The sequence below is a fragment of the Lissotriton vulgaris genome, chromosome 2_1, assembly GCF_964263255.1.
Source record: "Lissotriton vulgaris chromosome 2_1, aLisVul1.2, whole genome shotgun sequence".
NCBI lineage: Eukaryota > Metazoa > Chordata > Amphibia > Caudata > Salamandridae > Lissotriton > Lissotriton vulgaris.
In genome coordinates this window covers 480,229,649-480,373,827 of record NC_141687.1, presented here as the reverse complement: position 1 = coordinate 480,373,827, position 144,179 = coordinate 480,229,649, and the positions used below count along the sequence as shown (strand labels likewise).

Sequence of the window (144,179 nt, the reverse complement as noted above, 5' to 3'; positions counted from 1 at the left end):
TGATGAAGTTCAACAAATTAGTCGATGTTCAACTCGTTTTTTGCTTGTGAAAGACTTATATGTCCGTCGTAAACAATTTCCAATTTGTTTGGCATATGCAGTGACTATACATAAATCTCAAGGTTTAAGTGTAGATTGTGCTTTGGTAAATATTGGAAGTACTGTATTCAAAGAGGGTATGGCTTATGTTGCTCTGTCGCGTGTTAGAACTTTATGTGGACTTTATCTAATTGATTATGATGAGACAAAGATTAGTGCAGATTTAAATTGTGTGAAGGAGTACAATAGGTTAAGAAGAGAATATGCTCCAAGTTTACCTCAATATCCTTTAATTGAAAGGCGTATAGTTGGTCAGAAAAGGAAAAATGAGGACAAATGTGCTGAAGTAGTCCAGAAACGACGAAAAAAAGATGTAGCTGTTGTTGGTAGCTCTAAGAAAACTGTTAGTATTGAAGAGATTGTTGGATTTAAGTTGGAAAATAGGTGTGGTGTCAACTGCTATGCAAATGTAGTAGTTAATGTTGTTTTCTTTTTGAAAAATGTTAAGGAACAGATTATAGAAAATCAGGAGCATACCTTTTGTCATTCTTTAAATTCTATATTTGAAACGTGTAGTAGTGGTGATAATGAAATAGGAAGTGTTTCGGAATTAAGGAATGTTTTAGATATATGTGCAGAAGTAAATCAGTTTTCTCAGAATATACAGCAAGATTGTCAGGAATTTATTATGTATATGTTTACAGCTTTGGAAGATGAAGGTGTAGATATTGATAGTCTTTTTGGGCTTTCTTATAAATGGGAACATAAGTGTGATAATTGTTCATTTTTAAGTAGTACTGAGATACCCAGCGAAAGATTTTTATATTTGACATTACCAGACTGCAAAGAAGTGCCTTTTAATGAACTAGTTAAAGATGCGCATCAAAATATGGTCTGTTCTCAATGCAAGTCTGAAATGTTATCAACTTTATTTATCCATAGATACGGACAATATGTAATTTTAATGTTTCAACGATGCAGAGCTGATAGGAGTAAAGTATCCACTTTAATTAAAAATTTTGTGGCTTCTCAAGTTTCTATTTCTAGAAGAACATTTGTAACTGTAGCCATTATTTATCATGAAGGGCATTCTACATCATCAGGACATTATACGGCTTATTTGAAGTGTGCTATTGGCTGGACACTTTTCAATGATAGCCAATTGACTTTTAAAAAACGTTTGCCTTTTGCCTTAAGTAACTCTTATTTGTTATTTTTGGAACCCAAATTTCAGTAGAGTGGTTCGGTGTAGGAATATGTATACTATAAAGATCTGAAACTTAGTAGTTTACAAATATCATGTAAATAAGGGTGTACAAATCTATACATGAAATTTGTGTTTTCCATATTGATAACATCAGGTACAAATTTACTTAATGTTTGATGGTATAACATATGGTACAAATTTTGATTGCAAAAGTACTGAAAATAATGGATGAGACTAAGATTACAAAATTTCAGAAAAAAACTACTTAACTCATAGTATTTGGCCACGTGGAAAAATATAGAAATAATATAGAAAAATAGAAACTTATGTGGACGTAAGTGTTTCGGAGAGGTATTTAAAAGATAATGAGTTAGCTTATACAATTTGGCCTTGCGGAAATGTATGAGAGAAGAAACTGTGTCTTTCAAATAAATTTTTTATAGGAGATTGCTGCACGGGATTTTGTTGAGATATCTTGAAAAATAAGTGGTATACTTTAATTAGGTTGTAACTGTGGAAGATGTAGTGTGCTTACTCAAGAAATTGCGAATTTGAGGAAAACATTTAAGACATGTTTTTTTCAAGTATTTATAATATGTATGCAGATTTTGTATGGGTTTTTTAAACACAATCATTTTGATTGTGTTTTTTTTTCCCGCTGTTATATGATGATTAATGTTGAAATCACTCTTGATAGTGAAAATCAATGTTTTCTGAGGACAGCAAAAATAAATCATTTAATATATTGTTTACTTATTTTGCTACATCGTATTCAGAAATATGTATTATAACAGATTTTTTTATTACTCTCCTCCACAGATATTATATTTATAAGGTACGTATATTTAATAATATCTGACAGTTTTGTTTGGACCTGTCTTATTGTTTCGTATTGTTTTTTCTATAAATAATATACTTTATAATTTTATTTTTAATTTCTTTCCACAGGTGCTACGTTTTCATTAGACATTTAATTTTTTTTTCTTTTTATTAGGTAAGTATATATAATAAAGAAATGTTTACAACATTGTGTTATTTATTTCTCTATCCTTCTTAAAACAATGTCATCTTTTATATTGAACACTTCCACATAGGATTGGGTGCATTGTTAGAAGGTATGGTTTAAAAGTGATTAAATAAAATGAGCGATATTTCACTGAGTGAGTTTAGGAAAAGTGATATATGAAAACGATGGTGTATATGGTATTAAATGTTACATGGTGTTCTTTGCAGGACTTTAAATCCTGTGTTGTAGTTCCAATTTTGACTCAAGATTAGGGGGCTGGGGGGCTTAGTGGGACTTGCATCGTCATGATTGAGGTACTCCTTTTATGAGCCATGGTTCAGATGTGTTTATGATAGAGTGGTTCCGTCATGGTTCTGCTTAGTGAATAGAACGTGTTAAGGAAGCACAATGTTAGTGTTGTGCATGCATAGCGGCAAGTTCATCAGAAATATTGTTCGTCCTGAGGACAGATCAGACAATGTTCATGATGGAGGACGTTTGTGATGAGTATTGAACCATTTAACAGTTGTTAAAAAAAACCTGAAGGGTTTTTATAAAGACGAGATATGTTTGTCATTCTAGAGCCCTGTATCATAAAGAACTGTTCTTCTAAACTAATACGTATTGAAATTAGTTGACTGTCATTTATGAGATTTTACTCAGTCACTTTCTGGGCCATATTCTTTCAAATCTGTACATGTGATTGCTGCGTGAAGACCTACGCCTAGGCGTAGGTCTTCACGCAGCAATCACATGTACAGCTATCTCATAAATGACAGTCAACTAATTTGTTCAATTTGAATATAGAGGTATATTATGAAAGGTGTTTATCTGTGTTTTTTTTACTTTAAACGTCAAGAAAGCAGAGATAAAATTATCTCTCTATTATTTAGCAGCTGCTAACACCAGTTAGGAACACTTAGTAGAAGATAGTGAACATTTTGGGTGCACTTTGCATGTCAGTTGCATTTATATGTAATGAGATGCAAAGTGGGCGTGCCAAGATGTTACCGACTGAAAATAGTCTTTAACATCGTTATCTCTTATTACTAGCTTTTGGAGATATTTGCGCTAAGCGGGAATATTTCTAAAAGCTAAGACTTGCCTTGAGTAGTTCTTAGCTATGTTATCCAATGGGGGGTGGATAACATGGCTAATAGCATTAGGTCGCTATCTATGAATAATCCTGATTTTTTTGTGATACTTATGCTTTGCAACGTTTTTTACCGCATTTGCGTTAAACCTTATTAATACCAAGGTTTATTTGCGGAAGAAATCGCTGCAGCGCTGCGGTAAATGTTTAGGGCCATATTACCAAGAACTAGCGATAATTTTTGTCTCTAACTTGTTTAGAGACAAAAATTATCGCCGCACATTGGCGATTTTTATCGCAGATAAACCTTGCTATTAGCAAGGTTTATTGTAAATGCGATAAAAAACGGCCGCAATGCATGAATATCGATGAAAAGTCAGCGATATTCATGAATTATCGAGCAAATGCTCTTAGCCATGTTATCCACCTCCCATTAGATAACATGGCTAAGAACTGCTCAGGGCAGGTCTTAGCTTTCGGAGATATTTGCGCTTCGCGCGAATATCTCCAAAAGTTGATAATAGGAGATAGTGATGTTAGGGACTGTTTGCAGTGGCTAACATTTTGGCATACACACTTTGGATGTCATTAGTGATAAATATCACCGACATGTAAAGCGGGGCCCAAAATGTTTGCTATCTCCTATTAGTTGTCACTAATTGGTGTTAGCGACAGCTTGATAATAGGGAGATAATTTTATCTCCGCTTTCTTGGCTTTTAAAGCCAAAAAAGCGGTGATCAACCCCCTTGATAATATGCTCCCTAGTCTGTAACCAAGTAGAAGGAATACTACATACTTGAATATTGTTTAGTGCTTATTTTCATTGAGATCGTCACAGAAGTTCAATGGACCCGAGACGCTGTTTTTGTGTATCTTGGCGACTGCCAAGCCTTTGTAGCAGTGGGAGTGAGGCCTCTCTAAGGGGGGCAGCGTAGCTCCTTTTGATGTTTATAATTGCAGATAGCAGGGTAGAAATGTCCGCGGAATTTATGGATGCTTAGTCGAAGTATAGTGTACGTGCTGCTCTTAGCACCTCATTACGACACACAGGGGAGTCACGTTCCACAGTTGGAGATCAGAGACTTAGGAAATAAAACTTTATAATAGCAAGGGCTGTAAGCGATAGAAATCGACCGTTGTCGGTGTACAAAATATCACCGGTATTGCTGGTTTTTTCTATGGTGTTAGTGGTCGAAGGAGAATAGTAACATATGTGAAAAGAAATTCGGTAACAGGCTCAGAATTTCACATTATCACGTGAAAACAAAAGTTTTTCTCACATACTGATAAGTCTTTTATAATTAAGGGATGGAGTGTATGTAGTGCTATTTACTACACTGCTATGTGAACGTCAAATGTTTCATAAGGGGAGGCTTTAAAAGTTTTTTGATAAACTGGTTTTCTAGGGAAGTGGGTGGAGTGTTCCGTGTAAATTGCAGAATAGAAACTAGTAAAAACCAATTGGAAGTGTTCTTTTAAAGTCACATGACTGCACATGCGTGTCTCGACGCCTGTACGTGATAGGCGGGTGCGTGCACCCGGTCGCGCACAAGATGAAAGCGGCGAGAAAATATCAGCTAGAAGTGTTGTTTTGAAGTCACATGACTTCACATGCACGTCTCAAGTCCTGGACGCGCTACGAGGGTGCGCGCACCCGGTCGCGCACTACAATGAAGCGCCGAAAAAACATGTCATAAGATGCTCTTGGAGCATGTTTTCGTAGAAATAGTTAGTTCTGAAAAGAACTTTTTTTTTTTTGGGAAACAAGTGTTATGATGCTTTAGATTTCTTAAAGTTGCTACTACATTTTTCAGTATGTAATACTATGAAAATGAAGTGAAGAAATTTATCTTTTCTTGGGGCATTTATGACTTTCAATTTTGAGTTTAATAAGAACAAGGCTCTGCTCTCCATATAAAAGAATTTCTCCACACTCGTTGCATTTCATGTGCACCTTCGCAAGATATGGTCTCAAGTCCATCTCAGCACTCGATGGAGATACAGATCGTCCTCCAGAAGATGTGCTGGCCACCTCTGATTTGCAAAAACAACAGGTGATAGTGGTAATAGCGTGGCCAGGGCTCTTGTCGATGCTTTTGCATAATGCTCAGGGTGCCTTTGTTTATCATGTCGCAGCATGGTGTGTATAGAAAAGGAATATTTTCTATTTGGATTTCCCCTTGAGAGCTCCGAATTGCATATCGTGCAGGTTACTTTTGGCGCATTCACTTTCTTTTGATCTTCAGGATAAGTAAAAAAATTGCCAAATGAAAGATTCCTTTTTTCTTCTTAACGGTGGTCGTTCATTTCCTTCAGATTCGGAAGATGAATGTGGAAGGGCAGCCATTTCAGCAAAGTCTTCCGGAAGATGCTCGACGTTGTTGTCTCTTGAGAGTAGAAAAGATTGTGAGGAAAGTGGGTGGAGTGCTTCGTGTAAATTACAGAACAGAAACTACTAAGAACCAATTGGAAGTCTTGTTTTCAAGTCACATGACTTTACATGCGCTTCTCAGGACGTGTAGGCGGTGACACTATCTAGTTACGAACGTGATTTGGAAGTAGCGATGTCCTTTACTGAAGTTTAAAAACGTGAAAAGAAGTGAATTGAAACACATACGGATTTGATATATTTTTACAGCTCGATTTAAGTATACAATTAATAAATTATAAAATCTGTTATATTTTTCAAAATAAATATTAAGGTGTGTACAATCAGTCACGCACGAATGATTAAAAAAAATTCGGCTCCATTTAATTAAAAAGTTTATAGGAGAAAAAAAGCCTAGGTTCAGTGTCTTTAACGTACTATAAGTTTTTTCATTGGTCTATGAAGAAATTCATTAGGTTTAAATTGGAAAGCTTCATGAAATAAATAGGTGGGTGTGTGCACTCGGTTCTGCACGTAAGATTGGTATGTCGATATTTATTTCAGGTATATCTTTCATACTTAGGAACTAGCATTCAAAAAACCTATGAAATTCACTGAAAAAACCATAGGTTTTACACACGTTATAGTTAGGAAATAGCATTTGAAAAACCTATGAAATTCACTGAAAAAACCATAGGTTTTACACACGTTATAGTTAGGAAATAGCATTTGAAAAACCTATGAAATTCACTGAAAAAACCATAGGTTTGACACCAGTTATAGTTAGCTGGAAATTTTACTGATATAAAACCAATGAAATTCCACGTTATAGTTAGTTGGACTCACTATAACTTGCGCGTGTAATGCACTGCTGATGACATCACTGATGACACTATTCAGTGAATGTGTGTCTTTTTAAAAAATAAATATGTTTTATATATGTATATGTAGAGGTTGATGGAAAAATAAATGTTTAAATAAGTGACTTAATGGATGTGCAGGACTGTATGGATGGCTGAGTGTGTATATGTGTGTGTTAGTCAGTGAATACCGGCTTCACTAGTGTGTTTATTAGTAACCACATATGTTTTAATGTAGTTTATGTAAGTATTGATATATATAACTGAGTATATGTGACAGTGAGAGATTGAAAGAGTTCCTGTTTAAATAAATATGTGTTTCTATAAGTGATTGTTTAAAAGAGTAAGTAACTGCAAGTTTACTTAGAAGTAAGGTATTACTGTGTGTACATCTGTATATGTGAATAAATGGATGTTTATTAGTTTATTTCCAAGTGTGAATATATGTCTGATTTACTTTTGGATGTCTGTCGGTATATAATAGGATGTATAGCTCTATCACTATATATAATCAGTAAGCATATATACGAGTGACTATATAGAACTGTTAGTGAATTAGTGGATGTGTATATAAATGTTGGAATTACTGAATTGGTTGTTGTAACTGGTATAGGTATCTCCATTTTTTTGAAAATGTTAGTTTCTATTTTTGAATATGTGTTTCAAGGGTTACATTACACTGACATGATATCTGTCACTTTCTCACAAGGATGGTGTCATCAGTGATGTCATGAGTGATGTCACTGACCATGTCATGAGTGATGTAATATGTGACGTCATCAGCAGTGCATTGCAGGCGCAAGTTATAGTGAGTCCAACTAACTATAACGTGGAATTTCATTGGTTTTATGTCAGTAAAATTTCCAGCTAACTATAACTGGTGTCAAACCTATGGTTTTTTCAGTGAATATATATATATATGAAAGCAATATCCTGTAAGTTCAGCTCTCGATGCCGCACTTCTACCACAGGTACAGATCTCTCGGACACCAGAATAAGTGAAATGAAGTGTCTTTATTCTCTCCTCTCCACCAGCATGAAGCGTTTCGGCTGTATCACAACAGCCTTGATCACATGGCATCAAAATACCAATGTGAGTGCTTAAATACTGTGTTAATTACGATTGACACCAAACACATGGATTATATATATAAACCACGCTATTTACAAGGGTTTGAGAGGAAACACACTGAAAATATAATGATATAACAATGCTCATGTTATCATTCAATATTAATGAATCAAATTTCAAAATTAGATTTCGGTTTTCGTATTACAATGAAAATAAAGTGCAAGCGCTCATGATTATAATCATAATGATAAACATTATTTTTCTATTAACAATGAGTCTTTTAACTTGGTAGACAGGCATGTAAAACAACGTGTCCTCTATAACAACAGTACTTCCAATCTATGTCAGATAAAATTGGCAATCACACGTGTTCGGTGTCAAAAAAAGTGCAAGTGCTTAAAAACAATTAATCCCTAGAGAAAGACCTGCAGATCTTCCCCCCTATTTAACCCATTTGGGATTCTGGTGTCTAAACTTACTTTCCAGTTGCCTTAAAAGTTTTTCCCGATCCCCTCCCCGTATGTTTTTGGGCACAGCATCGATGACAAAATATTTAAGGTGATTCAGATTTTTGGCATGCACCAATTCAAAGTGGCGGGCGACTGGATATGTAACATCTGAATTTACAATTGCTCTCAGATGTTGCAATATTGGATTGAAAGCCTGTAATTTGGTGCTGCCCACGTACTTTAACCCGCAGGAGATGTCACTGACCATGTCATGAATGTGTAATATGTGACATCATCAGCAGTGGATTGCGGGTGCGCGAAATATAGTTAGTACAACTAACTATATAGGAACAATTTCAATGGTTTTTTAAATGCTAATTCCTGAATATATAAGGCCTGAAACCTATGGTTTTTTAAGTGAATATATATATATATATATATATATATATATATATATATATATATATATATATATATATATATATATATATATATATATATATATATATATATATATATATATGTATATGTATATATATATATATATATATATATATATATATATATATATATATATATATATATATATATATATATATCAGGAACACTCCAAACTTCCACATGCAAGTAAGGCACTGACTCCGTGAAATAGATGATCCCAATTAAGTTTTATTCACTCATTAGGCTGCTTGACGCGTTTTGGCGGTAAGCACCCGCCTTGTTCACAACATCTTCACAGAATGTGGTTATATTTATACCCCTTAGTCATTGCATTACATCATGCGTGTTTCACTCCTGTTTTCATGCACATTTTAGCTTACTTTTACATTTTTTCACATTTTTGTAACATGGTTCCCATGGCAACATAGGGCGACGCCTTAATTAAATTGACATAGAAAAGTTATTTTCACTTTCACAGTTTGAAATTACGTCACCCGCCCCCATGCGTTGTCTTGTTTCTATAGAAACCCTCCGGTACCTTGAGCCCAGTGATTTCCTCACTCTCGCTGTGCGTGTACCAAGCTGTAATGTGGCAGACAGACCTTCGCGCGCTTTACGTGTTTAAACTCCCTCAGCGCTGGTAGGTGTTGTTCTGTTTCATGTCTGGTGATCACTATTGTCGATCGCGTTGGGGCAGATCGGTTTGTAATTATTGTGTGTGCGTTTGCTGTGCACACTAAGGTGTCTTTCCGCTGGGTATCGGGCGTGCGCGGGTTTCATGCAGATGCTCTCTGGTATTGCCGGAAAATTCACTGTATTTAATGCCTTTCAGAATTTGTGTATGCGGGTTTTGCCAGGGGAATTTTGGCGGGATTGGCTGTGTTAATTGCCTATTTGTATCTTAGTGCACCCTCGCGCTAGCGCTCGATAATTGTGCCCGTCTAACCTGTGAATTGTGACAGGTTTTAGTTAGTGTATAATACAGTCGCGGTCATGCCGCCTATTTCTATTTTCATCTTCTCCTAGTGGATAGGCGTGATATTGTGTGTTGATTTAAACAGCTATGAGATACTAACATAAATTGTATCAATCGACCGTTTAAACATTGCGCTCGCTAATCTTTACATCGTCTCCTAGTGGACAGGTATAAAAGCGTGTGTCAATGTTTTACGCTAAGGGGTACTTACATACAGATCACAATAAGCATTTTGTCTATACAGGTAATGTTCCCACTTGTGTTACATACATATACACCAATCCAGATGTTAGATATACAAGTAATTTGCAATAATCACCAACTGATATTTTCACGTGTGTCTATCGGGTGAATTTACTAAAATGCTGCTATACAGGCTGAAAGTGCTCTCGGGGTCATGTTAGTGCTAATATATACAGTGATAGTAATTTTTTAAAACTGAACAACAGATGTTTCTTGGAAGGGAGAAGGAAAGAAAGTACTTCTTTTACGGAACGGTCGGGCTTATTCCCTTAAGACTAGGGCCTTAAACTCATATTTACAGGTGTACACTGAGAGCTTTGTCAGAATTGAGGCCATTAGGTATTTTTGAATTGAGCATTATAATGTACCTAGACTCTAATCTTCTCAAACTCTGCAGGCGATTGCCTCCTCTGATGTTTTTTGGCACATTGTCAATGACGAAGTATGTTAATACTCCTATGTCGCCTGCATGGGCCGTATTTATGTGCCTGGCCACAGGATAGGCAGGGTCGTCATTGTTAACTGCGCGAAGATGTTGGAGGACTCTGATATGTACAGGGTGAATGGTACTACCCACATATCGTTTACCACAGATGCAAGTTAGAACATACACTGCGTGATCCGTTTTGCAATTATATTTACCTCGGATCTTGTATGGTCTCTTTCTAAAGGGTATATCCACTTTAGTAGTATTTACACCATGCTTACATGCTTTGCATTTAGTACATTTGCTGAAACCTTTGATTTTAGAGAGCCAGTCATCAGGTTTTCTGATTGAGGGTGCATTGCAGACTAGATGATCCCTCATGGATTTGGCTTTCCTAAATGCTATCATTGGCCTGTTTCCACATAGTTCTCCAATTATGGGGTCTTTCCTTACTAGTGGCCAATGTTTGGTCAGTATTTTTCTGACCTGGTTATGATAGGTGTTAAATCCTGTTATAAGTCTAGGAGGCTCTCGTTTGGGAGTTTGCCCTGTTTGGTCTTGTTTTTGGGTAAATAGGAGATCTTTTCTGTTGGATTTGCTGCATTTTGCGTCTGCTATATTGCAAGTTTTTTGGCTGTACCCTCTCTGTTTAAGTCTTGTAAACAGGTTCTGCTTCGCCTCATCTAGTCCAGTTTTAGTACTGCAATTTCTTGTCATCCGTAAGCACTCTGCATAGGGAATAGATTCCTTTAGGTTTTGAGGATGGAAACTTTGCGCATGAAGCACTGAGTTTCCGGCAGTGGGTTTACGATATGTTCTCGTCTGGATTCTTCCCTGGTCTATGTATAGTTCTACATCTAGGAACTGTATTGAGGTGGTATCAGTAGTGCAGGTGAATTTCAAATTAAGTGCGTTTTTGTTTAGTTCTAATGCAAACAATTCTGCTTCTTCTTTAGGGCCTTTCCACAGTATAAAAATGTCGTCTATATATCGCTTGTACATTACCACTTTATTAGCAAAAGTGGTTTGGTGCTTCGCAGTGAGTATCTGTTCCTCCCACCAGCCCATGTGTAGATTCGCATAGCTGGGGGAGAAACAGGTACCCATAGCTGATCCCTGTATTTGCCTGTAGTGGAGTCTGTTAAAGATGAAGTTATTATTAGTCAGACACCACTCCGTCATTTCCAACAGCATTTTGGTATGATTGTACAGTGCGATTGGTCTCTGCCCTAGAAAGTGTTTCATTGCTCGTAGCCCATCATGGTGTCTAATGCTAGTGTATAGAGATTGTACATCTAGGGTCATAAAAACAAAGTCATCCTCCCATTGTACATCATATACTTTCCGTAGAAAATCACTTGTATCTTTTATATATGCCGGGAGTGCTTTTACATATGGTTGCAAAAAATGATCAATAAAAATGCTGGTTTTCTCAAACAGGCTCCCTATAGCCGCAATTATGGGTCTACCTGGTGGCTTCGTTTCATTTTTATGGATCTTGGGAATAAGATACAGTTGAGGGCATACTGGGTAGTCAGTTTTCAAGTATTCAAATTCTTCCTTGCTCAAAAGTCCTGTGCTTTTCCATTTGTATAGTTCATTTGTATATTTCTCTTGTATACCCACCATGTGCGTTGGAGTTATCCTGGTGTAGCATATATATATATATAACCTACTGGCGGTCACCAGTAGGTAGTTATAGTTAGGATTGTTTTCTATAGGAAATGCACAACTTTGGCGTCGATTGAGGGATCTGCCTGTAATTTTCCTCAAATTTGCCTCGCTGCGCTCCGTCTTTGAAAGTTTGGGGGGCCGAGATAAAAGGGGGGTCCAAAAATGTGTTTTCCCCATGTTAATTTCCATAGGGCGGTTGGACTCACTTTTAGTCCGAATGGCTGAATGGATTTCCACCAAACTTGGCAAAATTGTAGGGACTGGTAGCCCGATGTGCCTTTGCCATATCTCAAGATATGTGCTCAAGTTGATTTTTAATAATTTAGATTAAAAAAAATATATATATCTATAAGCGCGCCCCGGTATGCGCACCGGGGCGCGCTCCAGCGAGCTACGCGAGTTTGCGAGCGGAAAGCTGATTGGCTCTCAGGTGTCTGTCAACATTCCAAACAGTCCGGAGCGGCCGCCATCTTGTGTCTCGGTCGGATCGAGACACAAGAGGTGGCAAAAACAAAGGGGGAAATGACCAAAAGGGGGCAGGATAGACCCCCCCTGACCCTCTAGGTTTGATGTGGGCACCATAAAAGGGCGACCGCGGGGCAAAAAATATATATATTTTTTTCGATTCGCGCGGGGGGAGCGCCCGGTACGCGCACCGCGAAGCGTACCGGGGAGCGTACCATGGGGAAAAAAGAATGACAGTTTTAAAAAATTTAGCTTTTTTTATAAATTGGAGGTAGTTCTAAAAAGAACTTTTTTTTATTCTTTTTGTTGTTTTATAATTTTTTATTGTTTTTTGGAACATTTTCTATTTTTTTTGTCTTTTATGAACAATTTTATATTTGTTTTGAAATTTTTATGGGGACAAACAAAAAACAGGGAATTGTAAATGGCTCAACTGGAGCAAAAAAAAGCAGAAAAAAATTAAGGTTTGTGTTTGCACTTGTGGTTGTCTCCAGCACGGTTAATCAATTTAATACTTTGCTCTCCATAGCAAATTGTAGTCCCGCAAATCTGCAAACTGGGTTTGGATATTTGGGACCATCTCCCTTGTCTCTGGACCCGATGGAGTGGGTTGTTTACTTTGGGAGTTGCTGGGAGAAGATTGGGGCGGGTTTCTGGTCAGTTCTTTGACCTCTGCCACAGCATAGTTGTTTGGGTGCCGGCGTTGCATGTGGCAAATCATGGTATTGTTGCCAAAAGAATACTTTTTGACAGGAATCCCCCTGGAAAGTACAGTGCCACAGATCAGACATGTAACTTTGGGAGCATTCACTTTCTTTAGGCCCCTTGGGATTTTAAAAAACTCCCAGACAATGTGCTCCTTTGGCTTATAGGGGGTATTATCTTCAGGCAGGAACTGCCTCTCCTCCTCCTCCTCCTCCTCCTCCTCCTCTTCTTCTTCTCCACCACTGTGGTGGTCCTTGTAGTGGTGGTGGAGGTTGAGATGCTCCTGCTGCTGCTACTACTGTAGCCATTTCTCAGTACAAACAGGTCTTCCTCAGTCAAAGTACAAAGTGAGAATGAGGAAAAAAGGTGGGGCTTTCATCATTTGGAAAAAAAACTGTTCTGAACCAATGAAAAGTGTTATTTTCAGGTCACATGACCCGACGCGCTTATGCTACATGCCCCGCGCTTACGTAGCGCGATCGTATGCGCTCGGGTGCTTCCGGGTGCGCTTACGCCATGCGTATCACGCGGACGCAGCTACGCGAATCGTCACGATGATGTTGTCGTTCGTGGCAATAGCGCAAATGGGACGCTCACCGGTACGCGCACCGGGGCGCGCTGCAAGACTGTGCTTTCCGGTGCGCACACCGGTACTGGCATCGGGAGTGCTCCAGGGCAAAAAAAGAAAAAAAATGAAGAATATACATAAAAAAATAGTATTACATCAATATACAAGATAGGATTCATTATAAAAACTATTATATTTGATAGCAATATAAATTTGGTATGAAAAAACCTTTGAAATTCACTGAAAAAAAACATAGGTTTGAGGCCCTATATATAGTTAGGAATTAGCATTTACAAAACCTATGAAATTCAAAGAAAAAAACAGGTTTCACACCATTTATTATTAGGAATTAGCATTTAAAAAACCTATTAAATTCACTGAAAAAACCATAGGTTTGACACCAGTTATAGTTAGCTGGAGATTTTACTGACATAAAACCATTGAAATTCCCACGTTATAGTTAGTTGGACTCACTATAACTTGCGCGCCTGCAATGCACTGCTGATGACGTCACATATTACATCACTCATGACATGGTCAGTGACATCACTCATGACATCACCGATTACATCATCCTTGTGACAGAGTGACATCATCCTTGTGACAGAGTGACAGACCTCCTTTCAGTGTAATGTAACCCTTGAAACACATATTCAAAAATAGAAACTAAAATTTTCAAAAAAATAGAGATACCCATACCAGTTACAACAACCAATTCAGTAATACCACCACCTATATACACATCTACTCATTCACCAACTGTTCTATATAGTCACTCATACATATACTCACTCATTATATGTAGTGAAACACCTATACATCCTGTTACACACCGACAGTCATCCAAAAGTTACTCACACACATAATCACACATGCAAATAAACTATTGAACATCCATTTATTTGCATACACAGCTATACACGCACTACCACCTTAATTCTAAGGAAACTTACACATACTTACTCTCTTAAACAATCACTTATAGAAACACATACTTATTTAAACAAGAACTCTTTCAATCTCTCACTCTCACATATACATCAATACTCACATATACTAGTATAAAACATATGTACCAGACAGACACACCCTGTCACAGATCACTCACCTGTCACTGACAACTGCAGGTACAACCCTCACTCTGCACATGTGCCACTTGCCTGTGGGGTGTCACAGGTGTCGTGCTAACTTTGCAAGTCAGGCACACAGCACTGCTTTCTTGTCACATCATATGGAGAGAGCTGCTGCATACGCCATACAGCTGTGGTGCAACACATCACATAGACACTCACCCACATGACAAGGCACATTCACAAACATGAATGTCCATGAGGTTGTACACATCATTTGGACAATCTCACCACAGTTCCCTTCAAGTCATAAACATCTGTGAGTACTCCGGGCGGACTACTGTTCCACCTCAGGACATTCAGAAATAAGTGCAGTGAATGTTACAGTAAGCACAATGCAAGTGAGGAGTGAACACACATGAACTACATCATGCTCTGCATGACAGACATCAGCATGTACACCCCCTGGGACTCAGTCCAAGCCACATTGCATGTCTGTCCCACCTGGACACAATGCCTGTTGTGACACTCACACAACAGGTGCACAGTCAAAGGTAGTGGAGGCACACAAGGCAGGAATGTAGGGGTACGGTGTGTTTCACACGTTAGGTACGGTGCGTTTCACACGCTCGCGTATGGTACCATTACAATAGTAATATGAGGCACACACACATCAGGAATGTAGGGGCACGGTGCATTTCACACACGAGGTATGGTGCGTTCACACGCTCGAGTATGGCACCATTACAATAGTGATACGAGGCACACACACGCCCGGAATGTAGGGGTACGGATCGCACAATGATGTCTATCAAGTACTTGTCATTGCATACTTTCATGTGCAGGACCTTGGAGTGGCAGCCAGTGATATAGCACAGGGCATCTAATCTTGTTGCACAATCGATGTGTGATGACCTGGGGACACATGTCATGTGTGATGGGGCACTATGTGGCACACATCACCTTGACGCTACTCACATGTATATCAGTAGTCCGATTTTGTCATGCACAGCAACACTGGGATGGCACAGTCATCACTACCGGCACATGTCTTCTGATGCCAGGGACAGGTGCACTTTGTCAACTGATATGTCACGCTCAGCATGACCCTATGTGACTATGTCAGGTGTGTGTCATGTGTTATATTGAGCTTGCTGTTTGTGTTCCGTAAACTGCATCTGCTTTTGGTGCATCTAACATGGGTCTGTTGTGATGGGAATGGTTTCACATCAATGCACTGCATGCCACATGTGGATTCCCACGTAGGCGTGGGCGGAAAATCCGTTCCGCTCGCGGATTTTGCGGATTTTCGGGAAATCCGCAATCCGCGAGATTTGCGGATTTCCCGCAAAATCCGCAAATTCGCACGCAGCGGATTTTTTTGGCGGCGCGCGGCGTTGGTGATACAATTTTTGCGGCGCGCGGCGTTTATCATCGTTTGCCGAGTTGTTTTTTTCGATAGTTTGCGAGTGCTGCGCCATTTTGGATCTTGCTGTGTGATCCCGCGGGAATTGGCGAGCGCGATTACGTCATCGCGGCTTGCCAGCGAGAGTTTGTCAACGCGAGTACGGCGAGATCACGTCTCGCGGTACTTCGCAAATTGCGAGATTTGAGATGCGGCGCGCGAAAATATAAATTTGCAATTCTGCACAAGAAATCCACCAGCAAGCAGCATAAACCTTCTAGAAATGATGATTTTTATGTGAATAACTCCTTAGTTTGACATTTGCCTGCACTTTTTTAGCGAGGAGTCCATTTTGGGGAGGGGGGCAGGGGGGTGGGAGGAAGGAAGTGCCCCATAGTCTTCAACTTCCTGTTCCTGTTCAGCAGGCTCCTCCCAGTGCTTTGTCCATCTCCTGGTCACTTTTCATTCGGATGTGGACCTGGAAGGATTACCTTTTGTGGATGCTGCTGGATCTTTGGATTTGAGGCCTTTTTGACTTTCTTTGGATCACTGTTGGATTAGAAATTTTACAAGTAAGTTTGTTTGGGGCATTACAGTTGCTGCAACTAAAATTTTGGGATTTTCGATTTTTTTGCTGTTTTGGGGCCTTTTCCCAGGGGTACTCAGTGGTGGGTGGACTGATTCTTTCTGTGGGTTGTCTTGAATTTAAACATCATGGAGGCCATAGATGAATTGGGATTGTGCTGATTTTTCTGTGTTTTTCGATTTTTTTTTTTTGTAAAATTTTGTGTTTTTCGATTTTTGACCTGTTGTTGGGGCCTTGACCAGGGGTAGTGAGTGGTGCATGGGGCCTAGTCTTTCTGTGGGCTGTCTTGAATTTAAACATCATGGATGGAATGGGATTGTGCAGATTTTGCAGTGTTTTTCGATTTTTGGGGGTGTTCATGGGGAGGGACATGCCATGTGGCTGGTGGCCATTTTGAGTGCAGCTACAGGCACTGGCCATGTGCTGGCAGGCAAGTGGCCATTTTGAATGCAGGCTTTGTTGTTAGGCCTCCAACCATTTTGCCTACTTTTCAACCTTTATTTATGCCAGGGGTAGTGAGTCTTGCATGGGCCTAGTATTTCTGTGGGTTGTCTTGAATTTAAACATCATGGAGGCCATAGATGAATTGGGATTGTGCTGATTTTTCTGTGTTTTTCGATTTTTTTTTTTTGTAAAATTTTGTGTTTTTCGATTTTTGACCTGTTGTTGGGGCCTTGACCAGGGGTAGTGAGTGGTGCATGGGGCCTAGTCTTTCTGTGGGCTGTCTTGAATTTAAACATCATGGATGGAATGGGATTGTGCTGATTTTGCAGTGTTTTTCGATTTTTGGGGGTGTTCATGGGGAGGGACATGCCATGTGGCTGGTGGCCATTTTGAGTGCAGCTACAGGCACTTGCCATGTGCTGGCAGGCAAGTGGCCATTTTGAATGCAGGCTTTGTTGTTAGGCCTCCAACCATTTTGCCTACTTTTCAACCTTTATTTATGCCAGGGGTAGTGAGTCTTGCATGGGCCTAGTATTTCTGTGGGTTGTCTTGAATTTAAACATCATGGAGGCCATAGATGAATTGGGATTGTGCTGATTTTTCTGTGTTTTTCGATTTTTTTTTTTTGTAAAATTTTGTGTTTTTCGATTTTTGACCTGTTGTTGGGGCCTTGACCAGGGGTAGTGAGTGGTGCATGGGGCCTAGTCTTTCTGTGGGCTGTCTTGAATTTAAACATCATGGATGGAATGGGATTGTGCTGATTTTGCAGTGTTTTTCGATTTTTGGGGGTGTTCATGGGGAGGGACATGCCATGTGGCTGGTGGCCATTTTGAGTGCAGCTACAGGCACTGGCCATGTGCTGGCAGGCAAGTGGCCATTTTGAATGCAGGCTTTGTTGTTAGGCCTCCAACCATTTTGCCTACTTTTCAACCTTTATTTATGCCAGGGGTAGTGAGTCTTGCATGGGCCTAGTATTTCTGTGGGTTGTCTTGAATTTAAACATCATGGAGGCCATAGATGAATTGGGATTGTGCTGATTTTTCTGTGTTTTTCGATTTTTTTTTTTTGTAAAATTTTGTGTTTTTCGATTTTTGACCTGTTGTTGGGGCCTTGACCAGGGGTAGTGAGTGGTGCATGGGGCCTAGTCTTTCTGTGGGCTGTCTTGAATTTAAACATCATGGATGGAATGGGATTGTGCTGATTTTGCAGTGTTTTTCGATTTTTGGGGGTGTTCATGGGGAGGGACATGCCATGTGGCTGGTGGCCATTTTGAGTGCAGCTACAGGCACTGGCCATGTGCTGGCAGGCAAGTGGCCATTTTTAATGCAGGCTTTGTTGTTAGGCCTCCAACCATTTTGCCTACTTTTCAACCTTTATTTATGCCAGGGGTAGTGAGTCTTGCATGGGCCTAGTATTTCTGTGGGTTGTCTTGAATTTAAACATCATGGAGGCCATAGATGAATTGGGATTGTGCTGATTTTTCTGTGTTTTTCGATTTTTTTTTTTTGTACAATTTTGTGTTTTTCGATTTTTGACCTGTTGTTGGGGCCTTGACCAGGGGTAGTGAGTGGTGCATGGGGCCTAGTCTTTCTGTGGGCTGTCTTGAATTTAAACATCATGGATGGAATGGGATTGTGCTGATTTTGCAGTGTTTTTCGATTTTTGGGGGTGTTCATGGGGAGGGACATGCCATGTGGCTGGTGGCCATTTTGAGTGCAGCTACAGGCACTGGCCATGTGCTTGGCAGGCAAGTGGCCATTTTGAATGCAGGCTTTGTTGTTAGGCCTCCAACCATTTTGCCTACTTTTCAACCTTTATTTATGCCCAGGGGTAGTGAGTCTTGCATGGGCCTAGTCTTTCTGTGGGTTGTCTTGAATTTAAACATTATGGAGGGCATGGATGGATTGGGATTGTGCTGATTTTGCAGTGTTTTTCGATTTTTTTGTGCTCTATAACTGAACTGGTGTTCCTCTGTCTTCCATTTTTTTTAGGTGCACAAGACTCAAGAGAACCACCAGTGCCAGGAAGAAGTCCTGCAGCGGTGTGTGTGTGCAGCATAACGTCACGCGACGTCACGTCTGGCCTCAGACAACTCTACAATTCGTGCAACTGCGGCCTGCTGTCTGACCTGCTCTGAAGAAGATGGCCCCAAAGAAAGGTCTCCGTAGCTCCTCTAGCAAGAAAGTTGCTAGTAAGGAGCAGAAGAAGCAAGTTACCAAGGAGGCTGGTGTGTCACCCGCCACTTTTTTTGGGAGCAAAAGAAAAAGTACGCCTGCAGCAGCAGGATCTGCTGGGGACCAACCTGAGAGCAGCACCCCTGCTCCATTGGGTTCAGTGCCTCCACCACCACGCCAACTTAAGTCAAAGCCCTTGAGTGCTTCAGAGGCAGTCAGTGTACTTCTCCAATCACCATCGACCAGTGATGTTGGCTCATCGCAAGAAAGTAGCAGCAATGTCCCTGAATCAACACAGGTTGTTGTAACTCATCTGACAAGTGTTGAACAACCACAGCCGCAACAACAACACCATGTGCAAGTACACGCCCAAGTACATGTGGAAGGAGAGGCAGCAAAAGGAGATGCGCAAGCAAAGGTGCATGGACGTTCACAAGTGCCCACAATAGTTGTTCCTCCCGAAGTAGGGGCACATTTGGAAATCGACAATGAAGCTGAGGTATCATTGGAAGCCACTCCTCCTGATGATCATTCATTGTCTTCCACATCCCTAGCAAGGAAAAGATCAAGGGGGGTGTCTACATCTTCTTCAAGCCCACCTCGTTCTGGTGCAAGTGATCTGTCTTGGGAACCACGACAACTGCGGTCTGACAGTGAGGCAGAGGCACACCATGATCTGCCACCGGTACCTAAGCGTAAAAGGAAGGTCGTCCAAAAACTCAAACCTATGGAGTGTGATGAGGCTCAACAAGAAGTGACAGATACTGCTGGTGATGAAGCCTCTCACGATGACGACGAGCCAGTCATCACAAAGGTCACTGCAGCCCCACCGGGCATGCAGCAAAGAGACATTTTGACCCTATCCCGAGAAGCTGCTGAGCGTGATGATGATGTCGGCGAGGAGGCAATGGAAATGGAATCATTAGATTTGGAGTTAAGTAGTACACCAAAACCTACCGCTTCCATATTTCTTCCTCGCAAGAAGGTACCCACCTCGTCCTCGACCTCAATTCGTGGTGGTGAAAGTGCAAAACGTACTGAAGTTCGGCAATCCACATCCTCCACTTCATCTGTCATTAGCAGCAGGACCACCACCACCAGTATCGACGCCTCCTCCGGCGGCGGCCCCCGAAGACATTTCAAGTCTCCAGTTTGGGACTTCTTTAGTGTTTGCCCAAAAAAGGAAAACGTAGCCATTTGTAGCCTTTGTAAGCTTCGATATAGTCGTGGTAAGCTTGGTTCTAACTATGGTACCGGAGGCCAGAGAGGTCATCTTGAGAGAAGGCACCCTGTCGAATGGTTTCCGCACCTAGAGGCGGTCAAGAAAGCCGGAATTGCACGTAATGAAAACGTTGATTTGTCATCTGCTGATGACGAGGAGGTAGAAGAAGACGATCCAAACACTTCACTTACACCCAGTTCCCATGTCAGCAGCACACCCCATGGGAGCCACACTAAGAGTGTGGGAGAGAGTGAGACATCAATGCGGAAAAGTTCATCAGCGAGCGTAACTGGGTCGAAGAGATCATCATCCCGTAAATCATTGGTCCAGGGCAACATTAAAAAGATGTTGTTTACAGAAGCGCAATATGAACGCAACCACCCAATGACCCGTCTGTATAACACTAAGCTGGCTAAAATGCTAGCTCTGGACCTTCTCCCTTTTTCTTTTGTCGAAGGGGTTGGTTTTCTAGAATTAGTGGCAGCGCTCTGCCCTAAATGGAAGGTTCCTAGCCGGTTCTATTTTGCCCGAGTTGCGGTTCCAGCACTACATGAAGATGTTCTGAAGGCGATTGGGGCAGCTTTGCAGAAGAGTGCTGTTCACACTATACATCTGACAACAGACATGTGGAGCAGTGGCGCAGGCGCTGATTACATGTGCATCACTGCACACTGGGTCTCTTTTTCAGGGGCTAAAGCAAAGCTAAACTCAGGTGTTGACACTAACATTGTTTTTAAAGGTGCTCGGAAACATGCAACACTAGCCATGTTTGGTTTGGATAAACGTCACACAGCAGAAAACATTTTGGATGTCTTTAACACAAAGGTCCTTAACTGTCTGTCCCCACTAAAACGCAAGGTTGGTTATGTTTCCACGGACAATGGCTCCAATATAGTTAAGGCCATGAGGGACGGTTACTATTTCAGAGTGCCGTGTTTGGCGCACTGTATAAACCTGGTTGTCCAAAAATTCTTGGGTAATAAACTCAGTGCAGCGTCCAGTGTATTGGAGAACTGCCGAAAAATTTGCAAGCATTTCAGGCATTCTTTTAAGGCCCGCAAGCAGCTGAGGAGCATGCTATATCAATGTCAAATGCCAGTGAAAGCACTCATCCAGGAGGTGGTAACACGTTGGAACTCAACCTTCTACATGCTTGAGCGTCTGTATGAGCAGTATACGCAACTCGATCAATATTTCTTGAAAGAGGGTATAGAGGAGCTGAGGATGGGTGGGCCGCAATGGAACATAGTTGAAAGCCTAACACGCATGCTTCGTCCTTTTGAGGTCTTCACGCGTGCAGTCAGCAAGGAGGACTCTAATTTGGGAAAAGCTATCCCATTGTTGTACATGCTGGAGGACCAACTGAAGGAGGTGTGTTCTGTGTTTCGAAAAGATGACAAAAAGAAAGGCTCTTCTTTGCTTCTGGCTGAGCAATTATTAGAGCTCCTACAAGGTGATGAACGTCTTCAAAAGATCCACTCAGAACAGCATTACATTTGTGCTACTATTCTGGATCCACGCTACAAAAAGGCGCTGGCAGGCAGAGCATTCTTTTCTTTTGCTGATGAAGATGTTACAAAGTACAAACGTTGGCTAGCCTTGTCAGCCAAGAAGTTTGAAACAGAACGGCTGGAAATTGAAGGAAATGGCAGTACATCAGCAGGCCATCCCCAGTCAAAACAATCCACTTCTGCACCTGTGGCTGTGGCACAAGTGACCTCTCAGCCGTTAAAGACACCGGCAACCGCATCATCTGCACGAAAGACAGCAGAAACATTGGAGGCTGAAGAGGATTGGCTAGCTCTGCGTGGGTTTGGTTCTCAAAAGGCCAGAGGCACAGCAAGAGCTACGCAAAGTGGAGGAACCTTGGAGGAGGACCTTGAGTCGATGGTGAAGGACTATCTGAATGACTCCACAGAGGTCTATGTTAATTCTGACCCATTGGCGTATTGGCATGGGAAAAAAGAATTGTGGCCACAGCTCACCAACCTGGCTTTAAACTACTTGTCTTGCCCACTCGCAAGTGTGTCTTCTGAACGGGTTTTCAGTGCGGCTGGTGGGATTGTAACTCCCAAACGGAGCCGCCTCTCGCCCAAAAATGTGGAGAGGTTAACAATGATCAAGATGAATCAGCACCTCATACCACCAGATATAAGAGTACGAGAGAGCGTGCCGGATGAAGAGGAGGTGGCCAGCACCATAGATGAGGGAATTTCTACTCTGTCAGGTGGCACTGACCTCACCCGGGCTGAATTCGCAGAGTATGATGACGAAGCCTTATTCTTATTCCTGGACCGTGATTCCGACTTCGAGCCCTGAAAATGAGACAACGAATCAATAACTTTCTTTTTCATCCTTATTCACTTTTATTCCTGTGTGTCTGTCTTTCTTTGTTGTGCACAGTTAATATAATTCAAACTTTAATCAGATTATCACAAAGACAAGCCCATCAGCAGAACTGTCTTCACTTGTTTGCTAATTTATTTGAAGGTGCCGCAGTCTGCATTCCTCAGGTTCACAAGTTCAGAAGAACATGCTCCTCTATCCTCCTCCTCCAGACTCCTATTTCCATCAAAGCAGAGGGCTGGTTTACGCCCAATGAAGAAAGACTCAGCACTTGTGGGGGTGTTGTTCTACCTCTTTGCAGGTGAGTTGACGGGTCTGGGGCCATTGCTGGGAAGCACTAAAAGTGGTTTGTGCCAAATCCGAGGCGGAAATTTTTTTGTGTTTTTGATGACTTGCTTGCCTTTGAGGTGCTCTTAGGGGGGGTTCCGTCTGTTTGTGGGTGAGTTTCATGGTCTGAGAGCATTGCTGGGACACTCTAATCTTGATTGCATTTGCTTTTCAGGAAATCCGTCGTGCCAACCCCGACTTATGGCCTAGCTACGCAGCGCGTTTGGACCGAAGGCCCAGAAATATTGCAAGTATGAGATTTTGCTTTTGGCCTGTTTGGGGGTGTTATGCTTCTTGGCGGGTGGGTTGCCGGGTCTTGGGGCATTCCTGGGAAGGTCTAATACCGGGTAGAAGTGGTTGGGACAAAATCCAGGCCGATTTTTTTTGGGCTATTTCAGACATTTTGCTCTATGTAGCGTTTTCGGGGGCCTGTTTGGGGGGCTTGCTGGTGTTTGCGGGTGAGTTTCGTGGTCTGGGAGCACTGCTGGGACACTCTAATCTTGATTGCATTTGCTTTTCAGGAAATCCGTCGTGCCAACCCCGACTTATGGCCTAGCTACGCAGCGCGTTTGGACCGAAGGCCCAGAAATATTGCAAGTATGAGATTTTGCTTTTGGCCTGTTTGGGGGTGTTATGCTTCTTGGCGGGTGGGTTGCCGGGTCTTGGGGCATTCCTGGGAAGGTCTAATACCGGGTAGAAGTGGTTGGGACAAAATCCAGGCCGATTTTTTTTGGGCTATTTCAGACATTTTGCTCTATGTAGCGTTTTCGGGGGCCTGTTTGGGGGGCTTGCTGGTGTTTGCGGGTGAGTTTCGTGGTCTGGGAGCACTGCTGGGACACTCTAATCTTGATTGCATTTGCTTTTCAGGAAATCCGTCGTGCCAACCCCGACTTATGGCCTAGCTACGCAGCGCGTTTGGACCGAAGGCCCAGAAATATTGCAAGTATGAGATTTTGCTTTTGGCCTGTTTGGGGGTGTTATGCTTCTTGGCGGGTGGGTTGCCGGGTCTTGGGGCATTCCTGGGAAGGTCTAATACCGGGTAGAAGTGGTTGGGACAAAATCCAGGCCGATTTTTTTTGGGCTATTTCAGACATTTTGCTCTATGTAGCGTTTTCGGGGGCCTGTTTGGGGGGCTTGCTGGTGTTTGCGGGTGAGTTTCGTGGTCTGGGAGCACTGCTGGGACACTCTAATCTTGATTGCATTTGCTTTTCAGGAAATCCGTCGTGCCAACCCCGACTTATGGCCTAGCTACGCAGCGCGTTTGGACCGAAGGCCCAGAAATATTGCAAGTATGAGATTTTGCTTTTGGCCTGTTTGGGGGTGTTATGCTTCTTGGCGGGTGGGTTGCCGGGTCTTGGGGCATTCCTGGGAAGGTCTAATACCGGGTAGAAGTGGTTGGGACAAAATCCAGGCCGATTTTTTTTGGGCTATTTCAGACATTTTGCTCTATGTAGCGTTTTCGGGGGCCTGTTTGGGGGGCTTGCTGGTGTTTGCGGGTGAGTTTCGTGGTCTGGGAGCACTGCTGGGACACTCTAATCTTGATTGCATTTGCTTTTCAGGAAATCCGTCGTGCCAACCCCGACTTATGGCCTAGCTACGCAGCGCGTTTGGACCGAAGGCCCAGAAATATTGCAAGTATGAGATTTTGCTTTTGGCCTGTTTGGGGGTGTTATGCTTCTTGGCGGGTGGGTTGCCGGGTCTTGGGGCATTCCTGGGAAGGTCTAATACCGGGTAGAAGTGGTTGGGACAAAATCCAGGCCGATTTTTTTTGGGCTATTTCAGACATTTTGCTCTATGTAGCGTTTTCGGGGGCCTGTTTGGGGGGCTTGCTGGTGTTTGCGGGTGAGTTTCGTGGTCTGGGAGCACTGCTGGGACACTCTAATCTTGATTGCATTTGCTTTTCAGGAAATCCGTCGTGCCAACCCCGACTTATGGCCTAGCTACGCAGCGCGTTTGGACCGAAGGCCCAGAAATATTGCAAGTATGAGATTTTGCTTTTGGCCTGTTTGGGGGTGTTATGCTTCTTGGCGGGTGGGTTGCCGGGTCTTGGGGCATTCCTGGGAAGGTCTAATACCGGGTAGAAGTGGTTGGGACAAAATCCAGGCCGATTTTTTTTGGGCTATTTCTGACATTTTGCTCTATGTAGCGTTTTCGGGGGCCTGTTTGGGGGGCTTCCTGGTGTTTGCGGGTGAGTTTCGTGGTGTGGGAGCACTGCTGGCTATATATACTTTACTTTGCAAGAGGGTTGAAGCAAATCCATGGTGGCTGAGGGGACTTAGGGCCTAGCTGCAGAGCGCGCGCGGAGTGATTTGGGAAATTTGTGAAAAAGTGACTAAGTCCCCATTTTTGTACTTTTGCTCTTTGGCTGTTTGGGGGTCTTCTACTCGTTTTCTCCTGGGTTGACGGCTCTGGGGCCATTGCTGGGAAGCTCTAATACCGGATAAAAGTGTTTTGGACCAAATCCCAGGCGGAATTTTTTTTGTGTTTTTGATGACTTGCTTGCCTTTGAGGTGCTCTTAGGGGGGGTTCCGTCTGTTTGCGGGTGAGTTTCGTGGTCTGGGAGCACTGCTGGGACACTCTAATCTTGATTGCATTTGCTTTTCAGGAAATCCGTCGTGCCAACCCCGACTTATGGCCTAGCTACGCAGCGCGTTTGGACCGAAGGCCCAGAAATATTGCAAGTATGAGATTTTGCTTTTGGCCTGTTTGGGGGTGTTATGCTTCTTGGCGGGTGGGTTGCCGGGTCTTGGGGCATTCCTGGGAAGGTCTAATACCGGGTAGAAGTGGTTGGGACAAAATCCGCGCGGAAAAGCCTTTAGTTTTGGCACTTTTTGTAACTTAGGGTTCGTTAGGGTTAGCCCTAGCAGCAGGATTGCATGTGTATCGGGGTGTTCTAGATTTTTCAAACTGAGTTCTGGGGTCTTAGAGCACTCGTGAGAATGTGTAATTTTGGTTGCAAGTCATTTGAAGAAAATCCATGGTGGGAAAGGGGGGATTTGGCATAGTTAAAGAAAGCCTTTGCCACTATTCTTAACTTAGGGTTCGTTAGGGTTAGCAGTATTTCTATTGCATGTGTTTGAGTGGGGGGGATTTCGAGTCTTGGAGCGATGCTGGCTATGGCTACTTTTGCTTGGTTGCTTGCAAGTGGTTTGAATACAATCCACGGGGGGTAATGGGTAATTAGGGTACTTCGGCCTACTTTTACTTTCAAAGTAAGTTTTGTCTCCAGTTTTCTGCTAGGCCTCGTTTTTTGGGTGGGAGCACTGCTAGGAAGATCTATTTTTGTTCTAAAACACAGTTTACAGTACACCTAGCTTGAGGGGCAAGATCCGCTACATTAATTTGCCCATACTTACTTATCCTTCAAAAGGTGACTCAGAGTACGCACTTTCAAAAACATTGTACTGTCTGTCTACTAGGAAAAACAAATTGTGACTTTTTGCACTCCACAGCCTACATACCTTATATTTATTTATCAGTGGTGTTGTAATATTATATCACTTCCTGTTTTTCGTTGAATAATTACAGGCCGGGTTTCAGTCTCTGCAATGGGGAAAAAAGGATGGAGTCAGGCTTCACAGTAGCGAGCCACAATTCAGCATCAGGCAGGCAGTGGACAGGGTGTCTTCTGGTGACCAACATCGGTGGACGAAGCGTCGGCTGCAATGGAGGAGTGCCGCTAATAGGAGGATTTTTTTTCTGCGGGCAACTTACTTACCACTTCCAACAGGACCACTACAACCACATAGATACAGTATCCCTTGCCTTTTTCTCTGACTGTGACTGCATTTCTTTGCTCTCTCTCGGCTTCTACATTGATCCCTTAACACATCACTTAGTCCACTCCACTATCTGCACCACACATAGTCATTTGTAAGTGCTCCTACGTAATTCGCAAGTCGCAGCACGCCCCAGGCCGTAGAGGACTGGGATGGCCCCAATGATGAAGCATGTCACCAAGGGGCAACCCTGGTGAGTGAGGGGACACCTAGAAAAAAAGCAATTTCTCCTTTTCTATCTACTATACCTTCTGTCAGGTTACGCAGCCCCTAAGCGCCTACCGTACTATGAAACTACATTTCCCATGAGTAGGCGGGAGACTTGCAGACTATTTAGTGAGACTATATGAGAGTACCCTTGTATGTTAGGACATCACTTCACTGATGCCTGTCTTGTCTTCTCTTACAGGTATCCTTTCCCTGCTGACCCTACCTTTACCCATCCCACATTTTTTATTTTAGTTTGTTATTTTTCTCCCTCGCCTAATGCCTCGAACACCCTGTGTTTACACTTCTGGGTGTTGGTGACATTTGGAGGTGGAACCATATTTGCATCGACTGGATCACGGGGAGTAAACGTGACACCTTCCAGACCAACCCCATTGAGTGTTGTTGTGAATGGATTTATAGTGACCAGCAAGGCTCTCGGGTATCTGGCTACAGAGACCTTATGTTGAATATAGTTATCAATAATTCCACACAGGCCCTGTACTGTCGCATTCTTTCTTTCCACAGTTGTCGATGATATATTCTTACTCTGCTTGACAAAGAACCATTGCTAATGTGAAAGAACTTCAACCGAATTAGTAGTTATACTTTACCATTTGTTAGGCTACAATGTGGCACTGCTCTACTGTACTTCTGTCACCTGCTATATTCTCAGTTGTACCGTTGAATTGCTCAGGAGGACAAACCAGATTTCATTTTCTTTTTTTTCATAGGCATGCAACTGCCACTGTGTCACACCACTACTACCACCGCTATGAGGAAATTTTATCCGACCAAGATTGCCAACGTTATTCGGTGTTTCCCGTGGAGCCAGCCCTGGGCCTAGCCCTACTTTCAAACACAAATTACAGGTAAGATAAGCGTTTGGTGGTTTGGGGGTATAATGGAGTATTAGTACGAGAGACGAGAGCCTGAAGGTAGTACTACTAAAGTCCTAGGACTCTTGGATTCACTTCACTTAGTCTGTGAGAGGCACTTAGTGTTGAAAACATTTGGGCATTTACACTTAAAGGAAGAAAATGGAACTAAACTTTCAGGAAAACAGTCAACGTTAAACCCCCACCCACCAGGCAAGCAGTAAAAAACAGGTATGCTCAGATAAAGTTTGAAAAAGTATATTTATATCCCTAACAAAATAATCTCCCGCAAGACCCTCCCTAACCCCAACGATTGTCCTTCAAAAGTCCCCAAAAACCCAACTCCCAATTCCCACCCCCCAAAAGTCTCTAAAAAAGGGGCAAGGGACACTATGGGTGGATGCTGTTCACTTTTTGGGCCAGGGCATCATGCTCCTCGCGGAGCAAGGCGAGCTCCTGCTGAAGGCGGGACACCATCAGGGTGGTGCGGCGCAGGCGTGCCTTCACTGCCTTGCAGGTGCAAGGCCTGTGAGAAGCAGCTGTTGGCCTTGCTGCTCGGCGGTGGCGTTTGCCTTTGGCAGCCCGGCTCAGTCTCGGTGGACCACTGTGCTGGGTCACGGTGGCAGCCGGTGAGGCCACGGAGGACGACGTTGTCGTTGTTGTCGACCGCACACTTTCCACGTCCTCCAGGGCCACCAGCCGCCGATATTCCGCAACAGTGGCCTCGATTCTCCGTTGCCGGGCCGCTCTAGCCAGCTCCTTCCTCCTTGTTCGTTTGGAAGGAGAACCTATATGAAGAAAGAAAGACATAGTCTGTAACCAATGCTCTTTAAGATTAACTCAATCATTCAGCAGAAATGTGTGCTGCAGTACAACTAGCAACTTGCAAGCGCATTACATAACTATTGAGGCCAGTATCTATCTAACCTCACACTTCTTCATCCTTGCTCTAACATTAGTGGGAGTTTAAGGAACAAATTCTATGAGCACTGTGGACTTCCATTGGAGTCGACTATGAAAGTACACCAGTCTTATTCTTCTTCTTGTCTCTTGTTTTGGAAAATTGGTACGTTATTTTCTGCAAGCCGGCATAATGCCAGCGCGGTAAACTTGCACCCGAGAAAAAGAGACGCACGCCATGAGGAGTGACCTAGACTTGCGTTGCCGTTGCGTTACTGTACCCGTCCAGTACATGCAGGTGGTGAATCTCTTACTTTTCTATTACGGGTGGCACTGAGAATACTCTGTTACAACTCAAGGGCTACTGCTTAATTAATTTAACTTTCACCCTACAGTGGAAATGAGTACTAGAAATGGAAAATTGAAGAAGATAAATAATCTGATTATCTATCACTTCACATGGGATGTTTTTGCTTATATATGGGATGACTTTAGGTGCTTTGCTTTTTATTGAGTGACAGGCAGTGATACACCCACACATGAATGACTGAGTACTACTAAACTTATTAAGAGAGGTAGGGAGTGGCCACCATAATAACCGGATCTATGCAGTGCTTGCAATACAAACTACTGCTACTATTTATGGTAGTATTTGGACAAAATTAAAAGTTCTTTTCCTTGCCTTTCCTACACTGGAACGGACGTGCGGGTGCAGTGTTAGTGTTACATGCTCTTCAAAGTTACACTTAGTTCATCCACTGACCGTCTACTCTCTCTAGATCATGGGTACTCACAAACTTTCTCTCAGGGGCTACATTTACAGTGTAGTTTGGGGCCGAGGGCCGCACTGGTGGGGGCGGAGTCAGAGGGGGCGGGGCTAAAGCAAAACGATAACTTGTGACCATGAGGTTGCACACAGGTCCCTGCAGCAGATGCCCTCATCCACTGAGCCACCAGACCCAGCATTTACATACATCTCTCTCCCTCCTGCTGTCCCTCCTGCCCTCCCTCCATCTCTCTCTCCCTCCTGCCCTCCCTCTCCCTCTGTCATCTCACTGTGTGTGTGTCTATCTGTGTCAGCCTTCAGCCCGGGTTGAGACCGCTTCCTCAACGCGCACACACAGACAACAACACCAAAGTACTTAACAGGTCTTTAAAAGACCATTAACATATTATTGAGGCTTTGTTTGTTTTAGCGCCCCTGCTTCTCCACCCTGACAATCACTGCTTGCCCGGCCCCACAGAGCAGAGGCTTAGTTCTATTTCACCTCTTTGTGGCCTTGCATCTCCACTCTGCTCTGTGGGGGCCGGGGGAGCAGTGATTGTCAGAGTGGAGATGCAGGGGCGCTAACAGGTGAAATACAAAAAAGCCTCTGCTCTGTGGGGGCCGGGGGAGCAGTGATTGTCTGCAAGGTCAGCGCACCGCCAACGAAGGCTTGCCGGGCCACCACCGGCCCGCGGGCCGTACTAGGAGTACCCCTGCTCTAGATACACATATGCTATCTAAGAGTCAGATAGTAGCATGATCCAGGTATATGGACACATACAGTTTCTGTGTCACCCACCCAGGCTGTTGTCCTTCCACCCATCATTGCTTCATCATTCACCCAGCCATGCATCTCATATTCTTGCCTTCCCAGCTAGTCTTCAATCTCAATAAGTAAGGAATATATAAGAGCTTACCTCTGGCCGCCACCACCGTCTCAACTCTCACATCCGGCGCCGCCGCCTCCTCCCCTGATGATGAATTGCCCTCCGCCTCCGTGTCGAGCACCACCACCACACTGGCCCCGCCACCAGATGTTCCACCTACAAAGTACATTTAAGAATCTTAGAATAAAGCACTCACTAGTCACTAGTATTTGGTCTAGGAATGAAGACATGTGAAAACAATGTAATTTGTGACTGTCTATGTTAAAGTTAAAAAAAATGTCCCTTTTTCCAGGGAAGGTTGTCTTGCTGCACTTTTTGGCACAACTGATGAAGGCTGATTTTTTAACACGCACCATTTTTCTCCACACAGACAGAAGATGGACTTCTAACAACAAGATCAAGTTGAAACCAGGTGAGAGCTCGGCTCGACCACAAGAAATGTCTTCAATTAATCGTCAGCACTAACCACTTTTCCATTATCAGTTAAACGTTTAGTTTTATTATGACTTCATTTTAATAAATGTGTTTACTTTTAATAAAGCTTTTAAATTTAAATACAATCTGTGTTTTTTGGTCCTCCAGACTAGAGTGACTGAACGAAAGGTTTTGCAATTTTTGCAAGCATGAGTCCAGATAGAACACTTCAAAAGACATTATGGACAATCCCAGAGGACTGCACTAAGTTGATAGAGCTATTGCTGACTAGAATCATGGGAGTTTCGCCAACCGTGCAATCTTAGTTAGCTACACAGACAGACTAATAAGAATAATCTAGTAATACCACAGGGAGTCATAGTAGAGGCAGGATAAGAATTTAGATACAGTCTACAAGAAGAGCAAAGACAATTTTGAAAAAATTCAAATGAGGAACGCTAGGAAAAATAGGTACTAGTCTAAAATGAAAACTTACTGGGGCCAGCAGAGGAGCCCTCGCCTGCCCGATCCTGGCCCTGTTGATGAACAGCATCCGCCGCCTGCTGCTCCTGTGTCCTCCTCTCGCCCCTGGGGGGAGCTGACGTACAACATGAAAGAAAGAACAGAAAACATGGATGATTGTTGCTTGTCAATGTCAACCAAATCAAACATTTCAAAAGAACAATAACAAAATATTTCCGCGAAATTATATTGATTATGGTTACTTTTTATTTATTTGCGGACCTGTGACTTCGAAAGTCACGTAACTCACTAAACAAAGTACTGAAACGTTCACCTAGGACTGGCAGGCAGCAGTCCGCAGGCAAGACGCAAAGTGACAGACAAACTCCATTGTGATTTCAGTCAGATCAGTGACAACACTAACAGTTGCCTGCTACATTACCAGTCATTTAAATAGTCAAACTATCAATCCACCGCCACTATTTTTCTTATTGTCAGGGTTACAAAGGAAGGGGCGGATTTAAGCCCTTGCGGCTCTTTTGCGCCGTTCTTGCGTGACTTTTGTGACGCAGCAGCTAAACAAAAAAGGGCGCCATGGTGCGGCGTATAATATTATAACAACGTGACGCATTTGGGAGATGCATCCCGTTATAAAGCCCTGCGCCATCAGGGGGCGTTCCGGCGCAAGGGAGGGCATTCCTGCGCTGGAACACATCCTAATAGTGGCTGAGGGAAATCTACAAAATATCAATCAGTCACCTTTAGGACAATGATGCGTCACACAAACCCTGCACCTGCTTGAAGCAGACGTACGGCTTGACCCAGCATTGGGGAGATAGGGTACCCCAGAGCATTGATGGAGCTGCGCCATCGTTGCGACGCAACTCCAGCAGTAAAGCTTCGGTGACGTTTTGGGCCCATGGGGAGCCGCATTGCAAATACGGCGCACCATGTTTGGTGGTGGTAGCGGGCCGCACAATTAATGGCGCATCCCTGCTACTTTGCAGGGATGCGACGGTAATTGCAATTCTGCCCCTTAGGGGCATACTTACTTACGCGTTCTGGCGCATCTCCAGAGATGCGCCAGATCAAATGCGTCACGCAAAACTACCCTTGCGACACGGCAGATGTGCCTCATTTACAATGCGGCGCGCCCTGGCGCAAGGGTAGGCACTTGCGTGACGCATCTCGTCACGTAAGAGCGGCGCATCGCTGGAGTCACGTCGCCAACGCAATGCAACTCCAGTAATGCTCAGGGCCACCCAATACTTTACATGCTGTGTCAGTCCTTTCGCCTGCTTCGAGCAGACATAAGGAATTGAATTGACGTAGCAGCGTCGCAGAAGTGCCTGCGTTAAATCTTGTAGATTTCACGCAGGCAATTTTGCGAGGCGCACAGCCGCTGGACCGCCCACCCTGCGTACTAGGAACGCACCCATTGTGGTGCAGGCCCATGGCTTTATAACGTGACGCATCTCCCTAGATGCGTCATGCTGTAAATGACTTGCAGGGATGCGGCACGTTTACGCCGCTGTTGCGTCACGCAAGGCAACGTAAACGTGGCGCAAGGGGCTTGTAAATGTAATCTGCCCCCTAGTGTCTAGCATTACGCAGTTCTGTTAAGTACACTCATACATAATAGTTACTCAGGCCAATGAGACCACGAAATAGAAAACAAATAAGCATAGTAGCAACCCCACTGAGAAGGAGAGCAGTGCACCTGAAATGCACAGAAGATTTTGAAATATAATTTAACTACAATGTAATCGTCATCAGCGGCATTATTGGCTTGCTCCATGTAAAAAACAAATATTTGCAATACAACAACACAGAGCAGGAGAAAACATCATAGTAGTGAGTGATTAAATGCCAATGGCTACTACTACTCACCAAGCCCGGGGATCTCCAAGCCGAGCTGGTCCAGCAGGTCGCGCTCGCGGTCCAGGAGGTCCGTCCAGCGATGGGTGACCTGGCTGTAGGTGCGCTGGACCCCGTAGAGGTGGGATATGGCCCAGCACACCTTCTCCCACCGCTTCCGGCGCTCCCGCATGTTATAGCCGCCGGCCGCGATCCTGCCGCCTCCCGCGATGGTCCTGGGCAGGCGGCGCTGGACGAAGTAGACCAGCGCGCCCACTTCCTCCGGGCTGAATATCTCCCGGCGCGTCACCTGCTCCCCCCTCGATCTCACGCCTGCTGTCCTGCCACTGGGTCCAGCACTACTCCCCGCCGCCGCTGCGGCCCTCAAGTGCCTGGGCAGCTTCACGGCGCCTGGCTTGACCATGGTCTGGGCAGGTAAGGTAGGAAGAAGTAGAAAATTAAGAAAGAATAGGATAGGGAAGAAGAAAAGAAAAGAGTTTACAAAAGTAGTTTAAAAGTAAAGAAAAATAGCAGAAAAGACAAAAATATACAGCTAGGAAAAGAGAGGGATAGATAAGAAGCAAAATCGTAAAAAAAAAACTGAAAACAAGCAAAGGATGGGAAAGATATCAAGAGGATTAAACACCATGCCCAGACACAGGAAATGAATGAAAAACAAGATGGCCGGCGCCCGTTTCCGAGCGCGAAAGTCAGTTCGCGCGAGATTTTCCTCGCGATCTCGTGCGAACCTCTAGATTTCCCGCGCGATCTCGTGCGAACCTCTACTCGCAATGCGCTTACTGCGCGAGATTATACATAGCGGGCGGAAACGGAAATACGTCACGCAAACAAAATGGCCGCGCCCGTACTCGACCTTGGGGTAAATTCGCGTGTTGCGCTACAAGCGGCTCGCGAATACTGCAAAAAAACTCGCGAAACAACAAGCCGCAAAAAAATAAAATGCTCATTCGCACGAATTGGCGGCTTCCGCGGTCGGTTTCGCACGACGCCGCGCCCCGCGAATAGCGCGAAAAAAACCGCAAAACGATTTCAGCAAAAGCAAAAGCAATGAGCAGGTGCAAAAGGTCAACCTCATGATTTGTAACGATTCTTTGTATTGCTTCCTGAGGGGGCCCTCCAGAATTCGGTTGCCTGCTTGCAACTATTGTGTGACCCTGCTCTGACCTTAACTGTATGCCACAAAGGTCCTGATTTACAGCTAAAGGAGCAGACAAGCAGGTGCCAGGCTGGAACTTTAAATTCTTTCAGTGACACATTAATTAGCCCCTAATTCATTATTGTCAGTTGGGGCAGGGCAGGTGTTGTAACTAATTTTGCAACAATGAAAGCACTTAGCAAGTGCAAAAGATCACTAATCAGGGCGCACTAAGGAAGCAGGTGCCAGCTAAAAAAATATTCTGTGACACATTAATCAGCCCCAAATTAATTCAGGTCACTTGAGGCAGGGAAGGTGTGCTTTGCTTTGCCGAAAATAATGTACACTGGACAACCAGAGGGTGTGGTGATGAAACAGAGGGTGGCATGGGTGGGCCAGAGGGTGGCATGAGTAGTCAGAGAGTGGCAGTGGTGACAGAGAGTGGCAGTGATGAAGAAGAGTGTCCCAAACAGGCTGGACATGTAGAAACAACAAGTTCGCAAAACTTGCGACCCGACAGGTAAGTTCGCAAATTGCGAAATTGTAAAAACCCTCGCGAACTGGCAGAAACACGGGCGAACACAAAAAAAAAAAAAATCCGCAAATTCGCGGGAATTCGCGGATTTTGCGGATTGCGAATCCGCAAATCCGCAAAATTCGCGAACGCGAGATCCGCAAAATTCGCCCATGCCTATTCCCACGGCTGTTGGGTTTGTGTGCATCAGACATCATATTTCCCCAGGCATACATGTCTGTGTCGTGTCAATGGCTGTGTTGTTTTGTTGTCATGTGTACCCCTTAATCGCAATGTGTTTCATGTGTACATTTGACATTCCATGTGACCTGTGCGTGTGCCTTGCAATATGCTGTCTGGATGGGATGACATCCTTCCACTGCAGGTATAGTGACATATGTCTCTCCGGCGATATCTCTGGCTGTTCTCTCAGACCGGCCCACCAGCTCATTTCAGGGCATGTCATGTTGGTCTGTCAATCAACAGGTGTATCTAGCTTTACGTAGGAGTGTACAGCTGGATGTATAGCACACGCCAGACTCCATAGTGACCATATGTCTAGTAGCAGTTTTGCATGTGCTATGTTCATTGCCATTGATGTTGGCTGACTGTCAATCTTCAATATTCCCAAAAATGTCCTGCAGGGCACCGCCTGTACCACGGCCATTCCCCGAGTTGGCTACCATGAGGGAAGGTGCCCACATCCGACATTACAGATTCACTCAACAGTTGATTGAGGACTTCACGAACAAGCTGGCACCACATCTCCAACCGCAACACAGGTATCCTACTGCGCTGACCCCTAAGATTAAGGTGAGGGCAGCCCTATATTTTTTTGCTACAGGTACGTTTCAATTAACCATATCTGATGTTGGTGGGATGTCACAGACGATGTTCAGCCGTGTCCTGCATGATGTTGTGGCAGCCATGTTGGAGCACCTTGATGAATTCATCAAATTACCTACTCCTGAAGAGTTGACAGATGTCAAGGGTGATTTTTATGCCCTGGGAGGGATGCCACATGTCATTGGGTCCATTGATGCGACACATGTGACTTTGGTGCCACCACAGGCACAGGAGCAGGCTTACCGCAACCATAAACATTACCATTGTGGTGTGTCTTGCTAACATGCTGATTTCCCACGTTTGTGCACGTTTTCAAGGTTCAGCACATGATGCATTCATCATAATGCGTAGCAGGGTGCCACAAATGATCCTGGGCTGCACAACGAACGGGCATGTCTTGTGAGTTGGTAAACTCTGTTTGTCCTGTGTGTTTCTGTATCTTTTGCTCTTACGGCATCTCCTGACCCACTTATTTACATGACGTTTCAATGTAGGGGACTCTGGATATCCCAACATGCCATGGCTAATGCAACCTCTCCGCAACCCAAGAACAGCAGCAGATCAGCAATATAATAATGCACATGGGCAGACCAGGCGAGTGATTGAGAGGACGTTTGGCCTCCTGAAAAGCGGATTCCTGTGCCTCGATAAGACCGGCGGATCCCTCCCATATGCACCGGATAAGGTCTGTAAGATCTTCATTGTGTGCAGCATGCTGCACAACATGGCATTTGAGAAGGCATTGCCACTCATCCTGGATCCTGAGGAGCAGGAACATCCACCCGTTGAGGATCGAGGGCTTGGTCACGATGCAAGTGATGAGGAGGAGGAGGAGGATGATATCCTGAGTCAGCTCATATACAAATTCTTCTCATAATTGTGATTCACTGGGTATGAGTGAGCAAGCTTGTAGCATTGAGTAGCATGTGTTGCAATGAGTGTGTTCAGCTGACTGAAAGATGTAACACTCAAGTGCTGATGTCATGCCACACAGTAATGCGCAATGACTTTCTTTGAAATTTTCATGTGTCCTACATTGTTCATGTATCGTAACTGCCCAGTTTTGCTGCTGGTGACCCCTTGTGTGTCTGTCATTCTCAGGTCGCTGTGCCTGTTGTCTGCTCGTGTCATCTTTATCCTCCTGCTATTCCTCATGATGATTGCAACGTGAGCAGAATCAGCGTTCCATGCACGGACAGATGTAAATGTCAGTTTGGGTAAGGATCCAAACAGGCTTTTTGTTGTTGGTACGGTTTAGTAATGTGTGGCAACTGTTTATGTGCATGTTGTAATACCATGCATACATTTCTCCTCACCATGGATCAAATAACATGTAGCATCACTCTCATGACAGTCACCCTTCTCGATAGTCATCTGTATTGGAGTGTGGAGTCTGGTGAAGGCATCAATATGTGTAAACCTTGCCCCTGATACATTGAGGATGCCATTGGCTGACAATCTGTGGGACATCACAACAACAGGCTCTATGGGGAATTGAAGCCTCCCCTTGTGCAGCAGGAGGTGTTTGGCTTATCCCCTTAATCTTGTGTGCCAGTTCATTAGGATTTACAACATCCATGTTGTGAAGGTGGTGGCCAGTGAATGTCCCACATGTTCTGTCAACTGTCCTGTGAGTCTGTTCGTATGTATGCATTTCCCTTTGTGCCAGTATGTCATGTCACTGTCACGTCGCTTCCTCAGGGCAGGTGGAGAACACTACAGTGCAAGCCTCTCGGTAAGAGGACAAGAAATTACATGTCCCATGAAGCCAAGAACGTGACGCTGATGACGTCACGACGTTGCACAGAAGCAAATATAAACGCGTCTGTGGCACCAGTCGGGTGCCGTTAATTCCAGGATTCTCTTGTGACGTTCTGCATATCCTTGTCACGGTAGGGGTGCTTTTAGCTCCATTGTTCATTGTTACTCTCTGTTTAATTGCGGCCCAGCAGCTTGTTCTGTTGGGCATTCCAAAGCTCAGTTGTACGAGCCGATGATTGGCTCTTGCGGGGCTTCCTTGTGTTTATCTAATTCCCACCCTCGTTGCACGAACTTCTTAAAGCTCTAGCAGGGGCTGGGTAATTTCCCTTCTTGGCCTTCACTGATTCCCTGGGGGAACTACGGATTGTCGGCTTTGTGTGAGACGCACAGAAGCACATTTGAATTACTGTTTATTAGACTTTATGGATACACTATGAATTTTAGGATTAACGCAAGGCTTTACTTACATTGAAGCAGCCTGCAGAACGTTATACCCCCTTCATATCGCTGCAATACTCTGCTACCTTTTATGTTTCTTCTATGATCCCTGTGCTAGTTGCACATTCCTTGGCACAGGATCATAACATTGGCCAATTCTTTTGCAACTCGAACTACATTATCTTTGGTGTGTTATGGTGTTTAATCACCTTTCCATGTGCTATAAATTCATGTGGATTGTTTTCTCTGTTTTCATAGCAGGGGCTTGTAGAGCTCGTCCAGAAGAAAGCTCCAATTCCCCTGTTACGTGGCTCTTATAACTTTTTTGGGTATGTTGCTAACTGCTGGATAAATATATGGAAACGTATAGAACAGCCTTCTTTCTAAGTGTGAAGTAATGGCCTTGTTCTATCCTTATATCCAGTAGCACTTTCATTACTGTGATCCGAACTAGGATACAGTGGCTGTTGTTTTCCTTTACAGGTATTACTGTTACAGTATAGGTCCTGAGGTATTCTGTGATTCAGTGACAAGAAATGTTGAATACTTATGCTTGTTTACCTTTGTTTCAGATTTCCCTCCCTGCTGTTCCCTTCCTTTCCATCCCTCGCCTGATCACCCTTTTGAGTCTGTTATTTCCACTCATATCAAGGGGCTATCGGGAGATGGACCCCTTTGAGCATCGCATGTTTCCGAGGATTCAAGGCCCTGACAGCCACAGGCAGTCATGTGCACATTGGATCACCAGCAGTACAGGTAGACTCATTACATGACTGTTAATTTCATCAGAGCAATGGTACTGGCCATGGACATTCACTCATGCAGCATGGCCTCAACACATACTTGATCCGTTTGTGTAGTAAATGTGTACACCACAATACAATGTGCCTCATCTCTGTCAACGCAGATCTCTTGCCACTTTGCATGCGTCATCTATGGCATAATTATCAAAGATTGTGCATATGAGTGTATGTGTACTTTGGCAACATGCATGCAGTTCTTCATAGCTAATGATCCCTATTTTGCATGATGTACTTGGTGGTGTATGCATTTGTTCAGGTTGCTAGCCACAACGGGCACGCAACGCCTGCTGACGCTGTGTGTCCTGGGTGCAGATTGGCCTTTTGGAGCCAGAACCTGTGCCCGTCATTTTTGGTGAATGTTCATCCATTTTCTTTGAGTGACCCATGAGGAACCAGACACTCCTTCCTTACCATACACCTGTTACACTGTGCCTTTCTAACATCCTTGTCTTTATGTGCTAGTTTTTGCCTAGTTTCTCACCCCTCCCGCCGTCAGGTGTTCACGCATTCCTGCTGCTGGTTCCCCTGCGGCACCACCCATCGGAGTGCCCTGATTCGCAACCCAGATGCCTCCCAGATGCTCCTCCCTCCCTCCACCCATTCCTAATGCAGGCAGCAGCTTATCTGTGCCACTGTTGCGCCAACACTGTGCCAAAGGCAGGACCCTCAGCGCCCGTCAGCGCCTGCAACATGCACAGTGCAAGACTCTCTGGTCCTTGCATGACCCACGTAACACAACAGACTCATGCGCCAGCCACCCTCCAAGCAATGAACACCGGACAATCAACCATCGACTATCAGGCAACACCTAAGCGCACACACGACAGCTTTGCATGCTGGTTGTGCAACTCCAACTGCCCACACCACGCTGCCCCGCTTAACAGACCATGTCAGAACAACCGGGTCATGTGCCCCCACCTCCACACCCGCTCCGTCCACCAGCATGCCATTAGACTCTGTTACCTCCTCAACACAAAAGCCCCAAACATCGCCTTCATTACAGTAACCTGGTTGGACGCATCCTCAGCACACAACTTCAACATTGCCATCACATACGGATACAAGATCACCCGCAGGGACCGCACAAACAATCCGTGAGGATGAATTGCAATTCATTCACAAGTACACCCTCAGAGTCACAAACAACACCAAGGACACACTCAGCATTGTCAAGCACCTGCACTTCAGGTTCCACACCAATCCCCTGACCAGCCTCAGACTTACACTCATCTCCAGATCTCCAGGCCTACATCCACAATTCCGCTAAGCCATCAACAACTACATCAGCACGCACAACCTCACCTCCACAGACTACATGTGGCTGGGGGATAGCAACTTCTGGCTGGAGGACAACACACCACCATCCTTCATTGGTACATCAACATTTGCATCCACTTCTCCAACAAGTGAAACACTGCCCCACACCCCGCTACAGATCCCCCGAAGATACTTGAAGCTGTGTGGCACCCTTGTTCAGGACACTCCAACTAACACCACCGCCACACCCTGCAACTCACACACTGGATCAGCGACTGATCCAACAATCTTGCCACATTGACGGACTTTCCTGTAAAGCCAACAACAGTTAAGCCACCTGGGACAAAGCAGACCTACTGGACTCATACAGATGTAGCCGGATTCTTGTGCAAACCTTGCAACACAAACATTCAACAGTTACCTTTCAGCCCTGGAAACCACCACACACAGACATCACCATATCATCCGCATAGACAAGAGGACATCCTTCAGATAGGGCCTAGGCACCAAAACACAAGACATCAAGTAGCTAATCGTGAGTGAACTATCTAACCCCAGCTCTCCATCCAAAAGACATCCCACCCTTGCAAGGCCAAGTGAATCCCTTGCAACATTATACCACTGCAAGCTTGTGGACATACACAACAGCCTCTGCACACAGAGGCAGACAGTCCTATTATCTGCGGGGCATACTCCCCCTCAGGTTCTGGACTCCCATCAGCAGCAAAGACACCACCCGGCTCATGTACACCATCCACTCCGGCTCCCCATCAGGACCCTTCCAAAACAACATCTCAATCACAGCATACACCATCCTTGAAGCCCACCTCCGGCACGTCATGAATGTCTCCTTTCAATATGCCACTTTCCATGTGAGCAGGAGGCAAGTAGAGACCCAGGCCCTTCTTAAACAACGGAAGGCAGCACCGCAGGATCTCCTGGAACATCACTCTGCTTCCCTACCCGGCAAATGTCATCAAGAAGACAGTCAACGAACATCTGACCCACTTCCTCCAAGCAAACACCTCCAGTCCATCTTCCACAGAAATCACACCACTGAAACCACCTTCATTGCCACCACCACCAACATCTTGGACCCTACTCAACAATGGTGAGACCACCACCCTCACCCCCCTCGACCTCTCAAAGGCATTCTACACCATGTGCTACCACACTGTCAGATAATACATCTCCAACACTGGGATCCAGAGGAGGGCCCAGGATTAGCTCACCAGCAAGGGACGGGGAGTCCGCCTCCCCCGCTTCAGCACGTAGTACACTGGGGTCATCTGGCCCATGCCCCAGGGCTCATCTATCAATGTCTCCATGACCCCCCTGTCCACCCTCACATGCGCACACAACCTCATCATCATCTCCGATGCCATTGACACCCAGCTGCTCCTCACCCTCACCACAGACCCAGCCACTGCCAGATCCAACCTTGAAGAAGGCATGAGGTCCGTTGACAAATGGATGAACATCAGCCACCTGAGGCTGGACTTGGACAAGACTGAGGTCATCATCTGAGGATTGTCCCCTTATGACTGGGACAACTATTTTAGTAAGATCACCATCTCGCTAAAATCGTCGAGAGAGCTCTTTAAAATCATCGACACTCTGTCGACACCTAGTGTCGCCGATTCTGTTGTTGAGACTCAGGAGCTTTTTTCACTCCAAAATCGCTGACACCACGATGTTGGTACTCATCCATGACTCCGGTATTTTGCCAGTATTCATAATCCCATTAAACAGATCTAGAAGAAGTGGGGATATTTCCTCCCGTAAGCATTTATATATTTCAAGTGGTAGCCCATCCGGGCCCACCGCCTTTCCTAATGCCGAACTTTGTAAACCTCCTATTACCTTATCCATGGTGATAACCTGTTCGAGAACGTCCCTCTCTCCCTGACCCAGTCTTACACCCGTACTTCCCCAGTTTGTAATTGGGGCATCTGTCACCACCTCCTCCTGGTATAGATCTTGATAATACCTTCTAAAGACCTCCAGAATCTCGGATAGTTCCTCGTATACTCTCCCCTGTTCTTCTATTTGCGTGATTACATTTTCTGACGTGACCTGTCTAATACGCAGCGCTAATGCCCTCCCAGCCTGTTCCCCTGTTTCGTATAGCCTGGTTCTCTGTGTATGATATTCTGCCGCTGATTTTTTGGCCAGTTGGTTCTGTAATCCCGCTTTAATAGTGTTGATCCTCTCGAGACTTTCCAGTCCTTGCCGCCCCTGACATATATCTCTTCGGTGTTGCCCTTCTGCCTCAGTCAATATATTCAGTAATTGCTCCCTTTCCAGATTAATCCTTTTCCACTGCCTGTTAGTATAGCTGATGGTCTCCCCCCTTAACCCTGCCTTATAACTGTCCCAAACTACACTACGAGAGGCACTGTATCTATTGGCATCGAAAAAGGCCTGTGACCACTTTTTAATATATTCTATGTAGACACTGTGGGTTAGTAGTTTTCTATCAAAAGTCCAGGGTCTAGGTCCCTTCGTAGGTCGAATGACATCCATTGTCATTACCAGCGGGTTATGATCTGACATTATCATTGGGAGTTTGGAGATTTTAACCTTGTATAATTCAGTAGCTGATACGAAAAAGTAGTCTAGTTTAAAGTATTTGTTAAAGGGGTGTGAGAAGTAGGTGAACCCGGTATCCCCTGCTTCTTTATTACCCCAGACATCTCTCAACCCATGTGACTGCAGCAGCGAGGATATAGCTCTGTATACCCGGGGCTTGCGTCCAGTATATGGGGTGCCATTAGCGAAGTCGGCTGATATGTTGAGATCCCCACAGACTACTTTTGGGGCTGGCCAATCTATCAATTCCTTCTCTATAAGATCGAAGGTCTCAGGATCGTCCGTATTGGCTTCATATATTGAACATACAGTAAATCCCAGATTCATTTCACATACAGCCCACCTGCCAAGGGCATCTGCCTTGCAGCGCTTAACGCCTCCCAGGCCCAACTTCCCGATGATAGCTACCCCCTTGTAGTAGACGTTTGAGAAGAGCATGACAGAATCTCAAACCCTTTTAACTTAAGCCAGTGCTTTTTCATCCATGGCAAATGAGTCTCTTGTAACCCAAGGATGTCTATACCTGTTGTTTTAAGATATTCCTCAAATCTACCCCTCTTCTTTCAGCCATTCAACCCATTAATATTTATAGAGCCAATATTAAGCTTAGGCATACTCCTGGACCAAACATTGCCAACTTCTCAAACGACAAAAAAAACATATTAGATACATAATTATAAAACCTCTTATTTGCAGATTTACAATTGAATTTGTGTGTGAATTAGTGACACGTGCTCTCTTTTCTTTTGCGTTTACTCCCCCCCATCCCAACCCTCCCCCTTCCCACTCCCCCCTTACAGCCCCTACCCACCCCACCACCCTAGCCCCTCGACCGCTCACCCTCTTCTGTGAGGTGCTCAGACTAGGTCTGTGCATGTGATGGGTGCAGCGTCGCAGTGAGGACTCAAAATATACTGCTTACTGACTGCTATGCTGACAATATATGTACTATGCATTTTCGTGCTTGTTGTGGCACGTATATTACATGTTAGGGCACATTAGATAAAATAACTATTTTAAACTGTTTCATGTCTCCATCAGATCTCATTGTGGTCGAGTACAAGAGAGTGAGCCAAAAGGTGTGTCTTGTTGCAGCGATTCCTGAAAGAAATCCTTTGTTTCTCTGTGAGGAGTGGCAGAGTATGTGTTCTAGTCCTCGGTTTGTGGGTACTAAGGTGGTGGGAAGACTCAGTCCCTATACACCAAGGTCCCATTTCCTGTGCATAGTTCTGTATTTGTGCAGAATCCCTGCAACAGTTTATTGCTGTGGACTGACCCATAGCACTTTGTCTTAGGTAACTGTATGAGTATAAAGCAGTAAAAGGAAATGTTTTGTGCAGCCCGTATGAACTACAATCACCTGACTGCTGAGCGTTATTATATTAGTTTTAGTGTGAGTTATATGTTGTATTGTATTGTAAATGCATTTGCATAGCACTTACTACCTCTGATTAGTCCTCATAGCTCTTTACACTGGGCAGAACGCTGCGCCGTAACCCAGGATTAGAGGAGCTATTTTGTGCTATTGTACATTATTGGGATTAGTCTAGAATGCCAAAGAAAGGGTTTCTGTGCATTTGCTCCAGTGTCTATGTCGTAACTTAAATTATCAAGTGTTAAGTGTGATCTTTAGAGAGAGGGGCATATGTGAATCCATGCTTCGGTTGGCAGTGTTTAGGTAAATACATGTCTTTGGACAGAAAAGTCCTTTGCATGGTAATGGATGGGGACCCCTGCCCTTACTGCTCACCTGTACTGATGTCTGGAATCCTAATGCTGACTTCTGTTCTCATAGGCAAACACAGATTATGTATGTATGCCATGCCTTACTCCTGTCTCACAGATTGTGGTGTTGTTGGCCTGGGAGCGCACCCAAATAGCTGCCTCAAAGGGGTTGAAGGCTATTGCTTTCACCAGGTGTTAAGCAACACGAGGACGGTAGTGGCAGCATAGCTTGCAGTGATCAGTGGGAGTCAACAGGTCCTTTTACACCTGTGTCACTGGATTGAGGCATACAGGCTCAACCATTTTGAAAGGACTCTGAATTCCATTTTCATAGATCGAGGACTGCATGGTGAACAAGGAGAGGAGGCGGAGAAACACCCCAGACCTATTTGGGTATTGCTGCTTTCCTACAAGCTGGTTGGGACACTCACTGGAGAGGGAGATCCAAACTTCTCCTGCAAACTTCGAATGGTCCATTTTGATTTATTGAGAGGTCACAAGGAAGGTGGCTGGGCACATCTCAGATGGGTAAGGAGATGGTCTGATAAGAAAATCATAAAGAGTATGTCTCGGGCCCTTGAGCTAACGTTTTGACAGACAGGTGTGAATTGTAGACGTATCTATGGTCGGCGTTGTGGAGCTATCAAGTTTGAAATCACTCCAGCAGTGATTGATTGCTTTCAAGAGGAAGAAGAGTGCAGAAGAGTGTGCCTTTCAAGTGAAGACATAATCTTCAAAGACTCAGGGGCAGATTTACAAGACCCTTGCGCCTCATCTTTTGCGCCGCTGTTGCGTTACTTCTGTGATGCAGCGGCGACGTAAACCATGCACCACGTTGCACCCTATTTACAAAGTGACGCATCTAGGGAGATGCGTCATGTTGTAAAGCCCTGCGCCACATGAAACCTGTGTCTGGTTTCATGTGGGCATTCCGGCGCAGGGGGAGGGCGTTCCGTCGCTGCTGTGTCAAAACCTTGCGGCTGCTTGAAGCAGGCGTAAGGCTTGGCGCACCATGTTGTACATAGGCAGGGTTGGAACAGTGCTGGAGTTGTGTTGCGTCCGCGACACAACTCCAGCACTGTGCCAACCTTACGCCGCCAGATGCGACATGCATCTGTTTATACTTGCACCATGATGCGCCGCATTGTAACTGTGGTGCATCTGTGGTGGCGCAAGGGTAAACTTGCGTCACGCATCTTTCATGGCGCATCCCTGCTGATTTGCAGGGATGCTCCAGGAAACATAAATCTGCCCCTCAGAATCTAAATCGAATGCATGACGATACATCGTATACAAATACATCGCATGCCATTACAACGTGTTTGTCACAGTGCAGGTGTTTTTACAATGCGTTGTAATTACAATGAAAACTTTTACCATGAATATACCTTTACGAAGCAAGCCATTACAACACAAATGCATGCTAGGTAAAGACATATACTTGGTAAAAGTTGTTAAGGTAAGTTAATGTGTATATATATGTATATATATTATATATATATATCATTTTTTTTGACCACCCAAAAACCCATAAATTACACTTACTACCCCAATACCCATAACCCCTACATTTCTAAAATTACCCTTACTATCCCAGTAATTATGAAGAACAGTGGTCCATAGGATTGAGTTTTCACAAAGACAAATACAAATATAGACTCCAATCAGTACTATATTGACAAGATTTTCAGTACCCAGCCGGGCCTGAATTTTTATTTTCAAATATAGGTAAATTTAAAAGACCATCAAGGAGGTCTAATGTGACAGTTGATAGGGTACAAGCCTGTACCTATCCAAAAGTACACTCAAGAAAAATTCAAGAGTAGGAAGAGAGCAAGGAAAAAGAAGGTAAAGAATATCAGGCAAAAAGAACTGCGGAGCCAATTGTCCCTTGCATCAATAACATATTAGCACGGCAAGTTCAGACAACCAATTCATGTAACAGTATAAACACAATGGACAGGTTACAGAATCGGAGTGAGTGTCGACGGCGTTTCGATCCCCGGCTCCTAGTGAACTGGGATCATCATCAGGACAGTAAGAGTGTATTGCCTGTATGTGCTTTCTTTAAAACCTTTTTGAGCGTTTTACATCAGCCTCCTGATAGTTATAAGAAATAATGAAATGAATGGCTGGTACCTCGGTGTCCTATTTGGTAGGTTTTGGGGGGTGCTGCCATAAGTTCCTATCTTATGATGAGTGAAGAATCCAATTATCATGGAACTGGAGTCGGCTTCACGGTGATACGGAAGCACTTCCGTATCACCGTGAAGCCGGCGCTCTGCCACTGTGCACACCGCTTGCTGCCTACTCGGACCGCGAGTAACAGGACTATTAACTCCTCGCCAAGACCTTTGAGTCCCTGGGTATACGCCTATTACGGAATACACACGACTCCAGTTCCACGCCGTCGACACTCACTCCGATTCTGTAACCTGTCCATTGTGTTTATACTGTTACATGAATTGGTTGTCTGAACTTGCCGTGCTAATATGTTATTGATGAAAGGGACAATTGGCTCCGCAGTTCTTTTTGCCTAATATTCTTTACCTTCTTTTTCCTTGCTCTCTTCCTACTCTTGAATTTTTCTTGAGTGTACTTTTGGATAGGTACAGGCTTGTACCCTATCAACTGTCACATTAGACCTCCTTGATGGTCTTTTAAATTTACCTATATTTGAAAATAAAAATTCAGGCCCGGCTGGGTACTGAAAATCTTGTCAATATAGTACTGATTGGAGTCTATATTTGTATTTGTCTTTGTGAAAACTCAATCCTATGGACCACTGTTCTTCATAATAATTGATTGCCCAAGGTCCCTAGGTACCCATTGGGTCTCCCTTGTTTTTTGAAAACTTACTATCCCAGTAACCATACCCCTTAGGCCCTAAAATTACCCATGGCACCCTAAAATTAAACCTTGCACCCCAAAACCCATACCCACCCTGATCCCCAAATTTAGCCCTTGAACCCCAAAAGCCAAACTCACCCTGAACCCTAAAATTACCCATGGCACCCCGAAATCGAAACTCACCCTCAAAACTAAAATTACCCATGACACCCTATAACCCATATCCACCTTAAACCCCAAAACTAAGCTTGCACCCCAAAACCAATCACATCCTGAACCCTAAAATTAACCCTTGCACCCCAAAACCCAAACACACACTGAATCCTAAAATTACCGCTGGCACCCCAAAACCCAAACCCACTCTGAATCCTAATATTACCCCTGACATCCCAATACCGATAACCACACTAAACCTAAACATTAACCCTTGCACCCCAAAACCCAAACACCTGAACCATATACTTATTGTACTGCGTCACTCCTTACGCCTGCTTCAAGCAGGTGTAATATTTTGATGCAGTGGCATCCTAGAAGTGCCACATTCAAATCTTGTAGATTTCACTGCAACACTTCCACAAGGCTTTCCGGCATGGGAATGCCCACCCTGCATACATTATACCTGACACAGGTATAATGTGACTCAGGGCTTTACAGCGTGACGCACCTCCCTAGTTAAAGGTTTTCATAATGTATCTGAAGATTTTGTGAACTGCGGACTAAACGCATAGCCAAATAATAAACTTTGCCAAACAGTTGAAGCATAAACTGAACTGATGGTTGTGTATTCCACCTCTTAAAAATCTTAAAGGTATCTAGTTTACAACATGTTATGGACTGATTCAGTAGGGTACTGGGAATCACATACTGTCTGTCACAAAGATTCTCACTCACACACTCACTCTCTCACTCATATTCACTCATTCACTCCTACACTACCTCACTCAGGACCCAGTGGGGGCCAGTACTTATAGCATGGAGGGGGCAGACAAGAAACAATTGCACACATACACACTAACTCACACCCATCTTTTGGCAAACGCACACACATATCTGTTAACAACACTAACTCCCATATAGCCATGCAAGTACCAAACACTTAAAAATACCTTACCTCCTCAGCTCTACCTCTGAGGTCCCAGGAGGGTTGGGACTGCTGAATTGCCTCATTGACTGACCTTAATCAGCCAATCAGGGGAGGTAGCAGTCCCTACTCATCACAAAGTGGAATGGGATCAGTGAGAGTTGCTGACCCCTCCTTATTCTGCGACGAGGTGTCAGTGATTGACACTCGGCCCTTTGCACTTCAACGCTATGAACTGAAGCACCCAGGTCCGAGACAATCAGTGATGCTACCACTCGTCATGAGTGGAAGGGCCTCAAGTTAATTTACCAGGCTGAAGAGGTCACACTCACAGGGGATGTGCCATTTTCAGCCTGGGAATGTACAGCCCAGGCAGCGAGGAGCCTGCACATTTACAGCATGTCTTGCTCTTGGCTGGATTGTCAGTCAGGATGACATTTGCTCAGCCTGACAGGCACTCACTCTTCTTTTTGAACAAAATGTGAGAGGGCATGGTCCCTTGGTCCATTAGGACAAGCTCGTGCTGCTCTGTGCCACACACCTTCACTCGCTCCTTTGCTCACCATGCATACATTCACCCACTCGAAGTACTATTTGATAAAACTGTCAAATTCTGTCTTGCAAAAGTCCTAGACCCGGGCATGACTCCTTCTAGAAGAATCCCCTCAACATTCGCTGAGTAGGATGAGTGACACATGAGCACAAACATGTTACTCTGCAAATAAAAGTGCCACAGAGAATTTACAAAAATCCAATGAATAAAGTACATTGATTCTTAATGTGTAACAGAGGCACAAAGAGAGGTCAGGGCAGTAAAACTCTGCACCAGTCATTAAAGTGTACCAGACGCCACAACAACACTTTTGGGAGATACATTTCCCACTTACTTGTCGTACAACTTTCCTTGCCTTTTCAAAGACAAACATCAAGAATCTGTGGAACATTTTGTTCTACTTGCTAAGCCCTGAAGAAGTCCCAACAGGAAAGAAACGTGTCATCGGTCAAATGTGTGCTGTGATTTTAAGGAACTGCCCTGAATAAAACAATAAAGGATAAAAAGAACATATTTTTCCAGCAAAGGCGCTTAACAATGAGTTTCATTTGGGAGCTACCACTTTATCCTTATGTGCGATTGACTATGGACGCTAATGGTTATTTATAAAGCATCTTTTTGTTTAGTTGAGTGATGAGCCATTCATGTTTAGAATCTTAATGTGTGGATGTGTCATCATTTTTCTTTTTAAAAAAACAATGTTTACCTGAGAACTGGGAGATGGATGTCGAAGGTTTCCAAGGTGTACTCGCAGGAAGAGTGAGGTGAAAGAAAAATGGGCTGCTGTGTCTGCACACACATTCATGCACAGACCATGGCCATTTAGGCACTTGCTGTGGCCACACACATTCACAGGTTTACGGCTCAGCCAGTGGCCCAAATTCTTCATGGCATGCCCTCAAGTTTTATTACCTTTAACAGCACCCCATCCCTCTCAACACAAACCTTGACCAAGGAAAAAGTCCTTTGCTTATTATAAAATACAGTCTGTGCATATTGTTTATGTCCAATAAAGACTTACATTGCTTTAAAAAAAAGTACACTCTAAAGAAGACTTGGGGTTTGGAAGGTATACACTTGTGATGAAGGGACAATGTAAATGGAGCCACATAACAAACACCACCTGCTCTGGGAGAGGTCGGTGCATGCTACAACCCCTAAACAAAGTTACTCTCTCATCTGAAAAAGGCATAACTAACTTCTAAAAGCATGAAGCAGGGCACATCTTAGCTAAGCAAGTCCAAAACAAACTCAACACATAAACTCATGAAAAGACTTTAAAACCTGGGCAAGGAACGCAAAATGATCTTCAAAGTTTATTTGCTCAAAAGCAATATCAAATACATTTTGCATATATTAAAACAATAAGATAAATAAGATAATCAATTGAGAAGTTGCAGGCATACATCGAAATCAAATGAGAAAATAATTATGAAATGTGTTTATTGAGGAATTGAAGTCGACATTTCAATCTGAGATAACTATTTAAATATAACTATCTTTATTTGATGATAGAATGTTTGTATTTGTTATCTGGTCAACGTTTTACTGTTGCATTTAGCTTATAGATATTTCTTAAATGTTTCACACAAGGGAGTTGAATGGTGTAGAAAACAAAACCCCCATTGCAGGATGGGCACCATGCTCCCATGAAATTGCAGAACATATTAGTTGAAGGGAAACATGGCAACAGAGAAAAGGAGAGCAATGCAAGCACTCTTTCAGAGGAAGCACACAACTTGCCCACAATTACATTTTGTAGATAAACTCCCACCATTTGGGCAGGGACAAAGGCCCACTCAGTAATTACTGCATAATTGTCTGCCCACAGCAGTGCTGCCAAGCCAGACCGTAAAAAAATGTTGATTTGTTCTGAAGCAAGAGGTCTCAAAGACATCAGTGGTTATCGGGGGTGATGGCTCAGAGTAACCAGTAAGAGCAAAAGATTGCTTTATTAGGACAGGTATGCAGCTTGGGACATTGTTGACACTACAACAATGAATAGAATCACTGGAAGTAGGCATCAAAGGGGAAGGGACTCCAAATAATACTCAACCCCAATCCCCTCCATTTCTTATAAAAAATACAACTTTTACACCTTAGTACTTGGATATTTTTTTACCTCCATAAGGCCTAGCTGACCAGAATAGTATGTTGGCAATCGTGTATTTGATTGCATTTTTAAAAGTATTAACTGAACTTAACTGGAATACATAAATATGATTAGACAAATTTAAACATTGACATTTTTACAGAATTATGAAAAATGTTTTCATTCTGTAGGGACTCTAATGATGTGATTTTTTGCACAGGTGTGCAGCATTAAAACGTTTCAAACCACTAGCCTAAAGCCAAGAGCAAACCACCTGCCACTAAGCCCCACTCTGAGCCTAAACCACCTAAGGGCAGCACCCCGGGGCCTGGGCTGCTCCAAAGAACTCCAGGGGTAGTCGTCCTTTGGAAAACAGCCCCAAGAGCCCTCATCGAATGAGATGACGCAGGGTAACCTGTCCAAAGTAAGATCAGAGTACCCCTTTATTAGGTCAGGCTTACAGATTGGGAACGTATTAACATTACAACAATTGATCAAAACCCCGCCTCTTTAATACAATCTTTTTTCCTGAACCCCCCAACTGCGAACCTCGTCCCCAACAAGAACATTCCCCAAGCCATCATACAAAAAAAAGTCCTACCTCAAATCGCCTTTCCTTACATTCACACACAATACCCAACCATCGCTTCCCTGCATTTCCTCTGCCCTTACTACCCTCAAAGGTCCCCATCCATCCGGCCTGTTGTGAGCTCCTCCGTTTTTGCCAGCAGGACAAAACACTGTCAAGGAGGTTTGTCTGATACATTCTGATACATTTGTTAATAAACAAGTATTGGTTTTTGGCACCAGAATCATCTCTCTCCAACAAAACAGGCAAGCAGAGATTGACTGTAACCCTAACAGCCTGGTTAACACAATCTCGTCATCACCAAGTCCATAGCTAACCTTTCTGTGAGTTCCAACAAGTGGAATTCATTGCACATGAGAGAAAAATGTGCCCCATGCGTCTTTTTTTATATTCTTGTGCTCCAAACAATCCAACCTCTTTGCCTTTTAAAATGATGTCTCTGTTCCCTTTCCTCCTCGCTTTTTTCCACTGCTGTATTCTTCAAAGCCCCACGCTAGACCCTTTTCGGTACCAAAGCTGACAAAAACATGAGTGCCCAACCACAATCTACTAATAAATGAGAAACCTTTCTTTATTTCTTTCAATACACATAAACATGACAATTGCACCTAGTCATTGTAACCTAATTGCACCACAAAACATGAGGACAGAGTCTGACTAAAACCGGGTTTGACAAACAAGGCAGCAATTGACCCCACTTCATACCACTCCTTCCCCACCGCTCAATCTTTATCTCACCAAATCGAAAACCTATATTTCACATAAAAAGACCTCTTCTCCACTTGTGTTGTCACCCACTTATTGAATTTCTGTTCACAATCCAAATCATAAACATCATCAAGACAGGACATTTCCATGCAAACTAAAACAAAAGAAAAAGCATTAATCAACATCACAACTTACAGTTTATCCAATTATCTGATGTAGCATAAGCAGCAATCAGAAGACCATTTACCCAATTTAATCTCCTTCCACAAGGAAAACCCCAGACTGGCAGCCTCTGAAGCAGCTCCAATCCAGAACAAATGTGTGCCATAAATTGAAAAACAATCATGCAAAGCTTCCACCGGGCACACTAGTCCACCAATCTTGTGGAACAACAGCCATGCCCCTTTACCTTTCTGATCCATTTTTTAACTTGCCCAAATGATTCTTATTATGTTTCCAACCATACCAATGTTCTCTACTTTTATGCGTCCTTACCTGTTACTTCCCTGCAACTATGAAATTCTAAAAGCTCCAAAAATTAACCAAGACATACATACGCTGAAGAATACTGTTAGACCTGACATCTTTTGGCGTGATTACCCCTATCTTTTTGCCTCTGCCTCCTGTATTTTTCGATGCTGTGCTGGATTCGTTTTGCTGGTTTAGATGCTTTGGACACTCTGCCACTGCTGATCAGTGCCAGAGTGTAAGTGCTCCCTATATAAATTGTTATTCTGATTGGATATACATGTTTGGCATATTTGTATCACCACAAAGTCCCTCGTAAAGTGCACTGGGTGTGCCAGGGCCGGTGATGACAAATGCTACTCGTGGGCCTGCAGCACTGATTGTGCCACCCACAGGAGTAGCCCTAAAATGGTGTCTCGGGCCTGCCACTGCAGCGCCTACGGGCAGTTTAGAACTGCCATGTCCTCCTGGTCTGCGTCCCCGCTGACCAGGCCTAACCCTTCCCTTTTCGTGCACATCAGTCACCCCTATGGAAGGCCCAAGGTACCCCCCTGGGCAGGGTGCCGTGTATGTGAAAGGTAGAGCATGTACTGGTGCAGGTGACATGCTCTGGTAGTGAGTTACAGCCATTTTCGTTGTTCACTATTGTAAGGTTATCTTGCTCCATAGGTTAACATGGGGGATGCTGGCTACAGTGGTTAACGGCATTTCTTCCCATAGGAACAAGATAGGACATAAGTATCTAGTATCCCTGAACTCAGAATTTAATAACGCATCTTTTAGGAAAGGTGGTTTTTAGATCCTGTGTTTGAGAACCACACTTTTAGAAAGTTGCTGTTCTCTGGTCTGACCCTTCTGTGTGCCTGAGACTGTTTGTGTATTGACTGTCTGGTTTGTGAGTGACAGGAGCGGGGGAATGCCCCAGAGGCTGGATGAGTCAGCGCTAGGCTGAGTGGAGCAATTGCTACCTGAGTGGTGGGAGGAGTTAGCACCTGGGCTGAATAGGGCTGTGCCTGCCTGCCACAAGGTTGGCTCCACCTCCTGCTGGGCGGCTGAGGACTCTGCCCCTCACTCTGAAAGGAAAGATGCAGCCAGCACATCAAGGTACTCAGGATCCACCCAGAACTGGTTCAGACCGGGCTCAGGGCCCACATGCACAGAGAGAACAAAGACTTTAGGGGTATAAGTACAGGACCCCTGACAACAGAAAATCAGATCATCCTGGAAATCAAGAAGGAACCTCTGCCAAGGAGAAAGCTGACTCTGAAGAAGGAAGACTGTCCTGCTGTTGCTCTGCTGGACTGACCTGCTGTTGCTTTGCTGCCAAGGCGAGGGGAAGGACTTTGCTGTGAGCTGTGTCCCCTGTCTTGTAAGGAATCTCCAAGGGCCCGAGAAGAGCTGGCTCCCTGTTTCCGAAGTCCCAGGAATAAAAGGACTTCACCCCCAGTCTCCCTGAACTCTGCTGAGAGAGTTCTGTCCTTCGTAGAGTGCTTGATCCAGTTGTGGGGCCTCTAGAAGTTGAACCCGAGCTGGGAAGCTTGAGACTAAGCTGAGAAACTTGTGAAGCTGAAAAGTGTTGCATCGCTCGCTGGCGGAGCGCAACCCCGACAGTGCGAGAAGTCCACGCCGCTTCGAGGGTCGAGATCGGCGCAGCACCTGACATCGCTGCCGAGGCCGTCGCACCCTTCGTTTGCGAGACGCACCAGGCCAGTGCAGGGGAATCGAACATCGCTGCGAGTGTCGTTGCAGAGCCTGTCGCTGGGTGAGATCACCGCACCGCTTGTTTGCGGACCGCATCACGTCGCTGCGAACGTCGTCGCAGAAAACATCACATCGAGGAGCTGCGAGAGAGAGGGTCACCGCTGGACTGCGCATCGTCGCCCCGGAGATCGTCGCAGCCCCTACGAGATCATTGCATCGTGCCTTGGCGAGAACAGACTTCCCACGGAACCTACGCACCGGAATCTACGCAAGCTGCCTTCCTCCCCTTACAGGCCGGATTCGTCGCCGCACGCCCGCTGCTGCAGCGGGGCTGTCGCATCGCCTCCCCAGGGTCTCAGGAGTAACGCATCGCTTGTTTCCACCGCACCAGCTTCCTGCTTGTGGAACTTTGTTGCATCTAAAAGGTACTGTGAGTCAACGTGACGCAACTGTGAACTTTTCACGCATCTGTGGATTATTTGATCGTAACTTAAAGAACTTTGATTACAACCTGAAGAACTCATTTGAAACCGTAACCTTGCATTGTGTATGTTGGATTTCTGCCGTTTTGGTCTTGTGTAGTTTAGAATAAATATCGTTATTTTCCTAAACTGTTGTGGAATCAGTTTGTGGTGTCTTCACTGTGTTACTGTGAGTGTTGGTACAAATACTTAACGCATTGCCTCTGGTTAGCCTAGACTGCTCAGGCCAAGCTACCTTGAGGGCGAGCAGGGGTTATCTAAGAGGGTTATCTCCTCGTCCTGACTAGAAGCAAGGGTCCCTATTTGGACATTGGTACCTACCTCTGCCAACTAGAGACCCCCAGTTCTAACATTGGTGGTCAGGCGGTGGGATTTGAGCTTGTATTTGTACTTGACCCACAGTAATTGGTGTACATCACTAGTGAGTGCAGACCATTACGCCACCGCATACTACTGGTTTTTGAGTTTTTGCATTCTGTTGTTGAGTAACTCTTCGGAAAGCATCATGTCTCTGAATGGGAAAGCGCCCAGTGAGGAGGCAGAGCTAGATTTGGAATTCTCGATTGAAGATCTGTACTCCTACCCGGTAAAGCATCTTAGGTACTTCTGCCAGCAGTTTGAGTGCCCCATAAAGAGCGCCTACAGGAAGGAGGAGCTGCAGAAAATCTTGAAAACCTATTGGGAAGCACAGGAAGGAAATGAGGTTGAGGATGTAGACAGTGCTTTTCAAGGCAAAGACCTGCCAGTGGGCAGAGTAGGCTCAGGAGCTGGCAGCAACCACTCCGGTAGGGGCCTCACCCCGGAAGAGTTACAGGAAAATCAAAGAATAAGAGAATATGACCTGGAGGTCATGAAGATGAAAATGAAGCAATTGGAAGTCGAGAAGGCGGCGGAGGAGAGCAAGAATGCCCGCGCCTTAGAGGAAAAGAAATTGCTTTTGGCTCACGAGTTGAGAATGAGAGAGCTGGATCTGCAAAACAAGGAGGCGGATGCCGGTTCAAATGGTGGCAGCGCACAGCCAGTGCATGGGGGTAAAGTATATATTCCCAAAGACCTGGTACAGAATTACCATAGGAGTGAGGATATTTATGCCTGGTTCACTTCGTATGAAATTGCATTGAAGATGAATGATGTGCCTGACAAGTATTGGGGGGCGGGCCTGTGGAAACATTTTGAGGCGTCTGGGAGGAGTGCTCTAGAGCCCTTAGAGTTGACAGGTGCCATGACCTACCCCAATATGAAGGAGGCCTTATGTCTCAGGTATGGCCTTACTCCAGAGCAGTACAGACTGCAGTTTAGAAACTCCAAGAAGAAAGAGTCTGAGACTTGGATGGAGTGTGTGAATGGGTACTCGCGTGCACTGGACGGTTGGATGAAGGGCAGTAAAGTAACTGATTTGAAGGGGTTGTTGCATTTAATCAGTTGGGAGCACTTGAGTAGTCTTTGTGTTCCAGACCTGCGCCAGCATCTTTTAGACAGCAAGCTGACCGACCCCATTGAGCTTGCTAAGGAGGCGGACCGCTGGTCCAGTACCAGGGTCCACAGAGGAATTGTGGGTACCACAGCCAAAGGTGGGCAGGGTCCCCAGCAGAAGAGTGGGGGGGACAGGGGTAACCAAAAGGAGTTCTCGCAAGGGCCCCAAAGTAGTTCCCCGGAAAAGGATTCCCAAACCCCCAAGCCTAAACAGCCATGGCCCTCTAAGGGTAGGCGGGACAAGAGAAATAACCAGGGTCCCCCTACCTGCTATCACTGCAACGAGGTGGGCCATATCGCTCCGAAATGTCCCAAGAAGAAGCCCGCACCCACTGGTGCTCCAGCGCCAGCGTTAGCTAGTGTAGCTTTGGGTGGGGATTTGGTTTCTAGTGATTGGGGAGAGCTAGCGGTCATGACCCTTGTCTCGCTAGGAGACCGAGAGATGGTCCCGGAAACCTTACTGCCCTCAAACACTAAGAAATATGGGCAGAAGGTGACCATCAATGGGAGGGAGGTTGAAGCACTGAGAGACACCGGAGCCAGTGTGACATCCGTGAGGTGTCAGTGGGTGTCTGACGAGCAAATCATCCCTGGCGTACTCCGCCCTGTAGTGGCCGCTGACAGCTCAGTGCGCCTCTGCAAGTTAGCGAAGGTTTCCTTTGAATGGGGAGGAGTCTCTGGTCTGTTGGAGGTAGTTGTCAGTGATACCTTGCCTGTGGACTGTCTGTTAGGTAACGACCTGGAGAGTTCTCCATGGAAGGACATAGAACACCGAACTCACTTGGAGATGTTGGGTCTGCCTGCGTGGATCTGCGTGACCACGCGTGCTACGGCAGCCAGTAAGGGTGAATCAGCGGAACTGGAGCCTGAAACAGTGGCCCAGAGACCTGCCAGGAGACGAAGAGGCAGAGGGCGCGGGAAACCAGCCCCAGCTGTTCCCACGGTCCAGGAGGAAGCAGAACCTGAGGGGGATGCCCTGGAACCTACAGGGGAACAGGTAGCCGAACTGGGAGACTTACCTGAGCTGACCCATTGGCAGCAAGAGGGTGGTCCCTCCAGGGAGGAGTTCTGCCAGGCGCAGAAGGAATGCCCTTCCCTCATTGGTCTGCGGCAACAGGCTGTAGATCAGGCAGCAGGTGGAGCAGTCAAAGATCACTATATCTACTGGGAAGGTGACCTACTCTATAGCGAGCCTAAGTTTGCTGAGCCCGGTGCAGCCCGTGTGCTGGTGGTACCCGAGCGTTTCAGAGACTTCCTAATGGGTCTGGCTCATGACGTGCCTCTCGCAGGACATCTGGGGCAGGACAAGACCCTAAACAGGCTTGTCACCCACTTCAACTGGCCCCAGATGAGGAAGCACGTTGGTTCCTTTTGCAGATCTTGCCAAACCTGTCAAGCTAGTGGCAAGACTGGAATGAAGTTGAATGCCCCCCTTCAACCCTTCCCAGTGGTGAGCACCCCTTTCGAGCGGGTTGGCATCAATATCGTAGGGCCCCTGGACCCCAAGACAGCCTTAGGCAACAGGTTCATCCTGGTCTTGGTGGACCATGCCACCCGGTACCCGGAAGCAGTCCCTCTCAGGACAATCACAGCACCCGTGGTGGGCCGTGCATTGATGGGGATCTTTTCCCGTGTGGGGTTCCCCAGAGAGGTGGTCTCCGACCGGGGTACCAACTTCATCTCTAGGTACATGAAGTCTCTGTGGGAGGAGTGTGGGGTAACTTATAAGTTCACCACTCCTTACCACCCTCAAGGAAATGGGCTGGTCGAAAGGTTCAACCGGACCCTGAAAGGTATGATTATGGGCCTAGCGGAGCCCATGAGACGTAAGTGGGACGTCTTGTTACCATGCCTTTTGTTTGCCTACAGGGAGGTGCCTCAGAAGTCCTTAGGGTTCAGTCCCTTCGAACTCCTGTATGGCCACCCTGTCAGAGGACCTCTCTCGCTGGTGAAGGAGGGTTGGGAAAAGTCCCGTGGGAAAACCCCCCAGGATGTGTTCAGCTATGTGCTAGCCATCCGCAACCAGACACAACGCTTCAGGAAACTCGCTCAGGCGAACCTGGAAGCAAGCCAGGAAGAAATGAAAAGATGGTACGACCAGAATACCACTCTGGTCGAGTTTCAACCTGGGCAGAAAGTGTGGGTGATGGCACCAGTGGAGCCTTGCGCGCTCCAAGACAAGTGGTCTGGGCCATACGAGGTGGTGGAAAGGAAGAGTGAGGTAACCTACCTGGTTAACCTGAAGACTCCCAGGCAGCCCCTGAGAGTTTTGCACGTGAACCGCCTCAAACCACACTTTGAGAGGTCTGAAGTAACCATGCTCCTGGCTACAGATGCAGGGATGGAAGAGGATAGCGATCCTCTCCCTGACCTCCTGTCAGTTAAGGAACACGATGGGTCAGTGGATGGGGTGGTCCTCTCGCCCACCCTGACCCCAGAACAGCAGAATGACTGTCGCCAAGTGTTGGGTCAGTTCTCCACTCTGTTCTCCCTGACCCCAGGAGTCACCAACTGGTGCGTCCATGACGTGGACACTGGAGACAGTCTGCCTGTGAAGCAAAAATTTTACAGGGTAGCTGACAAGGTCAGGGCCAGCATCAAGGAAGAGGTTTCCAAGATGCTGGCGCTAGGGGTGATTGAGCCCTCCAGCAGCCCCTGGGCTAGCCCAGTGGTCTTGGTCCCCAAGAAAGCTGCTACCCCCGGTGGCCCGCCAGAACTACGGTTTTGCGTGGACTACCGTGGGCTCAATGCGGTCACGAAGACTGACGCACACCCTATCCCCAGAGCTGATGAGCTTGTGGATCGGTTGGGAGCTGCCAAGTACCTCAGTACGTTCGATTTGACTTCGGGGTACTGGCAGATTGCCTTAACTGACGGGGCCAAAGAGAGGTCAGCATTTTCAACGCCAGAGGGGCACTTCCAGTTCCGTGTCATGCCCTTTGGGTTGAAGAATGCCCCTGCCACGTTCCAGAGACTGGTTAACCAGGTACTGTCCGGGCTGGAGGAATTCAGCGCCGCATACCTGGATGACATTGCGGTGTTCAGCTCCACGTGGGAAGAACACTTGCAACACCTCTGCGAAGTGTTGAAGGCTCTGCAGAAGGCAGGCCTCACTATCAAGGCCAGTAAGTGCCAGATAGGGCAGGGATCTGTGGTGTATTTGGGACACCAGGTGGGGAGTGGCCAGGTGGCGCCCCTGCAGGCAAAGATTGATACCATTCTGGCTTGGGAGCCCCCCAAGATCGAGACAGAGGTGAGAGCCTTTTTAGGACTCACCGGGTATTACAGACGGTTTGTCAAGGGATATGGCACCATTGTCGCCCCCTTGACAGAACTCACTTCCAAGAAGTTGCCCAAAAGAGTTGACTGGACTGACGCCTGCCAAACTGCTTTTGAGGCCCTGAAGACTGCGATGTGCACCGCACCGGTGCTCAAGGCACCTGACTTTTCCAGTGAGTTCATAGTTCAGACGGACGCTTCAGAGCATGGTGTGGGAGCAGTACTCTCACAAGCCACTGAGGAGAATGGAGACCAGCCAGTAGCTTTCATTAGTCGGAGGCTACTCCCCAGGGAACAGAAGTGGAGTGCGATTGAAAGGGAGGCTTTTGCTGTGGTCTGGGCTCTGAAAAAGTTGAGGCCCTACCTGTTTGGGACTCACTTTCATGTTCAGACCGACCAAAGGCCCCTCAGGTGGTTAATGCACATGAGGGGTGATAATCCAAAACTGTTGAGGTGGTCCATCTCCCTACAGGGAATGGACTTTACGGTGGAACACCGCCCTGGTACAGAATACGCCAACGCTGATGGTCTGTCCAGGTTTTTCCGCCTTAGTGAAGAGAACTCCCAAGAGGGTGGGTAGTTCTCCCCACTTTCAGCTGGAGGGGACACGTGTTAGACCTGACATCTTTTGGCGTGATTACCCCTATCTTTTTGCCTCTGCCTCCTGTATTTTTCGATGCTGTGCTGGATTCGTTTTGCTGGTTTAGATGCTTTGGACACTCTGCCACTGCTGATCAGTGCCAGAGTGTAAGTGCTCCCTATATAAATTGTTATTCTGATTGGATATACATGTTTGGCATATTTGTATCACCACAAAGTCCCTCGTAAAGTGCACTGGGTGTGCCAGGGCCGGTGATGACAAATGCTACTCGTGGGCCTGCAGCACTGATTGTGCCACCCACAGGAGTAGCCCTAAAATGGTGTCTCGGGCCTGCCACTGCAGCGCCTACGGGCAGTTTAGAACTGCCATGTCCTCCTGGTCCGCGTCCCCGCTGACCAGGCCTAACCCTTCCCTTTTCGTGCACATCAGTCACCCCTATGGAAGGCCCAAGGTACCCCCCTGGGCAGGGTGCCGTGTATGTGAAAGGTAGAGCATGTACTGGTGCAGGTGACATGCTCAGGTAGTGAGTTACAGCCATTTTCGTTGTTCACTATTGTAAGGTTATCTTGCTCCATAGGTTAACATGGGGGATGCTGGCTACAGTGGTTAACGGCATTTCTTCCCATAGGAACAAGATAGGACATAAGTATCTAGTATCCCTGAACTCAGAATTTAATAACGCATCTTTTAGGAAAGGTGGTTTTTAGATCCTGTGTTTGAGAACCGCACTTTTAGAAAGTTGCTGTTCTCTGGTCTGACCCTTCTGTGTGCCTGAGACTGTTTGTGTATTGACTGTCTGGTTTGTGAGTGACAGGAGCGGGGGAATGCCCCAGAGGCTGGATGAGTCAGCGCTAGGCTGAGTGGAGCAATTGCTACCTGAGTGGTGGGAGGAGTTAGCACCTGGGCTGAATAGGGCTGTGCCTGCCTGCCACAAGGTTGGCTCCACCTCCTGCTGGGCGGCTGAGGACTCTGCCCCTCACTCTGAAAGGAAAGATGCAGCCAGCACATCAAGGTACTCAGGATCCACCCAGAACTGGTTCAGACCGGGCTCAGGGCCCACATGCACAGAGAGAACAAAGACTTTAGGGGTATGAGTACAGGACCCCTGACAACAGAAAATCAGATCATCCTGGAAATCAAGAAGGAACCTCTGCCAAGGAGAAAGCTGACTCTGAAGAAGGAAGACTGTCCTGCTGTTGCTCTGCTGGACTGACCTGCTGTTGCTTTGCTGCCAAGGCGAGGGGAAGGACTTTGCTGTGAGCTGTGTCCCCTGTCTTGTAAGGAATCTCCAAGGGCCCGAGAAGAGCTGGCTCCCTGTTTCCGAAGTCCCAGGAACAAAAGGACTTCACCCCCAGTCTCCCTGAACTCTGCTGAGAGAGTTCTGTCCTTCGTAGAGTGCTTGATCCAGTTGTGGGGCCTCTAGAAGTTGAACCCGGGCTGGGAAGCTTGAGACTAAGCTGAGAAACTTGTGAAGCTGAAAAGTGTCGCATCGCTCGCTGGCGGAGCGCAACCCCGACAGTGCGAGAAGTCCCCGCCGCTACGAGGGTCGAGATCGGCGCAGCACCTGACATCGCTGCCGAGGCTGTCGCACCCTTCGTTTGCGAGACGCACCAGGCCGGTGCAGGGGAATCGAACATCGCTGCGAGTGTCGTCGCAGAGCCTGTCGCTGGGTGAGATCACCGCACCGCTTGTTTGCGGACCGCATCACGTCGCTGCGAACGTCGTCGCAGAAAACATCACATCGAGGAGCTGCGAGAGAGAGGGTCACCGCTGGACTGCGCATCGTCGCCCCGGAGATCGTCGCAGCCCCTACGAGATCATCGCATCGTGCCTTGGCGAGAACAGACTTCCCACGGAACCTACGCACCGGAATCTACGCAAGCTGCCTTCCTCCCCTTACAGGCCGGATTCGTCGCCGCACGCCCGCTGCTGCAGCGGGGCTGTCGCATCGCCTCCCCAGGGTCTCAGGAGTAACGCATCGCTTGTTTCCACCGCACCAGCTTCCTGCTTGTGGAACTTTGTTGCATCTAAAAGGTACTGTGAGTCAGCGTGACGCAACTGTGAACTTTTCACGCATCTGTGGATTATTTGATCGTAACTTAAAGAACTTTGATTACAACCTGAAGAACTCATTTGAAACCGTAACCTTGCATTGTGTATGTTGGATTTCTGCCGTTTTGGTCTTGTCTAGTTTAGAATAAATATCGTTATTTTCCTAAACTGTTGTGGAATCAGTTTGTGGTGTCTTCTCTGTGTTACTGTGAGTGTTGGTACAAATACTTAACGCATTGCCTCTGGTTAGCCTAGACTGCTCAGGCCAAGCTACCTTGAGGGCGAGCAGGGGTTATCTAAGAGGGTTATCTCCTCGTCCTGACTAGAAGCAAGGGTCCCTATTTGGACATTGGTACCTACCTCTGCCAACTAGAGACCCCCAGTTCTAACAAATACCCTTTTTAATAACGGAATAACAAACCCTGAAAGTCCTTTAGCTAATAACTCCAGTTTCTCCATGAACAGTGGTTCTATCCTAAATGGTACACGCTTCTGTTCTTTTGCACATCTTTGCAAAATTCTCTATCCCATCTCACATGCAGATGGTTCATAACGGCAGGAAAAAAATCCCACAAATGTTCCTGATATTGTGGTAGCTGAAATGCTTCTGTTAATATTACACATCCTAAACTTCACAACATCCTCTTGCAAAACTATTGACCTTTTCTCATCTTAATTCCTGCAAGTCGCATCAATTCCAATAAAATTCTTCCCACAGTCACCTGTAAGTGTTTTTGTGCTCACTGCAACATATTTCTCAACCACTTCCAAAATACTCAAATCTGCTTCAGGCACCAAACCATGGCATCTCTCCCACTAAGAACAGGACATTGCATCTGTAATGTTATTAACCATAGCTGTCACATACTTTGCTCAGAAGACAATGTTGAACATTAAACAGCCGAGCATAAATCTCAGCTGTAGTTTCAACAGTCTTTTGTCCTTACCCTCTTTACACCATTCGCCAAATCCATCACTGATCTACTATCCACATGATGAGGCACTGTTCCATTTGATAGTTTTTTTCCTCCAACCACATACACCATCAACAATGGGAAAAATTCATAAAAGGCAATGCTCTTACCTTCATCGTTCAGTTTTGAATGCCATTTTTCTGCACACCACCTGCCCTCCCAAAACAGACCAAAAACTTCTGATCCTATTACATCTGAGAAAATTTGAACGAACCAAACAATGTTGTCATCCACTGACCACATCAACACACCATTAAAGCCTTTTTATAAACAAACCAAACTTCAATGTGACAACTTTGATCCTGCCATTGTAAAACCAAATTGCTGCAAAACACCCTGCCTGCTTTCATCACCATAAATGAAATTTGAGATGCAGATGACCCAGTAGTAGCTGAAGCTGGCGAAACTGAAGCATGTGTGCTATATTGAGTTCACATGCAATGCAACTATTTTGTTAGTTTTCTGACTAGGCAACTTGGCTAAAATGTTAATGGTATCCATTTCTATACCTAAAAAGACTAAGAAGGTACTTGGATCCTGCATTGTCTCCAGTGCCAATGGAAAACCCATCTCATCTGCCAAACTCTGAAACCTGTGCAGCAAGGTTTGGCATGCATTAGTATGCCTGTACCAATAAACAAGAAATCATCCAAATAGTGAGTGACTAGTTCATGACCTGTCATTAATGTAAAACACCACTGTGAGAAGATACTGAAAGTTTCAAACAGTTTACAATAAATCGCACAGCCCATCAGCAGAATCCTGTCGACATAAAACTAATTCTCAAACTGAATTCCCAGTGAAGAAACATCGCTAGGATGAACAGGGAGTAGGGAAAAGCTCATTTATTGTCTCATTTAGCCCCAGCTCCTACCTTTCACACCAAGGCCATAGCCACATCCACTGAAGCAAATTGAACTGCTGTATACTCTCTAGCGATTAAGTAATTTAATGATGACCGTTCAGGCCAAGACAGATGATGATAAATCATCCATAGTACTCCTGCAATTTTCTTAGTTACCACCTCAAGTGAGGAAACCATAAAATCTGGCACAGGCCAAGATGTAAATGGGCATGCCATCCTCTTTTCCATCACCTCCTTTTCTAACTTTTCCATCACTATTTTTAGCTGTTACCTGGCTGATTTCAAATTCTATGCAAACCTCCTGATCTTGGGGCCCTGATATCCTAACCAATAGCCTGCTCCAAACCTCCATTTCAAAAGCAGAGCATCTTCTCTATTGGATAAAACAAAAGACACAGATTCAAGATATCAGTCTTAACTGGTCTATAAGCCTTTGTTTCTGGCTTGCTATGATCCTCTGCCCCTACCTAGTCCACTGCTAGTGAAATGTGTCTGCTCTCCAAAACACTGCAAAACTGCATGTCTGCCTCCACATTTTGCTCAAGTGTGCCTATATTTGCATGGGTTCCTTAGGCAAAAGGCCTCCGTTGAAACTGCAGCATGCCCTGGAATTTGAAACTTCTCCCCTGCCACAAGCACTCCCTCTCCTGAGGGGGGTCTCCACTGAAAGGGACGGTACTGCACCACCAAAGCACTCACTGTATGTAATATGGAAGGTGGTCTTTGTGGATATATCCACTGTATGTTTAGCACATCTTCTACTTCATCCCGTGGCTTGTCTGATTTTAGTACTAACCTTGCCCTGAACTCCTCAACGTAGTGCAACCAGGAAAACCCACCAAAATTAATGTTTGCCTTTCGAATTGTGTCCATATATTTAAATATTGACACTGACCTCTCTTGACCCTACTTTTTACTGTAATTTTCTGTGTAACAATTTATACACATGTACAAATTCCACCTTCCTAATTTTTTATTTTGTTGCATAGATAAATGCCCCCCAGAGACATTAATACTCCCACGTAAGGCAATTTCTTCAAGCCCATGTTTATTTATTTTTTCAGTCCCCCCCCCAACTTTTTCGTTTGTTTCTTGAGTTTTTCCCACAGATTCCACAGTCTTACCACTGATGTCTTTGCTTGCTTCTTTTCTTTCATCCTTACATGAAACTACCTTTACACTGCCCTCTTCAGGACATGGGTCATCACCCACACCAATATCCACTGTATTTGTCCCAACCATTTTGACCAAAAACACTGTCTCCATACCCCTACCCCAATTCCAGCTACTCCACCACTGTTGCTCACTTTCTATGAGCTTTTTTGTCACATCTGGGGATGCTCTCCTACGCTCACCTTTCTCCTTAGCACAATTTTAGCTTCTTCCTTTCTCCTCTTGGGTGGACAGAGCTAATCCCACCTAAAACACAGTGCTACTTCGAGACATATTAGTCTTCCCGCCACTTCTTTACCTTGGTGCCTCTGTAGTGTTCCTGACGTCTTCCCAGTGTGGAATCTCCCCATCTTCCAACTCTTCATGCTCTACTTCATTATCCAGTTCGCACTTCATCTCCCTTTCTACCTCATACACACTTATACCAGGACACTCACCTACACCGACTCCACCATCAAAGACGTCCAACTAATTTTGTCCTTGCACTGGTTCTGCACCAAGGTGTTTCTGTCCTCCTTCGCTATTGGGATGGTTGCCCAAAACCTCTCCCTCTCTTCAGGCTGGTTAACCTAGGTTGCTTGTAACCTGTCTGAATAATGTTCAGTACAGCTGGTGCCATCCTATAGTGCCCTCCCCTCCTCGCCCTGCAGGTTGCCCCAACCTGAGAGATCTGGGTCCTGGTCCCTATCATCTACTACATAAACTCATCTTGACCCATACCTATATATACATTCACCCATACCCATCTGCCTTTCAGCTCACCTGCAGACGTTTTTGGTTGTTTCTCATATTTTCTCTCAAACTCATCCCTCTCTTTAACTTTTGAGAACCAGAGTCTTGTGCCTCAATTACTACTTTATGCCCATCAGTATAGCCTAAAACATTTCCATCCTCTTTTCCTTCTGTACAGCCGTGTTTTTGTCATCACTGCTTTCATGCACCTCAGTCTCTACTTGCGAGTGCCAAGGGCAGTGCCAGACTGGCCATAGCGGGCACTGGACATTTTCTCAATGGGCTGGAAGGGTGGGGGATGGTTTTGGAGCTGTGGGGGCTGCTTTTGTTACAGGGGGCCGTTTTTGAGGCAGTGCTGCAATACTGCAATACCCCCTGTAACAAAAGCGGCAGCGGTACTTCTCATTAGCATCCTCCCCATCACCCGGGGCTGGCTCAGCTGAAATGCCATGGCTGGTTTGTGTTCCCAGTCCAGCCGTGGCCAAGGGCATGAGTCACTGGCCATGCACAAGCACTCTGCAGCCCACTGCCAGCTCTCACCCGTCACCATGCTGTTCGTGGATTACCTGACACAGCATGCATCTTCCCCCACCCTATAAAACTTCTCCTTTCGGCCTTATTTGATTGGGTTGCCACCTCCCAGTCTCCTTATGGGCAAGAGCATGATCTCCGCCAGCCATTGATGGATCTTCTCCCTCCGGGAGGTATCTTAGAGCTTTATAAAAGCAGTTTCATTATAGATGGACTCATTCATTTGCCTAACATCTTTTGTTTTGGAAAATACACTATTTAGTGCAAGTTATTGGGCTTACCAGACCAGGACCCCATCAACCATCTGGCACAGCTTAAAACCTAAAGCCAACCAACTGCCACTAAACCCCACCCCTAGTCTAAACTACCCAATAACAGCACCCCAAGGCCTGGACTTAACCCCCCACGGAAAGAACCCTAGGAGTGAACATCCGGTGGATGCTACCCCAGGAGCCACCATCGGTAGGTGCTAAGAAACATGGAGTGATTGAGCTGATGCTTTCAGAATTGCTGCCATGGATTCCTCCTGTCTAGGAAGGTGCGGGCAGAGTGGTAGAGTGCTGGCATTGCTTAACGATTCCAGAAGTCTCATTGTACTGAAGTCTCACCAGGCTTACAGTCTAGGTACTGCATGTGGAGGGTAAAGGAAATATAAGGGGAACTGGTCAAGGCAAGCAGAGACTCAAAGTGTGCTAATAGACATACACTCCAGTCAGCAGCCTCATGATACTGGCCAAGGAATGATTAATTCAGTAAGTGTAAATAAAATCAACTCACACTTAGCAGAGTCCAAAGGAACGGATTAGGAGAGTTATGAAGCAGAAGCCTGCAGGTAGAGGCAGACATAGAACAGAGAAAGATAGGTGCCGCTGCTGTGGATGAACAGCATTGAACAAGGATTTATGCTGCAGAGAGAAAAAATCGGGAGAAGAAAGGAGGAGTCTTCTGGTCAAATGAGCAATCTGCCATATTGTGATTAGCAAAACGCTGTTTGCGTGCATTGCTAACCATGAATATATGGTCTATAAATAGATTCAGAAACAACTTTTTCACCCTCACCAGAAATAGGCATTCATGAACTGCCATAGGTTGAAACCGATAGTGTTGCATGCCACATAGAACCAAACCACAGGCCGCTCGCTCCTCCATTGGAGCGGAGGAGTGTCGTCCCATTTATATGCCACCCAAAACCCCAGAGATAAAAAATAAAAAGGTAATTCATTAGCATTTAATTTTTTGTCCCATCCTGAAGCAAGCGTCAGGACGAGGCAGGGCCTGCTCAGTGAGCAGGGAGGAGTGGTGGGCAGAGGGCTGCCTTTTGCACTTGTTTAAAGTGTGCATGAGTCTTTGACCGGCCGTCTTGAGACGGCTAGGCACACATGCGCCCACTCAACCAAGCTGTCTGAAGACAGCTAGGTTGAGAGCAAGTGAAGGCATCCGGTACCCTGGGGAGTGGTGACAGATGCCGCTCCCTCCAATAAGGGCATGGCTCACATAATGGTTAACAGCACGCAAGCAGTCCTGGATTGGTTGACTGAGTTTGCTGGGGCCTGTATTGCAGTCCCAGCTGCAGACACGGTGAGAGTGAGGAGGACCTCTTCCTCGTCGTAAGGATCAGTAGTGCTTTTTTTTCCTTTTGTTTGCCTCCTGGCCCTCCCCTCCACTCTCAGCAGATGCCAGCTGCCACTGACCCATACTTAAAGAGGCCTATCTCCAAAAAGTGAATGGCTATAGAAAGAAGGAAAGAATAAAAGCCCCTTTCTTTATGACTTCAGTAGCGTTTGCTCTGTTGTGTGTTGTGCTCCCTATGTTTTGTGCCTTATGTGAAGACACAAGGCTTCCACTGAACTGAAACTGTCTGTAGCCAGACAACAGAATTAAGCTGCATTAGATGCGTTAAAACAAATGCAGAGGGTTAACTGATCAAATGACACAGACTCTTAATCAATGTGAGTGGCCATTTAAGGACTGTATGTATGAATCTAAACCAGTAGGTTGCTTTATCGACGCGTGGGACCTTCTGGCTGATAAAAATCTGAACTGTGCTAATAGCAATAATAGCTATGGTAAACCCTTGATGCTGAAAATCCATTTGAGAAGGTTAATTGAATTTCTTTCTGTGTTGCCTGCATTTACTTTAAGAAGCAATTAATTTAGCTGTAATTAATGTCTTAATCAGGCTCATTCTATCAGCATAGGGTTACATCTTAGAACATCTGAAGCTCTAAAATAATATACGTAAACGTTTTGAGTTAGGCTTTAACTTTGGGGGTATTTTCAATACGTTATCCCAAGGCGGAATTGTTTTGCTGATTTTATGTTTTTAAACTAACTTTTGATTGCCCAGTAGCAACCTAAGTGCACCAGTTTTTTAATGCCTGCAGTTTTCTTCTCTTGGCCTCGTTCAATTGTTAAAACTACCAATTTATTTAAGTGCTTAACAACATGGCAATTACAGTTGTAACATTTTCAAACTCCAGTTCCACTTTAAATGCTCTTTTCTGCACTCAAAGATAAAAGCTTTTCGGTGGTGAACATTGACCTCAATAAAAATTTCAAATGAGGGCAAATAATAACAAGAATATTAACCAAATTCTTATTATTATCTCATAATTCTTATTGTTATTATTATTATTAAAAATACGAATAAGAATAAGAATCATACATTTTTATTTACATTTATTTACTGTATTTCAATAAAACCATGAACACCTCTTATAAGCTACAGATTGGTGACTACGAAAAATAGCGTGCAGTGCAGTCCATATTAAATAACATATAACCAACCCTAAAAGTCAACAATTAAGGCTACCTTTTTAACAGAGGTGCATACATCCCATTTTATATTGTAGGACCAAGCATCATCAGTTATGAACAGGTACATTTACCACAAAAGGCGACATGCAATAAGGCAGTGTTTATTTGGGTGTTTCCAATATGTAGTTTATAGTGTAATCGCCCACGGTTGATCAAGGTGGGATACCCAAGCGAGTCAGGTTTGCAAATGCAGGACATATGGCCCATTTCACATTTATTATGAGAAAGTGATTATTGTTGCTGTTTTTAAGTTGTTCCTGAATGGTGTACTACCATTATATATTACTGGTTTATTGTGTTGCTTACATTGTGTCATTATGACTGTCTTTGTGAGCCCATTTAGTTAATCCACTCTTCCAATTTTCAATTTTTTGAGGTGCAGACTAGGTCTGGGCAGAGTTTGCAGAGTGCACGGAACTCCATGTTGTGTCAAACTCTGCTTCGCTGCACACCCGTTCGCATGACTTTTTACGCCATACGCTACACAAAGTGCTTTCTCGCACCTGAATTTGAGAGCCAATAGCACCATGCAGTTCACATAGACACAGCCATTTTGTTTGTTTATGGTGCTGCGGCCCACTTTTGAATCCCTTCTTAATCTCTTTTATCCTACCCCTCTCAAACTTGTCTACCCCTCATTTTTATTTATTAACTTACTGTGTGTCTTTGTGTTTGTGCATTTTATGATTTTTCTAACTTTTTGTGTTTCTTGAGTGCCTTTTGTAATATTTTTATTTTTTGCTTTACTTTCATATTTTTTTCTGTCTTCCTTCCTTTTCCTGTTCCTTTTCTTACCCCCCACCTAGTACCATGGCAGACCAGAGGAGACGCAGTGCCAGGCTCCCACGTAACATCCATTGAAGCTTCTGCCTAACATACAGTTGGTGCCGCCGCAGAGGGTGGCAGCACTGCACCATTTTTTCTGAGGTGGAGGTTGCAGCGCCACCTCCCTTCCACCCTGGCAGCAAGCAGCAGGCCTGCCAGCGGATAAGGCTCCTGAAAGCATTGGAAGTGCTGGGGAGTGTGTGCCGGGCTGTACTGTGCATCTCTGGAGTCTGGTGCACGCAACAGCAACTTACCCACTGGTGGGCCGACATGCTGGATGGGGAAAAGGACCCAAGTGACCTGCTGCTGGGCTCAGTGAGTGATAAATATTTATTTGTTGTGGTCCATGCTAATATTTTTTCCCAAATAGCAAGCTTAATACTCACACTCAGGTAAGTTAAGTTTATATTACAATTATTATGTGATCATGATCTAGACAGTTGCTCGGTGGCACTACCTAATCCTAATCGTTGGTTGCTCACTTGGGCAGATTATTGAAGAAGTCATGCAGAAACTCCTCTGTCCTGTCACTAAGATAGTATTTATTTGTGAGTTAGCACTTTCTCTCGCTTCTCTGTGCCTTTCTGTTTTGCAGCTCATACAGTCTCAACTGCAGACATTTTCCCAGTAATGTGAAATATGCATGCAACTATGCATTGAAAAAATGCAGACTGAATTGGCCTGTCAAAGTATGTTTAATTTGAGATTGAGAGATTGAGAATGAGATGAGAAGCAAAGGTCATTTTTTGCAATTTGTCAAAAGTACCAAAATGTCATTTAGGACATTTGAAAAAGGATTAGGCTTAGGAAATTAGGAATAGGTCCACGATACTAGTACTATAGGAGATCTGATTTAGCAAAGGGCAATGTTACGGGGGCTTGACTTACCCTGTCAAAATAGATTTGGGGAGACTATTAACTGTACCTCTAATCACTTTTAATTTAATTTTCTTGATTTCTTACATCAGCATCCAGAGGCAAGAAAAGGGCTGGGCCTGGAACCACGGATACTAGTATTATTGGAGATCTGTTTTAGAAAAGTGCAATGTTACGGGTGCTTGCCTTACCCCGTCTAAATATTTTTGGGGGGTTTGGAATGGAACTTCTTTGTTGGGCAAAGAACATTTTGGTTGTACAATGGTTGAGGACAGAGAGATTTGTTTGGGGAAAGGGGTGGGCCAATTTTGGGTGGAAGGATTGGTTTTATCTTTTTATCACATTGTTAGGATAATAAACATATATTTTATAATATTTATGCCTCAAATCTTTTTGGGGTGTTTTACTTTGCACTGCTGCCTTTTAGCACAGCCTGTGTGAACTGAATGCGGGAGTTGCGTTGATTGAGTAGAAAAATGTTCTTCCAATACAGCGGGGGAGGGTATAGAAGCAGTAGAGTGGCAATTACTTAATAGTCAGTCAGAAGAAGTGAAAGGCATTGTTTTACTAGAACTTCCGTAATTTTCAATGAACCACAGTTATTTTACATGGACCGACAAATATTTCTTACAAAAAAATTGAACTTCCATGGGATTTCCAGGAGCACCCTCGTATGCGAACACTTACATGACGTCTTTTGAACGTAAGCACATTTTGAATAACATCCAGTGGCAGAGACACCTAGTCATGTATATGCGATACATTGATGATATACTCATCATATAGCAAGGAAATCATGCAATACTGGAGATGAAAATGTTTCTACTTAATCAATGCAACTCCAACATTCAGTTTACGCATGATATTCAATCCCACAAAATTAATTTTCTGGATATTGAACTATGAAAGACAGCAACAGGTTTAAAAACATCAGTGTACAGAAAACCTACTGACAAAAATAAAGCTGTACATTTTTCCAGTTTACATCCTATTTCATTGAAAATACATCTCCCAGTTTTACAATTTATCCGTATCAAAAGAATTTCTTCAAGTGCTTCAGAGACTGACACTTTAATTCAAGCACAAGCAGAAAGGTATCAACAACAGGGATATCCATTGGACATACTAGAAAACGGCAAGTTAATTGTTGTAAATAAAATTTGTGAAGATCTACTTCGGAACACAAAAACTAGGAACAATTGCGAAGTATTCATTCTAAAAACACTCACAGGGGGGCTTCCAAAATAAAAAAAATCATATTGAAGAGAAGGGAAATCTTGGAACAGGAGCCTGATTTCATGGGAGTATTTTTGGATAAACCCCTGTTTTTTGCACACACGTTCTAAAAACCTAAAAGAACTTTTGACGCCAATACCCACATAATCCACTACGGTACACAAGGGTATGAGAAAATGTTTTCATTGTGGACAATGTGGAAATGAAATCACAGGCAATGTTATTCATCATCCTCACACTGGCAAAACCATCAAATTAAAACATACCTCGGACTACAACACAGAGGGATTCTTATATGCCATACGATGTCTGTGTGGACTAGCACATGTGGGAAGAACCTCTCGAAAAATTAAAACACGCATAATTGAGCACAAAAGCACAATACACAACAGGAACAGACACTCTTGCCTAGCTGCACACTAGATAGACACATAAACAAAAGGAATCCTACTGAGGCTAATGTTGACACAATCATGTGCTAAAGAACCTGCCCATATACATATCATTACCATCCTTGGAATGGAGGATGGACACTGTGTACCGAGATGTAACAATGATCTCTCACTTCCATCTTTGTGTGGTACTACCAAACAGTAAGCTAATGTTGACATAACCATGTGCTAAAGAACCTGCCAAAAAACGATATTATTACCATCCTTGGAATGGAGGATGGACATTGTGTGCAGAGAAGTAACAATGATCTCTTACTTCGATCTTTTGGTGGTTCTACCAAATACTTGGCTAATATTGACACAATCATGTGCTAAAGAACCTGCCAATATACGTTCTAAATTCCCCCTTGGCTAAGTATAAAATCGTAAAGCTTTTTTAGTCATTCCTTGTATCAAGAGCATTCTTCCGAGAGGAACAATGTACTGCACGCATGCGCAGGGAAACGCCTCTATCCCTCACGCATGCACAATACTGAAAACTCGATCTAAGCATGCGCAATGGAGTAAATGCTATCCACGCCTGCGCACATGTCCGGGACGGAACCATGGGGCTGACAAGTGATCTTTTTTGCCGGATCTGCCTGATAAGGACCTACAATTAACCTGACAATTTACTATCTAGAGTTGGATTACCCTTATTTGGGCACGCAATTACATCCGCTTAAGGTTAATGAGATCATACCACTAATTGGAAACCGGGTATAAATACCACTCACCGCGGGCTTTCTAACTCAGTCCGACGGAGCAGCGTATGGGGTAAGACAGAGGACAACTCATCCTGAGTTTGTGAGTATAGAGTTTGCAACACAAGCATTCCTAAGACTAAGTAAGTAATGAACGATATTAAAACCTACATTGTTTCTCTACTTAGATTGCACATAGCAATCACCCCCAGATGTTCTTGAGTGCTCATGAAGCAAGCAAGCAATACATATTAAGTATGACCACAACTTCCTTTACATCCTTTTGAAAGAGTGTGTTTTTTATATGTTGTATGTCTTGTCAGTTTTCTTTTACAGGGCCAATTGAGCAAATGGTCTGTTCCAGGTGACTGCACCTGTATGAGCTACCCATGACCAGGGTGACCAACTTTTTCTTTTTCTTTCTCAGGTCATGCAATTTGCATTGAACTTGAACTAAACCGCTGTAGGCACATTATAGCCTGTATTTTTTATACACATATTGAATTTTTCACTTTTTGTTATTTACACAAAAAGTTTTGTTACAAATTAGTGAAACGTGAGTAAGGTGGGGAAGTGGTGCCCCCGTCCTGAAGAAGGAGCACAAGCTCCGAAACATATCGACTGTCCACTAACACGACAGGTCCACCCTCGCACTTCACTTCTTTTAGTAGTAGCAGCCCGGGGTTATGAATAAAGTTTTTTCCATTATACTCACGAGCCAGGTATCTTTTTAATCCTTCACTAAATCCCACCACTCACATAGATATCCCTACCACTTGCATCACACGCTCCACACATAGTCATTACTTCAAGTGCTCCCGCGTAGTCGTAGGTTGTAGCACGCCGCATCCCGCTAGAAGGGTGCGAAGACCCCTATGATGAAGCATGACACCAAGGGGCCTTTTGGTGTGTGAGGGGTATTTTAAAAAACACTAAGTGCTCCCACATCACTGTGGGAAACGCTTTTCTAAACACTTTCAGTAGGATTCCTTTTGTTTATGTAACTAAGCCTGTGGAGTAAGAATCCTACTTCTCTTACTCCCTCTTTTGTTTATTTGCACTAGATAGACACACCACACACTATTCCACAACTTTGCTTCACCGTTTCATAAAGCATAAAGGACAGAGCTGGTATAGACACAAACACATTATTAGCCCCTCCTGAAACGTTCTGGATAAAATATCTGGATATGATCATCCCAAAAGGTCTAAATGACCATTATGAAATGCTTTGCTTTTTAAAATTGATAACAGTATTGTAAAGGATTTTTAGTGCTTGATGTTCTGTATGGTTGTACATCTGGACTTGAACTCACTTAATACACCGCTCACCCACATCACTTATCCACCATGGAGTACCCATCGGCTCCTTTTTCTGCAGTTTTGTCAGTGCCTTCGGCACATGTATCCATCTGATTTATTTAATTTACCAACAGATGACTTGCATGGTTGCACATCTTCAATCCTTCATAGGGACCGCTGGGTTTGCATTGACTTCTAAACAATACACATTGTTCAGGTTATCCCACATGCCATATGAGCCTCCTGTTTAGCAGCGAACCTCGCATCGGCCGCTCTTCACTCAAGTATTTACAATATATTCACTTATCACCTAGCTGTTTTGTTCATAAAGTTTCGTTACGGTTGAATAAATTCTACAATCGTGCAGATAACTTTAAGCATATCAATCGTGTGTTTACATCACATGGTGTTTCCTGACGTCTTACGCACGTATTTCTTACGAGCTCCAAAGAGCCGTCGTTCAATAACAACAATCCACACCATTTTAACATAGCAAAAAGGTCACTTTATTAAGACAGGTAAGCAGATAAAATAACACTTCTAAAATGATAACTAAGTTATTACAGAACAATTCCTCATTTCAATATTTCAAACATTTATCATAAATTGCTTCAAAATCTTTCCAAACAATACTCCATAAAGAATACCCCACATACTGTACAAATCCCATCCTTTCCTTTTTCCCTCTCTATATTTTCATAACAAGCTTTCCGTCTACCCTCCCCCCACCCCAGAGGGAAAAGATAAGCCTGCTCCAGAATATCCAGACCCCCCAAAGAGCGCCTACTAATATCAAAAGGATAAAACTGCTACCTGTCCTAACGTGACTTGTAAATATATATTTTATTTTTTTGAAAAATGCATAAAACAACTAAATAATGAAAAAAGGGGGATGGGTGGGTGGGTCAAACGCGAGAATGCCGGCTGAATCTCCACAGGAAATGTTCCTGCCGCGAGCACCTCCTCAGGCTCCTACACTAAGCCCCGCCCCCAAGCCTGCCTACCTATCGCGCTGTGTGATTGTTCAACCGGGCGTGTCACCCCAGGGGGAAACCGGCTCGCGCCAAGGTCCCCCTGGGTCCCCACTATCACGTTTGACATCACCACAGAGCCAGTCGCATTTCTATGACGAGAAAGTCGGTCAGTTTAACTCTGATACGTGAATTTAGACACTTTTTCAATCATGATCTAATAGTTGGTCTCTTTTTCAATTAGATCACAGGAGTAATTTTTTACATTATTTGAGTATGTGGCTGAATACTTATCGGTACAGGTAAGACTTGCTTTTGCCTTCACTGGGGGACATGTAAGGTACACATTTATTGTATGCGTAGCCGTGTTTTTATACTCCATTTTTCATACTCTGTTTTTCTCACTTAGGCATAGATATGCTCTGCCGGGAGTTCGGTATTACCATAATATCCCTTCGAACTCCTGAGGTAAATCCTTGAAATTTCTACAGATATTTTTGGGCACTCGGTCAACATCCTTGTGGTTGGTTCAGTTCTTATTAACACCACAGAGGAGTTCTCCCCAGGTCGACTTATCTTTCTGCCTTTTACGCACTGCTATTAGGAAGTTTGATACATGGTTTTATTCTGCACAATTTTTCCTCTTTGCTTCATGCACTCATTGGGTGCTGTTTCTTTTGTTGCATGCATCACATTCCTCAACATTTGATAGTGGTTGCAAGCACTGATGTCCAGTATTTTTTTCATTGTTTCTGATAGAGCATCACTAACAGAGTTTCATTTACTTTTTTTCCTTGTTCAAGCAAGTGGCTATTATGCTCAAGAACAGATTTTGAAAGTACACATAAATGCTATGCCCCTGCGGAAGGGTTGTACCCCAAATTCATTGGGTTTATGTTTAAAATGTTGTTAAAAACCTAAATTGAGGTTTAACATATATGATTTCGCACTACTTATGTGTTAATTTTGGATTCTTGGTTTCTATTGAATCGACAATTTTCATTGTTGGAAATCTGGCTCAGTAAAGGAATGAATTAAATCAGAATGTTACTGATTACATGTTTGACATCTTGAGATAAATGTTCTTATTATTTTGTTACTACTCTGAGAAGCCCTAGGGACTTTATACACAAGTGCGCTGTTTGACAGGGACGGAGCTTTCCGCACCTTTTCTCATACTTTGTTATATAGATGGCCATCTCATGATCTAGAAAGGCTCTGTGTAAAGTGAAAAAGCATTTTCAAGTCAGGGGCACCCCTGAAACTCAATGTATGTAAATATTGTAGTATAGAGTTTGTATAGAGTTTGTAGTATTATTGGTTTGAAGGGCCTCATCTCATGGCTGATACAAATTTTGGAATTCTGCATTTTTCCTACTTGCATTCCTCGGTTTGCAGGTAGCAATAATAATGTTACTAATAATACTAATAATAATACTAATACTAACAATATATATATATATATATATATAATGATATCCAACAACACATAAATAGAACATCACAAGGTTGCTTAATCAAATACAAGCATAAGCCCTGTGTAGGAATTGGGTTCTGCCCATTTCATTCTCCAGAATTTTTCACATTTTGATTATCTTGTTTTGAACTGTTGCTGTGAGTGAGTCTCACTAAGTCTCACTCCTTAAATTCTGTGGTATTGGACCGATAGTACCAAAAGGCAGTGTCTGCCTTTTAAGATAAGGTCCATTGCTGTGAAGAGGAGTAGGAGGATCTGGACTGGTTATATGTGAGCATGTGTACAGGCTGAGCATGTAAGACCACTGATTAGCTCGGAACATCCTCTGCACATAACTAGCCTGTCGTAGAAGGGACCTTTCAAGGATTTAGGCTGACCTGGTATAGGCTTTAAATGTGATTTTGTATACATAGTGTTCATCTCAACTGATCACTGAAAAGGCTGTTCACTCATTGAAATATACCTAATGGGTGAAATCTGTGCCAACACATAGTTTTACCATACTTAGGCCTAGAGATATCAGTCAGGTGTCCTTATTTAGGATCAACAGGTACACTAGTGCTGACCCACTGTCGGCTTTGTGATATCTGTGCTTCTCACGGCACTTGAAGGATTATCGTACTTCAATGGCCCAACTCATACCCCCCCCTACTGAGCCAAGTTGCTTACCCTGCTGGGCAGCGGGAGGATCCAAGGCCTCCCCACACGATAGAGACATGTACTTGAGCATATACCTGTTCATGGGAAATGAAGGAGTGGGGGAGAAATCTACTCGTGCTAATTAGGTTTTCCCACTACATATGGCCATGACAAGCCCACTGAAACAGAGGGCAAGGCTATATCTCTGAGGCTAAACACAGGAGGTGTTCCCATTTTTTTGGTCAGAAGGGATCAGGCAGTTGTGTCAGTTAGAGGCAAGCTGAGGTTCAGAGGGAAGGTCTTTCCATATACCATTTCAAGTCATCATCTTTAAAAGTCCCCGAATGCTATGCTGTGGGATTAGGACAGGGGTGGCCTGATTATGTGGCCCGAGGATCTTGGTCTGAGGTGCACACTTTACAGAAATTGACTACCTCAATTAAGAACCAATGCAAAAAGAAGAGACACTGGACCTGGGAGTGACAACAGTTAAAGAATGCCCAGCTGGAAGGAGAAAGCACCAAACCCCTCTGAGAATATCAATTTTGACTCCATCTGTCATCTAGAGACTGAGTGCGTGCTCCCTTGTACCCTCCAAGTGACATTAGAGGGATGCACCTGCATTGAGGACCTATGAGGATTGATCCTGGTGGCTGGATCTCACCACCATGAGCAAAACAACACCCTCTTCATACAGATTGGCCCAATGTCACCATAGAAAATGTGGAAGAAATCCTTCTCCCCTAGGCAGAACTGGTGGGTAACCTAGAGCTTAGGGTTTGGAGGTTGGCATATCCAATTCACTTTTCATAGGGGATGGGATGTACATGGGACCCATCCCGAGATGTTCTATGTCCATGTGGATTACATCCACAGGGCCTGATGTGAAAAGACACTATCCTGGATACCCCACCTCCTCGGTACAGCAGAATCAGAGGAAGAGTGCCGCCTCACTCCTTGGATGATGGTGTGCTACCTCTGCCCCCTTCCGCGAAGAAGGGAACACACCACTGAAAGAAGCTGGATGCCAGATTTGCACAACACACAATATCTATGCTGCAGCTAGTGCAGCAGCAAGCAGACTTAGGGGCGTATTTACAAGCCCCTTGCACCACAGGTGCATCACTTTTTCCCATATAAAAAGTGACGTACCGGCGGTGCAAGAGTCGTGCATATAAGTCCCTTAGTGTAATAAATGGAATCCTATTATAATTGTATACAGATTTTATATAATGCTGCATTAACATTTTTTATTATCTCTCTACTCACCTGTAAAACGAGAATGGTAGCACTGCTCTACAGTTATAAGTCAATTTGAAATGTAGATGCAATTGGAGCAGACCCACTGTCAACTTCTTGAACAATGTTTTAGTAACACTTTTAAAGCTAATTATTCACATGTTTACTTTTGCAGTACAGAGTTGACATTTCTTTTGACATATCTACAGTCATAGTATATTTTTCAAATAAAAATTAGCAAGAAGCTACAGATATAAATAAGAATTGTTGAAATGTAATGATGTCACCATAGATTGACATGACCTCTCAAAGCATAAAGTGCCCATGTTATTCCTTTAACATGTATTTCTATACTTTATTTTGGTCGAGGACCATAAAAACAATATAGAATAGAAAACACATTATGACGAGACTCCTCAAATAAATACACTCTAATATTTTCAGAAAAAAGAGCCATAATGTTAAAAGTGTGTAGATTAGATCAAATCTGTGCATGAGATCAATTGTAAGAATAATACACAATTTCAAAAACAGAACTACGTAAAACCATTGTTTTGTTATAAGATTATAAATTATGTTTATTAGTCAGGCAGCATCATAATTATAGTTAATTCATGTACTCGGTGTTTAGCTTCTGACAGCTACATGAGTATCCTAGCACAAATAGGCCAGATTGCTTCTAAGAATATGGCTATAGAAAAACCACACAAGACCCCGTGTCCATCCTGCAGATGCACAGAGCATGTTTATGGAGCCTTATTCCAAGAAGTCTACACAGGTGTACTATCCAGCGTCTTTCATGTCTGGTGTATGCCTGACAGTAGAAGTGCAGGTGGGCATCTGTCACGTGTACTGCTCCACAGGCCAGACAAGCTGCACTACTCTCTGAGAGAATACTCCATTTACAGGTGAAAGATGCGAGTGGCAGAGTATCCACCCTGAATTGTATATACAAAGATCTAGTGACTGGAGTGTCAATCTCATTCAAATCGGTTTGAAATCTTGGCTCACATTAGTGGCACAGAAAAAAGTTTGATCAACCACCACTGCTAGTGGATGTCGATACCTTCCTCCATTCGTTTGTCCAGAAAGCATCGCTGACCCCTTTTACATAAGAAGCAAAGATGTGCTCTGAGCATTGTCAAAGATAAGAGGCACCCAGTGCAAAGAGAGATTGCTTAATCTAGTTTAGCCACTGCAAAGTATTAACACACCTGGAGGTTAGGAGAACATCCATTAAGCCATTCCGCAAGCATTCCAGCTCCAGAACCATCCATAGTCACAGCCAGTAGAAGATTGGTTTTAACCTTGCTGTGCCATTAATTGGTGAACATTTAAGTGCACTCTGAAAAAGCCTGTCATACATCGAAGAAGTCTTAAGCGCTGTCATCAGAAACTTATTTTCAGCAATCCCCAGTGATTTGGCATTGTTATGACCCTATAGTTCAGAGCCAAATGAAGCTGCAGCCATGGCTTGGGCTCTCTAGATTTCTAGTAATGGGGGCATTGGTTCAAAGTAAGCATTTTTAGTAAAATTCAACATGGTGGCAGCTGTATGGTTAAGAATCAGCCCACTCTTGACAACCTGGCTATTCCATGAACTGGTACTGGACAAATGTATACCCAAGAAATCAGAGTCTGAGACTCTCTCCAGATAAACTCCACCTAAACTAACTATTCCCCGGAAATGTTTGTGGGGATGAATAGCCATCCATTTTGTTTTATCAGCATTTATAGCTAACCCATTAGTGGTAGAAAATAGGTTACATCTTTCTTATAGTTCTTCCAAGCCTTTATGGGTTTGTGACACTATTTAGGGAAGGTATCCTCCACAAATAAAGGTGCCGGAATCTTAACACTACCCAGAATCGGGGAGTAATTTACACATTCATTAGAAATGTGATACCCCAGTTAATAAAAAAAGTTGAAAAAAGTGCTGGGGCAAGGACACATTGCTGCTTTACACTCTTGTCTACTGGGATGCGGTCTGTTAATTTGCCCTTGGGGCCCCATCCTACTTGGACATAGTTTCTGGTGTGCATCAGACAATAATTTCTGGAAGTACAGTAGGGATACCCATGTCCCTCAAGGCTGCCCAGAGTTTGTCTCTGGTTACCATTACCCAGCCAGTCTTGAGGTCAACGAATGCAATGTAAACGCTCCCTCCATTTAGATCTACAGTTTTTCACCTCAGCTTGAAGAAACTCAAAATGTGTTCTACTGTACTTATTTTTGGGTGAATTCCTGTCTGAAAAGGGGACAAAATGTTATTATTTCCAGCCAAGGTTAAGTGGCACGGGACTTGTGTGCAGAAGATCTTCTGGGCTATATCTATCAGGCTTATCGGTCACTCTTTTGCAGGAACCAATCTCATTCCTTTCTTGTATAAGGAACTTTTTCTACTCCATTCCAGGACTCTGGGTTAGGTGCATCTGCTGCAAAGCATTACAGATACGATTTATATATCGGCACAGATTTAAACAGATTAACTGGCCCGGGGGCCTTTCCAGCTTTTTATTCAGAGATAGCCAGCTGTTTTCCCACCAGGATAAATGCTACTTCATCATTGGGAACTCTCACCGGGCCTGGGAGAATCTTGACCCCGCTGTGAAATTGGTCTTTGGGGACCTCCTTCTGGGAGGGCAAATCCTGCTCAATGTTGGTTAGGTTGCCTTTACCATAAAGAGAGTGAAAATGGACCACCCAGTTCATAGATAAGATGTTAGCTTCAGGTCTCATTGTATCTGACTTACTTCCCTTTCTGAATATGTGCACAAAGGGTAGCGTGAATTTAAGTTTGCATGGCATCTAAGACAGCTCCCCAAATTAAAGTATCCCAAGTCCTCTTGGCACTTTTGAGGATTGATTTATACCTGGTTCTTGCTTCTTGGAATAAAAGTTGTTGGCCCTTTTTGATAGGTGTCACCAGAGTGGTTTTGGTCTCTCTTTATTATACCAAGAGTGATTATCAGTATGAGCATGATTGTCATTTGCCATAGTCTTGGTAAAAACAAATGGCCATGTTTGAGGTGATACAATCGCAGTGGAGCCTCATTACATTAAGGTGAGTGAGAACGTGATTGCTCATTGATGCCTAAATTGGTATATACTTGGTGTAGAGCATCAGAACTGGAAGCAATAGAATCCCATCTGACAATTCTCCAGTTGTTAGTAACAGCAAAAGCCCCTTTGGGTCAATCTTTGGCCAAAACTGCTGGAAAAAGACTGCCGTCAAGAGTTGAGAGCAGGGGAAAGTGGTCGCATTCATAACTATTCTCAGTCTTTATATCAGTCAATGTAGGCCATGGATGTATGTATAGGCATTTATATAGCGCACTACTTACCCGGAGGGTCCCAAGGCGCTTCGACCGCTGCGAAACCCTTCCTGGCTTCCCTGAGAGATGGTCCCTTAATGGGTATCTCCAGGGTGAGACCAGGCATCCCTGGCGGTCTGGTGGGGCCGTAAGTGAAGATGAGGCAAGCTAATGCCCAGAGTTGCCGAGTGTGATCGCTGATCAGAGTGGGCACTGAGGCGAGAGAATTATCGAGTACGCTGACCCTGGTCCAGAAACCTGACGCGCCGGGAATCGAACCCTGGTCCCGGGCCGTCCTCCGCTCTCGGGTCTGCCGCCTCTAACCGGTGAGCCACACTACTTCACAGAGTGGATAGAAGTCTAGGAGACAGTAGTCAATGTCGCTTCTGGTATTTCCCTTCTAACTGTAGGCTGCCTCTAAAGGTACGGAGAGATATTGCCATTGCATGTTCTCAGTTGGCATGAGTGAGAAATATCTATCAATTGTAGAGCAACCTTGGAGGTGGTTGATATACAAGCCCCTTGCTGCTGGGGATGCCATTATTGACATCTTTGTCGCAAGGTGTATGTCTGATTAATACTGCAGGATCAAAGTATATGTTAAAATCCCCCTAAATATAATAGCAGTATTTTTACTAGGAACAGTCACACCTCTGAGCTTACAGATGCAGGTTTTTCATTTTGTATACATTATACAAGAATACATTTTTGTCATTCCACAGCCCAAGTTGAAGCCCCAGGATATCCTTAGAATTAATATTTAGCTGTGTCACCTGCCACCCTAACATAATACTGCCAAATTGAGTTTTCTATGCTGGGATATAAAAGCTGTTCAGTCCCAAGTCTCTTGAAACATCGTATCAGCTTTGTCAATGCCAATCCTTTTTGAGACAGTTTACCTTTTAAGCAAGCAATGGTTCAAGATATTATCATCAAACTATGGACCTCCTGCAAACTGTGTGATTAAGTCACCTCAGTGGATGGAGTTAGTATTGACAGGAGCTCAACCTAGAGATCACCTGAGGATGCAACACCATTATCTAAAACAAGGGCAGAAAAGGTAACAAGTAGGGGTAGTTTGTTTGGTGGTTCAAGTAAAGGAACTGCCTTAGGCTCCAGTTAATCCAACCCATAAAGATTGCTTAAAGCAGCGAACCTGATACTTTGTTCAAACTGTGACAAGGAATTACATTGGTTGTAAGAACATAGTTGCATATTTAGTGCTTTGGGTTTGTACAAGTACCCTAATGGGAGTGACCCTATGCTGGTGTTAATTTCGCGAAAGGTCTCCATGGTCTCAACAAATTTCTTACAGATCGATGTCTGCAAAAATTCAACTCATTACAGTCCCACACAATGTCTTTCTTTGACCAGACCACCCAACCCACCCTTTGCACCATTATTATCTCATGTGTATTTGCAGGGTTAAAGTGTTAATGCTTAGAATGCCAATCCACACTTTTGTTTCTGAACTCCGCCCAGGATTCTCACTCTGATTCCTTTAAAGAATGAGCTTCGGCTAGCACTAAGACATAAGGGCATGGTGCTGGAGGTAGGTCCAATTGGTCTGTGCATTTGACAGGGTGTGGCCCAGAATGCATTTTAATTTAAGACCAGGGAAAATCTGGTCTTAAGTTGGCGAAACGAGGAGAAAAGCTTTATTTCTCATCGTTTTTGCTTTTTCCATGTGTGCAGCGCACATGGAAAAAGCAAAATGCTTTGGACTGGTTATGTACAGGAAGGTGACCCTTCCTGCACATAGACAATCTTTAAATATATTTTGTGTGCTGCATTAAGCAGCACACGTGATAAAATGGCATGTCGAGATTGTTTAAGTGCAGAAAGGAGGACCTTCCTGTACATTAACAATCTTCCCCTGCACTCAGACACCCTTGCATTATGGTGCAAAGTTACCTGCATTGGCATTACTCGGCTGAGTGTAGTGCCAGCACAGGTGGAAATGCAAGGCTGCACCATATTGTTGTAAATATGGTGCAGCCTTGCGTTTCTGAAGTGGCGGAGTGAGGCATTAAGCCATGACGGCTAACGCCTCACTCTGCCACTTCTGTTGTACATAACCCCCTCAAATATACCTGTTCAGGTGATGAACGCTTTTTATTTGGTGTTCTCTTTCTCACTGATCGGCTAGGTTGGAGAAGCGGCAGCCTCCTTGCCATTCCCGTTTGAAGGAAGGAATGGTTACCAGGTGGAGGTGGGCTGACTGGAGACTACGTGGGGGTGCGTACTTTGTGATCATGCTACTGATGAATCTGGGGCTGTTAACGTGCAAGGCCTTGCAGGCTAAGCATCTAGTCTTAAAGGCTGCCCGTTGGGCCATCGGAAGCCAGTGGAGTTTCAACAGTCCGGGTCTGACTGACAGCCATTTAGGCTGTTTGTGGATATGTCTTGCTGCCTGGTTCTGAACAATTTGTAGTCTTTATAGTAGACCTAATGGCAGACCGAGGTCGATTGAGTTCGAGAAGTCAAGCCGTGAGAGTACCAGAGCTATCACCACCTGTATGAGAGCTGAGTGAGTCAGCAGATGGGCAATTCTCTTGATTTTCTGTAGCTGGTAGAAGCTGGAGAAGATCACCGCTCCCACCTGTCCTCTAAGCAAAAGATCGGCATTAAGAGTAACCCCTAGGCTTTTCACAGAGGGGGAGGGAGTGGGAGGAGGCCCCAGTTCCGCTGGCCAGTAATGCGGGCCCCAGCTAATCTCGCTCTGCCCAGGAAGTACTAGTTCTGTCTTGCCTGGGTTGAGTTTCAGGTGGTTCATGTCCATCCAGCACTGGATGTGAAGCATGGTCGCCTGAAACTCAGCCGAGGAGTCAGGGGAGCCTAGTGGGAATATAAGCTGAAGATCATCAGCGTAGTTAAAAAATTGTGATCTTTCTGTTTTTTAACGAATGAATCAGGGGCCTGAGATATAAATTAAACAGTAGCAGGGACAGAGAGGAGCCCTGTGGAACTCCACAAGTGGAGTTGAGCTTGGGGGAGGTGAAAGTTCCAAGCCTTACTGCTTGAGTGCGGTTAGCAAGGAAAGATTTGATCCAACAGAGTGCGGATCCTTGCAGGCCAGCCTTCTCGACATGGTCAACAGGATATTTTGGTTGACCGTTTTGAACATGGCCGACTAGTCCAGGAGCACCTGGGCCTAGTGGTCACCCCTGTCTGCGTTTGCTCTGAGTGTGTCAAGGACTGCAGGGATCACAGCCTCAGTTGAGTGAGCTGGTCGGAAGCCAGCTTGGTTTGGCTCTAAGTAGGCAGAACGTTCAATGAAGGTTGACAGACACCTAGCCACATGGTCCTCCAGTATTTTGGACAGGAAGGGAAGGAGAGAGATAGGGCGGTAATTAGAGGGGTTTGTGGGGTTGGCCTCCGGTTTTTTAATAACGGTAACAACCTTTGCATTCTTGAAGGCACTAAGGACATTGCCTTTTGCGAGTGACTCATTGAGGAAGGGGGAGTACACTCTGAGGCAAGACAGTAAAGATGTCTTTTAAGACATGAGGTGGACAACTGACGTTAGGTGAACCGGATTTAACATGGGTCATTAGCTCTAACAGTATTTTGGGACAGATAGGTTGAAGGGCATCTAGTGTGTATTGGTTACTAGCTATATCATTCAGTGGTTCCCAGCTAGTAGTGTTAGGGAGGCTGGTTTTGATGGAGGAGATTTTGTACAGATAATAGGTATTCAGGGAGTTGCAGAGCTCTTGAGTGGGGGTCTGAGTAGGCAAAGTTCTCTCATCATTGCACAAGTCGTTCACTATCTTGAACATTTCTTTGGATTTATTGTGGGCATTTATTATTCTGGAAGAGAAGTAAGCCGCTTTAGTGGTCAGGATGGCTTTTTTATACTCTCTGCGAGCTTTGGAGAATTGCTCCCTGTCTTCAGTGGATTATCTTAATCTCCATTTTCTCTCTATTTGGCGCAGCTCAAGTTTTTGTTTTTTAAGATCGGTGGTGAACCATTTGTGGGCGTCTGAGTGGCGGGCCCGGGAAAATTTGGTGAGAGGGACATGAGTGTTGCTTGCCGACGATAGCCACTCAGAGATCTTCTCTTCCATGGAATTGACGTCAGGGCGGAAGTTGGGTAGAGAGCTCTCCAAAGTGTTGACGAAATCCGATTTGTTTAGGGATTTCCACTTCCTAATTACGACTCCCGCCGAGGAAATGGGCTTATTATAGCCACTGATAGTGGTTGTGAATTGTATCAGGTGGTCTGACCAGATGCATGGAATGATTATGGGCGTTGAGAGTGAGAGATTATGGGACCAAATTTGGTCCAAAGTGTGTCCCTTTTCGTGAGTGGGGGTGTGTAGATGCTGGGCCAGGATCAAGTTGGATAGAAGCTCGGAGAGTTCGGCCGCATGGGGTCCACCCGAGACATCATTGAACCAATAGTTCAGGTCTCTGATGAGGAGAACCTTATCAAGATTTACTACTAGAGTGGCCATTTGTTCACTTAGTGAGATAGGGAAGGTGGGCTCTGCTTGAGGGGGTCGGTAGAGGGGCACTACCCCAAGGACCCTGTGTCCGTGTCGAGTTTGACAACCATGTTCTCGACCTCCGGGAGGATGAGGGAAGCCATAGTGGTGAACTTGTGATTTTTGTGGATTATGGCGACCCAGCTTCCCAGGGGTCCGGTTGTGTGACAGTATGTAGTAGTCGGAGGGGAGTGCTGCTAGAATGTTGGGAAAGGAGTCCTAGGTTGAGCGCATGCGAGGGAAACTGAGCGTGCGCATCCCTGGTGAGGAATGCGCTTGCGTAGGCTCCCGCGCATGCGCAGTTCCCAGAAGAAGGCGCGATGGACACGGATGCGCCGCCGATAAGGTAACTTTTATTTTAAATGCTATATTTAAGGCTTTTTAATGTAATTTAATACTGCGGGCGGGAGGCGGGCGGGCATCGTGTTACGGAACTATGCGGAGAATCTGGAGATTTGTTCAATCTCTGTGCCTCTCTGTGTAAGTCCCTTACACGACTTCCGCCCACCCCTAATAACAATCCATCACAAAACATTCAGTAATGCATCACGAAAACCTCAGAAGACTCGCTGTTTCACAAAAAATACTGCCATATTCATACTTACACTCTAAATTATTTGAAAACAGCACTGCAAGCCAGACTTCTTGGAAAAATCTCAATACTGGGATCTCCACTGCAATAATACACACTTATTACCAGGAAGGGGGTGAAGGACCAAATAAAAACCTAAAGGGGGTCTCTTGGCATGAAGAGGTGCTTTCTAATTCCAACCATCTTCTGCTACCAAGAGTTTTAGGAGCAAATCATAATCCACAATTTCGACACCCTAAAATTTCAACACCCTAAAATTTCACCTCATCCAGTTCTCTCACAAATTAAATTGTTTGTTAAGGCACCCATAAACAACTGTTAGCAAAAGTAAAATGTTTAAATAAGTACTGGGATCCACTTAATAAATATGTTATAATAGAGGGGCAAGCAACGTGAGTGACAGATATTGATAAATATCATTTATTGAGCACTCGTTTATCAGCCGTTTCTTGGCGCTTAGTGGAAAATTCTGTTGAGATATAAAATTATGTATATTCATGAGTGGCCCACTATGTACCATATAACCGTATATAAGTATGAATAACCGCAAAGTATTAGACGATATATGTAGGTTTAATGATAGATTCATAGAGGCCCGTCCAGACCTATTGATATAGCCAGGGCCACTCTGTTTCATTTCCTTTCATTCATGTACGGTTTCCTAGAAGTCACGTGATTCAGTTTGTGGTACGAAACCATGCTAAATTGCACAGTCTGCTTCTTTTGTCTTTTGTGTGTAGCTCAGGGAAAACCAAGGTCGCACCTGCCTTTCTAGTGGGATGCGCACATTCTAGCAGGGCCCGTTCCTGTACTCCCCAGGTTTAAGATAGATGAGAGGGCGCCTAACTGACCTGCCCCCAGAATAGCTTTTAGCTTAGCCACTGACAATTAGAAAGTGTCTTATATGGGGTTTCCTGCTGGCTAACTGACAACTTGTGTTCTTCCTTGTAGGGTGTTAACCCGAATGTGTGAAAACGTATATATGCTTTGTATCATTTGTGTTTCGTCAGTCTCCTCTACGCACCTCCATGGGTCGTGTAAACTGAGGCTCCCCTGTCAGGCCCTGTATTTGATTGAATAAACAATTCGACCTTCTCCATTGCCGACTGCCTTATTACTCCTTTATGATATATGGGCTATTGGTAAGTATAGTACGGTTTTGTAAATTTTGATTCCTTCAGTTGGCGACTCCGCCGGAACTCCGTGATAGGGTCGTCCCCTCCTGTTAACAGGAGCAGAAGGGACAGAGAGGAGTTCTGGTCGAGTGGGTGGACAAGAAGTATTTTGATCTGAAACACCCACTAGCGGTTAGACAATTGGAGAGTCCGCCCTCAAGCCCAGTATCCCTCCCAGCTGCTGAAGACCCTACGCCGGAGTCCTACGGGCTTAACCCGGGAGAAATACAGACTGTGTCGGTCTGTCTAGAAATCGGCAGTGGAGAAGTCGGTATCGGCCACCAGGTGAGTGAACCTTTTGATTAAACTTGGAAACGGACACTTGGAAGAAGTGTCCACTTGGAAATAGAAACTTGGAAATAGAAACTTGGAAATGGATGCTTGTAAGAAGTGTACATTTGGAAATAGCAGTCTGCTTTTTGAAGGTGGTAGGGGAAGCCGGTCCACAAGGGAATCAAAGGGTCTTACGTTGCAGTGCAGGGGCTGCTCGGGCAGACACCTTTTTGGATTTTGTTTTGAGAATAATACTTGGTGCCCTGCGAATCCTGGAGTGCTCGCTCGGCCAGATTCACTCCGGGGAATCCATGGGAACAGCTGGGTAAGCCTTTGCTCCGAAACACCGGCCCAACGAGAATGCGACCAGTGGAGACCTTGGGAGGAGTGGGTATGTGGTTTTTTCCTACTGAGTGGATTATTCATGGTTGTATTTCGGATTGGTCTGGAAATCTTTTTGAATTGATTCCCCGATCAGGATTCGACGGGCTCTGTTCGTATTTGAAGACATGTCATTTGCATTTGAATTTATATTGAGTCATTTTGAAACCCTGATGCACTTTGTCACTTTATATGGTCAAAGAATAAAAGAGTCTAAGAGAGTGAATGGTGAAAGGGCGCGCCCGCATTATGGTGCAAAGTTACCTGCATTGGCATTACTCGGCTGAGTGTAGTGCCAGCACAGGTGGAAATGCAAGGCTGCACCATATTGTTGTAAATATGGTGCAGCCTTGCGTTTCTGAAGTGGCGGAGTGAGGCATTAAGCCATGACGGCTAACGCCTCACTCTGCCACTTCTGTTGTACATAACCCCCTCAGATATACCTGTTCAGGTGATGAACGCTTTTTATTTGGTGTTCTCTTTCTCACTGATCGGCTAGGTTGGAGAAGCGGCAGCCTCCTTGCCATTCCCGTTTGAAGGAAGGAATGGTTACCAGGTGGAGGTGGGCTGACTGGAGACTACGTGGGGGTGCGTACTTTGTGATCATGCTACTGATGAATCTGGGGCTGTTAACGTGCAAGGCCTTGCAGGCTAAGCATCTAGTCTTAAAGGCTGCCCGTTGGGCCATCGAAGCCAGTGGAGTTTCAACAGTCCGGGTCTGACTGACAGCCATTTAGGCTGTTTGTGGATATGTCTTGCTGCCTGGTTCTGAACAATTTGTAGTCTTTTTAGTAGACCTAATGGCAGACCGAGGTAGATTGAGTTCGAGAAGTCAAGCCGTGAGAGTACCAGAGCTATCACCACCTGTATGAGAGCTGAGTGAGTCAGCAGATGGGCAATTCTCTTGATTTTCTGTAGCTGGTAGAAGCTGGAGAAGATCACCGCTCCCACCTGTCCTCTAAGCAAAAGATCGGCATTAAGAGTAACCCCTAGGCTTTTCACAGAGGGGGAGGGAGTGGGAGGAGGCCCCAGTTCCGCTGGCCAGTAATGCGGGCCCCAGCTAATCTCGCTCTGCCCAGGAAGTACTAGTTCTGTCTTGCCTGGGTTGAGTTTCAGGTGGTTCATGTCCATCCAGCACTGGATGTGAAGCATGGTCGCCTGAAACTCAGCCGAGGAGTCAGGGGAGCCTAGTGGGAATATAAGCTGAAGATCATCAGCGTAGTTAAAAATTGCGATCTTTCTGTTTTTTAACGAATGAATCAGGGGCCTGAGATATAAATTAAACAGTAGCAGGGACAGAGAGGAGCCCTGTGGAACTCCACAAGTGGAGTTGAGCTTGGGGAGGTGAAAGTTCCGAGCCTTACTGCTTGAGTGCGGTTAGCAAGGAAAGATTTGATCCAACAGAGTGCGGATCCTTGCAGGCCAGCCTTCTCGACATGGTCAACAGGATATTTTGGTTGACCGTTTTGAACATGGCCGACTAGTCCAGGAGCACCTGGGCCTAGTGGTCACCCCTGTCTGCGTTTGCTCTGAGTGTGTCAAGGACTACAGGGATCACAGCCTCAGTTGAGTGAGCTGGTCGGAAGCCAGCTTGGTTTGGCTCTAAGTAGGCAGAACGTTCAATGAAGGTTGACAGACACCTAGCCACATGGTCCTCCAGTATTTTGGACAGGAAGGGAAGGAGAGAGATAGGGCGGTAATTAGAGGGGTTTGTGGGGTTGGCCTCCGGTTTTTTAATAACGGTAACAACCTTTGCATTCTTGAAGGCACTAAGGACATTGCCTTTTGCGAGTGACTCATTGAGGAAGGGGAGTACACTCTGAGGCAAGACGGTAAAGATGTCTTTTAAGACATGAGGTGGACAACTGACGTTAGGTGAACCGGATTTAACATGGGTCATTAGCTCTAACAGTATTTTGGGACAGATAGGTTGAAGGGCATCTAGTGTGTATTGGTTACTAGCTATATCATTCAGTGGTTCCCAGCTAGTAGTGTTAGGGAGGCTGGTTTTGATGGAGGAGATTTTGTACAGATAATAGGTATTCAGGGAGTTGCAGAGCTCTTGAGTGGGGGTCTGAGTAGGCAAAGTTCTCTCGTCATTGCACAAGTCGTTCACTATCTTGAACATTTCTTTGGATTTATTGTGGGCATTTAGTATTCTGGAAGAGAAGTAAGCCGCTTTAGTGGTCAGGATGGCTTTTTTATACTCTCTGCGAGCTTTGGAGAATTGCTCCCTGTGTTCAGTGGATTATCTTAATCTCCATTTTCTCTCTATTTGGCGCAGCTCAAGTTTTTGTTTTTTAAGATCGGTGGTGAACCATTTGTGGGCGTCTGAGTGGCGGGCCCGGGAAAATTTGGTGAGAGGGACATGAGTGTTGCTTGCCGACGATAGCCACTCAGAGATCTTCTCTTCCATGGAATTGACGTCAGGGCTGAAGTTGGGTAGAAAGCTCTCCAAGGTGTTGACGAAATCCGATTTGTTTAGGGATTTCCACTTCCTAATTACGACTCCCGCCGAGGAAATGGGCTTATTATAGCCACTGATAGTGGTTGTGAATTGTATCAGGTGGTCTGACCAGATGCATGGAATGATTATGGGCGTTGAGAGTGAGAGATTATGGGACCAAATTTGGTCCAAAGTGTGTCCCTTTTCGTGAGTGGGGGTGTGTAGATGCTGGGCCAGGATCAAGTTGGATAGAAGCTCGGAGAGTTCGGCCGCATGGGGTCCACCCGAGACATCATTGAACCAATAGTTCAGGTCTCTGATGAAGAGAACCTTATCAAGATTTACTACTAGAGTGGCCATTTGTTCACTTAGTGAGATAGGGAAGGTGGGCTCTGCTTGAGGGGGTCGGTAGAGGGGCACTACCCCAAGGACCCTGTGTCCGTGTCGAGTTTGACAACCATGTTCTCGACCTCCGGGAGGATGAGGGAAGCCATAGTGGTGAACTTGTGATTTTTGTGGATTATGGCGACCCGCCTCCCAGCTTCCCAGGGGTCCGGTTGTGTGACAGTATGTAGTAGTCGGAGGGGAGTGCTGCTAGAATGTTGGGAAAGGAGTCCTAGGTTGAGCGCATGCGAGGGAAACTGAGCGTGCACATCCCTGGTGAGGAATGTGCTTGCGTAGGCTACCGCGCATGCGCAGTTCCCAGAAGAAGGCGCGATGGACACGGATGCGCCGCCGATAAGGTAACTTTTATTTTAAATGCTATATTTAAGGCTTTTTAATGTAATTTAATACTGCGGGCGGGAGGCGGGCGGGCATCGTGTTACGGAACTATGCGGAGAATCTGGAGATTTGTTCAATCTCTGTGCCTCGCTGTGTAAGTCCCTTACACGACTTCCGCCCACCCCTAATAACAATCCATCACAAAACATTCAGTAATGCATCACGAAAACCTCAGAAGACTCGCTGTTTCACAAAAAATACTGCCATATTCATACTTACACTCTAAATCATTTGAAAACAGCACTGCAAGCCAGACTTCTTGGAAAAATCTCAATACTAGGATCGCCACTGCAATAATACACACTTATTACCAGGAAGGGGGTGAAGGACCAAATAAAAACCTAAAGGGGGTCTCTTGGCATGAAGAGGTGCTTTCTAATTCCAACCATCTTCTGCTACCAAGAGTTTTAGGAGCAAATCATAATCCACAATTTCGACACCCTAAAATTTCAACACCCTAAAATTTCACCTCATCCAGTTCTCTCACAAATTAAATTGTTTGTTAAGGCACCCATAAACAACTGTTAGCAAAAGTAAAATGTTTAAATAAGTACTGGGATCCACTTAATAAATATGTTATAATAGAGGGGCAAGCAACGTGAGTGACAGATATTGATAAATATCATTTATTGAGCACTCGTTTATCAGCCGTTTCTTGGCGCTTAGTGGAAAATTCTGTTGAGATATAAAATTATGTATATTCATGAGTGGCCCACTATGTACCATATAACCGTATATAAGTATGAATAACCGCAAAGTATTAGACGATATATGTAGGTTTAATGATAGATTCATAGAGGCCCGTCCAGACCTATTGATATAGCCAGGGCTACTCTGTTTCATTTCCTTTCATTCATGTACGGTTTCCTAGAAGTCACGTGATTCAGTTCGTGGTACGAAACCATGCTAAATTGCACAGTCTGCTTCTTTTGTCTTTTGTGTGTAGCTCAGGGAAAACCAAGGTCGCACCTGCCTTTCTAGTGGGATGCGCACATTCTAGCAGGGCCCGTTCCTGTACTCCCCAGGTTTAAGATAGATGAGAGGGCGCCTAACTGACCTGCCCCCAGAATAGCTTTTAGCTTAGCCACTGACAATTAGAAAGTGTCTTATATGGGTTTTCCTGCTGGCTAACTGACAACTTGTGTTCTTCCTTGTAGGGTGTTAACCCGAATGTGTGAAAACGTATATATGCTTTGTATCATTTGTGTTTCGTCAGTCTCCTCTACGCACCTCCATGGGTCGTGTAAACTGAGGCTCCCCTGTCAGGCCCTGTATTTGATTGAATAAACAATTCGACCTTCTCCATTGCCGACTGCCTTATTACTCCTTTATGATATATGGGCTATTGGTAAGTATAGTCCGGTTTTGTAAATTTTGATTCCTTCAGTTGGCGACTCCGCCGGAACTCCGTGATAGGGTCATCCCCTCCTGTTAACAGGAGCAGAAGGGACAGAGAGGAGTTCTGGTCGAGTGGGTGGACTAGAAGTATTTTGATCTGAAACACCCACTAGCGGTTAGACAATTGGAGAGTCCGCCCTCAAGCCCAGTATCCCTCCCAGCTGCTGAAGACCCTACGCCGGAGTCCTACGGGCTTAACCCGGGAGAAATACAGACTGTGTCGGTCTGTCTAGAAATCGGCAGTGGAGAAGTCGGTATCGGCCACCAGGTGAGTGAACCTTTTGATTAAACTTGGAAACGGACACTTGGAAGAAGTGTCCACTTGGAAATAGAAACTTGGAAATAGAAACTTGGAATTGGATGCTTGTAAGAAGTGTACATTTGGAAATAGCAGTCTGCTTTTTGAAGGTGGTAGGGGAAGCCGGTCCACAAGGGAATCAAAGGGTCTTACGTTGCAGTGCAGGGGCTGCTCGGGCAGACACCTTTTTGGATTTTGTTTTGAGAATAATACTTGGTGCCCTGCGAATCCTGGAGTGCTCGCTCGGCCAGATTCACTCCGGGGAATCCATGGGAACAGCTGGGTAAGCCTTTGCTCCGAAACACCGGCCCAATGTGATTTTTTCCTACTGAGTGGATTATTCATGGTTGTATTTCGGATTGGTCTGGAAATCTTTTTGAATTGATTCCCCGATCAGGATTCGACGGCTCTGTTCGTATTTGAAGACATGTCATTTGCATTTGAATTTATATTGAGTCATTTTGAAACCCTGATGCACTTTGTCACTTTATATGGTCAAAGAATAAAAGAGTCTAAGAGAGTGAATGGTGAAAGGGCGCGCCCGCATGAAAGATATGATTGAGTACGTATAGATGAGAATTGTGAATTTATTGTCATTATGTCGTGTTTCAGCAAAATATGTTTTGGGTGCTGCTGTCGGAGAGGTGCTCGGCTGGAAGAAAGACAGCCTGCCCCTCCCGATGGAAGCCCCAGTTTTGATATGTATGGTAAACATGGTCTTACACCAATTTTGTTTAATACTTTGTGGCATAAATACATAAAGGATAAAACTGAATTGCAATGGCCTTTAACCAGGTCGTTTGATGAGAAAAAGATGAATTATTTACAAAATAAAATGTTTATGAAGAAAAATCGCCAGTCAATGTTTGACTCCTTGAACCTATGGCTGAAGGAGGCTAAACGACGGCGAATAAGGGAAGAGAAATTGGGAAAGATTAAATCTGGACAGACTGTAACCCAAAAAGCAATAGCTTATGATAAAAAGAAAGTGGAGGAGAATATTGTTCAAATGGACAGACAGTTCTGTTTGGAAACAGATAAGTGTTATGTGGCCCGACCCGATACAGGGGATTAGATAGAGGATTTACTGGGAACTCGTCTGCCTCCTCCTTATGCTCCACAGGGTTTATACCCAGCAATGCCCGTGGCCCGAATAGATCGCCCGGGAGCTGCATCGGTCCTTAAGGACCCTGCGGGAGCAGCGGCTACAGCCCTGCTGGACGGGTCTGTACGGAGTGTCCTGCTTCCCCCTCCCTCACTCCGACCATCTACCTCACCTTTGATTTCGTTACAGCCAGACTCAGTTGTCCCTTCTATACTGCACCCAGTATTTCTCTCCCCTCCGGCTCGGAGTGCTATAGTCCCTGGAGCCTTGGTTACCTTAGATACCACGCCCAAGCGCCTTGGGTCTGATTCAAGCGACTTACGTATGTTCACCAGATCCTCGTTAGGAATGGAAGAAAGGAAGGCTATAGTAAACCAGGCATCCCAATGGATGCGGAATGCAATATATACAATGGAGGATATTATTTGGAGTACTATGAGAGATTTTGAACCCGTTGCCCAGCAACTGGCTTTTGAAAATATGGCGATCCAATTGATTTTGTTATGGAAACAGTGTTTTGAGGAAGGATTCGCTCCTCAAATATTGAGGGATATAAGAGATCGAGCCCATAAATTCCAATTACAGTCTGATGAAGTATCCAAAATGTAGCCACTCTTTTGCAGTATCGGGAACAAATGCATCGGAAGTGTGCTGATTGGGGAACACAGAATCCTATGAGAGAGGTACATCCTCTTTTCTTTCCAGAATTACCTGAAGTTACGGATAACGGGGGCAATGTAACTAGAGCAAGAGTGGACGCAAGGCTTCATGAACAATGGGTTTATACCCATTGGAAGCGAAGCGAGGTCCTTACATTAAAAGCCCAGCTCCCAGACCCTCGTAAAAATCCAACTGCTTATTGCAAGGAATTGGCTGAGGCCGCCAATTCCGCAATCATGACTATACCTGACATTGAGTTTTTTTTCGGCCTTTTGATCTTGATTGATATTTGGAGGCAGATACATGATAGGGATCATGCTCCTGAGTTAGGGGGAACATGGGATCAATTGAAGAATTGGGAAAAGGAACGAAAACCTGGAGAAAAGCCGCGAGATGAAGTTTTAGTGGTACCAGATAAAATCATTACATATATGAAAACCCTCCTGCCTCCTAGGAAGATAGATTGGGATAAGTTAGCTGCATGTAGACAGACGAAGGATGAGAGTGTCTCGGATTTCTTTACCAAGTTTGAAAAAATATTTATAGATTTTACTGGGCAGGATTTATCCACAGATGGGGGAATATGACTGTTTGTAAATAGGTTTGTCACAAATCTGTTACCTGAGAATATGTCTCCCCTCCAGGCAGCTGAGAGAACGTGGACTACGGCCACCCCGTCCGTGATCCTCAGTATGGCTCAGTATTATCAGCATCGAGAGAATGAAAGCAAGGAAAGGATTGAAAAGAAAACCAAAGACTTAAAAACTAGAGTCCTGTTGCAGCAAGTTAGTAGAGGACAAAATGCGGGACGGGGTGGGCGCGGTTCCTTCCAAAGGGAATTAACAGGCAGAGGAAGAGGAGGTCCTCCAAATATTGGTTTGAATCAATGTTTGTACTGTAAGCAGGAGGGGCATTGGAGGGCGGACTGTCCTCTGTTAATGGAAAGAAGCGGACCCAGTAGAGGAAGAGGACGGGGCCGGAGAAATGTTGATCGAAATAGCATGTGGAGGAATGATGAGGATTCTCGAAAGAACTATTTTGATAGTCCGCAGAATCTGCAGTACTATAACGAGAATTACAGGAACGAGGGGTACGATGGACAAGACTATGCATGAGACAGCCAAGGACAGAGAGGGGGCCACATTACAGTACCAGTTGACCAAGAGGGACCTTATGTACAAGGGGAACTGTTGGGTGCATGGGGTAAATTCCTATTGGATACTGGAGCAATGAATAGTTCAGTTGCTCATACAATGGTCCCAGGGGCTGCTCTGTCTGGCCAAAATAATGTATCAGTAGGATTCTCTGGAATACCTGTGGTAAGCTCCGTTTCTAAACCCTTGCCTTTCACCGTAGGTCCTATTTCCATACAGTCACACTTTCTGTTGACATCCAATTGTGGTGAGAACCTATTGGGTATAGATATTTTAAAGAAATTGCATGCTCGCATTTATTTCTCACCCGATGGTGTATATCTGACAATGCAGAAACCTTCTTTGACGGACGCTTAGTATTTTACGAAAAATGAGCGTCTTCCCCCTGAATTCTCTACAATTCCTCAGACTTTGTGGGCAACGGGAGACACCGATGTAGGTCTGTTAAAGATAGCCCTCGTGTCCATTACTCTGAAACCTAATGCGCAGCTGCCTCGCATTCCACAGTATAAAATTTCACCTGAAGGTGAACAGGCTATGCTAAACATTATTTGTGACCTTATTCAAAAAGGGGTAGTGGAAGAAACGGCAGTGAATACTTGTAATAGTCCGATTTTGCCGATCTTGAAGAAAACCCCAGTTGATGGTGCTCCAGATTATAAGAACACATAACGTTTTGTGATTGATCTGCGAGCAGTTAATAAAATGTTAGTCCCACAGTATCCTGTGGTACCCGATATAACTGCCATTTTGACAATGATTCCCCCACAGCCCAGTATTTCTCTGTAATAGATCTGAAGAATGCCTTCTTTAGCATCCCAATTCATCCAGATAGCAGACATATCTTCGGATTCTTATTGGCTGGCCGAAGTTTTAGATTTACACGCGCTCCCCAAGGCTATACTGAAAGTCCCAGTATTTATAGCCAAGCTCTAAAAGCACTTCTTGACGAATTAATTCTGCCACCCAGAAATACGATCATTCAATATGTAGATGATATACTAGTGGCCTCTGATACTGAAGAGGGATGCAAAGAGGCTACAGTAAAATTGTTACACCATTTGGCTAAGAAAGGGAATAAAGTATCCCTCTCTAAATTCCAATATTGTCGACAGGAAGTGACCTACTTAGGTCATTTTCTGTCGAAAGCGGGGAGGCGATTAACTCCTGAACGAATATCTCTTATAACTAAAATGTCTGTACCTCGTACTCAACGTGATGTTCGTGCTTTTCTTGGCATAACCTCTTACTGTCGCCAGTGGATTCCTAACTATTAACTCCTCTCTAAACCCTTGTTGCAATTGACAACCAAAGATGTGCATGAACCCCTACCCTGGACGGATGAATGTCAAGAAGCCTTTGAAACTTTAAAGTCTGCTCTTTGTTCTGCACCTGCGTTGGGAACTCCAGATTACCGAAAGCATTTTCACTTTATGTGCACGAGGTGGATGGATGTTCATTATCAGTGTTAACACAGACTTTTGGTGGAAAACAGAGACCCTGTGCATTTTTCTCTTCAGTTTTAGACACTGTTGCACGAGCTCTCCCAAGTTGTCTGAGGGCCACTGCTGCAGTAGCACTGGCCATCCGACAATCAGAAGGAATAGTCCTGAACACTGATCTCACAGTTATGGTACTGCATGCTGTGGATATCCTTTTGAATAGAACCAAGACCCAGCACCTTAAGAGTGCTAGATTGACAGGATATGAATTGACATTGTTTGCCCCTCATATTACTATTAAAAGATGCACTACTTTGAATCCCGCCACGTTATTGCCTCTCCCTGAGAAAGATGACAGAGTTGATGTCCATGATTGTGTGTTCAGAACAGAAGAAGAAACAAAAGGGCGTGTGGATTTTATTGACACCCCTTTACTCGAACCAGACAGTGAATTATATGTGGACGGCTCTTGCTTTAAGTTACCAGATGGCACGGCAACAGCTGCATATGCAATTACCACTTTGAAGACCGTGGTGGAAACCGCAAGGATTTCACACCACTCAGCTCAAGCAGCTGAACTAATCGCTTTGTTAAGAGCCTGTGAAATGAGTGAACGTCTGAGGGTGAACAATTTTACAGACAGCCAGTACGCCTTTGGCGTTGCTCATAGTTTTGGGAGGCTGTGGAGGGAGCGGGTTTCTATACTATACACGGCCAGAAAATTCAACATGGTCCCTTAATTGATCAATTGTTATTTGCCTTAACTTTACCAAAAAAGTTAGCCATTATCAAATGCAGTGCACACAAGAAAGTTGTAGATACTACTGGAAAGGGGAACGCCTTTGCCGATTCAGTAGCAAAAGAAACGGCTCAGGCTAAATGAAGTCCCATGTTTCTTAATACATCTGCCCGGTGGCCCACCGAAACATTCCTTTTTGATAGTACCCTTGAAAGTGTGAAAGAGTTGCAGAAAGAAGCGACTGTTGAAGAGATGCAGAGGTGGTAACGGGAGGTTGGGAAACTGGATGAGAATGGATGTTGGATAGAATGATCTGAGAAGCAGCGATGGTTGCTCCCTAATGCATTGGTATATGCAGTAGTTACTATGGCGCATGGCCCGGCCCATATTAGTGCTAAAGGAATTAGTGCAGTATTAGACCCAGTATGGAATAACCCCAACATTTCTAAAATAGCAGCCCACGTTGTCAAATATTGCCCAGTGTGTTTACAACATAACCCTGGAGGTAGAGAATCTGTTTTGAGTGGCAATTTTACCCCGCCATCCTTGCCCTTTGAAGTCCTACAAATAGATTACATACAAATGGAACGTGTAAATAATTTGAAGTATGTATTGGTGGTGGTATGTGCTTTCAGAAAATGGGTCGAGGACTATCCCACCAAAGATGCCACTGCAGTTACCACTGCCAAAGTCCTAATTAAGGAGTTTTTCCCTAGATTTTGTTTGCCCTGAATTATCTGGTCCGACAACGGGCCCCACTTTAATGCCCTACTTGTACAAAGCGTCTGTGACGGATTAAAAGTAAGACAAAAATTTCACTCTGCTAGACACCCACAATCAGCAGGCCTGGTAGAGAAATATAATGGCATTTTAAAGCTCAAAATGGCCAAAATCTGCGCAGACACTAGATTGTAGTGGCCTGACACCCTCCCATTAGCTTTACTATCCCTTAGAACGACTCCTCATTCTAGGACTGGTCTGTCTCCATATGAAGTCATATTTGGCCATCCTGCGATTGTGTGGGGAGTCCCTAGGCCCAGATCTTTTAGGAATATTGATTATCCGTTGATGACAGATCACCTTTTTGCTTTGACTAAAGATCTGCGTTCTATTCATCAACAGGTATCGGACACATTGCAGCCACTACTGGAGGGTACTGGACATCGTTTGGAACCTGGCCAGTGGGTACTGGTGAAGAAATATCAACGGACACCGAGTTTGGAGCCCAGGTGGTCCGAGCCCTACCCCATCCTCTTGGCGGCGAGGACAGCAGTGTAGGTGCATGGCCGCAAGCACTGGATCCAAGCGAGCCACGTCAAGCGCCTCCCGCTGCCCCTGCCCATTGACCTGCAGAACAAAGACGGAATGCCGAGTCAGGAAGGAGAATTAATCCAGAACTTCGTGCCCTTTTCGGATGCTCAAGAAAAAGGGGAATCAAGTGGAGTGTTGCCTGAAGGGGGAGGTGAGATAGCTCAATCAGAAGCAGCTGCCAGTCCCGAGGCACCACAAGAGGTGACCGAGTCTGTTACCCATGCCACTGAATTGTTTTCTGACCAGGAGCAACCTGGCCATTGTCGATACGATCTGCGGCCCCGAAAACAGCGCGGTACTCCACTCTCCAATGGAAGGAATTAGATCAAGACTTTGTGATACAAAACATCGAGTAGAGTGATTGGGGTACTGAGCGAGACACTGGACTGAACTCGCAAAGAGATTGGAACATTGTGTAATAGGCTCTGTTCAGAAAGAAAGACTGAGTTAAGGGCCGCAATCGTGTTTTTGGAATCTGAAAGTTTGTTTTTCCTTGGATGAGACATATAAGAGTCTGCCTGTGAGGCTCTGAAAATGAACACATGGAAGAAGATCCCTTAGTGGAAAGAAGAAACCCTCTGGTGGTGTGCGTGCTTTGTGGATACAAAGATTAGTTGTGGACTTTTAGCAAGGGACCGAGATAGATTTGGACTTTTAGAGAGCATGTTTCCCTTTCAATTTATGATGGAAGATGAACAACTACTCGCCCCCCGACATCATGTTTATAATATGCAATTGTTTTACGGATGGCCCACCAGAGTGAAGGTGGCATTCGTTGCTTTTATTGTCCTAATCACTGTAAAAATGATGTGTGTGTTTGTATGTTTGGAATTTCAACACCCAGTGCAAAAGTTGTTGAAGACCACTTCAGCCCCAGAAGAACACCTCTTTTATTCTCTGCCCCTGCATAAGGCTAGGCATAGGGAAATGTATTCGAAAAATGTTTTCATAGAAATGCTGCACCAAACCCACAGTACCACCAACAAAACAAACTGCTGGGTTTGTGGTTTGCTACCATCAGTTATGCTTCAGCATGAGTTGTTTATCTCTCTCCCATTATCGTATTTAGCCAGTTGTGAAGCCTGGTGGCAACTACTATCGTTGATGTATTCCCACTATGTTGTAAATCCTAAAATATATTCTGAAAGGGATTATGAAGCCATTTTAAAATATATAGAACGACACCAGGGATGTGATGCTGAGGGAGATGAAGGACAGGGTTCCCTAGATCCAAATACCTGTATGAATGTATATACTGATACAAACAAGCATTTACAATGCAATAGGTCTCGCAGCATTAAAGTTTGAGTTATTGGCATTGTGTATGACAATGCGTTGCATAAATTTTTTCAAAAACTCTGAATTAGTGTATAAAGATGATTTGCAAACTGTCAGATGTTGCTTAATAATAAGGAGAGGGAGTGAGGGTGTGTGAAGGTGAGGGTGTTTGAGGGTGAGGGTGACGGGGTGTGAGGGTGATGTGGTGTGAGGGAAAGGGGGTTTGAGAGTAAGGAGGTGTGAGGGAGGGTGAGGGTGTGTGAGTGTTGGAGGTATGTGAGCGTGAGGGTGTGTGAGGGTGTAGCAGGGATAGCATTGCATGTGACTTACTGACAGCTCTCTTGTGAGGTGAACAAAGACAGAAGGTAAAGAGTAATACACAGGAGCTGATTAATTGCACACACATCTCAGGAACTTTGACTCCCTCCCTCCGCAATTTTGCAGTACATAAAGTAGTCCATTTGTATGCGAAATTCGAACTATCAATGCTTTTGTACAGCGGGCCCTGTCTGGGACAGCCCTGCTTTGTTGCTATGGCTGCAGTGTGCTGCCAGGGGTGTTGGAGAGCTATTTGCTGCTAAAGTCGCTCCTTCCTCAGCATGGTTGCTGAGCCAATTCTTTCAGTTATGATGCACCTTCATAGCTGAAAGCCCAGTAATTACTCTTGCTTTAATCCTTCAGTGTTTCCTCTAAAAAAACAAGTAAGTGTTGCAGGACAGACTGGAGGCCTTGGAAGCTTAGTCCTGGACGTGATAAAAAATTGTGGGCGAACAGTGTCATCGCCTGCGTGAAGGGGCCGGTTATAAAGGGAAACCCCTGCCTGCCTGGTCTAAACTTGGGCTGCGCTGAATGTGTGGCACTCACGCTGCGAGAGTTGTTTCTGCAGCTGTAATGGGAAATCATTAAATGACCTCTCGGAACACATGCCCCAAACGGAACCCGCTGCCCCCTCTCGAGAGGAGGACCCCTCCTGGCGCCAGTGCTGTACGGGTAAGTGTGCAGCTACCCCTTGGTTGGACTAGTGCACTGCCCCTGGTGTTCATGCCCACATCCCGGAGGTACCACAGCACAACAGCTGGATGGGCTCGTGTGAGCAGGACTGCGTCAGGCAGCACGTTGTGGAGTGGGAGGCGTGGCTGCTCGAGGAAGCCGAGTGTCCCAGTGCACTACCACTGATGTGTATTACCACCTCCCGGAGGCGCCACAGCACCAGAGCTGGTCCTTGCCTGGGCACAGGGGGCCAGTGTCGGAAGCATTGCCTCGTGCAGCACGGTTTGCACAGAGACACGTTGGTTGTCAGGGCAGGACTGCAGTCCATGTGCCTCCCTGTGAGCAGAAACCGAAGTGCACTCACTAGGGCTGTACGAGATAGGACCTGGATGCAACAGGAGGACAGAGCAGTCCGCATGCACGCGCTGTGTTTGCCAAAAAAAAAGAAAGAGCTGGATGAAACACGGGTTCAATGCGCTACGGCCCTGGCACTGCGCTGTCTCGGAGACTTCGCACACTGGCGCTGCCTCTGTACCCTCATGCAGTGGGGTTATCTCGGCACCATTATGCTCTGTGTCTTATGTACTGAGACTGGCCTCGGTGCCCTCCAGCACTAACTAGCTCTGGCCACATACTCCAATGCATCCTCGGTGCCCGTGTGCCTGTGCTGCCTCGGAGCCCTCATACACTGAGTCTGCCCCGGTGCCCCCGTGAACTTGCCCTTGTGCCCTAGCGTTGCCTCAAAACATATACTATGTTGCCTTGGTGCCCCCAAATACTTCTGAAGCCTCGGTGCTCACGCGCACCATTGTCTCCTCAGTGCCCTTGTGCACCGGGCATTCCTAGGTGGCCGCACGCACTGGGGACTGCCCTCACACCCCGGCTTCTAGATTAGCGCAGGCACAGCACCCCGGCCGCAGCTCGCATTACTGTCTCTAAACCTATTAATGCACAGACGTGTAAGACGCGTATTGTTATTTACCGCATGCGGAGCCGGCGACTCTTAATGCTGGGTTGCAGTGTGTCTGGCCTTTGCTTTCTTTCAATACAGCAGCCTTTTCCGCAAACGCAACGTGCCAAAAGCGGTCCCTCAGTCCCAATACTGTCACCAAATGTGACGCATAATCTGCCTTTTCTAACAGCATAATTTAGCCTCTTGGGAGGCGGGAGGCGCTGTTAACAAGGGAGCGAGAATAGAAAAGATGCTTGGGCAGCCGACAGAGTAGGCTCATGGACCGGGGGTATTGAGGGCATGCAGGGAGGTGGGCAGCGCGCAGGCACAAGATGGGATAGGCCGGTGGGACGAGTGGGAAGGTAGTCAGTCCTCCACTCTTGAAGTGACTGGTGGTCGGGTAGTAACTCGCACGAGAGGAAGGAGACACTGGTGTCCCTGGAAAGCGGTGCAAGGCCCAGTCTAAATTCCCTCACAGAGCGAGTTAGTGGCTCGAACCCGCACATAAGGAGAGGATGAAGCGAGCAGCTGGTGTCCCTTGTGCACCGTTAGATACCCAGTCTTCATGTCCTCGGCCCTTAGGATGGATAGTATGTTAGGGAGCAAGGTAGTGCTTTGTGGGAGAGGATGGCGCTTGGGGGACCGGGCCTGATGCGGCGGTCGCACAGGGCGGGCATCCCACAGGGGCAGGAGCCCGTCTGCGAGAATCTCTTGGTAGCACAGCGCAGTTCTGCCCGAGGGAAGGGAGCGGGGCCACGCAGCAGCGCAGTGCTTGCACAAGCATGGGGCTTGGTTGGCCGACAGTGGGGGGAGGTGGAGTAGGCAGGAGGGGGGGGGGCAGGCACGTGTTAACGGAAAGTGCAGCAATAGCTGAGTCGGGTGCCCAAGGGTAAGAAGGAATGGATCTAATTACAAAGTTGGGGGGAGGGCGGGGTGTTGTTAGCCTGATCAGCATCTTGTGATCCTGGGCAGATTTATAAATGTCATCGAAGTACCAGAAAATGGATATGGTCCTGGCGTGTGCTATGGGTGCTGCGGTAAAGAGCATCAATGCTGGAGTCGCATTATGGGTACGAGGTCAAAGGGCCCTTGGTTCGGCAGCCGAAGAAAAGGCCGCAAGGAGTCTAATTACAAAGGAAGGGGGTGGGGGGCGGGGGGGTGTTTCTCAGCCGGACGTTCATGACGCTGCCTGCACGACCCGCTGCCAGCTCTGGGGTTTTTGAGCCAGAGTGAATGCTGGGACTCGGGCTCGGTGAGGACAGTGAGTGCCCCCTTTGCCCGGGCCCCAGAGTGCCCCGCCGCTTCGGAGTGATATGCGGAGGGCCCTCGGGCGTGGGCATTAGGGGCAACTGAGCACCTGGGGGTGGCAGAGACACCTGCGAGCTTAGAGGTGGACAGGGACGCAGCGATGCTCGGGATGGCAGGCATAGCAAGGAGACCCGGGGGGCTGTTGGAGGCTGCCGGGCTGGTGGGTTGCGTAGCGGTGTGGTTTATGTGGCCACTTATTGGTCTGCGGGTGAAAGCATTTGGGTTCCCGAGGGCGGGGAATGCGGGCGAGGGTCGCGGACCAGTTCCCCTAAGGATTGCTTTTTGGGTACACCCGTATGGTGTATAGCTGTAGTTTAAGGCACAAAGTGGGTGGCAATTCTCTCCTGGACTTATCACACGATTGTAGACTGTACAGATGCATGCCAGGATTGAGACGCTGTCGGGTAATTGCGGAGCTGCGCAATTGTGCTCCACAACTGGCTTCGCCCGCGCTCAATAGTTTAAATCTTACGCCTGAGGGCGGCTGGCTCCAGTTTAACACTTCCTCTACACCCACATCTTCCTCGTCTTCGTCGTTCTCGTCCTCTTCTTCCTCCTCATTTTCGTCTGGAGGGGTAGGGGTTGTGATCCTTGTTACCCTAGGGCGGCTTGTGATTGTAGAGGCGGCTGTTGGACCGAGCCGGGTTTGAACTACAGAGATGCTTGAAGATGAGCGAAACTGAAACCTGGTGCGGGGCGGGACTTCCGTCTTCAGAAGCCCGCGCACGACACACGGAGTGCCTGACCAGAGGAGCAGCGGTGACGCGATGCGGTGAGTGGGGTTAGTTGTGGGGGGTCTCTCTGTGTGCTTGTGTGTGTGGGCTGGGGAAGGTGTGGTGTGTGTCTGTATGTGTGCGCTCATGTGTGTGTCTCTGTGTGCGTGCGTGATCCGTGGTGACTGAAGAGCCTGCCGGAATCGGAGCACGCAACCTGATCCAATTCTGGCAGGCTGCGTGCGTGCGCGTGCCAGTCTGTTGTCCCAAACCTCGTTAGTCCTTGAAAGCCAGAATGATTGCAATAGGACTCCACTGCGACAATCGCTTTCGCGATTGCGTCGCAGTGCGAGCCCTAAAAATGATACCTGGTTGCAAGAGGAAATGCAGGATTTTGAACTTTTCAATTCCACGTTGTATTTTCAGCATTTTAAAGAACGCAATTTTACCAATGATAGAGCCCTGCCAATCCCCATCATAAATTCCACCTCTTTGTTTTGTATTAGGGGGGGAGGTCACATTAAGGTAGGGAGTAGTACATGTAATTATAGTTATACGTTGCAGACTGACAGTACTCCCACGATTGATCACTCCCCCTAATGTATATTTTGTGTGCGGAGAAAATGCTTATACTTGGCTTCCACGAGGATGGGCAGGACGGTGTTATCTGTCCTTTCTTTATCCCCCTGTTTATATTGCCCCTTCAGATTACCATAAAACTCATCAGTTAATGAAAAGAGAGATAGAATCTAAAAGGACTATTAGGAGCTATGACACTGATAGCACTGAGCAGATAGATACCTCACTACAGCAATTTGAAGACATTTCCAAAGGCCTGGTCCCATTCTGGGGTCCGATTTTTAATAGTCAGAATATAAGGTGTTTGTCCAGAATAGTGGAAAGCGTGGTTCAAACTACTACCGAAATTTTGACCAATCTCACTGTAGAGCTTCAGGCTACGAGACTTGTTTCTCTTCAGAATCGGATGGTGTTAGACGTCATCCTGGCAGATAGGGGCGGAGCTTGTCGCGTGATCGGCAGCTCTTGTTGCGTTTTATTGCTGATTCGGCCCCTACTATACATCTCGCTAATAAAAAATTACATCGGCTAGCTAGCGAGTTGCATGAAGAGAACGGTACTTGGTCCCTTAGTGGGTGGTTCTGGGCCTTTTAGCTACATGGGGTTGTAAGATACTCATGATCTTGGCAGGAGCATTTGGAATAATCTTTACCTGCTGCTTATGCCTCCACTGTGGTCCGGCATGCTGTTCCTTTTGTGCTACTAAGATCACGTCCGCCCTGACCCTTTCTAGACGAGAAAAGGTAGAAAAACAAATGATTCAAAAGGAAGTGACAAACCTCATGCAGATTGATGAAGGGGTATTTGTAGAGTAGAGTTGTTATATTGGCCATAGTAGGCCAAAAGGGCCGTCTGTTCAGATATAAAATTAAGTATATTCATGATTGGCCCACTATATACCATATAACCGTATATAAGTATGAATAACCGCAAAGTATTAGACAATATATGTAGGTCTAATGATAGATTAATGTAGGCCCGTTCAGACCTATTGATATAGCCAGAGCCACTCTGTTTCGTTTTCTTTCATTCATGTACGGTTTCCCAGAAGTCACGTGATTCAGTTCGTGGAACGAAACCATGCTAAATTGCACAGTCTGCTTCTCTTGTCTTTTGTGTGTAGCTCAGGGAAAACCAAGGTCGCACCTGCCTTTCTAGTGGGATGCGCACATTCTAGCAGGGCCAGTTCCTGTACTCCCCAGGTTTAAGATAGACGAGAGGGCGCCTCACTGACCTGCCCCCGGAATAGCTTTTAGCTCAACCACTGACAATTAGTAAGTGCCTTATATGGGTTTTCCTGCTGGCTAACTGACAACTTGTGTTCTTCCTTGTAGGGTGTTAACCCGAATGTGTGAAAACGTATATATGCTTTGTATCATTTGTGTTTCGTCAGTCTCCTCTACGCAACTCCATGGGTCGTGTAGACTGAGGCTCCCCTGTCAGGGCCTGTATTTTTTTGAATAAACGATTCGACCTTCTCCATTGCCGACTGCCTTATTATTTCTTTATGATATATGGGCTATTGGTAAGTATAGTCCGGTTTTGTACATTTTGATTCCTTCAGTGCGTAAACATGTGCAGTGGGAGAGCCATTAATTAAAAGCCAGGTAAAAAAGCCATGTCTTGAGGGATTTCCTGAACATGGGGTAGGAATGGATTTTGCGTAGTTCGGGGGGTAGAGTGTTCCAGAACTGAGGTGCCAGGAACGCAAAACAAAGTCCACCATGTTTTTTCCATTTAAAAGAACGCTGGGTCAGGAGATTGGAGCTAGCAGAGCGTAGGGTGCAGGGGGGGGAAACATAGCGTTGAATTCTATTGGCGATAAAAGCTAGCCCGTGGGATGACATGGCTCTGTGGATCAGACAGCCCAATTTGAAGAGAAAATGCTGGGCGACCGGAAGCCAATGAAGGCTCTTAAGCAGGGGTTTCACATGGTGTGATTTAGGTTGTCCATACACAAGTCTGGCTGCTTGATTCTGCACCAGTTGAAGCCGCTGTCACTGATATGCGGGAATTCCGGCATAGAGTGAATTAGCATAATCAATGCTTGACATAACTAAGGCCAGGGTGACTTGAATAAGGGCCTCAAAAGAAAGAAATATTCTAATTATCCTGATCCTGCGTAAACAGAAAAAGCAGGCAGAAACCACCGAATTAATCTGAGTCTTCAGAGTAAGATCGCTGCTTATTGTAACACCAATGCTTTTGCCCATGCTAACTGGAGAGGATGGAAGACCCATGGAAGAGGGACAGAAGTTGGAGTTCCAAGGGTTGGCTGAGGTCCCATTGAGGACAAGCTCCGTCTTGTCCGGATTCAATTTTAACTGGTTTAGGTTCATCCAGTTTCTGATGAAGGTCATGGTAGACCTAAAGGTCTCCATTGCGGAGGGTGACAAGTTGATAGTAAAAAGAAGTTGGAGGTCATCAGTGTAGTTGAAAATGGCTACTTCTCTCTTCCGTAGATCTAAAATTAGTGGCAGAATATACAGATTAAAGAGGAGCGGGGAGAGAGAACAGCCCTGGGGGACCTCACAAGTGAGTCACGTTTTCTCTGAGGAGAAACCGGAGAGGCGAACAGCTTGATAGCGGTTAAGGAAGGAGGAGATCCTTTTTAGTGGGAGGCCCCGGATGCTGGCGCTCTCGACCTGCTCAACCAATAAGATATGGTCAGCGGGGTCAAAGGCGGTCAACAGATCCAGGAGCACCTATGCCTGCGAGATGTTTTGGTCCACCCCCTTCCTGAGTTCCTCGTGGATCACCAAAATGATGGACTCTGTGGAATGTTAGGGTCTAAAACCCGCTTGATGTGGGTTTAGGTAATGTGAGTGTTCCACAAATGTGCTCAAGAAGCTTGCAACATGAGCCTCCAGTTTTACTCAAAAAGGGTAATAACGAAACTGGTCGGAAGTTGCTGAGTACAACGGGGTCTGCACCTACTTTTTTTGAGATAGGTGTAATTTCTGCGGTCCTAAAGAGATTGGGAATGATGCCCGTGGCGAGGGAATTGTTAAGGAGGGATAGGGGGGGTTCAGGAAGTTGTAAGACCTCCCGGGCAATGTGGGGGGGACAGCTATCTGTCGGGGAACCTGAATGGACCCTTTTAAGGAGGGAAAAGAAGACCTCCTGAGTGATTCATGGAAAAAGGTCGAAAGAAAGAGAATTACAGTGCACATGGGCAGGGTCCAGTGAGGAGGTGGTCCTGGAGATACCAGCTTTGATACTGGTGATTTTGTCAATAAAATAGGTAGTAAGGGAGTCACAGAGGAGTAGTGAGGGGACGGGTCTGGTGGTGATGGGGTCAGGTTTGATTAGTTCATCCATGATGGAGAAAATGTCTTTGGCTTTATTAGTGGAATTAAGGACTTTCAGTGAGAAGTAGTCTGATTTAGCTTTGAGGATGGCACTTTTGTAGTCTTTAAGGGCCAACATAAAGATGGATTTTTTTCGTGGGGCAATAGTCCTGTCTCCATTTACGCTCAGTTTGGCACCAGGCCAGTTTAATTTCCTTGAGGTTGTTAGTAAACCAGCGCTGAGCGTCATGTGGCCTCTTACATTTGATCTTTCTAAGGGGAGCCAGTCTGTCTCTGGCCAGAGCCAGCCAGGCATTGATGTTTTCAGCCTGGACATGAAGAGAAGCCAGATGGGCAGGGAGGCGGAAGGCTTAGAGGTGGCTAAAAGGGAGGAGAGCTCAGTGGTAACAACCCGGCTCCAACTCCTGGCCAGGCCGACGCCTGGAGGGGGACTTTAATGGTGGAAGTAGTCAGGATGGAGAATGAAATATAATGGTGATCAGACCATGTACAGCGAGTGACCTGTATGTCCATGATCTCCAAATTGGATATCCAGACCTGGTCCAGAATATGCCCTTCGATATGAGTGTCTACCTTGATGTGCTGGGCAAAGTACATCCCGGTCAGTAACTCTCTACCGAGCAGGGAAGTATAGGCATCCATCTTGTGTAATATGGCACCTAACTGGAAAATAGGGCATAACTAAAACACATTAATAAAGGCAGTTCTACAGATCATATGAAATTCATTTCAACAGTAATTATGTTTATCCCACCTGCATATGTAGAATCTAATGTGAAAATGCATATTCACAGTCATTGTTAATGCACCGAAGTGAGAGCGTATTAGAAGCTTCTAAATGTATACCAAAAGATGCACCTCCCTTTCTATCATGAAATGATGACTGATCCTACCTCAAGTAAAGAATGTGTTCTCCTCTCTGGTGGACTGAAGAGGAGGGGGTTAGAAGGAGCACATGCCCCAGTTCTCTTTATCGGCCCTCTTCTCCTCTTGTGCCCCACTCCCACCACTGTTGCTGAGTGTGCCAGTAAGCGACACAGAAAGTACAGACACAGCACCTTGCCACACACATTTATGCGACCAACTAATCTTCATTGCAAAGCAGTGTTGTTTGCTTAAAATGTTTAAATGCATGTATGTGCGTATATATATATATTGAAAAACACATAAATACACAGTACATAAAAAGTCAAATGTAAACATTTTGAGCAAATATATATATTTTGTTAACGGCCCCACCGTTTTTTCTGTGTTTCGATGAATGCCCTTCCTAAATTTCACTTCTGGAGAGGCCAGTAGTTGCCGGTTCTTTCATTACAGCCAGCCCTACTTAACGCGTAAAGAGGAAAGGCAAGCACCTCGTCCCTGTTGTCGGAAAATGTATATCAGAAACTAGACATCGGAGAGAGGGTTTTGCGGCGCCTAGTTCTGCGAGCAGCTGCCTTTAATCACTGCTTCTACAGTAGCTCGGTCTGTGGTGCATTGAGGTCCAGTAGCCTGACAACGTGTTCCAGGCAGCTGGTGCAGAAGAAACACAGGTGCGCCGGCTGCATCGCCGTAAGCATTGTGCAGAGCAGTGTTCCAATTAAATGCATCATGTACTTAAACTAGTTTGCATAACATCTGTCATTTGCTTATGCAAGGCATATTTGAAATGATGTTGTGTCATTGCATTCCCTCTGAACACACTGCACTGTCCTCACACAAACCCGCTGGAAGTGTCTTGCAGTACAAGGTTTCAGTCAACAGACACGGTTTTATCCTAGACCAACACTACCATTTACACAAACACTTATTTTAAATTACACAACATCAAGGGAGCGAATGTTTTGCATGCACGAAGAATCCACCATTAGATACATATCTTAATTCCTAGTTTGTGAACAAAATGTTTTTTTAGCACGTGAAACCGCCTCATTAAGCATAATATTATGGGGGCGCGTTCAGACCGGCTGAAAAAAGTTATTTTTGTTCCTTATTCCAGACTGTAGTTGCATCCTGCAATTGTTAGCATGAAAATCCATTATATTTGGAGCATTTTTGTTCTTAAACTATGTAAACAATAATAAGGTAATTCAAAATAAATTGTATCATATTATATTTGAAAAAAGCAACATAAATTAATGTCTCAGAAGTTGCTCTGTTTTAATATGCCAATTCACCCAACTGCATGAAAACTTCTCAGACAATATCTCGATTGTTGTTGATTATGCAGTCCAACCTAATTTCTTATTCGACTTGAGCATTACAAGATGTCACTGGAATCAGAGTAGATTTGTATCCAGAGATGTGACATTCTGTAAGCAGCACAGATGTTCAACAATTCAGAGATGGAAAATTGATGTCCATCTTGTACCAAAGGTGGACTTCACTCAGAGACACCTATTTTTTAATCTTGTCCTTTTTGGTGACAGGGACAAAAAGAAGATTCTGGCGTTATTTATGAGAGCCCTGCATCACTTTTGCACCTTGTAAGGTGGTACATGCTGATGTAAGGCTCTCCTAAAGATTAATGAAGCCACCTTGCGTGGTTTTGAGTGGCCTCATCATGAGTAAGGCAACGCAGTGCAAATCACTGCATTGCCTTGCTCTGTGTCTAAGACATGGCAGTGGATTTTCCCAGGAAACAACCATGATATTTGATGTTTCCCGTGATTTATAAAGCGATGTAAACCTAAGGAAGCGTGAAATCCATACTTCTCTTGAGGTGAGGTGTAACAAGGAAAAATATATTCATTTCTCCTCGCTTTTTGGTCTTTCCATGTGCATTCTGGAGCACACCTTGATAGAGGAAAATGCCTTGTAGGATTGTTTTTTTGCAGGAAGGCGCACCTTCTGTGTTTGTGCAGAAAGGTGTCTTTTCTTGTACAAAAGCATTCCTGTTGAAAATGTGCCTGTGCAGACAGAAATGACAAGAACTCAGTGTATTGCTTGAATACGGTGCATTCCTGCCCTTTCACTTTGGTGTAGGGCAGCACAGCAAGGTGCCTAGCTGCGCTGCCCTACGCCAAGAGGCATAAATGGGGCCCCCTGTTTTTTAACCAAATTAATTGTTGGAAATGTTCTCTTTTTTGCAGGGTCACCGCACATTTTTTGCCTTTTTTGCTGACTGGAGAACTGTTTGCTCTTTACCCCTGCTGACAATTGATAAAGTACACATGATGAAATGTGTGTATACCTAGAACATTTAACCTACTGATAAGTCCCTAACATATGGTGCAAAGTGTACCAAGGGCCTGCAAGTTAAATGTTACTAGTGGGCTGAAGCACTCATTGTGCCACCCACAGCAGTGACACCTGACCTCAGGCCAACCAGGGTAGCCTGGAAGAACAATTTAAAAATTGACAATTCGATCCCTCAAAAGAAATCCTTTTGACAGGACTAAACGTTCCTTTTAAATACAAATGATCATCTCTAGAGTAGGCCGTATTGCCCATAAAGGCAGGTGTATGACATTTAGAAGTAAGAAATTTAACAATTTTCCACATTTAGTTACAGTGAAAAAGCCTGAAAGATATTTTCATTGTCGCATGGAAAGTCACTTCCATAGAGAACACTGGATTACATTATTACATCTTAGAATGGTAATTTCAGTTTGGTAACATCTGGAAAATGTTTCACAGACTTTATAAATAGTTATACAAAATCCGATTTAATGGTACAACCAAATTTTATCTTACTATTAAGGAAAAAATATTTTAGAAAAATTATCTTAGCAGTTCAGAGCTTCCTATTGTGATGTGTGACTGGCTGTCTTGACAAGGTGCTTTGAGTGTGGGGAGGTTCTCTCCTTCCCTTGACACGATGACTTGGTGTCTGTGTCGAGTCTCTTGGTGGATTCAAAGGAGACCTACGCTGTCACAGGAAGATGTAGCTCACAAATGAGTCTGCCCCTTCTATTGTCCATCTTGTCAGGCTGGCAGCAATCTCTGTAGGGAGGAGACCTGCCCCAGAACTAGTTTAGAGTGAACACAAAGAAGGGCTCGCTAATTTCAATGGCCACACTTTCGGGTGAGCACAGAGAGCTCTGACCAGGGTAAGAAGGTTCTGCCATCTTGGACTTAGGGAGTGAGGGGAATTGTAAGGTAGATTACTGTAAACCACACAGGACACACTACAAAGAGAAGATGACAAAGAGCAAAAAGTGTAGGGGATAAATATATCTATAAAGTGTCCTTTTCCAAATATCAGAAAAAATAATGGGACGAACCGGTGTCCCTCAGAACCTGGGTATAAGTGTTTAACAAAAATATTGGTTCTGTCGGGATTTTCAATTGCTTTTAAATGTTCAAGAAGCATAAAGTTTACTTGTAACACATATCAACGATTTAAGAATCAGGTAGTGGCCTGTGTTTCCTACCAGCCAGTAGCAGCCTCAAAGTATTTCTTTATAGATTTCTTTGTTGAAAGACTTCTGTAAGTGTGGCTAGTCAGACGATTTACGTGATCTGGCAGAATGCGTCCTTACAGCTCTTGCTCATTTGGAAGACTCTACCCAATGAGCGAGAGCCAGATGGACGCAAACACAGATGACTACCTGATTCAGATGCCCTTCACATTTGCAGATATATTAGAGAATCTGTGTTTTGGCTGCATATCCCCCTTCCTGTCCTGTAGAAGACCCACCTTGACGCTTCCTACAAATTGCGCAAATTACAGGGTCGAAACGTCGACACACAACATATGTCTGCACAGCGGTCATGATCACAGTTTAACCTTTCAATGGATCCTGAAGCATATGTGCTAAAATCATAAGGACAAACAGAAATCCCCTTACCTTTCTTGATTGCACAGTCATTTTTGTTTTGTATATAGTGTGCTGTCTATATCACTAATCACAATATATCACTTTTTCACCACAGTCACCTAAACCGTTTTTGCAATTGAATTTGTATATTGCGACATCCTTGAATATTTGATATTTCCCTAAATATATTACTGAATTCTCACCTTGGTGTGTGTTATGTTCATTTTACTCCTTTTCTTTTCCAAATATCAGCACAATATCAAGACTGCTCAGATGAGTTACCTGTATAAAATAAATCGAACATGTCGGCAATTCATCAAAAGTACTATTTAAAATCTTAAATGATTTCACCGATTCCAATGCCTGCACTCAATCAAACCTTATTTCACACAAAAAAGTAACCTCCTTGCAAACTTCTTAAAGAATAAAAAACAACAGATATATCAGATCTTTACTACCCCTGTAGAAGCAGATATTGATGCTAGAAGGACTAATGATGTCCTGCCAAAGGGTAACTTCCGCCTAGGAAAGTTTAAACCTTTAACACTTGAGGTGGTTCAGAGCTCCTCAGAAAAGGTGAAATCCAGATCCATTCAAGACCCTTGCCCACCCTGAATTAAGGCCTCACTTTACAGCCAGCTTGCTCCCGCAATTCAACACTATTTAATTTAACCGTGGAATCAGGCATCGTTCTTTTACCATGGAAATCTTCACAAGCATCACTCATTGAAAAAAAAAGCCAACATTGATTCCAATATTCTATCCAATTACTATCCAATCTCAATACTACTTCTATTAGGGAAACTTCTAGAAGTTATAATTTATAACCAACATACAGCCTATCTTGAGGAGAACCAAACGCTGGACCCTTCATAATCAGGGTTCAGATTCCAGCATAGTACAGAGATGACACTATTGGCCATCAAATGACTCACTAAGACTCTCTCTCGATGCGGGGGTTCCAGCAATGTTTGTGCTGCTGGACTTGTCAGCAGCATTTGAGACTGTATCTCACCCAAGACTGCTGTAATGATTACAAGAGTTAGGCATCCATGAAATGACCTATCAATGGCGTCAAAACTATTTGGAAAATAGAACTGAAACTATTGCTCTTGGCCCTCCTAAATCCCACAAGATACAGATTAACAAGGGTTTGCTGCAGGGCTCCTGCCTGAGCCCGCATTGTTCAAAATATACATGGCTCCCGTTGCTAAGATCGTTGAATCATATGGCTTTGAAATAATCCCATATGCAGCTGACACACAGCTGATCTTCTCTTTTGATAAAGATCTGGTTATAATAAAAGATTATTTTGCCAAGGTAATCTTAGCCGTTTCCAGATGGATGACAGCGAATTGTCTTCAATTGAATGTCGGTAAGACTGAAATAGTGTGCTTTTTGGTAAGTCTAACTCACTTGGGTCTGATGAGTGGTGGCTCCTTGAACTGGGCGACGTTCCGACCACCAGAGAGGCAGTGAAAATTCTTGGTGTAAAGATTGACCAAACACTGTCAATAAAAGAGCAGATTCAGGCTACTACTTGTATTTGTTTTCATACTATGTGCTTACTACAAAGAGCCTTTGCTTACTTTCCTATCTCAACTATAAGAAAGCTACTTCAGGCTTTAATAAATAGCAGACTAGACTTTGGTAATGCAATACTGGCCACAACCAATCGGACCCTCATGGCCAAATTACGAGCAGTTCAAAACATGGCTGCCAGGCTTCTTTTCAACCTTGTAACGGGCACCGCCTCAGCCCCAATGCTGACATCTTTACACTTGCTACCAGTCAGCAGACAAGCACTTAGAAATTCTGCTGCATTACCTACAACTATTTAAAAGGTAAAGGACCTAGTTGTCTTCAGGAGAAACTCAAACGTTACTACACCTACCAGAAATCTAAGGTCCATGGACAAAGCATTTCTTAATAAACCCTGTACATGGTTGACTAGATACAGTGGCAGAGCCTTTTCTTCCTTGGCTACCGGTCTACGGGAACAGCTTACTTCTTCATATGCGTATGTGCACTGAATACCATAAATTCAGGAAAAAGCTCAAATCATTTCTATCCAACTGAATTAAGTTTTGCCTGTGACTGCTTGCAACACTGACATACCGCTCAGGGTGAATCACGCGCTACATTAAGTTTAATTAATATAACATAACAAAAATGGATAGGGTCCGCACGGTAACCATTACCCCATTAATGAGGGGGTGGTCATGATTTGCCTCTAACTACAGGCTGGCATTGGGCATAAATGTAACATCACCAGTACCCTCCTCAGAACACTGCTGGACCTGAGGAAGATTCAGAATAGCGCTGTCCTGCTGTCTGAAGATCTAGGAAGACGGGACCTGCTTTGTACTCAGGATCTCAGGAATGATGCCAAAGATCATACAGCTGACTTCCTGTTAGAGTTGCAGGGACGCTTCAAGCTTCAAGAAACCTTTTCCTGCTGACCTGTTTCAACTGGGTCTAATCTGGTTCCTTCTGATGGCCTCTGCTGGAGTGAGTCCAGACATTAAGTGGTGTTCTCAAGGTCCTGGATCCTTGGCTTGTATCAGAATTGTATCCTCCATGCTTAACACTAACACCTGGGCCTTAGAAATCTTTTGTCATCTTTTTGTCCTACAAACTGATGTGGGACCAGGACCAACCTTCCCAGCTGATCCACTTGGGGTACATCGCTGCTGTGATTGAGTTCGCCACAACTCCAACTACGTTCTTCTCTGCAACCTCAAATCCAATTCAGAGGGGCTGTTTGATGGCGGAATCCACTGACATCGAAACCTCTTCAGCTCCAGCCCGCAACCTGTCCCACTGAAAACATGTAACTTCCAGAAAAGTTTGAACGTACAAAGCTTCACTGGCGCTGTCATTGAAAGGGATCCAATTGATGTTGATGAGTTCTTGGGTACGAAACTTAACTTTTTCTCTTTGGAGCTTCACCTTGACTTCACCCTGCAGGTCTCCATCGTCAATGAACCCATCTTCAGTCCCAGCCTTCTCTGTTTGCCACTGAAAACGTTCTGCTTGTCCTAAAGTTTCTGAGTCCAAAGGTAACTTTTTGACCGGGACAAACTGTTCCCTGCATCTGATGTGCACTCCATCACAGTCAACCTTAACTTGCACCTTAGTGTAATCAGAGAACAGATTGGCGGTAAATGCTTTTTGCTACTAAATGTAAAAGTTCATACCTCCAGTTCCCTTTTTATTGATTTGGTGTCATTTTATTTATTAAAATATTCTCTATTTTCATAAATTGGCTTGGGTTTTTATTGTGTTGTGTTTTGATTACTGTTTAAGAACTGTATAAATGCTATTTACTTTACACACTACCTCTAAGGTTAAGCTTCTGCTTTGTGCCATAACTTCCAGAAGGTTGAGATCAGGTTTAATACGTGACGTTTGTGGCTCACCCTGACAATGATTGTGAATATTATTTAAATTGGGTTCTCACCCCTCTCAACTAAAACTCCAACTTCTTTTTTCAATTCAAATAGGTTTTTATTGGGTGTTTCAGTATTAAATAAATACAAAAAAAAATACAGACTTAAAAAGCATACATTAATACAAATGAAAAGTACAGTACAATAAAGCGAAAAGGGGTAAAAAGCAATACACAATAGGTTACACGATAATACATACTTCCGTAGGCGGTGTGTCCGGGCAGTTGCATGTAAATTAGAGCGCCAAAGATATGTAGGTGGGGCTCAGGAATTCAGGGTGAATTGAAGTAACAGATTAGCTCCACACTGTTGGATTGTGATGGCGTCAAGTGGAACGGAGGGGGGGAGATAATGACTAAGGTGGTTTATGGGTGGTAAAATAACTGTCAAGGGTAGACCACATCTTTCTCATAGGGGGGCGCCATGGTGATTGTTGGAGAGCTATGTTATCCGCTCCCCTGAGGTTAATTATCCAGTTAAGCCAGCAAGCAAATGTAGCCTTGCTAGAATCCTTCCAATTACTGAGGACAATTTTAACAGCTGCAGTGAGCATGAGATCAAGTAATGCCCTGTCATCGGCGTGGAGGGCGGGTTCTAGGGTGAAACCAAAAGCTAGGTATGGAAGTTCTCTGGACGGGGAGATGGGGAAAATTTTCCTAATGAAGTTGAATATCTTGTCCCAGAAATGGGTAACACAGTCGCAATGTAGAATAATGTGTGCGAGGTCGCCCTCCGCCCGTTTACAGTTCCAGCGTCTTGGCTGATGTTATGGGCATAAAGACGCGCAGGAGTCCAGAAGGGTTTGTGGAGGAACCAATATTTGGTCTGGGATAAAGTCGGGCTAATTTTATGTCGCTTGCAAGATTCCCAGGTATTGGCCCAGTCCTTCTCTGAAATTGGTCTAGATGACATTTCAGACCAAAACTGAGTGAGTGGAGCGGTGAGTTTGGTATGTTGGGGGCGAATAAGTTTGTAAAGATGTGATACCTGATGTCCAAGTCTGTTTAATCTACTGAGGTAAGATGGGAGGGAGGGAGGTATTAGGGAGAGTTTCGCCTTAGAGAGTGCAGCTTTTATGTTTAGGAAGGTATAGAACTCTAGAGGCGCCAGGCCATAGGTAGTTTGCAAGACTCTGAACGGGATAGAGTATGACCCCTCGAATAATTGTTGCGGGAAGAAGATACCTTTCTTTACCCACTGAGAATTATGCAGATGTTTGCCTTTGTGCAGTATGTGTCGATTGTTCCATAAAGATTCCCAACCTGAGTGACATGTGCTATGATCTAGAAATTTATCGATTTTAAGAAGAGCCGTTTTCGTGTTGCGAAAGATCGATTTCGAGTTGGCTAGTTCATTTAAATTGAGTGAGAGGGCCGCAGCTGGAGTGATTCCGTTTAGGATCGCTTGTTCGACTTCCAGCCAAACTGGGGTGTAGTTTACCGTGGGGGCTAGCCAGTGGGCACCTTGTTTTGCTAGGAAAGCAGTCTCATAGTGTCTAAAGTTCGGTAGGTTGACCCCTCCTAAAGATTTGTCCAATCGTAATTTTTTAATGCTGATTCTCGCTTTTTTCCCTTTCCACAGGAACTTGGCTATAGATTGGTCCAATTTATGGAAGAAGTCTTGGGTGAGAGTTAGAGGAAGCATTGAAATAAGGTAGTTTACCAGGGGGGATACCATCATTTTGATGGTTTCTACTCTACCCCACCACGTGATGAAGCGAGGGGACCATCCATCCAGTTGTTTTTTTATTTTATTTAGGGTGGTCTTCTCATTTTGTAGAAGGGTTTCCATAAGGGAGTCCCCAAACTCTATCCCCAGGTATTTTATAAACCCTGATTGCCAACAGAGTCCAGAGTTCCCCAACGTGTCTTTAATGGCTAGTATGTTTAATGGTTTGACCTCCGATTTCTCCCGATTAAGTTTATACCCTGAATGGGTGGAGTATAATTCAATGGTTGACATCAAGGCGGTGATGGAAGGCTCCGGAGATTCAGTCACTATCAGGATATCATCCGCATATGCGGCTAGTTTAACACAAGTATCCCCAAAGCTTACGCCCTTGATGTTGTCGTTCTTTTTAATGCTGGCGATGAGGGGCTCCATTGCCAGGAGGAAGAGTGATGGGGAGAGGGGACAACCCTGTCTGGTCCCCTGTTCCAGGCCAAAGGGATCTGACAATGAGCCATTTATGGCAATGCGAGCAGATGGGGAGAGATACATAGCCATGACCATATCTATAAAGGTGTTACCCAAGTTGAAGGTGGACATACAATGTTTAAGGAAGAGCCAAGATACTCTGTCAAACGCCTTCTCCGCGTCTAAGGTAATCGCCACGGCGGGGGCATCAAATGCCTTGGCCTTTTCGATAACATGGCAGAGAAGTCTCGTATTGTCATTAGACATGCGATGCTTTAGGAACCCAACCTGTGATGTACTAATTAATTTAGGTAAGATCAAGTCCAGTCTTTTGGCATAGATCTTGCAGTCTAGGTTTATCAAGGATATCGGTCTATAATTTTTTGTTAGTAGCGGATCCTTCCCTTCTTTGGGTATGATAATAATGGTGGCCTCACTCATTGATTTCGTTACTCCTTTTTTTGAGGAAAAGGACTGGAACAATTTTAGAAGGGTTGGGCTTAATGCGGGCCCAAGTTCCTTATAAAAACTGGCAAGGAAGCCGTCGGGGCCTGGTGCTTTATTGCTTTTGAGGGTTTTAATGGAGTCCAAGACTTCTTGTAGGGAAAACGGGGAATTCAGTTTCAGGTTATCCGCGTCGTTGAGTTTTGGGAGTCCTAGGGAGTTCAGGTATGTAGAGCACGCATGAGGATCAAAGTCTAATTTATTCATGTACAGATCCTCGTAAAAGGACTTGAAGGTGTGTAGGATGTGGTTATGTTTAGTTTGGATAATATTGTTTTGATCCTTGATTGAGGCAATGTTGAATTGTCTCTTTTTATGTTTTATATAGGATGCTAATAGTTTCCCTGCTTTGTTGCCTTCACACAGCCTCAAGGATTTAAATTTATTAACCCACACACCCGCTCTTCTGCTTAGAATCGCGTTGTATTCGTATTTCTTTTTAGTGAGGTCATTTAGAACCGAAGTATTATGGAGGTCCGCCGCATGGGATAATTCCAGGATCTTAATGTCCCTTTCTAAAGTAACAAGGTCTAGATTCAGTGCCTTGTTAGTTTGCGCTCTAATACCAATAATCACCCCTCTTATAGTGGCTTTAAGTGCGTCCCAGACATTCGCTATGTCTGAGCCCGGGGTATCGTTTAATTCAACTCCAACTTCTTACAGGAATCTTTATGAACGTTTTTAAGAAAAGAGAAAAGCAGCAAACATCAGATAGCCAGTGCCATATGATTACATCAATTGTTCAAAAGTGGTTATCTCTTGGGTATATCACAGAACATTTGTTTTATGCTTCAATTGAGACATCAATGCAAAATTAATCATATCAAATTAGTATTCTCTCGCTATTACAGGCACTCTTTGATAGCAATAGTGCACTGTTAGACCTGGCCCTTTTTTAAGGGCTATCCCCAAAGTTTTTGCCTTCCTCCTCCTATTTTGTCTGACCTCTTTTTGTTGGCTTTACAACTCTGGGAACTTTTCCATTGCCATTCAGTGTTAAAGTGGATGTGCTCTCTCCATTAAACATTTTATGATTGGTCTACACCTGTTTGGCATGTTTACTTTACTTGAAATTCCTTTTACAATGGTATCTTAGATACATAGGGCTTAGGGCTTGCGCCACCTACAGAAGTAGCCTTTCAAACCTGTCTCAGGCCTGCCACTGCAGGACCTCGAGTGCAGTTTACTGCCACATTGAATTGGCATTTAAAGTTACTTGCCAAGCCTGAAACTCTCCTTTTATTACATATGGGTTAACTCTAATGTAGGACTTAGGTAGCCCGATGTGTAGGGTGTTTTTTAATTAAAAGTAGGACATGTGTTTTATTGTGTGGCATATCCTGGTAGCTACAAACACCCTATTTAGTTTTTCACTACAGTAAATCCTGCTCATCTCACAGGTTAGCATTTGAAATCCCCTTATATGTTTGTAAGTGGTCATTTCTGATCTGAAAGGAGTAGCTTTACCATGTTTGGTATGTTTGGGATATTTAGAAAGTGAGCATTTCACTTTGCTTATGTCTTTTGTACTATGCAGCCTGACCCTAATCCACTACTAGGGTGACAGCTAGGCTTTGTGTATACTTCCTGACAACGATCACCCAGAAAGGGTTGGGTGTAACAGGGTTGCATCTGCATTGATCTGCGTACTGAATGGCATTCCTGGGCTGTGAGAGAGGGAGGTGGGGTGCACATACATTTGCATTTGCTGAATCCTGTCCTCACACAAGGAGCTTGTTTAACCCCTACTGCTGTCTAGAGCCAGGGCTGCGATTAAATGGGTGTTGTGTACTTCTAATATTTCATTTGAAATTACCTCAAAATCAAAGACATTTTGAGTATATGTGCAGGGGCTCTGACCCCATGATTTCAGACACTGCGTGAGACTGGTAACCAGACGCTGCTGGCACATACTGCGGTTTGCTGTGCTGCCAGGAAAACCAACACTTGGAATTTGCTTTGCTGTGCTGACCTACTTGCCTTCTTGGTTTACAGAGAGACTGCCACTTTGCTGAGGAAACCAGTGTGCTGACCAGCTGCCTGGCTCTCTTCTCTCAGACCCCAAGTATACTCCAGGGACTGGGTGGCTTTCCCCATCCCTGATCGTCTTGGGACCTTAGAGACTCAATTAGTTCAGTGCGTGCCAAGCACTTTCACCTCTATGGGGAGCTTACATGCCAGGAGTCTGGTGTGTGCTTTCTGCTGTGACAAAGCAGCAATTTGGATGTGCCCACCTATTGGCTGGACTCTGCATCGCATTAATTGAGTACCAGCTTTATCCTATGAAGCCCATCCAATACGAGCCAGCACACCGCTCTGTGGAATTCAAGTGCATCATGCATGGAGGACAGTCATACCCAATTTAGAGCTCAAGCAATGTATGTGGATGCCCTGTGCCATAACTATGGATTATGGGCATACCTTCAGTCGACAGCCTCATACTGAAATTTGAATGTCCTCAGTCCTCTTTTATCTGTGTCCTACTCTATTGTCCCCCTCACACATGCCATCATTTCCCCAACTTCTAGGTGAAATGATCTCCCCACTTGTCATATGGATACTTCATTACATATATTGCGTTAAGTTAGCATGAGTGTATTACATGTTTAAACAGCCGGTTTGCCTTCGGCTTCAGTTTTGCACACGACACATACTTGTTGTTGTAGCTTTCACCCTAGAAGCGGTGAGGTGGTTTATTTGAGAATAATATGTTATTTCTATGCTATCAGCTTTGCCTGGTACACTTGGTACAACTGTCTGCACACTGAGAGCTGCACACTCTAAGATTAACCTAACACAAGGTTGCTGAGAGGCCTGATCCTCGCACCACATTAGACATAACACAAATAATGTTGATGCCAACATTTTGGGCTCTACGCGGGTTTAAGATAGAGTTACACGGAATGAACGTAGACACTTGGTGCTGCGCATGAAGAGAGCTGGTAGCTGTTGATGTGAACTGCTCCTACTGACATTGAGAGGTATGGGGCCGCCCTGCTAAAGCCCGAATGAGACCTTCATATATATAAAATAATATGCTAGATAGGGTGCGCGAAATATAGGTGCTATCGATTTCTATAGTTTTTGCATTATAACATGCTAGCACCTTTTGCTTACTATGGATTAGTGACTATGCTGCTGACTCTGATTATTATAATCTGCATTTTGGTATTATACAAGATACTGCGTTTGAGAACTTTGCATTGAATAATAAATATTTCAAACTTGCACTTGTGTTCTTTGACTCTCAGTTTTGGTTTGAAATGATTATATAACGAAAGAGTGTTCATGTGTTCCACGATTCCTGAGGTATTCTAAAGATCATGTTCTGGTTTGTCTAAGACATGGATCATTCCATAATGATCCATGAGACACTGTAGCTAGCTAGGTAAGGGGATTTCTGACACTGAGATGAGTTTTGGATCATCCTAACTCACTGAGGTTCTAGATCTCTATGCACAGTTCTGTGGGAGAACGGAAACCCTGCTACATGGCGCCCAACGGATTGGTTGGCCGTATTTCATGACACTCGAGTAGTATATCATTCAAACCTTAACACCTTCATTCCCGTTTCCGGTAAACGGTGGTGTCGGAAAAACCTACCTATTTTTGAAATAGGTCTTTTCAAGCTTGAATTCTACTTTAAACGGTTTCTTTGAATTACTACCCAGTTGTGCTACAAAGTGTTCTTTGTCTTTTTTTCACTTCCGGTGCTACCATGGCCGTGGACATAGCGCAGCATAGCCGCGTCGCGGTTCGCGACCACTTGCGGGCATATAATGTCCCGGCGGAAGGTTTGGCTGTGGTTCTAGTGGTGAGTGCGGAACACGCGTACCCGTACGAATTGTTTTATTCCTGGGTGACGTTTCCGGAAGTAAACGCTAATTCGGGTGTCTATCATTCATACACTGCCTCGGCTGTACCGGCGGCTTATGCTCCGTACAGGGCACTGGAAGTACCTATCGATGCTTGGCAGCACGGAGTTTGGTTTGGTGGCATCCTACCCCACTCTTTAACGGCTCCGAGGTTAGGTCCGTTGTCCATTCCGGGCACAGCCTGGCCCGCCTTGGGCGGATTTACTCCTCATCCTAATCGCGCCACTTGTAATGTGGGTGATCTGCGGCGTCTGCATGATGTCGCGGTTGACGTGATTAGAGCGCTTGTTCATTACATTGGTCGTAATATACATGGCGCAGCCCCCGCAGGTGCGCAGCTTCGAGCGGAACAGGCTGGTTTGAAAATCAGTCCTGTCTTGGTGAATTCCGTAATGGGCAGAAAGCCAGAAAATAAGGATGATTTTCCTTACTGGCTTGCCGAGAAATTCGACCAGCTGGAGGCTGTGTTTCCTAATACGACTCCGGGTGAAAAACACCGGATTCTTACGCTTAGTTTACCGAAGGATTTAGCCCCTGAACTTGCTGACTGTGAAACATGGGGTAAGACTTTTGCAGCGGTTTACTCGAGGTGCTTTGGCACACCGACAGTGTCGAACCTGTCTGCGATCCTCAAACGTGTTCAAGATGATCACGGACCTGAGTCGGCGGTTGAGTTGGGTATGCGCCTGAACGGTTCATTTGAGACAGTTTGCGGTATTATCCTTGCCAATGTAAAAGGGGATGCTGTGAACTTTCAGGTGGCCAATGGTCTGGCGTTAATTCCCGATGCCGAGAAACCCCGTCAGCTGGCAAGAATTATTGTGGCGGCTTATAAAACGGTTGGCCGCAATTCTAAGGGTGCAAAGGTTTTTCTTGAAAAAGAAAAGAAGCAGCCCCAGGGACAGTCTTCGGAAACAGGTGGACAGCCCAAGTCCAAAAAACAAAATTGGCCTAAAAAGCAGAATCAGGGTAAGCAACAACAACAACAGACACAGGTTTCGAGTCCAGCGCCTTCACAACCTGCGCAGTCAGAGCGAGTTTATGAATTGCGCGATCGCGCTACGATTAAATCGCCTGAGAGATATCAGGCATCTGACCAACGCTCTCCTCGTTCCTTTCAGGACTCATCGGCTCCGTCAACCGGTGGTGGAGGGGGCGGCAGGGGCAGGGGTGGCCAGCAAGGACGTGGCCAGCCCCGCACACGAAGTGAAGGGGATCAGCGGGACGACTCTACGCCAAAGAGACCGCAGTTTGCCAAGAAGAAAGTCGCTGCCTTAACGGCGCATCGATATGCCCCAGATAGTGAGAACGCGGCTTCGGAATCTGACGTGGGCTCTGACCTTGCTGGACAGCGCGGCGGAGATTACCATAGTGAGAGAGGCCCTCCGTCCACTGTTGAAGGTGACAGCGACTGAGACTTTTATTGTGATTGAAACAGCTGATACACATGTTGCTCCCCCTGAAAGACTTTTTGAAATTGTCCTGTTAATTGAAGGTGACATGCAGCGAACTGTAAAAGGGGTATTTTGGGAGAATCTTTCGGATACGTATGACATTTTGCTTTCGGAGGCTGACTGGCCCCCACCTTTTGTTCTCGCAGCTCCGCGAGGGGAGGAGGTAATCCTCCCCAGTTTCGCGCACACTGTGCCGAGAGCGGAAGCGCTGCATTTTGCAGAAGAGTGGGCTCTGGCGCTTGCGCCGGCTGTGTACCGGAATCAGTGTGGCTGGGATAAATTGTCCCCTAGCCATGAGATTCCGTTACGGTCACAGCCGCAGCCACAACCCCAGTATCCCATACGGCGTGAAGCTAAAGCTTCGGTCGCGGCTATCCTTGAACAATTGGAATATCAAGGTGTAATTGAAACGTGTGTGTCACCGATGAATAATCCCCTTTTTACTGTTAACAAGCCGGACGGATCATATCGTCTGGTTTTGGATTACCGGCATTTGAACTCGCATTGCCGTAACTGTGCAGTACAGAATACTCACGGCTCTGCCCTAGTGAATAGTCTTGAGCGTAAACGGTTCAAAACCACGCTTGACATTTCCAATGGTTTTTATGCACATAGATTAGATGGTCTAAGTTCCCAATGGACCAGTTTTACGTGCGGCGGCGTACAAAAAAAGTTTAATCGACTCCCAATGGGATATAAAAATAGTCCTGGAGTGTTTTCCGCCCGCATAGTCTCTCTTTTAGAGAGTTTCGATCCAGTTGCATGTTCATATGTGGATGATATTTATCTCACAGACGACGAGCTTTGGGTGCATCTGTGTCGAGTGAACAGCATAATTTGTAACTTTGCAGACATGGGTTACAAGTTTAACTTTGCAAAATCGCACATTGCGGAGTACACAGTGTTGTTTCTAGGTTATGAACTTAACCATGAAGGAAAGGGATTGGCTCCTCAGTTCCTGGAGAAGTGCGCGCAGTTGCGCTCTCCGACAACACTGAAAAAATTACAGTCTTTGCTGGGTTTTTTAAATTTCGGGAGGACATACATTCCGGAATATGCCCAGCGTATCAAGCCTTTATATGCTTTGGTACAACCATCTTTTTCCAAATCATGCTGGCTGCCTGTGCATTCAGCCATTCTGCAGTCCTTGCAGGCTGATATGCTAGCTTCTGACTACTTACAGACTCGTGATAACCAGACCAACCTGGTGATAAGAATTATCCCTGGGACGGTGGGTTTCACGTACCTGACTTTTAATGAAGGGGATACTGTACCTATTGCTTACAAGTCACACTTGTACACTTCGGCTGAACTGCGTTTTTCCACTGTGGAGAAAGTTTTAACGGCTGTGCAGATGGCAATTCTTAAGGAACGTGCCCTGTCGCAGGGAAAGCGCATGTTGGTTGTCACCCCGTGTCCAGCCTTGGAGGCGGTCACGAAAGCCAGTGTACCGAATTCTAAAGCTTTGCACCCTCGGTGGATTCAGTGGGCTACATCCTTGACATCTCAGGATGTCACGTTTATTTTTGACGCCGCTTTACGGTCGCAGGAGTATTTACAGTATGAATTTGTTCATCCTGCTCCTTTAGCAATGCGGCCGTTGGAGGATTTCCATTGTATCATTTACACGGATGGTTCGGCGCAGGTTGCGCATGGCTCTAAACACGCCTACGTTTCCGCTTGCGCCATTGTGGTCGGTGCCATGGTGAACGATGAGTTCAAGTCCAGTGTTGTGCACACGCAAACGCTAGGGGACTGCACCGCACAGTTGGCAGAGCTTCGTGCTCTTATGCTTGCATTGGAGTACGCTGATCCTTGTGTGACGACTTTAATCGTAAGTGATTCTTACTACTGTGTCCAGTCTTACAATGAGAACTTGTTCTTTTGGATTCAGAATGATTTTCGTGATTCCAAGGGTAGCACAATAAAACATAAAATGATCTGGGTCCGAGTGGCGGAACTTAAAGAGAAACTGCCGCTCGTGTTTGTGATTCATACTCTCGGCCACCAGCGCGTGGGGGTCCACGCTGTTGGCAACTCGCTTGCTGATGAAGCAGCGAAGTCAGCGGTATCAAAATACTTAGTTGCAGCAGTCACGAGGTCCAAAAGCAAAATAGATGATGACATCTTGGCGGCTGTTGCTGCCACGGCGAAGGGAGGTAAATATCCGGCGGGGTTCCCTTCGAAGTACACATACCACTTAAGTCCCGATAAGGTTCCTTATGTGAAAATTCCTGAAGTTGGAGAGCGTTTAGTTCCCAACTCGGATCGCATAGCTTCTCTGATTACAGCCGCTCATGAAGGTGTGGCGTCTGCGCATGCGGGCGTCTCAGCCACTGTATCTCAGCTACAACAGAGGTTCTGGTGGCGGGGACTGTACAAACAGACGCGCGATTATGTCCTTATGTGTGACATTTGTCAGCAGATCAAGCCTTCTACTGCTGCGCGTCCGCCTCAGACACAGTTGTACATCTCTAATAAACCACTTGGATGTGTTTATTTGGATCACTGCGGTCCTTTTTCTTCTGATACTGCGTATAAATACATCTTAGTAGCAGTTGACTCATGCACACGCTTTGTATGGGTATGGCCGCATCGAAGCGCTGATTCGCGAACTGTCATTAAGGATTTGCGTGTCTTTGTGGGAATCTTTGCTTGTGGTACTTTCCATTCGGACCAGGGTCCGGCTTTCGCCTCTAAGGCGTATAAGGATGCTATGGTTTCGTTGGGAGTACAGGTGATGTTTTCAAGCCCCTACAGGCCTGAGGGCAATTCTGTAGTAGAAAGAATGAACCGCGACTTAAAGCAATCTTTGACAGCCCGTGTTATAGGCACTGGTAGAAACTGGCTGACCCACCTCTATGGCGTGCAGCGTGCGCTTAATAATCTCCCTAGAAGGTCTCTGGGTGGGCGGACCCCATACGAAATGCTCTTTGGTATCAAGATGTACGTCCCTGACCTTGATGGTGCAGACTGCCAGGCCCAGGCCGCGGCCTTTGACGTAGATGAACATTGCAATGTTTTACAGGATCTACAAAAGACCAGAGACAGTCTTGCAAAGGAACACTTGCCCTCCACATCGGATGATGCGTTGCAGATCCCGGTAGTTGGCTGGCTACCCCAAGTTGGAGAACTGGTTCGAGAGAAGATCGATAACAAGAAAGAGTTTGGTCCCTCATATCGACCGCCGGTTCGAGTCCTTGGAGTGAAGGGCACAAGAACAGTCATTTTACCACCACTTCCAGGTCGTAAAGAAAACAGATTTATTTCTATTGACAATGTCAAGACACACAGGGTGGCCGATTCTTCATAGCATGACACCGGCTGCATCCTGTCCTTCCATGGTGAGGAACTCTGTGCTGGCTATTACATCTGGTACAGATCAGGAGGTGTCCCTCGAGATGCCTGCTTTATCCAGTCCTTTATTAAATACTATTCCTCTTGCTAACATTGATGAGCTGACCTATGCAGATCCTGCTGATTTATCTATGTCCGACCTACATGCCCGTTTGGCTAACCAGTCCAGATTCTCTTTTGACTCTGATTCGGAACTTTCAAAGAAACCATCGACTATTGCAAAATATGCCACGTTGTTTAAAAAACATTTTCTAATTCCACCTTGGACATACGTTTGGCTGATACTATTTTCATTTTATCTTTTTATGTCAATTGGTTTTGTGTTTTATTTTTTCCGCTTGATCGATGGCCATTATGTGATAGAAAGAACAGGAATTCGGTACCTTAATGGAACATTGGCCCCTCTGTCCTCCTCACATTCAGTACACAGACTAAAGAGAGACTTACATTCAGTACAGATTACTGCTTGGCCAGTCCTTGATGGGATTGTGTGGGATGCGGTTAGGTTTCAGATACATGGCCCCACAGAAGTTATTAATGTTCCTAATGTGCTTAGAGTAAACATGGGAGATGTGATTAAGCAAAATGTTCGTTCTGATGACTGGGATCTTCAGGCTGTAGAAGCATTGTTCTCTGATTTGAAATATTATGCGGCCTTTGATGCTGAGGATTTGTACTTAGATTCTGTCAATTATGGTGATTTGTTTTGTTATCAACATTATGGGAATCATTTCTTACACAAGACAAGTTCCAGGAGGGTTCCTGTGAATTACACTCAGTGGGAACATTGCCCTACTCCCTTACAGGGGAGCTCAAGTACATTTCTGGGAAAATACTCTTATTTTACAGATTTTAATCAATCAAATCCTGAATCGTTTTATTTTAAAGTGAACCAGAAATTCATACCCAAAGTTAGACTTACGGATACAAAATTACTGTATTCAAAGTCCTTTTTAGATAGGTTATCTGTGGATGGCTATGAGTTATGGAAGGATGCTATTGACCTTAAATCGGTTTGGGGTACCAAAGATTGGCAGGTACAAGGCACTGAGGCTTTGCATCGTGCATGTCTCATCCCGAATCACATGTTGTTTTTAAATTCTACTGTTTCTCAAACAACGTGTTTTGGATTGGCTACATCTAAAAAATTAAATACCCCTACTATCCCTGACTTAGAAGAATATTCAGGTTGGAGTAATTTCACTACAATATCCATCAATGGGATACAAGCACTTTTGCAGAATTCCTCCTTTAATATTTCCCATTTTGATCCGGAGGGGTGGCTTTTGTGGCAAAGAAGCACTGATGCTTGCCAACGTAGGTTTTTGGGTTTGTCTGAAGGTTTTACACACATCAGGCCGGATCCCAGGTTTGAAACGGATCACACTGTTACTACTTATTCAGTAGGCAAATTGTGTCAGAACTGGTTACAACATTCCACTTTGGCTGCAGTTAAACTGCATCTGTCCCAGTTGAATGAAAATATTGACCTAAATGATTTTATAAAAGGCCCAGCTAGGGGTAGATCTAAACGCTTTCTTTATGCTATATACAATGAGATTTGGAAATTTTCACAAGTTGAGGCAGCTAAACGCCTGAGAGCTATTGATCAAGCAAATTTGGAAAAGGTGCTTGCAGTGGTCGATAACAGTATTAACATGCTTTCTTCCAGAATTTACACATTGGATAATATTGTTTCTTCTGTTGTTGATATTGTACATGATGAAGTGTCCACGTTATACCATGGTCAAAATCAATTGCGTTCTGTAATGCAGTTTGCCTGGACTCTACAGACGATTAAGGCTGGTCGAGTTCCCTGGACCTCATTGAACGTTTCATCCCTTTTCGCCCCTTTTAATCTTACTGAAAAACAGCGCATGCTTTCAATGCGTGATGCATCATTTTCTATGTTACATATTGAGAAGCTAGAATCCTTGCCTTTTTCTGTTGCTGAAACCACTACTGCCACGTGGCTTATTCATGGTTTAATTACATTACCATTTCCTTTATATAAATTTACTAACTGTATGCGGTATATTGCTATAGGACGATATGAACCACTAGGCAATGCATTCCTACATGAGGCATGGTCATTACCATACACATACAGATGTCTGAAGGATGGGAAAGAAGTGAATCTTAATGGTGAGGAATGCACACAGTCACCTGACCATTCATTAATATGCAGACACATTCAGTTACACGGTTCTTGTAATCAGGACCGCCCAAATTTAGCATGTGTTTTAAAAGGCACGCCAGTTCCAGCAGTGGTTCCCACATTTACATTATTAGCTAATGGCAGTTATTTGCTTTTAAACAACGAATTATGTTGTGGTTTATTAATTGGTGTGGCATATGTGGTAACTGTATCAGAGCGTGTAGTGTGCTGCAAGAATGTTCTATACCCACCCACGCATGGTTCTTCAGATGTCTCCATCTGGCCACGGATTCCAACCTTGGAAGCAAAATTCAATGGTTTAAGCAGAATAAGGGCCCTTTTGTCTCAAAAACAAGTGACCCTGAGTTCGGCCCGGGAAACTTATGTCCTTCACATAGCCAACACCCGCACAGAGGTGCAGGAGCTTTTAAATACTGATTTGCCGTTTCATTTCTGCGAGCTGGTACACCAGATATTTAATGCTTCTTCAACGACTGGGCTGGCACATTTTTTCAAGTTAGTCAGCAGTGGCCTCGTGACTACGTTTGAAAAGGTTTTTGGTATCATTCCCACGTTTTTCCACACTATTTTTTCGAGTTTGTTTGGTGGATTACCTGTGTTACTGGCTGTAGCCGCAGGCATTCTGTTGGTGTTTTTCTTCATAAAACATGGATGCCCATCCTGCGCAAGACGCCGTTCAACGCCTCCTGACACTGTGCCGTAATCGGATGCTCAATTACTATGGAACATTGCCGCTTGCAGCATTAAGCACGGCCTATAGATTGTCATTTCGGTTCACCGACTTCACGTGTGTCCAACCTGTGTTTCACTGCCTGAGCTGCGAGTTCGATTGGGCCATTGATTTGTGCCTATGCTTGAGAACTGCCCCTGACGTCGATTTTGATCAGCTAATGCGTCCCGTGGTGGCTCACGAGCTGATCTGTTCTGGCGAGAGAGTTATGGCCTTGGCAGCGATAAATGGAGTTCTGGGCCAATGGGAGATTTCTGCAGCGGCGGATGCCTTTCTGACACACAGCGATCTGGTGAACCCACCGAGTTGTCCTCTGACGTTACAGGAGGATCCGATGTTGGAGGAGCACGTATGTTCTTTCCCATTGCTAAATTGGATTGCTGAACTATTTTCGGATGATGGCAGTGATTTCATGCTGGAGGCTGTGGCAACTTTCTTTGCATATACTTTCCAATCGTGAGATGCCTGGGAGGAATGCTTTGTTGTGAAATATGAGTTTCCCCTCGCTGGATTGGAGGGATGGACTATGTTCAGCTGATGGAGAGTACAATCATGTGATGTCGCTGGGGATAACGTCAATGTGGCACATGACTTTGGAAATCGGATACGTGCCTTGTTTTTTCTCTTCCAAACATTTGAATTGATGAAACCTGGTCCTACGTTTCATATTTTTGAGACCTGGTGGATGACTTTTGGTTCAAAAGTTTTGTTTTTATTTTTAGATTTGAGGCCACTGTAGGCATTCATACATATTCATTCATACATATTTTTAGCTTATTTTAGCTCAAGATTATTGAACTTTGCTTTCAATTGTTGTGTCTGATTTAGTATTGCCTTTTCCCTTATGTTTGACGGTGCTCGGACCAATGGGGGGGTGTCATATGGATACTTCATTACATATATTGCGTTAAGTTAGCATGAGTGTATTACATGTTTAAACAGCCGGTTTGCCTTCGGCTTCAGTTTTGCACACGACACATACTTGTTGTTGTAGCTTTCACCCTAGAAGCGGTGAGGTGGTTTATTTGAGAATAATATGTTATTTCTATGCTATCAGCTTTGCCTGGTACACTTGGTACAACTGTCTGCACACTGAGAGCTGCACACTCTAAGATTAACCTAACACAAGGTTGCTGAGAGGCCTGATCCTCGCACCACATTAGACATAACACAAATAATGTTGATGCCAACATTTTGGGCTCTACGCGGGTTTAAGATAGAGTTACACGGAATGAACGTAGACACTTGGTGCTGCGCATGAAGAGAGCTGGTAGCTGTTGATGTGAACTGCTCCTACTGACATTGAGAGGTATGGGGCCGCCCTGCTAAAGCCCGAATGAGACCTTCATATATATAAAATAATATGCTAGATAGGGTGCGCGAAATATAGGTGCTATCGATTTCTATAGTTTTTGCATTATAACATGCTAGCACCTTTTGCTTACTATGGATTAGTGACTATGCTGCTGACTCTGATTATTATAATCTGCATTTTGGTATTATACAAGATACTGCGTTTGAGAACTTTGCATTGAATAATAAATATTTCAAACTTGCACTTGTGTTCTTTGACTCTCAGTTTTGGTTTGAAATGATTATATAACGAAAGAGTGTTCATGTGTTCCACGATTCCTGAGGTATTCTAAAGATCATGTTCTGGTTTGTCTAAGACATGGATCATTCCATAATGATCCATGAGACACTGTAGCTAGCTAGGTAAGGGGATTTCTGACACTGAGATGAGTTTTGGATCATCCTAACTCACTGAGGTTCTAGATCTCTATGCACAGTTCTGTGGGAGAACGGAAACCCTGCTACACACTGGCTATCAACCATGCCAGAATGACCATAATTGGAGACTTTAATCATTGGCCTAACGACATACATGAAAGTGCTAGCTCTTTGGAACTTACAGACCTCCTCCTAGGGATGAACTGTATCCAACACGTGACGGCTGCCACCCACATAAAAGGGCACATCTTAGATCAAGTTTGGACATCCAACCTAGAAATCTCCATGCTACAAATCTCTCATTGTACATGGTCAGATCATCATCTTATTACATTCACCTTGGCCTGTGCCCGCCCGATCCAAACCAGCCAGATAGGAACCCAGCTAGCAGGAAATTGGAACCGGGTCAACATTGACCCAGTTCGACGCACAGACCAAGCACCCCATCACTGAACCAAAGCCCGCCACCACCACCATCTGCAACTGGACCCCGATCAGCACCGAAGACACCGCCCGCACGATAAACTCCATCCACTCCGGATCATCAACCGACCCCTGCCCAAACCACGTCTTCAACAAAGCCGAAGCCATCATCGCACCCCACCTCTGGGACATCATCAACTCCTCCTTCCACACCGCCACCTTCCCGGAGAGTTGGAAGCACGCCAAGCTTACCGCCCTCCTGAAGAAACCAACGGCGGACCCCACCAACCTCAAGAACTATCGTCCCATCTCGCTCGTCCCTTTTCCTGCCAAAGTCATCGAGAAGACCGTCAACATACAGCTTGCCGCCTTCCTCTAGACTAACGGATCCCACGACCCCTCAGCAACATCGGAATCCGAGAGAAAGCTCTGGAGTGGATCATCTCGTTCCTCGCCGGAAGAACCCAGAGAGTCCGCCTCCCCCCGTTCAGATCCGATGCCACCGAAGCCATCTGCGGCGTACCACAAGGATCTTCACTCAGCTCAACCCTCTTCAACGTCTACATGAGCCCCCTCGCAGCCATCGCATGCCAAAACGACCTCAACATCATCTCCTACGCCGACGACACCCAGCTGATCCTCTCCCTCACCAACGACCCCACCTCCGCCAGAGCCAACCTGCACGAAGGGATGAAAGACGTCACCGACTGGATGAGGAACAGCCGCTTTAAACTGAACTCAGACAAGACGGACGTCCTCACCCTGGGATCATCACCCTCTGCCTGGGATGACTCCTGGTGGCCCCCGGCCCTGGGCACCGCTACCAAGCCAACGGACCATGCACGCAACCTGGGCTTCATCCTGGACTCCTCCCTGTCGATGACCAGACAAGTCAACGTCGTCTCATCTTCGTGCTTCAACACCCTGCGCATGCTCCGCAAGATCTTCAGATGGATCCCCACTGAAACCAGGAAGACCGTTACCCAGGCACTCGTCACCAGCCGACTAGACTACGGGAACACCCTCTATGCCGGAACCACAGCCAAACTTCAAAAAAGACTCCAGCGCATCCAGAACACCTCCACACGACTCATCCTGGACATCCCCCAACACAGCCACATCACCAGACACCTGAGAGACCTGCACTGGCTCCCCATCAACAAGAGAATCACGTTCAGACTCCTCACCCATGCACACAAGGCTCTCCGCGACCTGGGCCCCAAGTACCTCAACGACCGCATGACCTTCTACACGCCCACCCGCCAGCTACGATCGACCAACCACGCCCTCACCACCGTACCACGCATCCGCAGAGCCACCGCCGGAGGAAGATCTTTCTCCTACCTGGCAGCCAAGACCTAGAACTCCCTCCCCACCCACCTTCGGCGAACCCAGGACCATCTCTCCTTCAGAAAGCAGCTCAAGACCTGGCTATTCGAGCAGTAACATACCCCCTCCCCCAGAGCCTTGAGACCCGCCCGGGTGAGTAGCACGCTTTAGAAATGCCTTGATTGATTGATTGATTGATTGATTGATTGATGATTTTTGCTCACTATTAAAATCCACAATGCCCACCCCTCACGAATCACTCTCCAGACAGGAAATAGCATTAAATCCTGGCTCGAATCAGCCAGTGACTGCTTTGCTCCACTTAAGATTATTAAGATCAAACGACCTCACGATGCCCAATGCTGGTTCTCCGATGATCTTAAGGCCAAGAAATTGGTTCTAAGACAAGCTGAACGCCGCTGAAGATGTGATTACTCCCCGGAAAAAAGGCCACTTACAAAAGTCAGATTAGATATTATAAAAACGCAATCCTTCAGAGTAAGGTGGCTTATTTCTCCTCCAAAATCATGAACTCTGCCAATAAATCCAAGGACATCTTTTCCATTGTTGATGAACTTGCACAACCAGACAGAGTTATAGTGAAATCTGCCCTCTCACAATCCTTATGGGATTCCCTTAACTCTTACTTCATTGAGAAGATCGCCGGCATTAAGGCTAGCATCCCCACCCTCGGCTCTTTTCATGACCCCCCCACCAGTTGTAATATCCCCTTCGTCATTGACCAAATCCCCCTCATTTCTAGGGATGAGTTTTTTAAGCTCCTAAAAAAACTTAGATCAGGCTCCCCTTTGGACTGCTGCCCCCCTCACATCTTGCAGGCAGCCTTCCTCGCCTGTCCAGACCCGGTCCTCTCTTTTCTCAATAACTGTCTCAAACTAGGCACTGTCCCTGACATCTTCAAAAGTGCAGAAATTGTCCCAATATTGAAGAAATCCAAAGCCAACCCTTTGACCTTTGGTAACTACCGTCCCATTTCCCTCCTTCCCTATTTGGGTAAAATCCTAGAGGCCCATGTCACTAACTGCCTCAGCTCTTTTATCAAACAGTCCAACTTCCTCGACCCACATCAGGCGGGTTTTAGACCAGGACACTCCACAGAGTCAGTCATATTGTCAGTTATGGACGAGCTTAGAAGGGGAACTGATAAAGGCCTTACCCAGGCCCTGGTGCTCCTGGATCTATCAGCTGCTTTCGACATGGTTGATCATGATCTCCTGATCAACCGTGTCGGCGGTGCTGGTATTCAGGGCCTGGCCCTGCAATGGATCTCCTCCTTCCTCAGCAATCGACATCAGGCAGTACGTATCGGTAACTTCCCTGCCCAGAAAATGAGGCTGAACTGTGGAGTTCCCCAGGGTTCCTCCCTCTCGCCCCTTCTTTTCAATTTATATCTACTGTCGCTGCGCACTAAAATAGTTGAAACATTCAACTACGCAGATGACCTCCAGCTGGTCTTCAACATCGACTCCTCCACCTCCTCAGTGCTCAACTTCCAATCCATCATGAGCTTCATCAGTGAATGGATGTATATTAACCAACTGAAGTTGAACCCTGAAAAAACCGAGTTGATTCTCACGGGAGGAAATGCCAACCTGTGGAACTCCAACTTTTGTCGCCCTGCCCTGGGCAGTCCCCCTCGCCCAGCTGGGCACAGGGGTATTAGTTTTTTAGTCCTTGCCCCACATTTCTGCAACTCTCTCCCCATGCAACTGAGGTCCACGTCCTCTTTTGCCCAGTTTAGAAAACTCCTTAAGACCCTGCTGTTCCTTCAGGCTTACGCATAAGCCAATGCTTCGCTCTGTTGCCGCCGCCTTCCCTGTTCTTCAGCGCCAAAAAACCGCTTGGTGAGCGTGCGCTTAACAAATTCCTTTAACATAACAAAGGTTACTGGTGATGCAAAAGAAGCCCTCCACACAGCCGCAACTGCACCCACACCCGTATTGCTGTAGTAATTAGGCTCCTTTGTGTGACATGGCTACAAGGGAGTCTCAGCATTTGCACTAGAGAGGAGAGGGGTGTCTCCATGGTTGCAAGGGCCACACTATGTATGGAAAGGTGCTATGAACATGCTGCAGGCACAGCAGCTGAGTTGCCTGTGGGAGAGGGACTTTTTTTCTGGTAACTAGGGTGGGCCAAGCATGCAAGGCTTGTCAGCCCGGATCCACTACCAGAGTAGCCCCATGTGTGTCCGGCCTGGCCCGTTTCTTTTAACCAAACAAAGTTGTGCTTCATTAGCAGGTGCACCGCGTGGTCACAGGCAGCTGCCTTTCACTGTTGGTGTGGGGGACCCATCAAGGTCTACCTGAAGGCCAATTTAGTGGGTGTAACACCTTCCCCATGTTGCCAATATACTTTGGAGGCATTTTGTCTACTAAAGGCATTCAGTTCTTGTCACTGATTCTGGTATTCCAGATGAAGCCCCTACTGAGGTTCCCTGTATTTGTATTTCCATATCCCTACAAATAGGTGCTCCTGAGGCCTATGTCTGGGTCATAAAATGCACACGCTGTCAAGGAGACATTCCCAAATTTACTGTAATCCTGTTAATAGGACCACAGAGGTGCCTGGCCCTACGGTCAGTGATTATATGGGCATTTCATGTGGTGACCTCTAAAAAAATACTGCACTACCTGCAAAGTGTTTATGGTTATTGTGGGGATATTTGGTGACCTATGGACTATAGTTATGTTTGGTGATTTATGGGTTTCACCTCCAATCTAATCTGCCTTACAGTATTTATGTGTGTGACGGTTCATGTGTGATATTACTGTAACCAAACTGCTGCATTTCATGCCCTGATATTATGAAATATTTAGTTTTGCTTTACATTGTCAGGATAATGAGTACTAATTCAGGATTTGCCTTGTATATGCAGGGAGGGTGTTTTTCATGACATGTGCAACATAAAAGTCTTTATTTTATTGCACTACCTGTGATGTTTTGACAATTGCATGGTGCTAGAAATGGGGATCTATAGTTGGCAGTAACCCTGGGTGTAGTTTGCGTAGTAGCGCTACGCGTAGCTACGCTAAGTGCAGTTTGCACTACGCGCGCTTCGCGTAGCTACGCAAACTGCAGTTCGCTCTGATTGCACAGTGCTAAATGCTTGTCCACACTGTGTAAACATTGTAAACGGCATCATGCACAGTGCAAACAGTCATTTTCAGCAGCTCGAGTAGATTTGTACTCGAGCAGCAGCTTTCTCAAAGCAGACTGGTAGTTTCTGATCGCAAGCGGTCGCGAGCATACGCGACCACTCGCAATAAGAAACCTGACTTCCACGCGTTGAGAATATCACCGGGAGGTTTATTTTCCATGCTCGCCATCATACTTGATGTTGCTGATCGTTAACGAGGAAAAAGTCTAGGCAGGAGGTTGATTTTGCTCGCTCGCGGTCGCCAACTTGATGTTGAGGACCATGAGCAAGCAAAAAATGCCCGCTTCGTTATGCCTTTTTGCACTGTGCTACGTGCAATTCGCATAGTGCGTAGTACTGCAAACTACGCACGCTCCGCTAGCGTAGCACTGCGCCCAGGGTTAGTTGGCAGAGGTCGGTACCTTTGTCCAAATAGGGACCCTTGCTTTTAGACAGTGTAAGGGGGAAACACTTCTAAAATAACCCCAGCCCGTCCCTTTGGTAGCTTAGCACGAACTGACAGGCTTATCTCAGTGGCAGTGTGTAAAACACTACAAATGGGCACGAAACCAGTTTAGAAAAATTAAAAATCTTTATCTAAACCAAAACAAGCCCCAACGACAAAAATCCACAATACAGTATCAAAAATAAGGCTTTCAAATGGTAGAAATAGTTCAGTTCAATGCAAGTTTTAAATGCAACACTATTTTCCCACAAAGTACCCTGGATGCATCACGCGAAACAAACAAAATGACCGCAGGGAAGGTGATGCATTGGTCCCTTGCTTAGGGGAGGTGATGCTCCGTTCCTTACCGGAGAGGAGGTGAAGTGTTTGTTTCTTATATGTCCCCCAACAATGCAACAAACTTTTTGCCTCGTTGCGACGATCTAGTATGATGCGTGAACTCTTGCAACCGCAGTGCAGGCCTTGCGGGGAAATCAGCACGTTGGTCTCAGACTTCGGAGATTGGAGCACTTGCGGCGGGGTGCTGCCCTTTTTTGAGCCATGCCAGGTGCTATGACAGTTTTTTCAGGGATGATTTTCCAGCTCCGAGCATAAAACAGTTCTCTAGAAGCCCAAAACAACAGCAGGCGCCTCTTGCAGGTCAGAACACCTAGCATGGTGGTTCAGGGGAGCTGGTGGTGAAGTATGTGTGTCCCTGAGACTTCAGAACATGAGGCAAGCTCCGTTTTAAGCCATTGGAGATCTTTTCTTCAAGCAGGTGACAAAGCAAACAGCAAAGTCCCTTTTCTCCTTTCCTTGGCAGTAATCAGCCACTGCAGGCTAACCACAGACAGCAAACACCACAGGGGCAGAATTCCTCCTCAGCTTCTCTGGCTCTTCTCCTTGGCAAAGGTTCATCTTGATTCCCAGAAGTGATCTAAAAGTCTGGGGTCTTGGCTCACTTTATATACACACAAATGAAGTGTTCTCTGAAGGCAGGGAGTGTCTGTACCCAGTCAAAACCAGCTCTGTCTTCACTGGTGCATCTTCCTGGCAGGAGGTGGTGACTGCATTGTTGAAAGCAGACCAGGCCCATTCAGGTGAAAAGGAAATCTCCTCCCCTACTCCAAATGCAATCCACAAACCTAGGAGAGGCCCACTGGATGGTTAGGCAAGAAAATACCCACTTTCTAAAAGTGGTATCTTCAAACACAGAATGTAAAAACCACCCTCAGTAAAATATGCATTTTAACATTCTGAGTTCAGGCATACTAAACGTTATTTTTCTACCTTGTTCCCAGGGCCAGTTTTGTTTATAAACAAACTCCCCATTCTGTCCTATAGGAATAGGTATCTTTTCAATAGTGAAAAACACTATTGGCAGTAGTTAACTATCAGGACATGCCACCCACATCAGGGCATGTCCTACCTTTCACATACAATGCACCCTGCCCACAGGGGTACCTTGGGGTGACTAATATGTAGAAAAGGGAAGGGAGGGGAAGGTTTACAGACTGGCAAGTGTGTGCACTTACCAAGTCGACATGGCAGTCCCAGACTGCACCCAGGCTCTGCAATGGCAGGCCAAAGTTACATTTTACAAACTGCTTCTGTGGGTGAAAATTGCAAAAAACACAGTTGATGGACAGAATGTAGAACAATGTCATACATTCACCCCAGTACAAGGATCTGGGCCTAAATCCATCTTTTTTTTACACTCCACACCACCCTGGGTTAGACACTGGCTATATGCAAATCAGCTCTGACCCTGTGCCTAATGGGAACAGTCCAGTTCGAACTACCAAGCCATGTCTTTCCCAGACCGGAATCAAGCATCCAAGGACCGGTTTCTGGCTAACAGCCTTCATCAGCCTGGATAGCTTGACTCCAGTGGTGTGGAGAGCCTGGGACTCACGTCTGAGTATACCCAGCACACTTGGGGTGAAAATTGCAAAAAACCACTGGATAGTTAGGCAAGAAAATAACCACTTTCTAAAAGTGGTATTTTCAAACACAGAATGTAAAAAACACCCTCAGTAAAATATGCATTTTAACATTCTGAGTTCAGGCATACTAAACGTTATTTTTCTACCTTGTTCCCATGGCCAGTTTTGTTTATAAGATGTTATAAACAAACTCCCCATTCTGTCCTATAGGAATAGGTATCTTTGCAATAATGAAAAACACTTTGGAAGTAGTTCACTATCAGGACATGCCACCCACATCAAGGCATGTCCTACCTTTCACATACAATGCACCCTGCCCACAGGGGTACCTTGGGGTGACTAATATGTAGAAAAGGGAAGGGAAGGGAAGGGAAGGTTTACAGACTGGCAAGTGTGTGCACTTGCCAAGTCGACATAGCAGTACCAGACTGCACCCAGGCTCTGCAATGGCAGGCCAAAGTTACATTTTACAAACTGCTTCTGTGGGTGGCACAATCAGTGTTGCAGCCCACTAGCAGCATTTGATTTACAGGCCCTGGGCACACACATTGCACTATACTAGGGTCTGACAAGTGAATCAATTATTCCAATCATGGAATCACTAATCCATAACAACAATTTACAAAGGGAACACTTGCACTTTGGCACTGAATAGCAGTGGCAAAGTGCTCAAAGAATCTAGACCAACAAACCAGAGTCCAACACACAGCAAAAACACAGGAGGCAACAGCAAAAAAATGGAAGGGAGACCCACGCCAATGGTGCCAGGTCTAACACCTTGTTAGCAAAGTAAGTAATGGATTCTGTGGTTTAGGTCTATGTTTATATACAATACAGAAACTTATTTTTATATACTATTGTGTGGAGTCTCTCTTGTGATGTATTTATTGTGTCACTGGTGTGAGTGTGATGTTCAAAAGCTTTACACATTACCTCTGTGATAAGTCTGACTGCTCTGCCAAGCTACCAAGTGGCTGAGCTGGGGTTGTAACTATGTTACCCTGAATAGAGTGGTGGATCCTTCCTGGCTTGGGTGCATACTCTAGCCAACCAGAAACCCTATTTCTAACTTGTACCCTATGAGTACGTTAACTGTTCCTGCCAGTACCTAGGAAATCTATTGCTTAATTCCTTTTTCAGGGATTACCCCCTCTTTAAAAAATTTCCTAAATACTTTCAGTTGCGGTAGGTATGATAGTAAAGGGGGCCTTTTTGATTAAGGACTGTACCAGGGTGTCCACGATTTGTTTGAGGTTCTTAGAATTGTCAGCCAAATTACAAGTTATACCATTGCCTTGAGAAGCCACAGGTGCGAGGGCCAGTGAAGAGTGCCAAGGCAAATTTTTCTTCCAGAATGAACCAATTTCAACATGGTCATCATAGTATTGAAGTCCATAACCTTTTTCCTAAATCAATATAGACACGTAGGTATTTCCTGTTTCTTTGCATATATACCAATGTAAATCGGCTCATTACTTGTGTAACAAATCATTGCAGAGACCTATGTCTTGGTCTAGCGCTCCTTTTGTCTTATTCCAGCACTCCTGATTAAAAGGGATTCTGTCCTGGGGTTTTTCCAGATCTTATTCTATCACCTGATCCTACCCGCCTGATGTCGGTTCAAGAGGCTGTCCGGGGCGGGCAGGGACACATGGTTCCTACAGAGGTGGGAGGTCTGTGATAGGTCTAGTGGGCCACTGCATTCTCAATGTACATTTATCTTCAGATGGTCTACCCTCGGATGTTATTTTCCTCCCCCTAGGGCTTCCATATTTCCAGTCCTTTTTTCCCTCAGAAACGCAAGTGAGGATTGCTGAGGAATAATATTTTATGCAATTCAACCTGGCTGTTGAATATTGAAGTCTATAACAATATTTTCCAAACCAATTTGGACTCCTTGGTATTTCATGTTCTTTTGGATCATAAAAGGAGGGGAATTGGTTCATTCCTTGCATTGCAATGCTTCATGCAGTACTCTTGTTTTAGTCCACCCCTTCTGTCTAGACTTCTGCGTCTTATTTGAGGATTTTTGCCTTTTGGCTTTTTCCTCCTTTTGGGACCAGGAGGCAAGGATTAGGCACTACATAGAGTTGGTGACAATTTGGCTACTGGAAGGGGTGGCCTATACCTCTGACAGGTTAACACTGTGAAAACCTGGCTCACTGAAATGAGCCACAGCCAAAGGCTTACCATCAGGCATCAACTTCATGACATTTTTTAACACCCAAAAACTGGCCCTAGAACCAAGGACATGGATTCAGTTCAAGCAGTCTAGATGCATCAAACCCAAGCTATAGCTCAGGGAGTCTCAGTGGAGCAGGCTCAGGCCATAGCTCAGACAGCCCAGCAGCAGACACAGGAGCTACAACAACTTTGACATGAAAACCTTTCCTTTTGTCAAGCTCTCATTTCCTGATTCTCTGACATTCCACAAGTTTCTTTAGTTAATGAGACCCAAATAAATTGCAATCATTCCTGGACTCTTTGACAGTTTTCTTTGCTTTACATTTAGTTCAGTTCTCACAAGATCAAGCTATGATGGGATATTTAATTAGGCCCTTGTCTAGACCAGCTCTAGCTTAGGCGACCCCTCGAGTAGCAGCAAAAGATTCTAGTTTGTCAAATTATTCAAATTTTCTGATCACTTTCAAATGGATGTTCAAAAGACAAAACCTGGCATTAACAGCTGAAGAGGATCTCTGCAAAATTCAGCCAGGTGTACAAGATGTTTTGAATTTATTACTCCATTTTGTTAGCTGGCAGCCGAGACCACCTGGGGAGCAGAAACTCTGATGACTCTTTCTTTGCAGAGGCCTTGGAGTTTAAATGAAAGATGATTTGATTCACTCTAACCAGATCTTTTGGACTTAACCCTTTGTGTAGAGTTATC

The 144,179-nt window shown here is 45.0% G+C and overlaps 1 protein-coding gene across 1 annotated transcript; it reads right to left on the bottom strand.

Annotated features, from left to right (window-relative positions):
• Nucleotides 1-26,949: 26,949 nt before the first annotated feature.
• LOC147730631 (uncharacterized) lies at nt 26,950-110,052 on the bottom strand. Its single transcript, XM_086954095.1, has 4 exons — nt 109,722-110,052; nt 31,496-31,597; nt 30,616-30,741; nt 26,950-28,820 (listed from the first exon to the last, which is right to left on the bottom strand). The coding sequence occupies exons 1-4, from the start codon at nt 110,050-110,052 to the stop codon at nt 28,423-28,425; spliced, it is 957 nt and encodes a 318-aa protein (XP_086810221.1). The 3' UTR covers nt 26,950-28,422.
• Between the last annotated feature and the right edge of the window lie 34,127 nt (nt 110,053-144,179).

Bases quoted from the DNA above. Each gene is read 5' to 3' on its own strand.
- LOC147730631 (XM_086954095.1), bottom strand. From the start codon at position 110,052: ATGACGCTCAGCGCTGGTTTACTAACAACCTCAAGGAAATTAAACTGG. The intron at 31,598-109,721 runs GTATCTCCAGGA...GTTGTACGTCAG, and splicing joins AATCACCAGTATCAAAGCTG to CTCCCCCCAGGGGCGAGAGG. The intron at 30,742-31,495 runs GTAAGTTTTCAT...TGTACTTTGTAG, and splicing joins GGGCTCCTCTGCTGGCCCCA to GTGGAACATCTGGTGGCGGG.